This window comes from Engraulis encrasicolus, chromosome 18 (assembly GCF_034702125.1).
Source record: "Engraulis encrasicolus isolate BLACKSEA-1 chromosome 18, IST_EnEncr_1.0, whole genome shotgun sequence".
Classification (NCBI taxonomy): domain Eukaryota; kingdom Metazoa; phylum Chordata; class Actinopteri; order Clupeiformes; family Engraulidae; genus Engraulis; species Engraulis encrasicolus.
In genome coordinates this window covers 5,994,615-6,129,614 of record NC_085874.1, presented here as the reverse complement: position 1 = coordinate 6,129,614, position 135,000 = coordinate 5,994,615, and the positions used below count along the sequence as shown (strand labels likewise).

At 42.2% G+C, this 135,000-nt stretch overlaps 8 protein-coding genes across 11 annotated transcripts in view; 5 read left to right on the top strand and 3 right to left on the bottom strand.

Moving 5' to 3' along the window:
- The window catches only part of ankrd6b (ankyrin repeat domain 6b), a 32,932-nt gene extending 30,440 nt beyond the window's left edge, over nt 1–2,492 (bottom strand). The window contains exon 1 of the mRNA XM_063222871.1: nt 2,325–2,492. The gene's annotated coding sequence lies outside the window, so the exon portion shown is untranslated. The remainder of the gene's footprint in view (nt 1–2,324) is intronic.
- Nucleotides 2,493–9,970: 7,478 nt separating this feature from the next.
- ube2j1 (ubiquitin-conjugating enzyme E2, J1) lies at nt 9,971–32,040 on the top strand. Its single transcript, XM_063222869.1, has 8 exons — nt 9,971–10,262; nt 18,252–18,325; nt 19,481–19,612; nt 21,668–21,752; nt 23,335–23,440; nt 26,528–26,657; nt 28,749–28,901; nt 30,872–32,040. Exons 1-8 carry the CDS (start codon nt 10,232–10,234, stop codon nt 31,196–31,198), a joined length of 1,038 nt encoding a protein of 345 aa, XP_063078939.1. The 5' UTR covers nt 9,971–10,231; the 3' UTR covers nt 31,199–32,040.
- Nucleotides 32,041–32,880: 840 nt separating this feature from the next.
- Nucleotides 32,881–53,465, top strand: LOC134468380 (gamma-aminobutyric acid receptor subunit rho-2-like). The gene is made up of 9 exons (XM_063222306.1): nt 32,881–32,960; nt 33,629–33,735; nt 41,365–41,432; nt 44,572–44,795; nt 45,987–46,069; nt 46,899–47,039; nt 49,989–50,141; nt 51,552–51,766; nt 52,825–53,465. Exons 1-9 carry the CDS (start codon nt 32,884–32,886, stop codon nt 53,167–53,169), a joined length of 1,413 nt encoding a protein of 470 aa, XP_063078376.1. The 5' UTR covers nt 32,881–32,883; the 3' UTR covers nt 53,170–53,465.
- Nucleotides 53,466–62,859: 9,394 nt separating this feature from the next.
- On the top strand, nt 62,860–87,188 carry LOC134468378 (gamma-aminobutyric acid receptor subunit rho-1-like). The gene is made up of 9 exons (XM_063222304.1): nt 62,860–62,901; nt 65,023–65,129; nt 76,316–76,383; nt 76,593–76,816; nt 81,258–81,340; nt 81,918–82,058; nt 82,588–82,740; nt 83,343–83,539; nt 85,855–87,188. Exons 1-9 carry the CDS (start codon nt 62,870–62,872, stop codon nt 86,221–86,223), a joined length of 1,374 nt encoding a protein of 457 aa, XP_063078374.1. The 5' UTR covers nt 62,860–62,869; the 3' UTR covers nt 86,224–87,188.
- Nucleotides 77,634–79,177, top strand: LOC134468379 (uncharacterized). The gene is made up of 3 exons (XM_063222305.1): nt 77,634–78,165; nt 78,452–78,520; nt 78,789–79,177. Exons 1-3 carry the CDS (start codon nt 77,679–77,681, stop codon nt 79,082–79,084), a joined length of 852 nt encoding a protein of 283 aa, XP_063078375.1. The 5' UTR covers nt 77,634–77,678; the 3' UTR covers nt 79,085–79,177.
- A 183-nt stretch (nt 87,189–87,371) lies between the features above and the next one.
- Nucleotides 87,372–94,702, bottom strand: LOC134468757 (peptidase M20 domain-containing protein 2-like). The gene is made up of 8 exons (XM_063222631.1): nt 94,694–94,702; nt 92,688–93,059; nt 91,461–91,609; nt 89,255–89,397; nt 88,682–88,836; nt 88,220–88,346; nt 87,723–87,830; nt 87,372–87,619 (listed from the first exon to the last, which is right to left on the bottom strand). Exons 1-8 carry the CDS (start codon nt 94,700–94,702, stop codon nt 87,459–87,461), a joined length of 1,224 nt encoding a protein of 407 aa, XP_063078701.1. The 3' UTR covers nt 87,372–87,458.
- A 219-nt stretch (nt 94,703–94,921) lies between these two features.
- Nucleotides 94,922–104,494, bottom strand: pnrc1 (proline-rich nuclear receptor coactivator 1). Its single transcript, XM_063222857.1, has 2 exons — nt 103,845–104,494; nt 94,922–97,005 (listed from the first exon to the last, which is right to left on the bottom strand). The coding sequence occupies exons 1-2, from the start codon at nt 104,235–104,237 to the stop codon at nt 96,451–96,453; spliced, it is 948 nt and encodes a 315-aa protein (XP_063078927.1). The 5' UTR covers nt 104,238–104,494; the 3' UTR covers nt 94,922–96,450.
- A 14,255-nt stretch (nt 104,495–118,749) lies between these two features.
- On the top strand, nt 118,750–121,516 carry hlx1 (H2.0-like homeo box 1 (Drosophila)). 4 transcript variants are annotated; one of them, XM_063222299.1, is made up of 4 exons: nt 118,750–119,285; nt 119,641–119,823; nt 119,996–120,222; nt 120,767–121,516. In XM_063222299.1, exons 1-4 carry the CDS (start codon nt 118,847–118,849, stop codon nt 121,088–121,090), a joined length of 1,173 nt encoding a protein of 390 aa, XP_063078369.1. In that variant the 5' UTR covers nt 118,750–118,846; the 3' UTR covers nt 121,091–121,516. The 4 variants fall into 4 exon arrangements, with proteins under 4 accessions (XP_063078369.1, XP_063078370.1, XP_063078372.1 ...); XM_063222300.1 differs by having other exon boundaries at nt 120,038–120,222; nt 120,767–121,515; XM_063222302.1 differs by lacking the exon at nt 119,641–119,823 and having other exon boundaries at nt 120,767–121,514.
- The last annotated feature ends 13,484 nt before the right edge of the window (nt 121,517–135,000 follow it).

The following is a 135,000-nucleotide window of genomic DNA, read 5'->3' as shown; positions in this document are numbered from 1 at the left end:
CCCTTTTCTTTAACTCTTTCAGCACTCAAATGCAGAACAGCAATGTCCTTCCCTACAATCTCGTACAAAAGCTTACCACACTACACTAAATAGCCTACACATCTTTTTAAAGTGCCATTATGGACCATAGTTCATTTGAGCATTTTACTGTGGAATTATATTAGATTCATTCAATCAGAAGAAAAGCGTTTCATATTTAGTTCAGTGTAAGAAATAGAGCACACTCTGGTTATTTTTCTTTCTTTCTTAAATAATGCCATTGCAGGGATTAGACAGAGATCCACCAAAAAAGGAGAGCGCTGCAATTGGAAAACAACCCTTGGTCTTCACTCACAGCATGTCCTTTGTCTTTCCTAACTAATGGACTTCTGTCTCAAGACATTTACTATAATTACATTTCACAATGATAATCCACCCTCATATCATCTGCATCCAGCTCACCTCCCTACAACCTCGCTCGCAGACAAGCACTTACAAAGCACTCAACACATCAGCCAGCCTGAGCCATCTCAAGGGAAATCCAGGTTATCATGTGTGCAGGACGGTAGTCCTTTCACTGAGCAAAATAACGCCAGCATGTGTGCTGTGAATATTTACAGCGCAGGCTGCAATGACAAAATGCTTCTCATTCATCAGCATAACGGCATACTGATCGATCTTAGGAATAAGTTTACAACGGTAAGAATGCATTTGCATTTGTATAGTATTCTTGTACACAACTCACAGTGCGTAGTTCGTCTCTCGGTGCAGATAATTGGTCAATTAATTGATAAAAACCCCCTCAACATCATAATGACATTATAATGACATTGCTATGAGTCCTATAACTGGTTACAACTTCGTCATAACCATTTTGTTAACAATACTCTGATAATAGAGCCTCTCTGTTTTCAATTTACAGCAGGGTTTACCCCAGCACTTTATAGGCCTAGTTAAGGCGGCCACATTGACAATAAACACTTCCCACCTTGAGCAGGTCCCTGAAAGATTTTGTATTGCAAATGTAATTTCTGCACAACAAACAGTAGCCTTTCCAAAGCAACAATGATAGTCACATGTCTATGATGCCACCCAACCTCCCACCCACCTCAACTAGCAAATGTTCTATGTGAAGCACTGGACACCTAAGAAAAAACATAAATGTTCTCATTTCAAGTCTCATGTAAAAAACAAAACAAAACAAAAAACATCAGCTTCATGCCTAGCCTGGCGAGCCAAACCCCTACAGGGCGTCCAGATTTCTAGGCTACTTCATGCCCTCGCTGATGAAGAATCTACAACTGAGGACAAGGCCTTCGGATAAGTGCCCTGTAATATGGCAATTGCAACTCAGCCTGCCTGTAATTGACTAACGTGATAAGACTAAGTAGGTATTGGCCCACACGTATCTCTTACATTCCAAATGTTGCTCCAGTAATTTAATACATCTGTATCATTAGGGAGAGACCTCTGTGGAATCAAAACTACTACTGTAGCCTACTACTCTGAATGTAATTAGACTGGGTAGCACTCAGCATGGCTCTAAAAAGGAGCTCTGAATGAGAGACGCATCACCTGCATTTAAAAGCTGTCAAAAATATACACAGACATAAGGCTGATGGTTATATGACTTAAAATGCGTTTTGGGAAAGTATTTTCCAGACTTGAGCTACCCCATTGGACTAAACTTCAAAGCGTGGCCATATCTTCAACCTACTTGTAATTCTTATAAATATTTAATAGACCATCCAAACTCGTGTTTAAATAGCATCCTGCCACGGGGTATGCCTAATTAAAGCATCTGTAATTACCACTGGTGATGACAGGGAAGGAGGGACAACGAGGCCACTCGTGTAGTGAGTGAAGGGGAGTGGTGATCATGCACATAGTTCAAGACATAATAAATGTTTTAGATGAATTCTGATAACTGCAGCTTACACTAAGAACACACCAGTCTCTCTCAGCAATGTCTTTCATACAAAGCAGAAGATTACTTCAGAGTAAGTTGAGGTCATGCCGTTATCTTGGCGACATACACGCACCACCGTTTCTCACACCAAACGCATCAACAAACTCTCAGTCGGAACAAAGACCAATGTCTGACGGGGTATAAACAAGTTGAGAGAGTACCTACTACGCCACAAACCGCAAACCACACCAGGCTGTAGAGCGTAGCAACCGCAGCTTTTCCAACTTTTACGCACCAAAGAGGCGACGTGTTTTCCCAGGCTAATCAAAGCAGATCTTTTACCTGCTGCTGGCTGCTTAAATCTAGTCGATGATTAGCTACCCTTGTCCGATCACATTGCCTAAAGAACTAGTTAACCAACCAAAAGATTACTTACGGCAGTAGACGAATTAGCAAAAGCGATATTCTCTTAGTTTTTTCCAGCCCGTGTAGAGCGCAAAAGATATTGGCAGGCGGTTACTCCGAAACAGGCATACTCCAAAACCCTGCGTCTAGCCTCCCAAAAGCACTCGGTTGAAAGAAGAGCCCGCTGCACTGAACGTGCTCTGCGTTTCCGAATGTCTAAAAGAGACACACTTGCATGAGTGAGATGCAGAGGCGGGCACGGGACGGGCAGCCCTAGTGGTACTTAGGAGGTCGGGCCATTACGCTCATAAATCTGTCATGGGGAAATACTTTATTGTTGAGACATCTGGGCAAGCCAGGTACTTTATGGGCAATGTGAAATACTTAACCAAAAGAGGAGGGGTAAATTATGCTTAATAATAATAATAATAATAATAATAATAATAATAATAATAATAATAATAATAATAAATACGCTTGTTGAGGTGGTTATGATGATAATCCATTGAAAGTTAAACAATTGTGTGGGTGAAGGCTATATTTCAACATAGGTTAAGTAATCCATAACATTATTTCTTTAAAGGGCATTTTAATTATAGTTTTGACTACTCACTCATCTAAGAATGTTGATTGGCATGTTGTTGGCATGTAAGGAAGATAAGGAGTTTGGATGGCCTAGGAGTCAACTTGGCAAGAATTAAATCACAGTGTTTACAGTGAGCGGTGTATGTTACCATGCATTGCAACATACCCTTGGAATGTGATCTGCACACCATCAACTTTTGGCAATATCATTATGTCCTTGAATTATGATATCTAATCCGATTAACATAATTTATTTATTTGGTTTTCAAAGCTGTCTTTGCTGTTCACATGACATGTCTACAACAATCTGTTTGACCTCAAATTGAAAAGTAAGCATTTGCTGACCCACTCTGTACACACCTTGTAGACTTTCCATCCTTGCTGGGAATACACACTCTTAGGCCACTAATAGAGTTACTAATAAATGTCTGAGTTTGAACAAAATAAACCACAGAATATATTTTAATTAGTAACAAAGTTTGTGAATTGAGAGCTCGGCCTATGCTATGATTTGGAGAGAGAGAGAGAGAGAGAGAGAGAGAGAGAGAGAGAGAGAGAGAGAGAGAGAGAGAGAGAGAGAGAGAGAGAGAGAGAGATAGAGAGAGAGAGAGAGAGAGAGAGAGATGTCTTTGGTTTCCTGGTCTGGCATCTGTCCTGCCCCAAGGCAGGGGTGCTGACAGGGGGGGCAAAGGGGACAGTTGCCCTAGGCCCAGGGAGAGAGAGGGGGCCCATAATTGAGTCCTTATTACATTGTATGTATTGGGCTGGGGGGCCCTTTCAAACGATTTTGTCCTGGGCCCGACCAAACCTGTCAGCGGCCCTGCCCCAAGGTATGAGGACCCAAGCGGGGGCTCTGTGGAGGGCTGCAAGGGTGTGGCCTCTGGGAAGAGACGGGAATTTCAAACCTCACACTGGTCTACGTCATGACATGCTCACAACAAACCAAAACAATGGCTTTGTCAAGAGTGCGTACTAAATACTATGCTCACTGCTCAAAAATGTGCCACTGGCTGAAGAATAAGCTCATGTGACCATAATTGAAAGCGAAATTCACAAAAACATTGTCCATAATATTGTGCTTTGGCTCCATACATTTGGTGCCATTTCTTTTCTTTATGATGGCATTTGCTGTCAACCATCTTTACAAAAAAACATTTACTTCATATGCAATATTTTGTCATTTAATTATATCATATCTGATTATATGAACGGCAGACATATAGTAGCTGAATAAAGCAGACTGACGAAACAAACAACAATTCACTGCCAGATGCAGGGCACAACAAATGTCCCCTGAACATGTAATATCTCGAATGTTGTCACCTCTGCATCAACTGCTTGGAAACGATGGATGTTGGTGTTGACGTGTTCCCTGTCAGAGCCCACCCTGGCCTTGTTTCGGATTACCGATCCACATCTGAAGCCATGCATTCCAGTCAAAACAAAGAAGGCACCAGGTGTCGATTCACTGCACAGTAAAAGTAGTACAGTGCTAATTCAACACTGAGAGGTTACTTGGTCCTCCCAGAGTACTTACTAAGTGTAGAATTAACACTCTTTCCAGTGCACACACACACGCATGACAAGCAGATACATTTAAATATGCACCACTTGTTTGGCAAAAACATCATCCTGAAAGACAGTACAATATCCTTACCACCTAAATGTTGTTTGATCAAATGTTGCATGATTTAAAAACATTTTTTTAACTTGTAGTCTTATAATGCAAACCATTCTGGTTCAGTGGGTGGAATGCTGTAGGACAATAGTCGTTGAAAAAATACTTTACAACCATAGTACTACACTACTACAACGTTACACGGGGGCTTTAGTAATAGTTTATACACATATTTCCAAGAATATAAATAAAGGCTTCTGTTCCATTCAACATAACAACTTGGTCATTGCCATTCTGGCAAGAGCAAATGAACACGGACCATGTCTTAACTGATTTGACGGAGAATTGTCGGAAATACCAAACGGAACGATCTCTCATCATGAGACTTCAGGCATATTAGCAGATAGGATTTCATCTGCTAAGAAATGAGAGGTAGAGAGAGGAGCCTCTTGGTGACAGCCAGTGTTGAGGGTGCCAGCTGCATAATAACAGTGAGAACATGTGAAGGTATGCGGTAACTGTGTCTACCTGTAAGAGGACAGTCTCTAGACAGAGTCTACTACGGAGCTATACGCTACTGCGACCTTTTGACCTTCTGCCCCAGGGCTGCCGTAACACGAATACTGAATAGGCCCCCGGCCCCAAAACATCACAATGGTGCATGACCCTTACCATCACGCATCTTGAAGCAACATTAGCAACTGCAATAAACACCATTAGCAACTGCAATAAACACACAGTCTCTTTGTGTAAACGGGCACCCCACCCTCCCTCGTTCTTTGCTTAAAAACAGAGAGTCTTCCTAAATAACTAAGACTGGGTCATTGCCATTTTGGTGACAATTAGGTTATAGTAGAGAGTCTTCAAACTACAAAGTCACAACTACCCACCCTAGAGGTAGCCTACAGATGACTGCATTTAATCACTCAATGCAACATATTGCAGAATATACGGTAGACCTGAACATTTGTCACATTAACAGTGGCACATCCAGCCACCAGAAACATTGTCATTATCACTGAACACATGAAGCATATTTTATATCCAACTGGGTATTCCGGAATGTTCATCTCAGACCACAAAGACTTGTTTTTGTGCAGTCTAAAAATGCAAGACAAAAGGAGAGACTCGTCTGAATTTGGTGCAAGAAATAGCTGTTGAAGTACAATACAGCATTAGTGACATGCCATGCGCTTTGAAACCTCTTAACATTTTGATTACTATTAAAGTAATTGCTGTCATTGGCCAACTTGTTTCAGAGCAGCCAATCCAGAACCATGTGCATACCCAATGGATCAACCTGGGAGGTATACTATTAATTACGATTAACAGCATAGTATTAAGCTAACAAGTAGGCTAGGGGTTGATTGATATTATACTATGTTACTCTATTGTAGATTCTGAAACCAGGTTTTCTGTCATTTTGTGACAATTTTATCCACTTCAACTTTTCCTGTTTTTTCCAAAAGCACAGTGACAATCTTTAGTTATATTTCTTTACTGTTCAGTCTGATGTTCACCCTTATTGTCAAAGCCTAGGCCTTGTGGTAGCCTTTTACTGCAGATGGGCCCCTCGACGGGCCTATTCACTCTTTACTAAAAACAGTCAACTAGAACTACATCACAACAACATTGCTAAGACAATGCAGAGTCTTAAGTATTAAGACTTGGACATGATCATGTTTGGTGACAATGAGGTTATAACAGAAGCTCTGTGCTAAGGGCTTACGTTGTTCTCAATTGAAATTGGGGGCGGGTCTTAGCTACACTTAAGTCTGTGGTGGGGGAGGTGCACTAATTGTGGGCAATCAACTAGTCAACAGGTGGAATGTTTGTCTAACAAAAGGCTCACTGTGTCAGTATCACCAAAGAGGCTTGAGACAAGAGGGCTTACTCACGTCATTGCAGCGTAGTAGGAAATGATGGCGAGGGGAGTACGGAAATGTTATTCACTGTGGAACAGGTCATAGGACAGCGTGAATGTCTGTCAGCTGTCCTTAATTACCCCCAGCAATTACTGCTGACCAACAGCTGCCGTTACTTGGCCACAAATTATCCATCATGGTGTCGCCCCCACTGACCATGTGCAAGGGAGTACGAAAATGGCATCCATCGCACCCACTGACCAATGACCACGCAAGGGAGTTAATTTTCCATCCACTCGTGTCCTCAGGCAACGCCCCCGTACTACACCATGGCCAATGCATTCCCCACCAAGAGATTGTTCTTTCTCTTGAGTTTCTTTGGTATCACTGCCCTGAAGAAGGCTCAACTGCCGCTACGTGTGGGCACTTTTAAAAGTCCTTAATGGACATGTCATAATAAAGACATTTTTGACTATACTTTTTGGAGTGCCTTGGTGAAGAAAAGTCTTTTCTCTTTTCAAGCAACTTTTTTGAAATTGGTGTCTTTATGGTTTAAGCTTAGGCAATATAAATTCCTAAAACCATCGCCCCATCCGTCTCCTTGGCATGCTTTATTGGTGATCATAAATCACAGGCCTCTTTTGAAATGTAATATTTCTAAACTAAACCACACCCCAGTGTCAGATTTCCAGAATGACATTCTTAGATTTTTTTGCCATTCTTTTTCTTTTTTAAGCAAGGCCTCACATACTGTAGGCCTACTGTCCTGTATCAAGGAAATGCTTGGCGCTTCCCAAAATGTAAGGACTTTCTCAAATCAACGTAACACATTTGTATTGCTTTATATGGATGTGATTTTAGATCAACATGGGGGTGTTGCACAGGCACAAGGCACAGGCTCAGATATAGGCATTGCATTATTTGTCGTCTCATGTCAGTAGACACACGAATAGCATTTGTGTGTCCAGCAAATAGCTTTCTAGACACACACACACACACACACACACACACACACACACACACACACACACACACACACACACACACCTCAAAAAATTAAACATTAAAAAAATAATAATAATAAAAAGTGTCCACATATTATTCAAACGATCAGCTGCAAACTTTGCTGCACACCTGTGGAAAAAACACACAAGGCAAGCTTCCATCTCCCCCCCAAAAAAACCCTTCCATCTCCCCTACAAGCGTTTCCGTGTCTTTTGGAATGGTCAATCTATGCACGTCGCCAAACCCCAGAATAAAATTCAATTCGTGCGCAACTAAAGACATTACCAATGCATTACAGGAAAACCAAATAAGTTTGGTGCAGGCAGAACAAAAACGACACAGAAGAGGCAAATTGTTGCATCCTGTCTACAGCCCAAGAAAAGTGTGAAACTGGTCATGCTGGGCCATACCAACAGACTTTCAGTCGTTTATCCCTCGGGAGAAAATACCCTGCCTTCTTGGTTTGCCCTGGGGGATTCACAAACAGAGACTACTCCTATTCGACACCAACGTTCAAAGATGTTCAGTTTGCTCACCTGTTTCAAATTCGTTTGTGCCATTGCACAAAATAAACAAACTACTTCATGTGACGCCACCCCAAATTTTACAGCTGCGAATGCCTTCTCATGGAAAAACAACCTGCTGCAATGTCCATGACCAAGTTGGTGTAGGACTAACTGCAACACGACAGCATTTCTTGAGCCAAACAGTGACAAAAAGGCACAGCCTACCTTGGTATATTATTCATAACATGTAGACGGCTTTCAGTCAAAACTCCAAAAGACATGCTGAGACGTACTCTACGGGACAGCAGACGCGCGTTGGTCAATGGGAGGTGTTGGAGGCGATGGGTGACTACTTGTCAACAGCTGATGCTCAACTCTGTTCTCTTTGCGCCATCAAGTGGCCATTCTGCAGTAATGCATTTTCCAGGGATTTCAGTGATGTCAAATGTTTATTTGTCAAGTCTGTATACTGCGTCTAGTGGGAAATAAACTGCATTGTTGGACATTTACTGGCGTTTGCTGTTAAGCCTATATTCTGGATCCATTTCAAGTTTCATAAACCCAGGGTAAAGGCCTAAATTAAGCAAAGGCCTTATCTGAGGAGTCTGTGGGTAGTGGAAATTGCCATCACTAGGCCTACTTTGATTTTAAGATTTTGCGCATTAATAGGCCTCATTTACCCATCTTCATTTGACAAAGCCACACCAATGCTCTAGGCTATCTTTAGGCCTACTTGCGCGTGGAGGAAGTAGGAGTCCAGCTTAGGTACCTTCCAACCCTACCCCACCTCTATCTCTCTCTGTTACAATATTCACTTTCCTCAATAAAGGCGTAAAAGCCCCTGCAATATACAGCCGTGGGAAACAATGAGAGACCACCTCGAACAATGAGAGACCACCACTTTTCTGTTCTTTTCTGTAATGGCTTCAGACCTCAAAAAATCCAAAGAAAACAAAATGATGGTAATGTTTTAACTTAGGAGGAGTTCAGAATGTTCTTGAATGATTCAATTCTACCACCCGTGCAAAGATTCAAGTTGCTGAGCTTTGCTTTATGGCTTGTGACCACCTCTCTTCCTTTTCCATTTCAGGGGTTTTCCATGAGACTCAGGCATGGAGATTGGGCTGGCCATGACAGGGTATTGATCTGTTGGTCCTCCATCCACACCTTGATTGACCAAGCTGCGTGGCTTGGAAATTGAAAAAAACAGTCCTTTGGGGCATTGTCAGAACAGAAGGAAACAACTTTTGGCCCATAACTTTGTATATGACTTCAGTGACACGCCATTAGCAAAGATGAATCTGCCCAATTCAAGCCTTGCTGAAGCATGCACAGATCATCACCAAAGATGGACAGCCCAATATCCAGGCCTGCGTGCCATTGAAAGCTTTTGAAACGTGATCAAGTGGAAGAGGGATGGTTGCAAGCCATCAATAAAACTCAGCAACTTTTTTGCACCAGTAAGGAAATTAGGTCAAGAACAGTGCGAAAGACCAGTTGGGAGAATGCCAAGATGCATGAAAGCTTAAAACCCAGGGTTATACCAAATATTCATTTCTGAACTCTTTCCAAGTTAAAACAATTTATGTTGTTTTAAAACGAATGCATCTTGTATTCTTTGCCTTTTGAGGTATGAAAACATTGCATCGTTTGTGTCATTTAAAGAATTTGTAATGTTTTACAAAATAAATGCTCTACATGAGCATTTTCTTTCGAAATTCATGTTGTCAGTAGTTTATAGAATTAAACAACAATGTTTGCTTTACTCAAAAACATACAGTGGTCTCTCAAATTTTTTTAGAGAGAGAGAGAGAGAGCGCGCTATTTAGCAGACAATTAAACTTCAAAAAGTATCCATTGCCTATGTCAACATGAAACATGGATTGCAGTGAGTGATGTCAGGGATGTAGGCTAATTTAGAAAGGGTGGCGACGTGTAATGCCACGTTACAAAACTAGTAAACTCGTACTTTGAGTCAAAGTAACTCACAAACCAATGCACAAGTTGCACACCGTAGAACTCTACTCAATAATATTTCACCACATTGCTCTTCACAGCTGACGTGTGATAACTTCCTGTTTTCGTTCTTCATGTGACATCTCCGTGTCTGGCTAACGAAACTAGAACTAGGGGAAACTGTGCCACGTCAGTTCAGAGTTGTTACAACAGAAACCCTAACCAATATATAGGTTTATTTCCTTTCCGTTGAAGTATTTTGCTTGATCCTACATCTCAATACTCTTGGTTTGTTAACTGCGGCCTCTTTCGGAGTGAAAAATAGAACAAGTGCAGAGTTGTAGTCCTTCCTCTGCAACTGAATTAGCTATTGTCCTATTTACACAGAAGCTGGGTCAACGGAATGGAGAGCAAATATAACTTGAAGAGCCCAGGTATGCATTAACCTTTTGCAGTTTGACTTTCGGTTGTTTGTGTTTGGGCGTTAGCTCTTAACTGCCTCAAATAAATGTATGTTAATACTGAGCCAGCTGTTAGCCACTGAACTAGCTAGCAGCGACCAACTATTTAACTGCAGTGGCTAGCTAGGATTAGCCAGCCCTGTGATTTTTGTAAAGGTTTCTTCGTGCTCCATTGGAAATAAATTTCACGAGTTGGAGTCAGTCGTTTAGTGTTGTTCACTTTGGAACGGCAACGTGATTGTTATTGGGTTGACTAGCTAGGAAAGGAAGTTGCATGTTGTCTGCTTCGTTCATGTTTGACCGAAGGACTAGCAGCTGCTACAATGTAAACAAAAACAAGCGTTCTGTGTACTTGCTACAAGTTCGTTCTGCGTACTTTATCCAACTGCTTGGCCTAGCAAGTCTATTGTTCATGCGGTGCAGTTGGAGTGAACTCGCTCAATTCCCTCTTTGTCAAGCCAGATGATGCTAACAGGTGCTTATTTGCTGTCTACCGGTAGGCCTATTTTAATTCATAATAAAGCACTGCATGCAGTAATAGATTTTGAATGAAGTGCAAGGGCATGTGCACCCTGGATCGTTTGACCTCTGTGTGTCTTGGCCAGGGGTGCATGCTACTAGAAAATATGCCATAGCACACTAGTAAGCATATGCGTCAGACTGTCAGTCCTGTAAAATACGCGTATTGAGATGTGCCTTTTAGACTAGGCCTCAGTGATTAATACCTGGTGAAAGCTGAACTAATCCAGTTGGGGGGAGTACATCACCACATGTAGCTGGGTCAAAGACGAAACAGGATTTTCAGGACTCAAACAAATAAAACTGTTCCCTGACACCCCTTTTCAACTTTTTTTGGGTACATTGAAGTGTAGAGTTCTTCTGTTCAGAAAATAGTAAGGAACATGCATTTTTACCTATAAAATGTCATTCAGTGTAATACGGTGTTAAACAGTTGGTAATGCAAAAAACATATGGATGCCGTTAAAAAACTGAAATAAGCTACATATCATAGTAAAGGGCTATATTTAAGGTATTCATCAAACCTAAAATTTTCTAGTAAAAGGCATTTGGAAATATTTTTTGCAGTGTTTGTAGTCTTTCACCAAGTGCATTTTACCCATTTGGCTTTAAGAAGTTTTTCCACCGAAGAGAAAATCAGTTAAAAATACACAATTATTCATTTGTTGTATGCCCCCACATGTGTTGTGCTAAACAAACAGCGGTTAGGGCGTCAGACTTGCATCCCAGAGGTTGCCGGTTCGACTCCCGACCCGCCAGGTTGGTGGGGGGAGTAATCAACCAGTACTCTCCCCCATCCTCCTCCATGACTGAGGTACCCTGAGCATGGTACCGTCCCACCGCACTGCTCCCCATGGGGCGCCACTGAGGGCTGCCCCCTTGCACGGGTGAGGCATAAATGCAATTTCGTTGTGTGCAGTGTGCAGTGTTCACTTGGGTGCTGTGGAGTGCTGTGTCACAATGACAATGGGAGTTGGAGTTGGAGTTTCCCAATGGACTTTCAAAGAAGTTTCGTAGGAATTTGACTTTATTTTCACATAAAAATGTGCATTTCACTGAATGACGCCTTGACAAAAAGCCTATATGAACAGCTACTTTTCATTGCTGTCAAATAGTTGGTATTTTACTTAATATTGGGGCATTAAAACATGTTCTCAAGACAAACCCCTAGCCATTAGGTCACTCTGACCAATGGTCAATGGAAGCATTTTTGTGTAATTGGTGTTCATTCAAAGATAGTCAGGTAAATTGTAACTTTCCATCACAGGTCTGTTCAGAACATTCTGAAACCACACTACAACAAGGAAATGGATAATATGTGTATTGTCCTGTGTTCAATGGGTGTATATTCAGCCCAAATCATGTGCAAACCTATAGCGTAGGGCTGTGCAATATATCAAATTTATATTGTGATGTCAATATTGCTGTCAAACAACATCAAATTTCACAATATCGAGTTGAAACTATATTTTTGTCATTGTATACTCCAAAAGGCAGGTTATTCTAAGCACAATACATTCTCCTTCCACTTCTGTGTTTCTCTATGGCCCTCCACTCACATTGCTGAAGGGAGGGAAGATTATGAATTGTTTAGTACAGTTATTTGTCTCAATGATGGCTTAGTATCTCTACAGTATCAGACTTCCCTGACCATTCATTCATTCATTGATGGTGTACTCATTTATTCATTCATTCAAAATTCATTGTGATGAAGATGGACAATATCGCGTCACAGGCAAGGGAGTCTATTGCCTCCGCTGATCATGTCATTCCAGGGACTTGGTTAGACAGATGGTTGGCCATACTGAAAATGTCGCCTTTGGTCACTGTGTCCGCCTCGCCTATAGCCGCACCCCTTACTGTAGCTTTTCATATCCAGACAAATAGACGTGCCTAGCCTAGGCTATTTCTTACACTGTCAGCTCTGGGTTTTGCGGCTGATGCTGTGTGCATGCGTGCGTGTGTGCGTGCGTGCCTGCATGCGTGTGTGTGCGCGCGTATCATCCAGGGCCATTGTCTATGACTTTTACATAATGACATCTCATATCTTGAAGACTCACTGAACTCTATTCCGCTGTCTCCTGCGCACTACTACAACAAAATGCATTGCATAAGATGATTTTGCTGGCAAGATTGTAATCCCCTTGGCTTCCCCACGTGCAAGGGGCAGCATCGGAGGCCTGATTTACCCTGTGAGTGTGTTGGAAGCCTGAGCGGCAGATGAGGCCTCCCTATCTATCAGTCAGTTTTTCGCCTTCATCATCAGTTGGCTCTCAATTTCTATGTTTCATCCTCAAGGTGCATTTGAAGAGTTTTGTTGCAATCCATTTTGGAGGGAGTTGGGAAATTGATGTTTTTGTATTGGGCATTGCATTGCAAAATGCATGTCATGTAGGTTTAAAAAGTATTTTCTCAAAATAATTCACTTATTTGCAATTGGGGGCATTAGTCTATTATGTTTTTTTAATAGGTCAAGGGGCGTTAGAAGGCTTATGATGAGGTGAAGGGGGTGTTTGCTCAAAAAAGGTTGAGAACCACTTGTCTAGATGGACCCTGGGCACAGGTTCTCCTAAGCTTACAGGGCTTACAATCATGATTCATTTGTGATTCATATTTATGTGACATCTTAGCTGCGCTCAGAAAACATCGCGTTTTCAGGTGTGTGTGTGTGAGTGTTTGTGTGTGTGCGTGTGCGTGTGCATGTGTGTATTTCTGAACACATCTTCTTAGTCTTGAGCTCTGTGACTATGGCGCAGGCTGTCAGTCTTACAAAGAGTGTAATGATCAAAGGGCCAACCAACCTGACACCCACCTCTGCTCGTTATTATTAGACTGTTGGCAGGAGGCAGGTGTGGTGGCAGTCCAAGGAGCTTGTGAACGCAAAATGCTGTGTTATTTTTATTTCAGGTCCATTATTTTAAAAAAATATTTCAGGGGCTTGTATGCCTTTATTTGATAGGGCAGTGTGAGATGGTGACAGGAAGCGAGTGGGAAAGATACATGAGAAACGACCTCCGGACGGAATCGAGTTGAACCCAGCTCCCTGACGTAACACTGTGCCCTAGCCATTTGAGCCACGGCAAAGGACACTATGGATGATTTTAAGTGTAGCTTGCTTTTGCAATAAAATTGTAGCCAAGTATTTTTGTTTTGTTTTAGTGCATAGATTTGGGAGCTAGGCATCTGCAAGGATTTGTAAGCTTGAACTACACACAGCCTACACATTGCTGCATAGAATGATGAAAGCAGACAAGGTGGCAGTATGTGTTTGGCATTGCTGACACATTTCATCTGGTGGTCTAGTTTAATCGCCTTGAAGCATGTATGGTGGTAAACAAGTGGATTTTACCAAAAAAGTGCATCATCTGGCTAGTCAAGCATGGTTTTCCCTTTCACATAATATTAATATCATGTTGCTGCTGTGTGAGACGTGGAGAGGCACTTTCAAAAGTCAGCATATACAATGTTTGTTACTGGGGGAATTAAGATGCAACGACCAGCATTTTAAATACGTTTTTAATCTCCGATATTATGTAGGCAACACGATTCATGATGTTTATTATTTCAATCAAGCTGTTGCTGGGCTCCAAAACGCTGAGCTGCAGTTCCCACGAATGGGACACATCGCGTTTACTTCTCATTATCTCACCTCCACTACTTGCCTTGTGTTTATGGAAAGGAGCGGAGGATAGATTTTGAAACGCTTTTGCAAGAGGACTTTTGGCACGTGGTTTTAAATTCAAAGTTAAAGTTCAGTGTTGGATCTCAATGGACTGCCGAGGTTTTCACATGGTTGATCTGAAAATCCATGCTCCATAGTTTCTTTGTAGCCACAACTGATGAACTTGGCGGAGACTCATCCCCCCATTTAGCATATATCACGCCTATGTTGGGCTACGCGCTGTTTTTCTGAGTTAAGCGCGAGGGGTGTGGCGACGTTCCAGAGGGGAGAATACGCGCAAGATAAGACCGCGTAAAATGTGCGCGCGTAAAACCGACTTAAGTGGAGACGGGAGAATTCCGCCCAAAATTTACAATTTCAATGTACTGAAAGGTTGAAACACGCACCGATGACTTCCCTTTTAATCCCTTTTCATTTCGAAATGAAAAAAATGAATGTAGTTGCTGCCAAAGGTGGTTCTACAAAGTATTAAGCAAAAGCTGTGAATACTTTTGTAAATATGATTTCTTTGCTTTTTATTTTTATACATTTTCAAAACTGTCAAAGACAACTTGTTTTTCACATGGTCACAATGGAATAATTTGTGTAGGATTTTGACAACAGAGATTCATTTGTAGCATTTGGAATAAGGCTGTAAGATAATAAAATGTGAAAAAAGTGAAGCGCTGTGAATACTTTCCGGATTGACTAATTTCAGACATGATTAAAATGAGCCCAATATTATTACCCCCTATTAGGCCTATACCGTGTAAGAGTGTGACATTGGGAGGTGGGGGTATGCTGATGGATGGGGTGAGATATGTAGCCAAAAATGCTGCTTATCTAAATGATGAATTGCATTTAAAGCAATTTGTCTTCCTATATCAAGTTTTGAATTGGCTACTTCTGTATCTAGGCAGATTATTACCCATGGGATAAGTGATTTAATCTTTCTTGACAAGGACATTGCAATAGAATGAATCCAATATTTTGCACTTGACTGGTAGGTTACACGCACTAGTACACTGTGCACGTTTCGATTTTGGTTTCCCCATTTGGTGCACGTGTTTGGCTGGTGTACTTGTTATGGTAGGTTTTAAGTTCTTAAGCCATTGTCACGCACGCATCCGCTACTGCGGCATGCTTCTGAGTTGCCGAATCCCGTTATGTAATCTGAAGCAAATACAGCTGTTGAAGTATCAGGCCCTGTAACTCTTCAGTTTACTGAGGCCCGAGTTGGTAAAGATACTGCCGCACACATCCAGGCATAGCTACTGTTGAAATAGATTGTAACATCCCCTGCCATCCCCATTTTCAAATACTTTTACACACACATGCCAAGCTCAGTAATGTGAAACTGTTTTCTGTAAGGGAACGCTTTTTCAAAAAATAGGTATCTGCAGGCAGGTGCTTTTCCACTGCTGTTTGGTTTGGGTAAGCTATTAGCTGGAGTGTGATAAAATTAAGCAGAGGCCCTAGGTGGCCTAGGTGAGCTTGGTTACTGTCTTCCTGCCTTCTACAGAGATGTAGACTATCTCTGCACAAAGATATCAGCATAGAACATAGAACAGGATTTGTGTTTAAAGTAAGATGGGAACCAAGATTATGCAACAGCATGTTTATTGCCAGTCACTATTGCATGCATAAATGACTACTAGTTGGCACTAGCCTTTGTTTTGCTTTTGCCAGTGGATACTGGTAGTTAGTCATCATTAGCATCATTAGAAGTTGAAAATCACTTTAGGCACATGCCGCAACATGATAAAAGCCTAATCATCTCACTGTCTCTGCCCTCCAGCTCCAAAATGAATTCAGGGCCTGATGGAAGCACCAGTCTCAAACTAATTAACAGCTAATCACGTTCATCTACCCAAGATTCCTCCCCAGAAACATTATGGCATTCGGCTGGCAGAAGTGTTGTGCTTTCTGCTGCCTAGCTGTGTCACGAGTCATTTTTTGGGTCTTGATTTGAGGGATGAGATTTCTCAACTTGGATCTCTCGACCTCTGCATCTTCGAGTTCACAGCGTCCCGTTTGTCAGTTTTGCTCTCCTGTAGTTTGTGATTTTGCACTGTTGACATGTCCCCCTCTATTTTGCTCTCTCTCTCTGTCTCTCTATCTCTCTGTCTCTCTCTCTCTCTCTCTCTGTCTCTCTGTCTCTCTGTCTCTCTGTCTCTCTGTCTCTCTCGCTCTCTCGCTCTCTCTCTCTCTCTCTGCCCAAGGCAAAGACTGATGGAGCACGTGCCCTAAGAAACGTCCCTCTCGTTCACTGTATTTTAACTGCTAAAAAAATGGGCCACATCCTTTTTTTCGCACTGTGTCAATTTGTACAATTGGATTCCGGGGCAATTTTCCTTCGAGAAATGGGTTTGTCATGCTCACCCTTTTGACAATTATTTTTCCAATTTGGACAGAGGAGAAGGACACAGTGACAATGCCAGAGCTTGAGCTCTGTGACTCTTGTGTCAGCCATATGAGTGCTATGGGGATATCCATTTCACCTGAGTCTTTGCACAGGACCCTATGTCTTGCAAGAAAAGAGGGAAAAGTGCAAAATACATTGATAATGGCCATATTGTTAGACTGTCATGAACAGTTGCATGCATATTTTCATTCAGTAAGTGAAAAGCATCTATGTATTGTACACATTGCGTATTATAGACATTTACCATACACTTTGAGGGACATATTCTAAGCATTTATTTCTTGATATTTTTGATGATTTTTTATTGCTGTAAATGCAAAATTCTGTGTCTCAGAAAAGTTCAGAGGATCAATAATGAAGGGCGTTTGTTTCTATGTGATTAATATTTTTGCATGAAAAACTGCAGCAGGTATTTCATTGAGGCCATCAGGTCTAATGGTTTCCCAGGCAGGAGTCTTTATTTACAGTACAGGCTTGTGGTTATCTGCATTGCTGCGTCTCGTGTCTCTCATATTTCTCTTCAATATTTTTTCACATCCATTATTCTCTGTGGGGTCCAGATCAGGTCTATTCTGACTCGACTGAGGAAACCGCCTTGCTTCACAACATCAGTCTGGAGCAACACCATAGGCGTAACTCTCCGAAGGCATGGTTTTAGAAAAAATCCTTGCACGTGATTGGGGAAACATTTTTAATGAGCTACTACTTGAATTACTCACAGATTTGAAAGTACAGTTAAATTTAGTACTTTCTAAATGACAGGGCAGGGTGTTATGATGGGTGCAGGCAGGCAGCGGGGCGCAGGGGGATGTGACAGACCGTGACTCAAGACTCTCCAGCTGCACCACCAAAACTGATACGATGAGCATGTCGGTGTGAAAGCAAGGTGTGTGTGTGTGTGCGTGCGTGCGTGTGTGTGCTCGTGTGCGTGCGTGTGTGTCGTAGGCCTTAGTATCATGCTCTGTCTTTCTCTATTCATGTCCACTGCCTGCTGTGTTCTCTCCGGTTCCTTAGTGTCTTCCCAGTGGCATGGTGTAGGCGGAAAAAAGTCTTTACGAACACGTCGGGGCCCAATTATTTGTGGGTGTACTATGGGTTTGTGTTAGCCACTCCATATTGTAATAGAATATGCAATGCTTGTATGCCATACTGTAAAAAAAATCTCTGTCAAAGTAATCCAAATCACCAACTTCTCTCCATGCAGCAACATTACGAGAGGGTTTTACACAGTCTGTGTTAAAGATTAGTTGAGTTTGGGCTGCACACCTGTCAAAAATCAATGTTTTGCAAATCCTTGTTGGTGGGAATTAAAAAATCTTGGATGTCAACAGTCTCCCCCAATGTATTTGTTTTACAGCTGTGAAGAGACTGATGAAGGAGGCAGCCGAACTCCGAGACCCCACAGAACATTATCACGCTCAGCCACTAGAGGTAAGAGGGTGTACTACACACCGAGCCAGCACACCTTCTTTTCAAGCTTTTGGAATTACATTACAGTTAGCAGACACTATTATCTAGAATGACTTGCAAAGCCACTGGAGGTATGTTGGCATACACACTGAATCAGCGCATACTCACATTTTCAGGCTTTTGGAATTACATTGTATTATATTTCATCTAACAGATACTTTTATCCGTATTTTAACCAAACGGACATGCATAGCAAAATACAAGTGTGGGGGAATACAGAGTACAGCAGTAAAGAAGTGCAAAAGAGGACAAAATACACCAATACATTACAGATTGTGGGGGACTACGGAATATGCAGGGTTACACAGGCTTGTGGGTGAGTAGGGCTAGTTTTGCTATGCATATTTGAAGGCACTCTAGGAAACTATCAGGAATTAGCTCCTCTCAGTGTCTGCCACAAATGTGAGCCCTCAGGGATTTGTAATTGTGAGGTAACTGGTGGGTGAGGTAACCCGTGTCACAGTGTGAAGAGGAGAGGGAGGTTAAGTCATTTTTTGCTTTGAACGTGTTATGTAATAAACCTTGGTCACATTATGTAAGGCATTTTTGGGACAGGTATCTCCAAACTAAGTACTGCAGTTTATTAACGACAACTCGGGAATGTTGAAAAATACTCACTTATTAATATACCTTATCCCTACCTCCTGTCTGTTGTAATCTATGGACTTAAGTTTGGCTCATATAGAGCCTGTTTACATTACCACAGTAATCAGGTTATTGAAATAAACAGGTTATTGGAGTAAACGGTTTATTGCTGTTTATATGCAGTCCGTCGGTTGCCAGTGTTCCACTCAAGTGTGTGACATGAAGCTAGAATTTAAGGCTTGTGATTGGCTACTTATCCTTCTAGAATGTCAATATTCTGATAATAATCCGATTATGCTGGATACATGTCTTCAGAAATCAGTTTATTAGCCAAAAACCTACCTGTGCAAATCAGATTTCTCATAAACCGATAACGGCAATAAACCGATTATTAAAACTGTTTATTCAGTTTACATGAGCATGTGAATAAACCGGTTACTCCAAAAACATGATTATAAACGGTTATAAACAACTTAACCCCATGCATACACTGAAATATACTTGGTCCTGCTTTTTCTACTCCACCCCTAGGACAACCTGTTTGAATGGCATTTCTCTGTGCGGGGACCACCAGACTCTGATTTTGACGGAGGAGTCTACCACGGCAGGATCGTCCTCCCCCCAGAGTATCCCATGAAGCCTCCCAGCATCATACTGCTAACGGTGAGGAGCTTACTGAGCTCTCATTACACTTATCTACCGTGAGAAGCTCACCAAGACCTCATTAAACGTACCTACCCAACCGTCATACTGCTAACAGGGAGAAGCCCCACAGACCTCCTTGCGCATAACAGATTTTTGAAAATCCATTCATGGGTCAATGATGTAGTATTGGGACAGTTTAGGGTGGTGCAACCACAGCTAATGCCACTATTGTGTGGATTATTTTTTTCTTTGCACATGCATTGCAGTACATTAATTCATTCATTCATTCATTTATTTATGGGCATTAGATGTGGTTGTACTACCTGACGTCTGAGCCCAAAAAGCATCATTGACCCACATATTCTCTGTTTATATTTGATCCCGCTGATATGGAATGAAAGAACACAAATCAGCATGGAACACAGAATCATTTGCCAGGTGGTTGGCTCTTTACCAGGCAAACATGTCATAGCTTTTGAAACATACACATTTCTTTAGTTTCTTGTTTACACACATCTGTTTCAGATGTATTTTCCGAAACTTCCACAAATTCAAACTCTCTTAAAACTTGTTACAATGTTTGTTTTCCAGAGAACTAAAACTGTTTACGTCTACATGCGTTCACAAAAAAATCCGTATCCGTAGGGTCTAAACCGGGTCTAGGGTGCCTTCTCGGAGATGCAACTAATCTCCCCCGTCCCTGATAGAAAAAAAACCCACTAGGACAGGGAAAAAAACGTACATTACACGACATGAAACATGATGATCAAAGGCTCCCCAGCAAGATGCTTTGACATCAGGCGATCCTTATTTGTCCTCTGGATACTGCAGAGATTTCGAAGTAGCATGCTCTGCACAAGCCCCATACACAAGGCTCTTATTAGTTTTCCTGTCGGTGCTTATGAATTACACATTCTTCTGTGAAACTGAGACATTTTTCAAGTGCAAAGTATTCCACAGTGGTAGGTAAAGAGTCATTGTTTTTCATGTCACAGGGAGTGTAATGATTAAAGTGATTGTGTCACCTCTTTCAAATCTACCCACACTCCTATACAGCCGAGTCTTTGAAGGCACGGCTTGCCATCTTGGCTTTCTCCTCCTCCTTTGTTCCCGTTCAGTTTGATCTTTGGGATGTGGAGCCGTCATGAGAGCACACGTTCCTTAGTGGCACAATCCGTCTTTGTCAGCCAATGCGGAACTTTTGAAACGGAAAAAAAAGACTATATATAACTTTGTGAAAATGGTTTTAACTCTAGTGAATGCTGCCATTCACATATCAACTACTGTACAATAACAATGGGGACATGCTGGATGATATCGTTGGGATCACTTTCAGAGCAAATTTTCTGAATTAAGCCCGATTCGCACGTGATAAATATTACCTATCCCTATTACCTATAATTCGCAATTACCCCCGGACCTCCGTGATTTTTCGGGGCGTATTCGGACGGGATAAATAAACGTCTGTTATTCACTCAATTCACAGACATTATAAGGGGGTACAGACGGCGCGCCTATGTGAAATTACCCCAGGACGTCTGTGTTTCGCCGAAATACAGTAGGTAATTCGCGGCGGAATTATTACTTCACAAATCGCGGACATGGCACATTCGCACAGGACTTAAGAACTCAGACATTCTCCGTAATTATTCCGAATTACCGGGGGTCCATAGGTAATAAAAGTCCCGTCCAAATCGGGCTTTAGAAAAGAAATGTCAGCTGATCAGACGTGATTAGAATGTACAGACATCCCACCCTCTGCTTATTGATGGTCATGAGAAACAGGCGTCATCATTGGTCAGTGGGAATGGAACTCTTGAAATAGCTGTAGTTACCTTCATAGCAATCATTGTAGAAAATGTGACAACCCTTCAATCTCCCTTCTTCTATTTTCAACCAAGTGGAACGTTTGAGATGGGGAACAAGTTCAGTTTGAGTTTAGTGATGTGGAGCAGTCTGTCACTGTCATAACATCACATATTCCTTGGTGGTACAATCAGACTTTAGTCAGCCAATGCAGAACTTTTGAAATCAAAAAGACCTCATACTCCTTTCTTTTTTTCTGTTTTCCAGCCAAATGGAAGGTTCGAGGTGGGCAAGAAAATCTGTCTGAGCATCTCGGGTCACCATCCGGAGACCTGGCAACCATCCTGGAGCAGTGAGTATCAGCCCCAAGACATTTACTGCTACACTTAAAGGGCAACTCCTGCCAATTTCAATGTGCTGTTGTATTGCTCACGCTACCCTTGACTTGTCAGTACCCGGTGACGCCGCATTTTTTGGCTCAACCCTTTCCGAGATATGAGCTGATCTAATGGGGGCAACTTTTGTTTACATTTCAAAAAAACATTTTTATTTATTCCCAAAAACATCCAAAAGGTTATGCAACATCAGCAGACAGCTAGCAAACAGTGACACCTTTTGGGAAAATATTTGGAGTAGGCCTATGCTCATTTTTTTAAAAATGGCACTGGTGCTGACAAGTCAAGGGTAGGGTGAGCAATACAACACCACATTGAAATTGGCAGGAGTTGCCCTTTAACTGATGCTTTTATCCAAAGCAACTTACAACACTGTCCCATCCTGAGTAGTGTGTATCTGCTCCAGGATCCCATCGCTACCTTTGTCACACACATAGTCCAGCTGTCTTTGACCTTGTAATAATAATAATAATAATGCATACGTTTTATATAACACTTTTCATGACACTCAAAGTCGGTTTGTCGCCTTGTATTCTAACTGCATGCAAAGTGACAACATGTAGTGTATTTCAAGAGCCCTTCTCCAAAACACTAGCCCGTATGTCTTTTTTCCCATGGTATTTTTAATGTCTCTGCTAATATCAGTATGATGACAGTTTGGTTGTTTTGAATTGAGATGACATTAACCCACTGCGATGCCTCCTTAAAATGAAATCTAAAAAAAAAAAGATTTATGAAAATTACTAGTCATCCACATTCTTCAAATTCTGTGTGTTACATTGCGTCACATTTAGAAGACACTTCTTAATCCAAAGTGCCAACAGAGCACATGAATAATCAACAGCATACAGCGTGTGGACTGGGGAAAATGCTGAATGCACAGGCATGATGACGAGGATGGCAGGAAGGGCAATTGTCTACTGTTCAAATCACTTCACTTCATTCAGCTTCTCGCGTACAGTACATGAGCAAAACCCCCTCCTCCTCCTTTCTTCTACTCCGCTGTACTTTCTACTCCTCTCTGTATCTCCTCTTGTGTTATATTTAGTATCCTCACTCCTTTGCCTGGCGGGAACGGGATACTCAGGAAGGATTAGCGCCGGCTTCATTTGAATTTAAATGAAGGAAGTATGCAAATCATACTGTGCCTCTGCGTCCTTTACTTTTTTTGCCTGATTTGTTCAATCAGTGTTTTCCCCCATTTTTCTAAAAGATTTTTAGTGCTGGTGAATAGAGTATGAAAGCAGAGCGAACACAATAAGCACAGAGTGTCACCCCATATCAAACTTTGGCACGCCTGTCTGTTTCACTCCATCCAAAAGCTCCTGGTCACAGCTGTAGGAGTGTCATATTGTTATATTCATGTACTGCTTTTAGTTTCTGCTCTGACTTTGACTTGGGGCGTCTTGTTTTTTTCTGCAGACAATTTTGTATCAACAATACCTGTGAAACATACAACTGATACACTTTCTGAAGTCTGGACTTGTGTTCAAAGCCAACTTTTTGTCCTGCCATCTTTTCTCTCTCTCCCTTTTTCAGTACGGACCGCTCTAATAGCCATCATCGGATTCATGCCGACCAAAGGAGAGGGAGCCATTGGATCGCTGGACTACACCCCCGAGGAGAGAAGAGCTCTGGCCAAAAAGTATGATTCCCCCTCACCTACTAACTCAGTGGCGATACATGCACTTGAAGACGTTTGAATTATTGGCTTAGTCCGACTAAAGTTAATAATTGTAAAAGTCATGTACACATCTTAGTCGAGCTGAAATCGAACCTAACTGGAGTTTGCAGAATTGGACTATGCTTGCCAGATAATGCGATTCTTAGTTGACCTATGCTGGCATGTATACAGCTTAGTCAGACTATTGGCTAGCCACTCCCCGATTTGCACGCACTCTCCCTTCTGGAAGTTACCAAATTACCACAAAAAAAAGTTATAAATAATCAGCAAGGGTAGAGTCATAGAAATATGGAGCTTGTGCAGATTATTGAGCTAGAGGGAGGTAGGACGCTCGTGTTGCTTTTTTTTCAGCTGCATGCAGTGAAGGAAGGAAGGAAGAGGCGAATTTGGCGCTTCTGCTGAAGTTTGGGACTTGCCATTATCAACTTGTAGGCTGTGCTTTAAAATGTGTCAGTTAGAAGTTAGCAAGAGGCAAAGTAGAGATTATTTGCTATCGCTAATGCGAGAAATCCCACTACAAATGTAGTTTGCCGTGGTAACTGCCTCAACCCAATTCTCGTGGCAGCATACCTCATTCAATAATTTGATTTCTTACAGCACAGTATTCAATTTCTTGAAAACTCCTCGCTTATAAGCGTAGCTATATTACTGCTTGTAGCTCGACTAAGTTGTGCATGTATACATACTGACTGTCTTCCTGCCCTCTCTCTCTCACTTCTTTCCCTTTGCAAAGAAGTTGAGAGGAGCTGTTGTACAGATATACACACACAGACACACACAGACACACACAGACACACCACTTTTCCTCAGCTCACCTGCTCTTTTGTCCTGCACCCCCTAATGGTGGCTTGACCAGGGAGGGCTCAGGTGCAGATCATTTTTTAACTCTGTTGATTTTCATGCGTGTCACATCAACCGAGTGGTTGTTTACAGTCTCATGCTGACACCTTTCAAGCGCTCATAAAAAACAAGGCTAACATTAATGTAGCCTGGGTTTTTTTCTGAATATAGCTTAAACTGTTTTGGAGCATTACTTAATTGCTATCCTACCCTCTAAATGTTTTGGCTTTGCAACTAGTATTTAGATTCAAATCTGAAGATGGTCGAGAGTATGATGATTTCTGCCACACCTGTCATGAATTCAATATTTATCAGTTCCTATGATGCAGGAATTACACCAGGGATGTAATGGTCTCCCTCACACATATGAATCATTCGTCTGTAAGGGTTTTTTTGTTCTGAAAATAGGAAGTCACTGACCACTGCATGTTGCCACATGTTTTCTTTGTACTCCAAATGAGACTCAGAGATGTAATTAATTAGACGGAGGCTTGTACCAGAAGCGTGACAACGTGTCCATTAACACGTGAGAGTGGGGTGGGGGGTCCTTGAAACAAGTGCCACTCTCATTATCATGTGTTAATTGGAAGTGACAGCAAGGAACTTACTCTTCTGCCTATAACTATAAATAACTCTCCTTCATAGCTGCCTTATGAAAAGAGTACCTTGTGCCTCTCTCTCTCTCTCTCTCTCTCTCTCTCTCTGTCTCTCTCTCTCTCTCTCTCTCTCTCTCTCTCTCTCTCTCTCTCTCTCTCTCTCTCTCTCTCTCTCTCTCTCTCTCTCTCTCTCTCTCTCTCATCCCAGCACAAATGCTGCTTTGTAGACAGACAGGCAGCACTTCACTTTTGGTCTCATCTCGGTGCCTGTCTGCCTGCCTGCCTTTGTGCTCCTGGTAATTGTGTGCACTGTCACTCAATTCACTCAACTGCATGCCTCACAGCCAGAGTGCAGACACGACACGACACAACACAACCATCCATATTTTTATTCAGGCCGATCATCTCTTTGTCAGTTCAGACTCAAGAACAAAAAAATAAAACCTTGTGATGAAATGTCGTGGTGGGTAGTCGGGCGGACACACGCTGGAAAGAGTCCTCAAGGTCGCTCAAGTGGCAAATATCCACAGGGAGAGAAACATCTCTCCAAGACAAAGATGTCATCTGAAAAGCTGAACCATCGGGAGAAAAGAAACATGCACCTCACTGTAAACAGTTTCTAGAAGGTGTTCTGTCTACCTGCCACTACAACAAGCACGGTGTCCTCACTGGAAAACAGTTTCTCTAAAGGTCTTCTGTTACTTCTTCACTGTGTCCTATTATTGGTGTAGTACTTTAAAACTGTTTAATGAAATATTGATTTTCTGAAGTAAAGTGGTACATCCCCAAAGCTCTGCTTGTATCAATGACATGTAAACATCTGGTAAGAGACCTGCTGTGTATTAATACATCTCTCCAAATTAGAGTGGTAGATTTCTCCATTGCCTGGCTCACATCTCTACTCAGGCACTGTAGTGAGCAATGGCAATACAATGTCCTACAAGTCCTACCAAATGGCTTTCATTAACTATTTCAGCTCAGCACACTGTGAGGTATTGAACTACAGTATGTGTTTCTGTCTGAGTCAATGTTTATTTGTTTGGTCTCTCATTGTGTATTCCTTTAACCCATTGATGCCTGATGTTGCATTTCGCAACATTGGCCCTGGCGCCTGGAGCTGCATTACGCAACATTCAGGCTCATGAGATTTGAGACAACTTTATTAAAAATCTCTGTTTGTTTGATATGAATGAACACATTCTAATGAAAGATGAGGGTCTTAGCGTTTAAATGCAACTTAGTGCATATTTTTATGTGCTTCAGAAGCTGAGATATTTAGGTTTTTATAGACTGAGGGCAGCTTTTCTTAAAAAGGGCTCAGGCATTCAGCACCCTTTTTTGCAGGTGCCTTAGGCGTCAATGGGTTAATTTGGGGAATCCATTCTTTTTCCTACCGACAGGTTTGTGAGGTAGTGTAGTGGATGAAAAGACCCTGCTTGTATTTGGTACTCGCCTTTATTTATGAATATATTCTTTTGCGACTTGGCGGTTAATTGTAACTCTGCAATTATTTGGTATTTTACGGTATCCATGCCTGTTTTTTTTGTTTTTTTTTTGTGAAGCCATTTCTTCATCTTTTGCCTTTTTTTTCCTTTTGTTTTGCTGCTGCCAGGTCTCAGGACTTCAGCTGCGAGGTGTGTGGCTGCTCCATGCAGTCGGCGCTGCTGGCTCTCTCCCCCAACAGCACTCCCTGCCCGGAGGACGGCCAAGCCCAGCAGCTCGCACAGCAGATCAGCTTCAAGGTACTCTAGTCTACTGTACACACCACACCACCCAGAACAAAGCCATCACTTGTTGGGTTCAGACTTGGGTCATGGCATTTGAAAAACATGGTGCAAAATGGCCATTTAAAGTTCCAATTTTCATTTTATAATGTAATTTTCCTTTCCAGGCACTATATGCACTTATGTGTGCCATTTTGAAGTGTAATATATGCACTTCAGTATATGCAACTATAGATACAGTGCCAACAGTTTGAGTGGAAATAATCCTACTGACATGTTCTAAACATAGTTTATGCTTAGCTTTGCACTGAGTTTGCAGAGATCTCCTTCAAACCAAGCATGCTGACTAACCCAGCCCTAGCTCCACATGTGCTAATCCCCTCTATATTGTGATTTAATTCACTAAGTGTAGCCTACAGGGTACAGCATACCGGCCAGTCTGTTAAATGGCTGTGGCTTTAAACGTTTTCTGATGATGGACAGCGTGCATCTCCTCACAAGCACTCTGTTACCACATGGACATAAATACCGGTATTGCATAAAGTGCTTTGAAGACTCAGTGTATGCATCATGGAATTAGTATTTCAGTAATGAAAAGTGATGCTCTTCTTATCGTCACCATTCGTTTCAGTCCCAGGGCACAGCGAAGAGGTTCCCTTAACTTCCATTACAATATTCCACTGAAATATGAACAAATTACATTGATTTATTTGGACTGTCTTACTGGCATTTGTGTTGGTTCAGTAAAGGAAAACGCTGAGTTGTGCCTCTCAAATTGTGTGTATTGCACATGTGGCCACAATGGCTACATTCTGGAGCTGTGCTAAAAACCATGTCATGCTAGGTGAGCTGTGGCACACTACATCAACGCACCCATAACGGGTTCGAATCCTGCCAGGGTCATATCCCAACCCTATCCATTCTCTCTGTCCCATCCAGTCTCATGCTTTGACTGTCCTGTCACAATTAAGGCAAAAAAAACATTTAAACAGAAAAACCATCTCATGTTGTTGCCTGATGCAGTGCCCCCTCCATGACCTTTCCACCCCCCTGGTGAGTAAGCGTAAGCCATCCTGCCTCCTCTGCCATTAAAAGTAAGCAGATTAAAAAAACATGGTGTCATGAACATCCTTACATGCACCCGTGCAGGAGAGCTGTACTGTCTAAAACCAAACTGTATATTTGGGGTAGGTGGTGGGGTGCATTCCTCTTTCAAGGTAAAACAATGATTTTGGGTTTGAGTTGCTGCCCTGCGCTCACAGGCCTAAGCTGCACTGCACTCACAATCCCATTATTCATGTAAACCATATCCATCACAGACGCGTTTCAGGCCTAAGCCATTGTGAGTGGGTACTCGGTAATCCGTGCCATTTCTGTTTGATGGGAGCCATAACATGTTGTGGTTAACGGCAGAGAGAGCTCTGTTGCTGTTTTCAGGCCGTCCAGAATGATGCTGTTGCCTCTTACCAGTGATGGTGCAGGTTCTCATGCGAGAGGTTCCTCGACTTCAGGCGTCCTTTAAACCCTGTACAGTCTGTGTGCGCGTTTTATCCGCGAGAAGCCCAGGCTATCGCCTATGTTTTGGGTCATTCATTTCAATAGGACTATATTCACAGCCGGCGCACATCCGCACAGGAAACAGACTAGAGTTTTAATGTCAAGTTGCAAAGTGGACTTGTGCAGGCTCCCGCTCACCAGCCCGTTAGACCCGAACATCCCTTTCAGACAGTTTCCTCTTGAATCCGCAGTCAATCCTGTTGGATGTGGTTCGCCCTTCTTTGTAGTATGCTGACATTACCCAGGATATTATGGCTTGATACATCACAAAGACTTGCTGTCTTGGTCACAGATGCAGCAGCAAGACGCGCACCAACAATTTGTCCTCATTTGAACTCTGATACGTCACCCATCATGTCGTGTGCATTGCAATATTTTAAGCAAACTGTGCTCTTACCCTGATAATTGAACCTTCACTCTCCGCTCTTACAAGTGCAATATGAAGATTTGCCACCAGAGCCAGGCTGGTCCAATTTATCCATGAAACCTCCCACACTATAATGACAGGTGTTTCAGTTTCATTATGCAACCCTTGTATGTGTCTCCCTGCAGGCTGAGGGCAGCGTATCCAGCGAAGCCGGACCGAGCCAGGCGTCAGCCAGCCCCGCAGCCACCAGCAGCCAGGACGGAGACGACCACAACTCCTCCGCCTCCGTCTCCGTCTCAGACAGTCAAGGAAGCACGGCACACTCACAAGCCCCTGAGGTGAGCCAGTAAGAATTGGAAGCCGAGAGTGTGCACACACCCAATACTTTGCAGGTGCCGGTAAACAGTCCCAACTGATAATGCAGATGCATACTGAGATGCATACCCACACACTGCTGCACTGCTGTGATTTTATCCTTACTTAATACTTAAAGTGGTAGTTCGCTATTTTGAACAGCAAAGCCAGCACAACACACACACACACACAAGTCCCTGTGGTGAGCAGGTAAGAATTGAAGTCGAGAGTGTAGTGCACATCCAATACCTTGTAGGTGCAGCAGGGCTGGACATGGGCACCTGCCAACCGGCCAAATGTTGGTAAAACTAGGCTGTGGCTAGTAACAATGTCGATCTCACTAGCCACAGACGGGTAACTTATTCTTTGGTGTGACAAATCACAGGAGCTGCATCAATTGCTTGTATTTAAATGCAATAATCTTCTACGGAAAAAACTGACAACAAAACTCTGGCTAGCAGATAGGCTAGATGGCTAGAAAAGGCAATGACTAGCATGGCACTTACTGGTTGCAGTAATTAAATGGGATATACTTAAATGGGTTCAGTTTGTTGACTGCTCGCTAGAGACGGCACAAAATCCATTCATTACATCATATTACATTTAGACTTAGCAAGCACTTTTATTCAAAGCGACTTACCATTTTTAGGTGCAGGGTATTGGCTACGGTACATGGAGCTATGTAAGGTTCAGTGTCCTGCTCAACAAGTGATAGATGTGTAACATGGGATTCGTACCACCAACCTAATCCACAGGTTTGTTTTTGCCAAACTCAAGAGCCTTAACCCCAGCATTTCCACTGTTTAATAGATACTGACTTTACTGTAGTTAAGCTCTGAAAAATACTACAGTCCCCCTTCCCGCTCCTCCAACCCCAGCTGGCAGTCTTACAGACTTGAGGCTTTTTTCCTTATCTTCACTTGGTTATTATTTACTGCTTTCCCCTCCTTCCCATAGACTCTTCCATGCCCTGTGACGGTGATGCCCCAAGCCCTTCTTTAATTAGTGAGCCAGTTTCCCCCATAGACCCTGTTTACTCATCATGGAGCGCTGTAAATACGCTCTTGCAGGAGGCAAGAGTTTTCTAAGCACTGGCATGAGTGTGCTGCTGTGTGGTATCTGCCATCTGTCTGCCGATGGCGTCTGCCAAGAGGGACTGCGAGAGTAGCTTATATGCTGGCTCAGAACTTTTGCTGAAATGCCCATGAATAAAATATGCTGCCATCGTTTCCTCATTTCAGGGTTTTTTTAAAAAAAGCAGCCAAAGCGGCTGATCTGAAGAAGTTGCGTTGCGATGTTCTTCATTTTGAGGATTTGGTCTAATTGAATTACGTGCGATTGAAGACACTGTAATGAGGCCTGCTGTCTTTGAGGTTCCACAACATTTTGCCACCAAGTCAGCCTGGCCAAGCCGCCTATCTGTGCTGTTTGAAATTGCTGTTTGAGATTCGTACTCCCGATGAAAGTCATTGAGCGTAGCCAATAGAGCGCATGAAGCAGATGTAACGTGATGACACGCTAGGTCTGTGTGAAACCTGACACAGGCCTGATACAGCCCACACTCTGTGTGAACAAGAAAGCCAAAGAGTTTTGGGGAACAGACGGACATTTACATACACTACCATTTAAAAGTTTGGCGTCACCTGGATTTTTCCAGTTATTTTTTGCATTTAAAAAGATGTGAAAATGTGTTGACTCTATACTTTTTCCCAGTTGTGTAAACACTTTGTAAAGGTTGATTGATTGATTGATTGATTTTTCGATTTTATAAAATGAAACGGAACAAAACAAGCTCATCAGATTGCTTTCCAAATCATTGGTATTGCTTCCAAGAGGTGTAGAAACGTCAATCATAAACTAGTGACACGTAGTGACACGGCCCCAATACAGCCCACACTCGAAGCTACTCCTTCACCTGATGGATTGATTGACTGATTGAATGATTTTTCCCCAGGCTGAGGGCTCCGCTTTGAGCAGCAGTGAGGAAGTCTCTACCTCCACCTCCTCCTCCTCTACTACGGTCCCTGCCAACAGCAGCAGCAGCACGCACTCCATGAGTCCGCGGCAACGCCGTGCCCAGCAGCAGCAAGGCCAGCAGCAGCAGCCGCGTCGCGCCACCTTCCCAGCATTCCCGGCGGCGGCGGCGGCGGCCCAGCCAGTGGCGGACGGCAGCCAGACGGGCTCCGCCGTGCTCATCGTGCTGCTCACGCTCGCCCTCACCGCACTCATCTTCCGCAGGATCTACCTGGCCAACGACTACAGATTTGACTACGAGTTATAACCACTTTTGATACACACGCGCACACACTGAGAGAGACATGGATATGCATACACACACACCACACCTATCTGGCCAATCAGTGACTATAAAATTTGACTGTGAATTATAACCACATACACACACACACACACACACACACACACACACACACACACACACACACACTTACACACACACACACCTCATGTTACTCAACCCCAGTATACATGACACTGCCCCCCACACAAACACACCAGCCAGACTGTTGCTGCCAGAGCAGACAGACAGGCAGACAGACAGACAGACAGGCAGACAGACAGCATCCTCTGCCATGTTCTCTGTACAGTATGCAGTGCAGAGGCTGAGGCCTGGCCTATAGAGTGGCCCACTGATGCTGTTAACCATGAGGGGGGTCGCCACTGGTATTGGCACCTTTGCATTCCTGAAGTTGTGAGGCACGTCGCTTGATGATGAAGCCGGGACGATGAGTCTTTAAGAGGAACGACCACCATTTGTAAAAATTGGTTGCAAATAATATAATCTCTTGCCTCCACATGAAGCAAAACAGTGCATCATTATACATGTTGGTATATCGGCAACATAAATATCTTACCAAATAATGAATTGTGTCATATTTATGTATTGCAGATGGATGTCACGGGAGATTTTCTGTACGTCGCTGTTTAAGACTGACTGACATTTTGTTTTAGTGTTTAATTTCAGATCCCTCGTTTTAATTGAGATTTTAATGAACATTCACTTTGTTCTTTGGTGATGTTTCTGTAACAAAAGTTTCTTATATATCTCCTTGTTGAAGTAAATTATTTAAATCCTAAAACTGTGTGAAGCTGGATTGTATGATTGTATGTGATGTGATGATGCATCGTTTAATATTGTTTAAATGCTTATTTAAGATACCCCTTAACTTGTTGTAGCCTGCAATAAGCACCTAGCCCACAGATCCTGGTACAATCACCATAAGAACAAAGCGATGATGCTGAAGCCTACCCACCATAAAGTAGAGTCGTAAATAGTTTGAAATTATTTTGGGCTATCAATCAATCAATTAATTAATCAATCAATCAATGATTGGCAACGTGATGCCCCACAGTTGAATAACTGGACACATTTGAAATGATGAGACGGACAGCTACTTATTTTCCTGAAGGTTAAAAGAAAAAAAAAAGCCTGAAAAATGATGTGGGCAGTGGTGGTGGTCACCACCAATGATGGCATCAGTTGATGTTTTTCTTTGTAATTTTCCCCATTTAGTTGTGCAATTGTTTGCCATTATAGTGTCATCTGTTTGGCATTTTAATAAAATTCTGTCAATGTAATGCTGGTCACGACGGAAGTTGATGCCATGTGGTAGGCGTCCAGTGCAGCTCGCCATCCAGAGATTAAACAGCTGGGTGGACTACACGCCAATCAGAGTGCTAGTAGAATTTGCCCATACGGCGCTCGGCTCAATGTGAAGGTACAGTACGCGGTCCGTCTTTGGCAGTGACACAGTCGTAAGAGATACTCGCCTCGCCTCATCGCCGCGCATCAGAACGTGTCGCTGGTCGCCGAAGGATAATACAGTACTATGCCCAAATCATTCCAAACATGGGCTATTTGGGGTGTGCCACACAATGACAGCCCCTTAATGTTCCTACATGATGATTTTGCAACAAATTGCGTTTTTATTTCTTTTCCTCGTCATTATGGTCGATGGCAGTAACCACCAAAGTGACAGAGAGAGAAGGTGGACGGGGGCTGTGGATACACACAAGCATGGCACGTAAGTGGCAAAGACCCTAATTTCTATGGACCCACCATCTCAGAAACGGAACGCGGTGGCAAGGTTTCCATGTTGTTAGGTTGGATGTTAAGTTGTAACTAAGTTTGGGGGAATGAGTTAGGCTACAACTGTGTAACTGATTAACTTGAGATTTCTGCGCTCAAACGGCACCGTGCGTAAAAGCGCGCAGACGTTAAAGTGGGCGATGGAAATGAATAAAGTTGATCGGTTATATGATTCATTTTACCATGTGATACAATGGTGATGTCCCAGAGATGTCAATACCTAGAACATATTACTGTTTGCCACATTTCCTACTCAAGTGATACCGTTGAAAATGCTGCGTTTAGACGCGATTTAGTGGAGCTGTCATTTAAGTGTTGGTACAAGATGATGACACAGAAAGTCTTGGAATGTGTGCTTAAGGACTAACTCTCTGTTAATCCCAGGGTGTCACCATGAAATGACACTGGCAAACATCTGTTTAAATGCGACGCCGCGCAAAGACAAGTCACCCAAGGCATGTCATTGCTGGATTATATGAGACTGTGATTAAAAAGCATCAAGTTGTCTTAACAAAACAATTTCTGTGCATATTACTATATGACATTTATCTTCTCATCACTCAGGAAGTAAGTCACCAACTTTTTGAAAATTTACATTTTCAGCCCTCTGACCAAAAAGCCACCAGATTCCACCAAGTCAAGAAAAGTTAAAACCGAAAACTTACTTCGAGTGGACGAGCATGATTTCACAATGAGACCGGCGTTTGCAGGTAGGCTTTGGTGATTCGTTCAACAATACACCTAATTACTTGGACACATTTGGCTACAAAAAGAATAGTTTAAACTATTGAAACAGAAAGGTAGCGTTTTGGGGAAATTCTAAATGTGTAGTGATATAAACTAAAAGGGACTTTTAAGCCCAACTCTTTGCAGAGCATATTTCAGTTATGAAAGCATACATTTCACTATATTTTTTGAGGAACACTGTACTGTAATATTTCATTTCACTCTTAGTTCAGTGAGTCCTTTGGTCTCTTCAACATGTTGAGTTTGAGACAGAAGGGAGGATGGAGGATAAACAATATCCCAGAAATTCCACAAGGAAAGCCTCTGTCTGTGTCCAGAAAAAAACATGCACGTGGCACAAAACAATGAGGGACGTCGTCTGGCTCACCAGCCACAATGGTAAAACCAACTTACATAACCATGGGGAAGCATAACATCTGCCTTTTAAGCAAATGCCAAAAATTGGTAGTCAGCCAGGCACGGTTGTTGTTCCCTGCCCTCTCCGTGCAACAGTAGCCAGCTGAGAAGGGGAACTAATCAAAGCCTCTTATGGAGGAGGAAGCCCCTGTCTTCCAGCTTCAGCAGACATCTCTGTGAACCTTAGTAAACATGACAGTGTGCCAGGCCAGCTCTCTGGGACGTGGATGGAGACGGACAGGGCCGACTGACAACTCTGGCTGGGCCCTGGGGACAAAGTCGTTTGAGAGGGCACCCCACCAGGGCCGGTTCTAGTCCGTTTGCTCCCCTATAGGAAAGCCTTTCCTTTTTAATTTTAGTATGTGCTGCCGGAGCGGGCACCTCCCTTTCCCTTTCGTGCATTTAGAAATTGGCATCTGTAAACATAGCATTGAGCAGCTGATTGAGTACTGCTGATCTAGTATTCTGATTCTAATTCTGTGGGACTTCCAGGCATTGTTAATTTGCCCCCCAAAGACATTTGGTGCCCTAGGCAACCACCTTATCTGCCTATGCCTTGCGTTGGCCCTGTCCCCCAACCACTATTTGTGAGTACCTATTTTCTGGGCCCCTCTCTCCTTGGGCCCGGGATAGCAGACCTGTTTGTCCCCCCTGTCAACTTCCCTGGGGATGGCACAAAGACACAACACCATCCCACGGTCCCAACAGCAAAGCTTTACATTGTTCTTGCTGCAGACTGATAAGCTTTTTTCCCACCATCACACTTTTCGAATAATGTACTTTTTTTAGAACATAGAAACGATACGTTTTGTTTTATGTCTTTCAAAATAATGGAAACATGTTGTGTCTGTGAAGATCCTCATTCATCCAGGTCAAGCATAGCTGTAATCTGTCAAGCTCACAGAAGATGTCCAGTTGCTTACGACTACATTTTGGGATTTTCGCACTGTATGTTGTGGGGGAACTTTAAAGCTGAGAGAGGAGTTGGACATGAGAAGATGTAATATGGACATACGCATGGGATATAGGCTACAGGGACAGAGAGAGAGAGAGAGAGAGAGAGAGAGAGAGAGAGAGAGAGAGAGAGAGAGAGAGAGAGAGAGAGAGAGAGAGAGAGAGAGAGAGAGAGAGAGAGAAGATGGCGTTTCTTCCAAAGAGAGAAAGTCAGAGTAGATTGCCTTAGGTTGATGGAGGGGCAGTATTGAAAAGCATAGGCTGTTTGCTTTTTTTAATGAGATTTTATGCCTTTATTTGGACAGGACAGTCAGAGAATGTGATAGGAAATGAGTGGAAGAGAGATGGGAGATGGATCGGAAAATAACCTCAGACTCGAACCCGGGTCCCCGACGTGTATTTGGTGCAACATCTTAGCCCACTGACACACAGCACCCCTAGACTATGATTGTGATCCGAGTTCCATGCAAAATCTAGCATGTGTGCTTGCGTGCGTGCATGCGTGCGTGTGTGCGTGCGTGCGTGTGCAAGAGAGACACAGACAGACATCAATACATTTGTTGGAATGTGTATGGGTGAGAGAGAGAGGTCTTCTAATGCCTCTTTTCCACTGCAGTTTTCTGGTAGGCCTACAGCTCGACAAAACTTGACTCGGCCGCCACTTTTTTTGCTTCACGATTGAGCTGTGTTGTGCCTATTTGAAAAGCAAAAAGTGGCGACCGAGTCACGCTGTGTTGAGCTGTAGGCCTAACTGAAAACCTGCAGTGGAAAAGAGGCACGTGTGCACCATTGCACCAGTGGAATTTTGTAGTAGTCTTTTTTTTTAAAAACCCTTCCCACCTTGAGTAGAGGTCCCCTATAAAGGTAGATTTTGTATTGCAAAGGTGATTAATAAAGAGAGGGATGGAGACTCAGCCCATAGCATGTAGCTAGTATGTCTCCGCTGTTTCTGTGGCTTCTTCTCACTGCAATTAATTTTCTGACAGAATGGTTGAAAAAAGTTATCTGCTGTTAATCCAACGAACAACATCTTACAGTATCGTTGCCCAGACAGATTGCGCAGTTTATCATCACTTTTAGAGAAAGATGCACAAAAGTTGGATCTCCTTTGGCACTAGACAGATATGGTGCCTGTAGGCTAGCTTTGCTTTGTTGTTGTCTGACCAGCCGTTGTCTGTGATGTGCGATCTCTGAAGGAGTGTGTTTGAGTCAGGGCCTTGACAAGCTTAGCCATAGGCATCAGAAGGCCTTCGATAGGGAGTTGAGGAAGACAAATGGGTATGTTGTCCCGGCCCAGGGAGAGAGGGGGCCCAGAACATGGTGGGTTCCCATTATGTTGTGCACTATATTACCAAAAGTACAGTATTCGCTCACCTATACAAATGATCAGCCTTGGGTGTCCTATTTAGTACTTGGCCTCGCCAAAGGTGTGTAAAATAAATCACAGATGCAGGTAGATAGAAAATTCATTGGATGCCAGCTGTGCAACAAATCCAGTCATGTAATTTCCTCGCTCTGTAATATTCCACATATCACTGCCAGCTATTTTTATAAGAAAAGGGAAGACTTTGGAAACAACAGCAACTCATTTGGAGGTTGGGGTGCGCGCATCCACAAAACAGTTATCCAGGTGCCAGACAAAAAGTTGTAGACTGTGTGATGAAGTGGTCCGCACACTGGGCATTAGCTCCAAAAATATAAACTTTATTTCATTTTCATAAACGGCAACGTTTTGATCCAACAGTGGGATCTTCCTCAGGCCAAATGAAATAAAGTTTATATTTTTGGAGCTAATGTCCAGTGTGCGACCCACTTCATCACACTAACAACAGCAACTCAGTAGTAGGCCAAGGACAGCGATGCAGAGGGGTTAGCGGATCCTGAGGCACATAGTGCAAAGAGGTGGACGACTTTCTGCACAGGCAATTACCACAGAGCTCCCAGCTTCTGGTGACCTTCAGATTAGCCCAAGCACAGTATGCAGAGAGCTTCATGGAGTGGGTTTCCATGGCCGAGTAGCTGCATCCCAGCCATACATCAATGCAACGCATCGGATGCAATGGTGTAAAGCACAGCACCAATGGAGCAGTAGAGACGCGTTCTCTGGAGTGATTAATCGCGCCTTTCCATCTGGCAATCTGATGGACGAGTCTGGATTTGGAGGTTGCCAGGAGAACAGTACATTTCGGACTGCGTTGTGGCAAAAGTGAAATTTGGTGTGAGTTTGTTTTTCAGGAGTTGGGCGTGGCCCCTTAGTTAGAGTGAAAGGAATTTTGAATGCTTCAGGATACCCAAAAAATGTAGACAACTCCATTCCTCCAACCTTGTGGGAACAGTTTAAAGGTGCACCGTGCTCATCGAAACTGTGCTGCCTATTGCCAAATTTGATATTTTCATGAATATTAATAAATAATAAACCAATATTTACTAGTATGGCCAAAGGACGGTACGTTTTGCCACTAAAAATGCCTATTTCTGGAAATTCAAAATGGTGGACCATGGAGAAGATCCCCCTTTCATGTACGTAAAATAGAATTTTCCCAGTAATAATGAATACTTAGAATTTAATGATGGCAGTAAGTATTTGTTAAAAAAGTAACATTTGTGAATGGACAGCGGGAATTCTGGAAATGAACTACTAAAAATATTACACAGTGCACCTTTAAAGAAAGAGATGGATACACAGACCATGGCATGAAACATGTCTCCGCAGCTTCCCTGGCTTCACTCCAATTCATTTTCTAATGGAATAGTTGGAAACAATATCTTATAGTATCATTGCCCAGACAGATTGCTCAAAAAGTTACCCAGTATATCATCACCTTTCGAGAAAGATACACAAAAGTTATATCTCCTTTGGCACTAGACAGATATAGGCCTATACCTCCAGGCTAGCTTGGTTTTGTTGTTGTCTGACCAGCCATCGTCTGTGATGTGGGAAGGAGTGTGAAAGAGTGTGTTTGAGTCAGGGCCTTGACAAGCTTAGCCATGAGCGTCAGGAGGCCGCTGACAGGTGGGACAAATGGGTATGTTTTCCTGGCCCAGGGAGAGAGGGGGCCCAGAATTCGGTCCGTTTCCATTACATTGTATGTATTGAGAGGGTGGCCCTTTCAGATTATTTTTTCCTGGGTCTGGCGGCTGTCCACAACTGTCAGTGTCCCCAGGCGTCAGTCAGCAGAGAAAGACTTCCTCTGGGGATTTTTTGTAGTAGAGTAGATGTCGATGATGCCTCAAGGAGATCTTTTAGAAGAGGGAGGAGGGCTTTCTGTTTGAAGCTGTATACACACAGTACATGTTGTAGTTGTTCAACATAAAAGGGATCTTACTTACAGATACGTTAAGCTGAGATGTGGTTTTCGTCACAGAGGATGGGGTGATTAAGCATTCTGTTTACACTTTTCCTTAGCAGCTAGCTGCTTTCGTCAAGTGCTCAGAATGACATGGTGATGCAAACAAACGGGCTTTTATTGCAACTCTGTGTTGGCCTTTGGATAGCTTGTTTGTTATCTCTGTGTAATCAAGCCGTGAACCATTTGGTGCTGCTGAGGGTTACCAACAAAACCCAAAAGAGATTAATCAAGACTGTTGAGCAATGGATCTTAAAATCCTTTCTAAAACCATAAACCATAAAGTCTTTCATAAATATTCATTGCCACAAATATGCAGAGTTACGTCGAAAAGTGCAATTTTCTCAGTCATAATGAATACGAATTTGACTGAACGTTTGTGAAAAAGGTAACATTTGTGAATGGGTAGCATGCATTCTGGAAAGAAACTGCTAAAAAAATATCACACAGATCACCTTTAAGCCAAGAAGAACGCACTTTACTGCTGATTCAACCACCATGGCCTATGTGGCTGTGGCTGGGCCATCTGGAGAAGGATAGATAGATAGATGGAGCGTTGAGCTGGGGTGACTTGGGGAGATTACACTGATGGGAGGCTTTTTTTTCCCTTTTTTGATGACCAAATGGATTAACTTCACCACCAATCTTTTGACCCGCTTGGACCTCCGCGTCCGACAGCTGTTAACCAGCTATATATATAGGATCTCTCCTCTTCAGAGCAGATGTGCCACGTCATGTCACGAACAGTGGACTAGACTGGGCAAGACTTAACACTTTACTAATTAATAAAAGAGTGAAAGAAACGTTTGTTTGTCAGAACCTGGAAGAGGCACGCCCCCCTATGTGCTATGCACCGATTAACAAAGTGTGTGTGTGTGTGTGTGTGTGTGTGTGTGTGTGTGTGTGTGTGTGTGTGTGTGTGTGTGTGTGTGTGTGTGTGTGTGTGTGTGTGTGTGTGTGTGTGTGTGTGTGTGTGTGTGTGTGTGTGTGTGTGTGTGTGTGTGTGTGTGTGTGTGTGTGTGTGTGTGTGTGTGTGTGTGTATCTGTTTGTCTGTCTGGTTGTGTGTCTGTACGTATGTCTGTGTGTCTATCGGAACTAAAGGGATTTAGAAACTATAGCTTTTCTGCATACTTCTAGCCAATGGGGTAGTCACGTGAGCAAAATTGCACTCAAATGCAACTTAAATCCAAATGGAAAAGTTCAAAACTTACATAATGGGGCAACAGGGCCACAACTGTCAGTAGAGTGTACGCAGCTCAGCTGATACTGCATTCCATCCTTTTTATTCCATGGATTTTCTCTTTTAAACATGAATTGACTGTGAAATATTGTAAAATTGTTACTGTTTGTTGGGTGAAGAGGTGTTCTTCCAAATCAGTGTTTTTCGAAACTAGAAGGCTATAGCCTACCACCTGGCGTGTTTCCATTCCATCTCAAGATGGCATTCACATGACTTCCATGTGTCTGGATCCATGAAAAAAAAAAATCAAAAAGTCAAATTTCGTGTCAGATGATTGAGGAAGTGGATCAATAGAATGCAATTTCACAGACCTCTCCCTGCGTTATCATGTTTATTTAGTGGTATACTGTCAGAGTTGTCATCCTCAGCTGGGCCTGCGCATGCCTCCTGTGATGCTGCACAACATTTCACAACCAAGTCGGTGTGGCCAAGCTGGCTCCTCTCATCCATTTCAAACGATGCATTCACTTTAAAAAATCATCTTATTTTCTTATTTTCAAGGATCCAACAAGATTCATTTGAAAAAAAAAATCTCTGTGGAATGAAAAAGAAATCAGTTTTTATACAAAAGTAAGGGGGTGAAACATTTGGGGAGAAGTGTGTTTTTAACGCATCCAGAGGGATGTACAGTCTGAACGGGCCTTGATGGGTGACATATGGCGTACGGCGGGCGGCGGGGATGAGAGGTTGCCACAGCTGGCAGCTGAGTGCGAGTTAATACCCTGACGGCGGGCGGGCGGGCGGCGAGGTATCATCACATGAAGACTAATAGAAGGGCTCTCCCCACTCTCCAAGAGTTACATAAGCAGGCATAAGCAGAGACCAGCCAGGCTCAGGCACAGGCACGAAATTACACCTGCAGGGCTGTGTGATGCAATGGCGCCCACAGGTCATAGGCAGTGCAGTAATCCCAAATGAAAGGGTGGCCTCAGGACACCAGAATTTTCAGATACTTAGTACTCGCAGAGGACTGATAAGAGTAACTGCTATATACTAGCTTAAATACATACATATAAAATATACATGCCTATATTCAAGGTTTAGAGGATCTTAAGAGAATTCAGCCATATAAATAAGCACTCATATACATTCCATTTGACCTACAATGTTTATGTTGCCGTGTTTGGAATGTGTATGTCTGCCTTACATGTACAGTATATGAGGAATGGGTCCAGTAGTATCATAATGGGTCATATGTGTCATATAGTCCATATAGGAATCATTTTGTAATATGTTTTCTGTGTGGGTTTGCGGACAGGCCGCCTACCACCAACTGTCAGACTATTTAAATAAACACTTGCCGTCCATTAAACAACCTGTGAGCTCTGAATACCAATGGACACAGATTGTCAGATTTGTATGGTATTTTGTGCACAAGTAGTATATATTCATTATGGTTTTCAGGCCGATCAGAACGGTGGCGGTGCTCGCTCCAGTACCAGTATTTGCAAAGTGTTTACCTGCAAACCACCCACATTCATACCGGACTCTGATCTTCTGTTTACTAAATTTGAAAACACAATTCAAGAACATAGCATATAGATTTGAAATCATTTAACATTTTTGAGGGAGAATTTTAGGGAACCTAAAAGGCACCATGTAACAAATAAAATGTATTATCATCATTTATTTTTCTTCCACATTGTTTCTTCAGGTCCGGCCGTGCCAGTTGGTGTGGATGTGCAGGTGGAGAGTCTGGACAGCATATCAGAAGTGGACATGGTATGCCGGTGTCTTGCCATTTTTACCTAAACTTCCGTGTGAGCTATCCTACCAAACCAGCCCAAAACGTAGTAAAACATTGCAAGCCAGTTAAACGTAAAAAGTAAGTTGCCCTGCTGCCTTAACTCAAGTCAAGGCTTTCTCAAGTTGAGTTAACTTACAAACTTATGGCAACAGGGAAACTTACCTTTTTACTATTAAATGTCTGAAATGTTTTACAGTGCAGTAGCACCTCTAGGAGTTAGGATCAGGGCTTGACTTTGGGTTAGGCCTCTGTTACGGGATACTTTGAAGCGGGTAGCACAATAAAACACAATGGCTGGACCGTAAAATGGATATCTACTGTAGTATGACTTTGGAAAAGAGCTGTTCATATTAAATCATGTTTTTATGTTGACTTCAAAGCCATGTGTCCTTACTCTGGTAATGTGATTAGAGCGCCCTGCTGTTAGAAATTAGACCAAAATGAGGGTCAGTTGGGTGTTATCTGTCCATGCATGCTATTAAAGGAGGGCAACTGAGGATTTTGCTGAATTCAGAATAAATGAGTTCAAAGAAATGCCATCAATGCTAATTCGGACACTTTTTCAGCGACTTTAGGAAATTGAGACTTTTTTACTTATTTATATTTATTTACTTATTTGCTAGTATTTCCATAACAAAGGCAAATGTCCCAACAGTGTTAGGGTATTGGGGCAGTGGTGGACAGCAGGATGTAGATCCAGTGGTGAACCACTTTACATGACTGATCCTACTATTTTGGAGTGGGGTTAAGCCTTCATTTATTTGGAGTATGAATGAGTGGGAGAGAGAGAGAGAGAGAGAGAGAGAGAGAGAGAGAGAGAGAGAGAGAGAGAGAGAGAGAGAGAGAGATGGGGGAGGACTGAGAAATGACCTCGGACCAGAGTCGAACCTGGGTCCCAGGCACAACAGTACAGTTCCCCAACCGTTTCAAGTCACGGCCAAGGCCCCATCCCCATTAAAGGCCCCCATCCCCATTGTTCATATACTTTAGTATTTTATTTGCTGAAATGCAATCAAGTTTTGGTGCTGTTGTACTAATGCAACTGATGCAAGACCAAGACTTGATTGCATTTCTGCATGGGGCAATGCTGTACTGTACACTGTACACTGTGCTGCTGATGCAAGTGCCCTTCTGTATGGCTTGGGACTTCACCATGACTTTGTACCTGCTGCAGAACGTTGAGTGTCATTTGAAAACATGTGACAGTGACAGGAAACATATCAGTGGTGAAGCAGCATGCAAATTGTTTGCCAGTGGATTTGTAATTTTGGTGGTGAAACCTTCTACATGTTGATCCAAATCCATCTGCCCAATTGTAATCTTTGACAATACAACCTGTTCTTAAGAAGTTGAATGTGTGTACAAACCCCAACTCCATAGAAGTTGGGACGCAAGGTTAATTGTGAATAATAACAAAATACTGCCATTGTCAAAAAGTCTGGTTCTGACATTATTCGGAGAACGGTACAAAGAAAACATATTAGCCATCAAAACTGACCAAAATTATTGTTTTGGGGGATAATCATTAATATGTAAATCCAACGCTTCTCAAAAGAGTTGGGATGGGGACAATAAAAGGCAGCAAATGTCGAGGAAAACTGAAAACAAAACATAAGACAACACTTAACAGTTAATAGCATTAACCGATGAGATGATTTTATATAAAAACAGTTTTGATTCCTATCTTGGACATGATTTCAACAGCTTAAATGGTAGATGTATTCCTTGTCATGGTTTGCAATGTTTTCCTTTCTGTAGTGCTTACAGTGTGACAGGTCTTGACCAAAAGCCAGCCATTTTATGTCCTGCTGGTCCTTATGTTTGAGTTAAACTGATAAAACATGGTAGAGAATGCAATTTGTCCTTACTATGTGGCAGTAATCGAAGATCTCCCTTCAAAATATAATGCACGAGTGACTTTTCATGCTGTTTAAAAACCATTTATTTCATTCAGTACTGTATTCAATTCTACAGGTGAGTTAAACAGCGTAACCAATGTACTACTGCACCCCCATGCCATCATAGAGGCTGACTTTTGAAGTTAGCACTAACACAAGTTGCATGGTCCATTTTCACTGTAGCACAGGATGTACAAGACTCTATTATTTTCAAAAAGAATTGACTTCTGCTTACTTCTGTAAGCAAAGGACAGTTTCCCATGTCTTCTTGGTCTATTTCAAGTGAGCTCGGGTGCGAAGGAGAATGTTAAACCCCTCTATGATTTGCACACATGAAGCGTCCTTAATATGGTCAAGTTTTCACTAGCTGTAATTCTCGGGGTGGTAGAGCGAGAGTACAGCCAATATATATTTCATGATGTCATGAACCTATACAATGATTTTAATGACAAAAATATGTCTTATATACACTCAATCGCAGTATATCAAGGGAATTCAAAACTTTATGTAATAACTATGGTAATTGTTCCCTCTGCATCTTTAATTCTGAGTGACTCAGCCTCTCCGCGATTGTCTTATAGGCCTACCTGGACACTCAAATTGTTCATCAGTACAATTCATTTTGACATGTTCTTACTTGTTGTTTTGTCTTATTTGGATGTTTATAACATTTCACTGATCCCCGTCCCAACTTATGTGAGACGTGTTGCAGTTATCAAATTAGAAATGAGTACATATGTCCCCTAAAACAATATTTTTTCTCGGTTTTAACACTTACTATGTTCTCTTTTCACTATTCTCCATCTAAGGAATGTATTGAATGTTTTGAAAATGATAGCATTTTGATTTTATTCTCAGTTTACCAAACGTCCCAACTTCACCGGAGTTGGGGTTTGTAGTTTAATTGACTTATGACAGCCCCATTATTATTTCAACAAAGTTTCATGTCACATGCATGAATGCCAAACACACTTTAGCATTTTTATCTTTACAAATGCCAGACAAGTTTTTTGGTGCTTCAATTCTCTGTAATCAGTGTTGGGTAATCTGGCTTCAGAAGTTATAATCCTGCACCCACTATTTGTGTCATTCACTGCACCAGTTAATTGAAGAAACATGGCTGGAATAAATAGTGGTAGTAGTGCAGGATTGTACAACTTCTGAAGCGGCATTACCCAACTCTGTCTGTGATGTGAATCCCCTTCTGTGTCCGCAGGACTTCACCATGACCCTGTACCTGCGCCACTACTGGAAGGACGAGCGTCTGTCGTTTCCCAGCACCACCAACAAGAGCATGACCTTCGACGGGCGGCTCGTCAAGAAAATCTGGGTGCCCGACGTCTTCTTCGTCCACTCCAAGAGGTCCTTCATCCACGACACCACCACGGACAACATCATGCTGAGAGTCTACCCTGACGGCCACGTCCTCTACAGCTTGAGGTCAGTGTAACCACTAGTGATGAGCAAAATGAATTCGTAGTTACAATTCAGGGCAGTGTTTATCAACCTTTTTTTCAAAGGCAAGAAGTTTGTGTCAGGAGGTATTTTGGGCACAAGAGCAACATATTGTAGTTGAACTTAAGTGAACATTATGGTAACCCTATGGTAAGGAGCTATGATGCCGTGGTTGTCGGCAGCCTCTTAAGCCAATTTGGATGTCGGAATGCTTGCACTTTGCCTGCCCCACTTTGCCGCTTTTGTCATTTTCAGTGTGTTCCTGCAGTAAGGCTCTGGCAGTGACAGGGGCCCATTTGACGGCTATTAATATAATGTTTTAAAAGTACCTAGGAAGAATGTCTGCACTGGCTGAGTGTCAAAACACAGTCAAGAACGTGTCATAAAGGGCAGTCATGGGTGAGCGGTTAGGGCGTCAGACTTGCATCCCAGAGGTTGCCGGTTCGACTCCCGACCTGCCAGGTTGGTGGGGGGAGTAATCAACCAGTGCTCTCCCCCATCCTCCTCCATGACAGAGGTACCCTGAGCATGGTACCGTCCCAGCGCACTGCTCCCCATGGGGCGCCACTGAGAGCTGCCCCCTTGCACGGGTGAGGCATAAATGCAATTTCGTTGTGTGCAGTGTGCAGTGTTCACTTGTGTGCTGTGGAGTGCTGTGTCACAATGACAATGGGAGTTGGAGTTTCCCAATGGGCTTTCATTTTTTTTTTAAATTCTTTCATTAAACATCATGTGTACATTGGGAATAAATAAACATAGACGTGACAGTCGGTTAACGTAAAGACAGCCTTAACAGTGTCAAACTTTTCCATAAAATGTTCATGACATTGACATAATGTTTATGACTCATCATGACACTATTTTGACACTGTTATGTCATGCGTATGACACTGGAGTCAAGTAAAGTGTAACCAAAACATATTTTAAAAACCTACATAACCTCATCAAATGTTTTGTAACAAATGGGTCGTGTTTATAGTATGCGCCAAATAAGTAAGCTAACTTGCTCATCTTTTCCCTATGGATATTGCCTTGCTAAAGCTGTAATTCCTCTTGGGCGTCAAGATTTTTGGCAGTACCCCTGCTCACAGAGGATGCATTTCACGGCTGTGTATGGTAGGCCTATGTGTGTGTGAGTTATTTTGTTTTAGGTGGGTTGTTTTATTATTTATGCAGGGTGACAGTCACGGCAGCATGTAACATGGACTTCAGTCGATTCCCTCTGGATTCGCAGACGTGCACGTTGGAGCTCGAGAGCTGTGAGTCTCTACCCGACACCCACTTTCAAATCCACAAGTAAACAAACCCGTTTGGGAAAGAAAACTGTTGGATATGAGAGGAGCGTCATGAAAGAGGTTGTCGCTGTTATTTTCTTTGGTAAAATGACATACATTGTACATCATGCAGAATACCCAATGCATGTTTTTGATTGGTTCTGCTTTGTGTGTGTTGCAGACGCATATAAAGTAAACTGATGAAGACCCTTTTTTGTAAATTCACATGCATTGTGGAATAGCTAATCATCTAGTAATCATCATGTGGAATACCTAATGGCTGTTTTTGATTGGTTCCGCTGTGTGTGTCCAGGCCGTCCATCCGCTGAGGATCTTTAAAAAAAAAAAAAAAACTCATGCATTGTGAAATACTTAATCATTTTATCAGATTGTAGTGAAATGACAGACTTTGTGTGTGTGTGTGTGTGTGTGTGTGTGTGTGTGTGTGTGTGTGTGTGTGTGTGTGTGTGTGTGTGTGTGTGTGTGTGTGTGTGTGTGTGTGTGTGTGTGTGTGTGTGTGTCTGTGTCTGTGTCTGTGTCTGTGTCTGTGTCTGTGCTTGTATGCGTGTGTGTGCCTGTGTCTGTGTCTGTGTTTGTGTGTGTCTGTGTGTGCGTGTATGCGTGTGTGTGCCTGTGTGTGCGTGTGTGTGCCTGTGTCTGTGTCTGTGTTTCGGTGTGTGTGTGTGTGTGTGTGTGTGTGTGTGTGTGTGTGTGTGTGTGTGTGTGTGTGTGTGTGTGTGTGTGTGTGTGTGTGTGTGTGTGTGTGTGTGTGTGTGTGTGTGTGTGTGTGCGTGCTTACGTGCTCGTATTGCAGATGCGTATACGGATGAGGACCTCATGCTGTATTGGAAGAGTGGGAATGATTCTCTGAGCACAGACGACAAGATCTCTCTGTCTCAGTTCCTCATCCAGCAGTTCCACACCACCTCCAGACTTGCCTTCTACAGCAGCACAGGTTATTGATACAAAGAACAGATACAGAAAAACATGTACATGCCTCTGCAAGCTTTATATATAAAAAAACAATTGGTAACACTTTATAAGAAATGCAGAAAAAGTATTATACAGATGTCAACAATGACGAACAAAACCTTAACTAACGTTTTTATTGTTTATTAAGTTTTATTAAAATATCTACAATTAATGTAATCAAGATTTTACAAACCTTTTAACAGAGTATTTTTTATTCATTTACAAGCAAACAGTAAATGTTTGATAAGATAAGATCATTTAAAATATTAACACAACATTTCCCATTAATTTACCAACATTTGTTAATGATTTTTCCATCATTAGTTATTTACTAAGCTTTTATAATGTTTTTTTTTCTGCATCTCTTATTATAAAGGGTTATCAAATATATATATATAAGAACTAGGCCCCTTTCACAGGATGGGCCATATAAGTAAGCACTTAATTACTTGCCATGCACAATACTTATGTTGCGGTATACAGAATGTGTTTGCCTGCCATCCATGTACTTTATATGAGGAAAAGGGGGAATGGGACACATTTTTATACTAGGTGCCATATAAGAATTGCACAGCCCATGTGAGCTCAGTTTTATCCATTGCCATATGGCTAGCCACAACAATATAGCCTGTTTTAGAGGTCGTCTTGCACACCTCCTTTGGTCAGGTGTGGTAGGGAGATTCAAGAAAGCAGAGAATGCATGCACATCAGTGGTACAGGTGCTGGACCAAACAAGATGACTTAAAAGAGATAATGCATGTCTAAAACACTAAAGGTACACTGCAGGAAATGGTCAAAAAAGGTACTGCGACTATGCTGCTCATTGAAACTGGGCTGCCTATTGCCAAATTTGATCTTTACATGAAAGTTTACTTAGTAATAAACAAATATTTTCTAGTATGGTCCAAGTAGAGTCATTTTTGCAGCTAAAAATGGCTATTTTTGGAAATTCAAAATGGCGGACCATGGAGAAGATCCCCCTTTTCATGTATGAAAACTGCAATTTTTCCAGTCATAATGAATACTTAGAATTTGATGGTGGTGGTAAGAATTCATGAAAAAGGTAACATTAGTGAATGGGCAACATGAATTCTGGAAATAAACAATTAAAAATCTCACACAGTGTCCCTTTAAGTATTTGGGAACATAGTACAGTGGTGTAGGAGACCCACAGGCTCATCAGTGTTACAGAGATTAGCTCCTGCACACTGTCTACATTGGCAGAGCTTTAAGTTTTGATCTTTCTGTCTACAGACCATCATCAAGCAAGTTGCTAGTGGGAGGTCAGTAGACTGAAACGACGCAATTAAAATTCTGCAAATGAGGACAGTGTGTGGGATTTTTCCTCTGCAACATTAATAAAATATGCTTGTCGGGGCTTTTTCTTCCAGAAGAGTGTACTGTATAGCACCCAGATAAGATCTGCAACACCAGATCAGGACAATGCAGATTTATAATTTACCATATTATATAGGTCTAGATCTACATAGTAGCCTAGGGCATTGCCACAACAATAGGCTACTTTATATTCAGTGTTCTTTTCCCAAACATTATAAATGCAATTTTCGTACTGCAAAATCTTTTTTAAAACTCGGTTTTTAGATATCATCGGGGAAATCATAACTGGGGTAGTGTTATTTCTTGATTTTTCCAGAACAGAGATCAGTGATCAAACAAGATACAAGATGTTTTTATTTGTCACATGCTGTCTTATGCTGGCTCAATTGGCAATGAAATGAAGGTTGCAACTGCTATTTGCTGTGTAAAATAATAAATAATAATTAAAAGGGGGAATGATAATAACAAAAGAAAAAAACAATGTCCTAGGAATTAAAAAAGTGGATGACTTGAGGGAAGAAACTCTTGTGCAAGCTCTCTGTCTGCATTGTATCGAACGTGGTCGTTTCCCTGAGGGCAGCCTTTCAAGTATACGTAGAATGGCTGGGGATGGAAGGTGCCTTTCATCATCCTTTATGCCCGTGTCTTTGCTCTTCTCGAGTACATCTCTTGTAGCCCTGGAAGGATGGTCCCAATTATTTTTTTCTGCAGACTGCACTACTCTACAGGGCTACCTTAGTGGTAGTAGTAGTAGAGTAACTTTATTGATCCCCGGGGGGAAATTAAGGAATTAACCTTATCCTGAGTGGTGCAATATCCATACCAAGTTGTTGTGTTTCCAGACCAGTAATCACTGATTCAGTTGTGGTAATTTAGAAGGACTTCTCCATCTCTTGATGGAACTTTGAACTTTCTTATCCTCTTGAGGTGGTACAGACACTGTTTCTCAGGGTGCGGCTTGGGTGTTTGTGTTGCTCTGGTGCGTTTCACCATCAAAGAAGGAAAAATACTGAGTGGGGCAGTCTCTGATTTACATGAAAATAGGGATATTGTGATACACAAAAAACAAATCATTAAAAAAATGGGTGTATAGTGTTTTGGTCGAGAGTTGTTTATTGTGTTGAAAGCAATTCAAAAATGTTTTTTGTTTAGACTTAATCTTCCAGAAGTATGAGATGAGATTGAATGCATTCGGATAGTGTTGGGCTCAGTGTCTATTCTATTACTTTTGGAGACAACAGAAATGAGTGAGATTCAGAAGGCCTTTGTTTCAAATCTGTTACTTTAATTCTCAGAATCAATGTCTAATAAAAAAACAAATACAGTCTATGTCCAATATTGGCCAACTTTAACTTGCATACAGTACTTCTTAATTTTGTGAATACATTTCGCAAATAAAATCTTCATGTCCTCATTTGCACCTTTTCTCAGAAGACAGAAGATAGTTGTAGGAGAAAGAGATCAGACGTCAACAGATCTTATTTCTTAGGGGGAACATATGAGGAATACGGTGGTTTTCTCTCTGTCGTCCTCTGAGGCCCCACAGTGTTCTCTTTCTTCTGTGGTGTGACTTTACTTCTCTTGGTCTCCACAGGTTGGTACAACAGGCTCTTCATCAACTTCACTCTGCGACGCCACATATTCTTCTTCCTGCTGCAGACCTACTTCCCCGCTACGCTGATGGTCATGCTGTCTTGGGTGTCCTTCTGGATCGACAGGCGGGCTGTGCCTGCCAGAGTGTCTTTGGGTATGACTTCAGTCGATTAGGGCCAAGAATTGTTAATTAAGAAGATTCCCTCATGGTTCTAATGGTGAAAACACTTAAGCTTAAAGGTGCACTGTGTGATATTTTTAGTAGTTTATTTTCAGAATTCATGCTGCCCATTCACAAATGCTACCCTTTTCATGAATACTTACCACCACCACCATCAAATTATAAGTATTCATTAAGACTGGGAAAAGTACATTTTTAATAGGCCTACATGAAAAGGGGGATCTTCTCCATGGTCCTCCATTTTGAATTTCCAGAAATAGGCATTTTTAGCTGAAAGACTTTCTTTACTTTGGTCACACTAGTCAATACTAGTTTATTACTTAGTAAATAGTCATGAAAATATCAAATTTGGCAATAGGCAGCACAATTTCAAGGAGATAGTTACAATACCTATTTTGGCCACCATCTTACACAGTGCACCTTTAAACATTACTGTATCACATTTCAGACGTAACATTTGGAGACCTCTGCCACAACCACAAAATGAAGAATCATCTGAGGGGGGGAACTATTGTATGGAAGGAATGACTTGTCTGCTGACCTCTAGTGGAGGCTGTATGGCTTCCAGGTAAATAGCAGACTCAAATTAGCCAGTTTGGTATTGGTGGGATCATTTCTGATTTTGGAGGTAAATGGTTAGGTACTGTACATATTAACCTAATTATTGTCATTCATGGGTTATTATGGTCATGGAGCCAGGTTTACTTTTGTCAAAACAAACAAGCTGACTCCAGAGTATCTTTTAAAAACTTGTCTAAAACCAGAGGTTCTCAAACTGTTATGCTTTCAGGAGAAACACTTTTCTCCCCCAGCTGTTCTGTATAACAAAATGGATCAAAAGGTTCCAGTTCCCTCTTCCTCCATCTTACTTGGATTGTATGCACATTGCATCAATAAATACACAAGACAATTTCTTTTTTTTCATTGTAGTTACTGAGGAGGCTACTACTAAAGATGGAAAATACTGACAAAGCTCATCCTGTTTGAAACAACTAAAGACCTTCCTCTTTCGAGAGTATCTACTAGACTAATGCTTGAGCTGGCCTTGCCCCAGGGCAGACTCCTGGCATGATGTTTAGTTTAGTTTGTGTGTGTGTGTACTCGTTATTTACTCTATATAAAAAAATAAAAAATAAAAATACTAACCCCGCAACTGCACTTGTTCTGTATATCTCCTGTGCACTTTGTATTTGCTTGTGATGTTGGCTTGATTATGTCCTCTTTTGAAAGTCGCTTTGGATATAAAGCGTCTGCCAAATGCAATGTAATGTAATGTAATGTTTGTTGCACCCCACTGCTATATGCCTATTCCCAGTAGTGCAGCCTTGCACTCCATACTTTGTCAACCACTTTTCTAAGCCTCGCTCTCACATTACGTTCCAGGCATCACCACAGTGCTGACCATGTCCACCATCATCACTGGAGTGAACGCCTCCATGCCGCGCGTCTCCTACATCAAGGCTGTGGACATCTACCTGTGGGTCAGCTTCGTGTTTGTCTTCCTTTCTGTGCTTGAGTATGCTGCCGTGAACTACCTGACAACTGTGAAGGACGGGAAAGACAGGAAAATGCGGGAAAATGCGAGAGCCAGGGCACAGGTGAGAACATCTTCATCTACCTTAAAGACATAGAATACATCCATGTGACCTACAATGTGGATGGAAACAAGGGGTAATTAATAAATACCCTTTGTTTAATGCTGAGGCATACTTTAGTAGACTATGGAGAAAACGGCCAACAGGTTTCAACCCACACAGTCAAAATGTCACATGCCTTTAGCTGCTACTGTAAAGTTCTCAAAGGAACCCAAATTAGTTCTAGGAAGAGCCCTGAGGTTCCCCAGCAAACTTCCGCAGAGATTCTCCACACTGTAAAGATTACAGTTCCTCAAAGAACATTTGAAGAGCTCTTTTCCAAAATGAGATATATCCATTTTATAGAATGTTGGGAAATTTACATTTTTGTATTGGGCATTCCATTGAAATGCATTGCAAAATGCATTTTTATAGAGGTTTTAAAGTATGTTCTCAAAACATTTCAATGGCAAGAATTCACACATTGATTATAGGACTTCTTAACAGTCAATTCCAATATTAAAATGCGAAACGTCAAAAATGGTGTATATAGCGTTTTGGAAAAGAGCTCTTCATTCGGAGGTTCCTAAGTTTGTTACTGTGAGGCAAAGTTCAAGAGGTTGTTCCAGTTACCTATACTGCAGGTCCTCAAGTATTGGGCAGCACTCAACTTCTTGAGTAAAATAAATAACTGCGTGCTCAAAAATAACTTCAAACTTAAAGAGGAAATACATTTTTGAGGAAAAACAAGTTTCTGCCCTTAAGCCTTCATCAGTGTGTAGTACTATGCACTATACTGCAGGTCCCCCACAGTAGAAAATTGAATGTTCCTTAAGAGATTTTTCATTCGATTTCAGATTGCACACTGGGTCTTTGCGCGTGAAAGGAAGGATTCCCATTGGGTGGCCAATAAGTTTATATATTTTGTCTTAAAGAGTATGTTTCATGATATGATATGCTTCCTGATAACGTTACCAATGAGTTGCAGTCCTTTCTGTGTATCTGCATGTATATTCTGTCTTAGTGTGCATGTTTCCTGATACGATATGCTTCCTGATTAATCCGTTAACCATGTGTTGCAGTCCTTACCGTGCACCTGCGGCCTGTCCCACACCAAGACCATGATGCTGGACGGCACGTACAGCGAGGCGGACACCAACAGCCTGGCGGGCTACACGCGGGCGCCCATGGCCATGCCCCCCGACAACCACCACCACCGGGACAGCCAGGACAGCCGTCAGCAGCAGCAGGAGCGCATGGTGGTGCACCTGTCCCTGGACAGCGACTACTCTGCCAGCGGCAAGAAGAAGGGCATCTGGAGCTTCAACATCATCCAGAACACCCACACCATCGACACCTACTCCCGCATGATCTTCCCCGGGTCCTACATCATCTTCAACCTCATCTACTGGTGTGTGTACTGCTGAAGTGGCCGGTCTGGTCTGTTCTCGGAAAGGTTTCTCGTCGAGATTTGATGGAGGGAATATGAATAGTGGCCTGTGTCATCTTCAGGCTCATCGTTTTGTGTACTGCGAAGGACTTTTCTCGGACAATTGACCGTACCGATTCAACTGGAGGGAACATTTATATTGGCCCACGTCATCTTCAATCTCATCTACTGTCGTGTACACTGCTGTGCTTGGACAATTTCTAATGTTGATATTTGATGGAGGGAGGAGTGCAAGGAGAAGGACCTTTTTGTGGAGGGTTTGAGATGTGACTGCATGCGGCCTCAAAAATAAGTGTACAGTACGACACTGCTCATTATCATTCGATTGTAATGAAAGGCATTTTGGTTGCCACTGTTTTTGTTTGTTTGTTTGTTTGTTTGTTTCAAAGAGGGCTTGGTGTTAACTGGTCCTTTTTCACGCCAGTGATGTCAGCACTGGACCCATTGGACATTTCAAGGACTATATGACTCAATGACTTTATTAGTTATTATGACCATAATGTAATGGAATGTAATATAACTATCTTTCATCTGTACTGTACTGCACAAGATAGTATTTTATGTATAACATTGCTGAAATGCATTATTTTCGTGCACTTTGAGTGCCATGCTAGGTTTAGTTCTGTAAGCTATTAACTGTACGAGCTGTGAGCTCTGGAATTCCACTTGTAGTGTAGATATTGAAAACACATTTTTAAAGAAGGGTGGGGTAGGTTGTAGCATGACATGTACATTATTATAAATCTAAATTACCGGTAAGACTATATTTAGCCTATATAGGCTGTAGAAATTGATCAAGTGAAACCATATACCAGCAGAGTTGTAGAGATTTAATTAATGAAATACAATCAGTATTTTTATGTTCCACTATATAAATTCTATGTAAACATAGTTACCTATTTTCATGGAGGTTTTTTTACATACTGTAGATGTGAACTCATCTTGAATCAAGTAATGGCAGACAGGCTGCACAGATCACTCGTCATGTAAGAGCTGGACCATGCAATTAAATAATAGGCCTATTTCATTTGACAATGTCAACATGGTGTTCAGGCACCATGCTTAATAAAACAGTCTTAAAATCACAGTGAAATCATTGCTTAATCCATAAATCAACATTAGCCATTTTAAGACGTAAGCAATAGCAAGCATTTTTTTAAGTGAAGTGCAATATCCAACATTTTCAACTCACATAACAACGTCAGTACTTAAAGGTAGAGTTTTCAAAACGTTTGCTGCCCATTCTCAATTTGATCTTTTCATGAATATTTCCTTATTAACAAAGACAGTGCATTCTTATTTTGACTTCCTGACCATCAGCTCATTTTTTTGAATATCCAAAGTGTCGATAAAAAAATATGAGCAACGTAACCGGTGCACTTTGTAGAGGGTTTCCAAAAGCATGTAGTCAACCAGTGGGTGTTATCCCTTCAAGGAGCTAGTTTATGAATGAGTGATCAAAGAAACATTCTCATCATCTAAGGGATAATGTGCCTTTGAAGCAATCCATGTCACAAAAAGGATTTACCCATTAAACAAGCAGTGTAAAAAAAAAGCTCTTTCCTAATGAAAAGCTGCAAAATTGAGACACTGAAAAAAGTCAAATTCTAAGTATAGCCTATTATTACGGAATTAGTCCATTATTGGTAGTCAAGTGTTCACACCAATGTACTGGAACTGAAATGGTACTGAAATATTTGGTAACTGTATCTAATGTGGAATGTACAGGCTTTAGCTAAGCAGCAGCAACACAAGCTATTTCTGTGAAGCCCCCAAGCCCTTCAGGACCCAACCTGCTGTGGTAGTGGGTGTGATGTGTCGAATGTAAGCAAATATCTTTTAGATTTTAACGCAACATCAATGGAGTTACATGAAGATCTTTTCCCCATCAAGATTAATTTTTACAATGTTTTTGAAACCAGAATGAGGGGTTCCACCTCACCCACACCTGCAAGTCCTACCCATAGCTATAGCGTGTTCAATGATGAACCTCCTGTGCTTGGAGGAAGGCCAAGCGTCACTACATTCAAACCTACGTCGCCATCTGCTGGTGGATTGTTATCATGGACAGGCCTGTAGCCTACTGGTGGTGTACTAGGCTTTCGGATACCACTTTCATTCTATTTAAACAATTGAAATAGTGGAAATGGTTTTCCAACTCTCTCCCTTCTTAGATTACAACATTTAAACAAATAGGCCTAATAAAAGTTTGCACATCCGAAAACTTCCTTGCATTGTTTGTGTTGACTTTGCCATTTAATGAACTCTAGGCCTATCAGTTTAGAAAGGTGAGAGGGCCAGCTGCTGTTGTTTCCTTTTACGCGTTCGTGACATGCTCATTGTTGTATAGTTTGTACAATGGCAACAAAAAAATAATCATGAAGTAGAGGGGGTTTAACTTCGCGCTGGTGTGTGCACGACATATGATTTAATCTCGGACTATTTTTAAGGATAAAATTTAAAATATAATCCAGGCCCTGTTTCTTAAACCACCGCCGGCTTCCTGGAACATCCAGTAACCTATAGTCTACGATACCGTGTTTTATTCGCTAATGATGGTGTCTCTCTACTGGTCCCATACGCACGTCTGTAAAGCCACGACCCTGTCACATGATGGATTTAAGAAGCGATGCTTTGTTGTTCCGTTAATCTATGATTTATGGCTGGCTGGCACCTGTATGTCATATGCTCTCCCATGTTCAGAGGCTGTATGATAAAGATGCACGAATCGGATTTAGTCTATTCCGTTTTCCTAAGTGTTTAGTTTGCTTCTCAACAAGAGGTCTGCTATTCAGCATTATTCAATTGAAAACAAAATGCTGAGAATTACAGTGAAATACTTTTTTTTAGATAGGCGTATAGGCTTACGGACAAACCCCTTTTTAAAATGCCACATATACAAGCCTAATGGTAGAACTGTGTGCTCCACCATGAGGATACATACATGGGTAACTGAAGGGGCGCGCTAAAAGTCACAGCCGTACCCTGTGTACCCAATGGTTTTGCCTTCCTTACTTACGTCAGTGTGGTACTACTACATAGCCTAAGCTAGAACTGTATAGGCAACATGCTTGGCAGCTTAAGCGATTTGTTGCTCTTGAAGTCCTCTACGTGTTAGAGGTCAAATGATTACACTACAATGTTTAGATCAGTAGTTTGTCTGAGATTCCTGCTAAGGGAAAACAGCTGTGCGCTGAATATCATCTGAAACACACTGCAGGACAGGAATTCGTCTGGCGTTCCTCAACAATAGCGCGCGAGGAACATGCGTCCGGATGCCCTCTTCCTCATCTCCTTGGCTTTCTTCTTGGGATTATGTGAGCCTGCTCATCTGGAAAGAGGACATCCTCTCCGAACGCTAAGTGACATCAGGTAAAGGACAATGTATATAGTTTTAAACTAAGTTTGAGTTTGACTCTGGGAGAGACTCTGGAGAAGTCTCAGAATGGATAGACAATGCGTAACCGCTTGGAGATGGCGAGGAGGCGCGGAAACTTATCCACACCAGAAATACGCACGCTGTTCTGATTTCCTGTAAAGAACTATTTGGGCTTGTATTTCTGAGTTTCATACCTTACAGTTACATCCAAAGAGAACACCACCAATAGCATTATCTATCTATCTATCTATCTATCTATCTATCTATCTATCTATCTATCTATCCATCTATCCATCTATCTACCCATATTTTCTAACTTTGAATTCACTGATTGATTTCATACGTTCCTCATTTTCATTTGGTCTCTATGAAGTCAAATTCTATGAATGTACAGTCAGGAGCATTTTCTCTGTTTGCTCTCTTGGATTTTCAGTAATGTTAGTCAGCAGTGTTGAGTGTCATAAGCTATCACAGTTTTACTACTCCCTGTGGCAAAAAACAGAGTTTGTTATAAGGTCTTCTACTACAAAGAGTCACTTACGAGGCAGATACTGTGTGTGTGTGTGTGTGTGTGTGTGTGTGTGTGTGTGTGTGTGTGTGTGCGCGCGCGCGTGCGTGCGTGCGTGCGTGCGTCTCTCTCTCTCTCTGTCTTTGTATTTGTGTGTGTGTGTGTGTGTGTGTGTGTGTGTGTGTGTGTGTGTGTGTGTGTGTGTGTGTGTGTGTGTGTGTGTGTGTGTGTGTGTGTGTGTGTGTGTGTGCACACGCGTGTGTGCCTCGAAAGTGAAAGTGTGTGAGGGAGTGAGATACTGGTAGAGAGAGAGAGAGAGAGAGAGAGAGAGAGAGAGAGAGAGAGAGAGAGAGAGAGAGAGAGAGAGAGAGAGAATCATAACAAAAAATGCCCGGGGTGAATTTTCTTTGCCCGTTGCCCTTTAGTTCCTGAGCATTCCTTTAACAATTAGTGTCACGTTCAATATCCTAACATCAGTATCTGTGTTTTCTATAAGGGCAGTTGTTTCATGTTATGTCCCTCTGCTTTAACTTCATGTATTGTATCTATATTTGAGGCACGCAACCCTGTGAAGAAAGAGCACGCTCATTTATCAGAAATAATTTGAAGAATAATCCTCTTCCTAATGCAGTGCTTCCCAAATTGAGGGCCAGGGACCCTATAGGGGACGCGCAGAGAAATAGCCAGGGGTTGTAGTTGGTGGGACTGTTTGCCTAAAACCTTGAATAGATGGTCCCACATTATACTAACAGATTTTAATATCAAAATTTAGCCATATTTAGGGACAGAAAAGTTGTGAAAAATATTCTTAGGTCCAAAAGGGTAACCACTGTCCTAACACACTTCAAGTAACCTACATCATATGTTATAGGGCCTAAGTACACATTATGGCGTACGTCATGTTTTTCTAGTTATTGCAGAAAACATTTCATGTGGTGGTTCGTGGGAGTGACTCATGGAGGTTATTTGTGGGGCAGTTTAAGAAGAATGCTCCTTCAGTTCAAGTTCAAGAGAAATCATGCTTTATTTTTGATTTTTCGAATATTTTTTTGAAGATGCATGTATACATATATGTATCCCTATATTTTCCTTGGAGAAGCTTGGAGCTGTGTTGACAGATTTGGTTTCCCAAAAGATACTGAGTTATTTCAGGCCTTTATGTTGCTGATAACTGTACGGTACGTCTGCAGAGGAGGCTACTTGGACCCAAAGGGGCAAAGAGTATATACTGTATACAAAAGGGTAGTTCCTCGCGCTTCTGCTTCATCATCTGGTGCATCGATGGGAGAGAGGCAGGAAATCTTCACTTGAAGGACAACACCGGAGCAGCACAGATGTAATTCTTTGTGTTTTTTATTCAAGTGCACAACATGAATAATTTTTCGATGGTTAGACCATGGAAACGTTAGTCATGTTGTGCACTTGAATAAAAAACACAAAGAATTACATCTGTGCTGCTCCGGTGTTGTCCTTCAAGTGAGTACCGGTATATACTGTATATTTGTACGTTTTTTTTATATATGTAAACACGTACAACATGGTTGTTATGGATTATACGATTTTTATCTGGCCCATACAATAAAAGTGGACCTTTTCTTATAAGATTTCATAAGATTTGTACATATAGCCATGTACCTTTTAAAAATATATATATTTTTGCTATGAGGAGATGAAAGGCAAAGAAGAGTGACTTGTCTTGTTGTGTTGAGGTGTTGTTATTCTGACGGGGCTGACATCCACTGCAGAAATTTCCTAGTCTGCCTTTCTTCTCCAAGCATTTGTCACATCAAATCACCACACAGGCACCTCTCTGAAAAATGATAATAAAAAAAACATGGCTGTCTGTCACATCCGATAACCATTATGTGTTGAATAAGAGAAAAAAATGTGTACAGTTTGCAGCAAGTGAACAACTTGTTCTATCAACAGCACACACCTTTTTAACTTCCCTTAAAGGGAAAGTATGTAAGCATTAGTCAAGTCAAGTCAAGTCAAGTCAAGTTTATTGTCAATTTCTTTACATGCACTGGTCATACAAAGAATTTGAAATTGCGTTTCTTGCTCTCCCATGCAGACATAGACTAATCTAGGTAAGGACATAGACAGTATAGACATAGACAGTACTCATACATGGACATAGACAGTATGGACGTAGACATTGCTCATACAGACATTTAAAGTGCAAGACTGGACAACAGAAGACTTGTAGAGAACATACATTAAGAGGAGGTATTTTGTTGTGCTTTTTTTAAAAGTCCTTTATAGCGTTCTGACATAGTAATAGTAGCATTTGAAGAAAATAAATAATTAAAAAAGGTTTTATTAAATACACCAGCAGCAGTATGTGTGTGTGTGTGTGTGTTTGTATGTGTTTTGTGTGTGTGTGTGTGTGTGTGTGTGTGTGTGTGTGTGTGTGTGTGTGTGTGTGTGTGTGTGTGTGTGTGTGTGTGTGTGTGTGTGTTTAGTGCAGGTAGAAAGTACGGTGTGCGTCTGTGTGTGTGTACCTGTGTATGTGTGTGTGTGTGTGTGTGTATGTGTGTGAGTATGAGTTGTGTGTCAGTGTGTGTATGTTTGGGTTTTGTGCAGAAAGTGCAGTGTGTGTGTGTGTGTGTGTGTGTGTGTGTGTGTGTGTGTGTGTGTGTGTGTGTGTGTGTGTGTGTGTGTGTGTGTGTGTGCATGTTTTGAGTTAGTGCAGGTTGAAAGTTCAGTCACAGATGTAGTAGTGCAGGTGGAATGTTCAGTCGCAGATATGGTGGTGGGGATGAGGGGGGGGAGCGTTGTCAGTGGCCTGGCTGGCTAGAGGCTGACAGTGAAGGGAGAGTGGGTTGAGTGTTCAGTATCTTGATTGCTTGATGCATCGTGCTGCTTGCAAGCCTGGTGGTACGGGAACGGAGGCGCCTGTACCTCTTTCCAGAGGGCAGGAGGCTGAACAGTTTGTGTGCAGGGTGGCTTGTGTCTTTGATGATCATCAGTGCTTTTCGGGTGAGGCGTGCGGTGTAAATGTCCTGCAGGGAGGGGAGTGGTACTCCAATGATCTTCTTCGCTGTGTTCACAACACGCTGGAGTGTCTTCCTGTTTTTCTCCGTGCAGCTTCCTCCCCACACTGTGATGCAGCTGGACACGACGCTCTCTATGGTTCCTCTGTAGAATGTTATCATGATGGAGGGTGTAGCACTTGCCTTCTTTAGTTTGCGCAAGAAGTAGAGACGCTGATGGGCCTTCTTCGCCAGTGATGTAGTGTTGGTGGCCCAAGAGAGGTCGTCGCTGATGTGCACTCCAAGGAACTTGGTGCTGCTCACTCTCTCCACAGCATCACCGTCGATGGTCAGTGGTGGCAGTTGTTTTTGGACCCTCTGAAAGTTGACAACAATCTCCTTGGTCTTGTTGACATTCAGCAGGAGGTTGTTGTCTTTGCACCATCTGGCCAGCAGGTCTACTTCTTCTCTGTAGTGGGTCTCATCGCCCTTAGTGATGAGGCCCACCAGTGTTGTATCATCCGCAAACTTCACTAGATGGTTAGTGCTGTGGGTCGTTGTGCAGTCATGTGTCAGCAGCGTGAACAGCAGGGGGCTGAGAGCTGTATATTTCTAGAATCTGTATGCTGTCCATTCACAAATGTTATCTGTTTCATGAATATTTACTAACACCATCAATTTAAATGCATTTAGCATGGCTTGGAAGTGTACAATTTTCATACATGAATGGTTGGAGGTCTGTGGTTGGAACATTTCCATATAAATCCGCCATTTTGTATGAGCAGTTATGGACATATTTGCCTGTGCATCATACTCATATCAGTCCAGTAAATATTCATGAAAACTATGTAATGGGCAGCATGTGTAATAGGTGACATCGGCCTTGGCTGTGGTTCAAATGGCTAAGGCACCATACTATTATTCCGAGGACACGGGTTTGATTTTTAGTTGATACGCACACACTGTCATAGCTCACTGGGCCCAGTAAGTGTTTGGCTATTGCTATTTACTTTTGCTTGTAAGTGAAGTATGTCGTTGTAAAATCAGATGCACATGTAAAGTTCGGTTAAAAGCAAAGATTGTTGCTTTTGTTGTTGGCCTGTTATTAGTTTGCATCCTTAAACAGTACTTGTGGTAAAAGCCGTGTTTCATTTTCAAAAGACAATTTAAATCCACCTTTTTACACATGCACCATCATAGATCAAACATGGCAAAGACTGTTGCCATAATAGAGGATGATTCTGTTGAATTGCAAGTAAATAAAATAGGAGAGACCAATGCACAACTGAAATATTAGGGCAGCAGTCATTCAAAAAGTACAGTTGACTGAGACATCCTTTGAAACTTTTTTGAATGAGACAGCCTAATGAAGAACATTCTTTATAAACTGTCTCACACACTTACGGCTCCATGAGTCTCTCTCAATAACCACTGCAATGTCAGTCATGGGTAAGTGGTTAGGGCATCAGACTTGTAGTCACAAGGTTGCTGGTTCGACTCTCGGTTTAACTCGCCAGGTTGGTGGGGGGAGTAATTAACCAGTGCTCTCCCCCATCCTCCTCCATGACTGAGGTACCCTGAGCATGGTACCGTGCCGCCGCCCTTCTCCCTTTCGTGTGCCATAGGGGGCTGCCCCTTGCATGGGTGAGGCATAAATGCAATTTCGTTGTGTGCACTTCTGTGCTGTGGAGTGCTGTGTCACAATGACAATGGGAGTTGGAGTTTCCCAGATGGTCTTTAACTCCACTTTCACTTCACTTCAATGTGTTCTTCTGCAATGACAAGGAAAACATGATATGTATTGTGATACACTTTAGTCACTGCTGTGTTAAAATGTGTATAATTGAACAGCTTACTTGCTTATTAATAAGACTTTTGATAATCCTTTCCCTTATTATTGTTATCATGTTGAGTATGCTTCTCTAACTGAGTATAGGATTAACTGTCAAGCTCATTTTGTAATGTCAGATGCCCTGCCATACCCTCTATGAGGCTTCTAGTCATCCATACTGTGCGGTACAGTACTGTATGTCCCCATAAAGCTTCTGTACTGCGGTGATCAACTGTAATCAGCTTTGACCTTATGAAAGGTCATAATGTAATGTTCATCATGTTCTGTAGTGGTTACTTCAAACTGCCAGAAGCTTTATCCTGGGTCCACCCATACAAACCGTGACACACACAAAGTTATGCCTCTCATTAGAAGATTTCAAATTCTTTTACAAGGCTTTTATGCCTTTATTTTTGACAGAACATCAAGGAGAGTGTCCGGAAACAAGTGGGAGAGAGTGATGGGAGAGGATCGGGAAATAACCTCTAGTCAGAATTGAGCCTGGGTCTCCCGTGCAACAGCCTACAGTTTTGGGCCATGGCCCAGGCCGTCATTTTCTAATTGTAGCAAAATAGGAAACCAACCAATTTTGAGTATCTGTCATGGCTCGATGGTGCCCCCTGCCATGGCGGTAGGGCACCCATCTGTTATGCGGCCGACCCCGGTTTGATTCCCGGCCCGGGTCCTTTGCCGGCCGGGTCTCTCTCCCAACTCACTTCCTGTCACTATCTTCACTGTCTTGTCTGAATAAAGGCTTGAAAAGCACCAAAAAATACTTAAAAAGACACAGTGGTCCAGTTAGCAGGTGAATAAAGGATTGGGTGGTCTGATCGATTGTGCCCTCAATAGCATTCGGAGGCATTTCATGAATGCAAGCTAGACACAGCCAGGCAACAGAAGCTCAGTCTTGCTGGAAATGTTCAATTTGAGACGCAATGTAGCCAACTGTTTTACATCTTTGGCAGGTCAAAAAGACACTCTCGCATGGCAGGAGGAAGAGGACATTCACCTGTCAGGTAACCAGCTCACATGCTCAACTCGTTGCACCAAATCCAGTACAACAGAGCCGGGACACCGGCATCATGCTCAAAAGCGACTGCCTGCCAGAAAATGACTGACTTAGTGAACTGCCCCCCTGTAACTCTGGACTACAGAGGGTTAGCCATATCAAATTCAGTGTACATACACCTGGTACCCTCCACTATCACCCCAAACATTTTGGCGAGTATTGCCCTTTGCAATCCTGACTTACAACTAAGGGGTTGCAAGAATATTACTGCCCCCTTTAAGTCAGGATTGCAAAGGACAATATTCACCAAATTTTCTGGGGTGATAGTGGTGGGAGCCTGGTGTATACAGTGAATTTGATGCAGCTGACCCTCTGTAGTCCAGAGTTACAGGGGAACAGTCCATGAAGTCATTCGTTTTCTGGCAGGCAGTCGCTTTTGAGCACGACACCGGCCTCCTAAAGATGTGTTTGGTTAGCTACTGACTGGCTTGTGTTTTTACATGACATTACAAAGTAGTCGTGGCCTAATGACCTAATAAAGGAGGCTGTCTTGGTGTCAAAGGTAGCAGGTTTGATTGCTATTCTGTACCATCACTGCTGGCCTGTAACCAATACCCTGTCATTTGAGTGTAATTCAACTGTAACTCAAATGGGGTAGGCATGGCCTAATGGTTAGTGAGAGTTGTAGGTTCAAATCCCACTCTTACCTCAATCTCCCTACACCTACATCGATAGCTGAAGTGTCCTTGAGCAAGGCACCAAACCGCACATGGCTCCAGAGTCTGTAACAAATACCCTGTAAAAAACTGTTGCTTTGGGTAAAAGTGTCAGCTAAGTGTAATGTAATTTGCTTTTGATAAAATGTTTGTAATGTAACATTACTGACACTGTTGTACAGAGTGACTAACAGAGGGGTTAGGTCAGTGGCGGAACAATTGCACACCGGGCGGCAGGGCAAAACACTGATAGGGACCCCATACAGTCTGCCAAGGTCACAATAGGGCCCCCACTATGGGCCCAGGGGCAAATGCCAGTGTTTGGCTCATGGAGAGACTTTGCCAGTGCCAGTGTCATTCACTTCCCCTTGTCACATATTTTTCCTATTGGTACATAGCCTGGGTGAAAGCCTACTGTTGACTCCATCTGGCAAACAGTCTGGTAAACAGTCTGGCAAAAGCTAAGAGAAATCTGTCTCCATGGAGGGTGGGAGATGGTCTTACCTTACTCTGCCATTTAAATTCATTGGAGTTCCGAATTCAAATTAACATTCTAATTGTGCTGTATTAGCATGGCTGTTATGATATAGTGTTGCCAAAGCGTACAAATAACAAGGCAAAAGTGTAAATAGTATTACCTTAACCAATCAGTAACGGACTCCGCGGGTGACTTCTGCGTCTCCACTCTCAACCATTTGCAGATTGGCAAAACCGTGAGCGAACAGAGCTAGGAGGGTTTTGCCAGACTATGTGCGGAGCCAAAATCTTTGGGTGGAAGTACATAGGATGGCTTTGCCAGGCTAACTGGTACAGGAATAAAACCTGAAAAGCAATCGTGCAAACCCAAGACCAACTCCATATTATGCCACAGCTGTCCCAAAGTCTTGAATCACACAGACTTGAACATTGATACAAGGTGTGCTTGAAATCTAGAGCGTGTACTTGCCTTCATAAGATGCACTGTTTTATCCTGCTTTTTCTTCTTTGTTGACACTGTCTAAAGTCTTAAAGGTACACTTTGCAGGAAATGGTCAAAAAAGGTACTGCAACTGTGTTGTATATCGAAACTGGGTTGCCTATTTTGATCTTTTCATGAAAGTTTACTAAGTAATAAACTAATATTTTCTAGTATGGCCCAAGTACAGTCTTTTTTGCTGCTAAAAATGTCCATTTCTTGACATTCAAAATGGCGCAACATGGAAGGTCCCCCTTTTAATGTATGAAAGTGCAATTTTCCCTGTCATAATGAATACTTAGAATTTGATAGTGGTGATAAGTATTCATGAAAAAGGTAACATTAGTGAATGGGTAGCATGAATTCAACTGAAGATCTTGCACAGTGTACCTTTAAGTTGCCATTGCAAGCGGATATGGAATAAGTAGATGAATCTATGATCTTCTGCTCTCGGCAGTCCCACTCTGAAAAGAAGTTCGGATATGACCAAGTTCCCTGTGACGAGAACAGAACAGCTGCTGAGGATAGACGACCACGACTTCAGCATGAGGCCTGGCTTTGGAGGTGAAACCTGACAGCAAATAATATGAAAGTGTTGCTTGATACAGTACATTGTGTATGTAGGCCATTCATCCATGCAGATAGCAGCAGACATGCAGCATGTTTACTCAGAAGGCATGAGTCTCCTATAGAACTATTCATTCATTCATTCATTCATTCATTCATTCATTCATTCATTCATTCATTCAGACATGCAACACATGTTAATAGGGCATGTATCGCCTCTATCCCCAAGAACAGGGGTGGGAATCCTTGTCCATTTGAGGGGCCACTTCAAGTTTGATAAAGTCCTCCAACTGCCGTACTTAGTGTATATGAACACACACAGGATTTCTCTCTGCACTTTAGGCCTATGTTGAAGGTGGCCATCTTTACAGCAGGTCCCACCTTCACAAGGTCCCCTGAAAATACAACTTAATTGTATTGCAACTGAAATTTCTAACATTTCTCTACAAAGTATGTCAGACTTCATGTGAAACTGTATAACATTAAAATTATGTTGGGGGCTGGATATGATGTTCTCAAGGGCCGTAAACGGCCCTCGAGACATAGGTTCCCCACCCCTGGTCAAGAACTTGTAGCGTATATACTTCCATTCCGTCCATCCATCCATCCATCCATCCATCCATCCATCCATCCATCCATCCATCCATCCATCCATCCATCCATCAGTCCGTCCGTCCATCCATCCATCCATCCACCCAGTCAGATGGATACATAAGACCTGCAGCAAGTCTACAGCGCCAATACAGCACGTGTCTGCCATAGAGTCTAGAACTAGAATTGATTGCATAACATTATCCAGGATTAGCACATCAGGCATATAATTACAGGACACCACCAGTGACACGATAGGAATCAAACCTGACACATGTACCATGTAAATACTCACCTTTTCATCTCCCTTTAGTTCAAGCATAGCGTAACAATGCGTCAGGACAGACAGGGGTAGAAGTACAGTAGATCTAGAAATAGATCTATTAATAGAGAGTTTCGAATCATAATACTAGGATGGATTTGGATTTGGATAGAAGGGGAAATCATAAATTGTAAAACATTTCCACAGAAAGAGCTTCTACTGCATGAACAGATTCATAGTGACAGTCATACTTTTTAAGCGTCCTTGTGTGACTTCTACTAGCGGTACAGTATGTGCAGCATGCATTGCTCGTGCACACAATCAATTACATATGCATGGTTTCCGTGTCAATAGGGCCGAGATTTTGCTGAGTATATGTGGAGTGCGGAGGATTACGTGGTCCTTGTGAGACAAGGGATTATGGGCAGTGTTTCATTCAGCGTAATAGAAACAGAATGCATGAAACATGCAAGAGTGCAGGTTTACATAGTGACTACAATAGGGACATGTCACAACCCATATTTTGGTTAGACAAAATGGTTTCAACCAACATATTGACCATTGTATTTTTAATGCGTCTAATAACCTCTGAGCTTGGGTGTAGGTTTAGTATTGGGTGTGTTATTCATTGGAAGGAGACATTGTACACATCCCCAGGGATGGATTATTACTCAGAGGGCCCCTGGGCCAGAAAGCAAGAAAGCCCCCCCTCTATGGATGCTGGTAGTTTACAAAAAGGTTCAGGATTTCAGGACAGACGTTAGAGACCTGATGTTGCTAAGGGTTCGGGGGTAAATCTCCTGAGAAAATGTGAAAATGGTATTTTAATTCATGTTTTGTTAAAAACGAAAGTTTGGGAGAAGCGTAATGAAATATGACATGCCCATCATCGTCCAGGGGGTGTCCGCTCAGAGCTCGCACACATCTGCGGGCGCAGATACTGCCCGAGCTCCCAGTGGCGCAACATACTCCCGAGCTCGAGAATGTCTACCGCGTAGACATTTCTCATCCGTGGCAGTATTTCAGCACCACGGCCAGCGATTTTGCCCCATACGCCGCTTAATCCAACTATCTCAGCTTCTAGAGTGCAGTGGTACACGCCCGAGGTAGCCTGGGCAAATAGCCAACTGTTGACTACGCCCGAGGACCCCGTGAAGCACTTTTGATGATCGGTCCACCACGTGGACAGCCGCTCTCCTGTGAGAATCGCAAGATCACAGGAAGTCCATTCTTCAGCAAGAGCAAAGATGTATGCATATGTAGTGGGTTGGTTAAGGACATTAAATAATTGCACACATGACACACCACACATTACATATTAAATACTTATGGAGAAGTAATTCATAAGGGCAAAGTAATTCCCTGAGTTTATTAGTATTTCAGTCAAACGCTAAAAATATACATTATTTACAAGGGTTTTTATACCATGGACATTTTCTTTGTCTGAATTTACATGTGGTATTTCAGATTCACGTCAGCAGAGGGCGCTCTACTGTAGGTGATGGGAACTTGACGTGACCGCTGGCAACTCTGCAGAATAAACAATGCAGAAACGCAATGGTCACGTTTGTCTGATGTGTTGTTCTTAATTCCCATCACAGGTCGGTAAAACTGTTGTTTTTCTTCAAAATGTATTTCTTGATCAAGCACTAAAGAGTAGTAGATGTGATTTAGCGAGGTATTGTGTGAAATTTAAAACTGTATTGAAAGTTAGATCGAGTTGTTCCAAACGTGATTAGCTGTTGATTAGCCCTATGCATAGGGATGACTGGATGTTTCTGTGACAATGCTAGCGTACCATTATCCGTACGTGAGTGTTCTTTTGAATTGCCAACATGCGAGTGAACTATAAACTCATTTTGTAAAAGCTGAATTGCTACTGCCGTTTGTAATGTGAATGTAATGACAAGGGAAACTGGAACAGTTGTAATGGATGTAATACATTTGCTTTCTGAAAAGGAGTAATGAGTTCAGTGAAGCAATGGGTTTAATGACTCATACGAGAGAATATCACATTAGATAATATGTTGTTTTCTAAAGAACTGTGTATAATTTGTTGTTAAATGCAGTATGTTGTTTTGAATGTAAAGGTGCCTACCAACTGACTGGTGTCAGTGCAGTGTTGAATTCAGTACTTAGAGATGTACTATTAAAAGATCCACTTATTTGTATCTATGCAATGTTAAAGGTTCAAGGGTATATTGGTACAATGTCAAGCAAGTGTATGGGTAACTGTGTGAGACTAAGTGTATTTACAGTGTATTTCTTTGTTCAGTTAAGGAATTGTCACATCATAGGAGAAGTGAATGACCTCTATATTGAGGGTTTGGCTATGTTAATAATAGTAAGGGTCATGTATTATTGACTGTTGTTGGAGTTTATCTTTTAATTCACATTTTACCTGCTCTAGCAGAAATAAACAATGCAGAAACGCAATGGTCACGTTTGTCTGATGTGTTGTTCTTAATTCCCATCACAGGGGTAAATGCCACAGACCACGCCCACACTTAGGCGTGGGGGTTACAAATTGGGGGCTCGTCCGGGATCGGCGCCACCTACTGGTCGACGCTGATCTACATAGAACTACATACCTGAGACTACAAGATTCTTCAAGTTTCCTGCAGATCTCAACCTCTTTCAAGATGACAGAGCTACAGCTACTACACCGAGACCTTAAGCGACAGTTGTACCGATTGGCGGGGGCCGGGAACGTTGAGGTGCTTGCCAAGTTAGCACACGCATGCCACGGGCCAGACACGGGTGATGTGCCAGGTGAGGAGGCGTCAGAAGGGGAATTCCTTGACTTCGTGGTCCACTTCATCGAAAGTGAAGCATTGAAGAATCAGGAGGACCAAGGACTCTCACACCTCCTCTCACTCCGTGACCTCGTTGATGAACTGCAGTGTCCAACTCCAATCCAAGCGCCAACTGGAAAGGCAGTACAGCTGTCGTGCCCACAACAGCAGGAACATGGACATTCACGTTCCAGACTCCCTACCAGTCACACCAGCAAAGACTCTCTCATCTGACTCAACTGCCACTTCGGCAGAGCAGGTACCAAGTGGTTATGTAAGGTTATCTGATGTTGCCACATTCCTGCCCCGTCGAGAGTTTAAAATTCAAGGTGGTCAGATTTCTGACTCAGATTCTGAACTTAGCTACCACAACATCTGCAGACAGATAGATGAAGGTAGCGCACAAAGGTTTTCTGAATCAGAGGTCATCAGGGCAGTGCTGAGAATAATCAAACCAGGTACATTTAAAAACATGTTGCTAGCCAAAGACATACTGAGTGTAACTGAGCTCAAACGATTTCTGCGAGCACACTTAAAAGATCAAAGTAGCTCGGAGCTCTTTCAGGAGCTTAGCAATGCCAAACAAGCAGATAAGGAAACTCCACAACAGTTTGTTTACCGGTTAATGGGGTTGAGGGAGAGGGTACTGCTCGCTGCTCAGCAGACTGACTCAGACTTCCAGTATGACGGTAAATTGGTGCAAGGGGTTTTTCTTCATTCCCTGTTTCAGGGATTTAATGAGAAATGTTCATTTGTCCGAACAGACATCCGCCCCGAAATCTCACGTCCGAACCTTACTGATGATGCTATCCTTGAGCTAGTGTCGAAAGCTGTTAATATAGACACAGAGAGACGAAAACGTTTTGAGGGGTCATCTAAAACTAAAGTGGCCAGTGTAAATGCTGCACCAGGCGGTGAGATGCAGGGTGACAATGTTGAAGTGGAGTTAAAGGCTAATCGTGATGCTATCCATGACCTTACTACTCAGGTTTCAGTGTTAGCAAAGAGCCTGGAACGAATGGTGACTCCTGTTGACATCGCAGTCGTAAGACAGAAATCAGCCGCCAAGACCGATACAAAAGGGAGGTGCCAGACCTGTGTGTCTCAAGGTAATGAGCGTTGTAGCCATTGTTTCAAATGTGGGCAGTCAGGCCACAGAGCGATTGGTTGTCTTTCTCCGACTACACAGATGGGAAACCAGACCAGGCCACCTGGACAACGACCAGTAGAGGGCGACAGGCATACACAAGCTTCACTCCACTGTCTCCAGAGTGACGCCATGATGACACCAGGCCAACCCATGACAAGAGAGAACGTATGGCAGGGTTGATTGGAAGCAAATGCCTCCTGAACTGTCACCTGGGTGGAGTCGAAACTGAAGTACTGCTCGACAGCGGAGCCCAGGTCAGTGGTGGTCGGTAGGTCATGGCTCCAACAGAAGTTACCAGAGGTCAAAATGCAATCAATAGAGAGCCTGTTGGCCGACCACAAACTCCATGTCACAGCGGCAAATGGAACAGAGATACCCTTTGAGGGGTGGGTCAGTCCTGTTTACTAGAAATTAAAAGTGGTAAAGGGGGAGAAATAGCCATCAATGTACCAATGCTTGTTGTCACAAACTACATGGATAATCCCTTGGTCGGGTTTCAACGTTATTGAAGAGATAATCAAAGGCAGTGGCCAGAGCACAAACACAGTCAAACTATGCGACTTGCTGTCGGAGGCAATGAGTGTGCAGCGGCAGACCGCTGAATGCCTAGTGTCAGCGGTTACAGAAGCCCTGGAGGTGCCAAGCATGAGCGTTGTGAAACTGGAAAGATAGGAGTGATGGTGAGCAGCGGCCCAATTGCTTGACATCCAGTGCCGTTTTAAACCAATGCCTGTGCAAGGCAACATGATGTTTGAGCCATGCCTTGAGGGAGCCATCCCTGAGGCTTAGAGGCCTTGCCCGCAACCTCGTGGATGTACATGGTGCTGCTTCAAAGAGTGTGTCCGTACCAGTGTATAATACAACCGAGCATGACATCTTTTTGCCCAAGCGGACGATACTCGGCACCCTTGAGCCAATTGTGGACAGCAAAACCATTGACAACAGGGCCACGCTTCAAGGGCCACCAAGAAAAAAACCTGACAATGCCTTGTACTCACCCAGTGTATGTGCTACAAATGCAGTGAACACACCCGAGAGAATCACAAGTTATGGCACCCACCAGTAGACTTAAGCCACCTCCCCAGTGTAGAAAAAGAAATAGTTAACAGATGCTTTATGAGGAATCCGATGTATTCACAGAAGAGGATGGTGACATTGGGTGCATTCCCTAATCTAAAGTTAAAGATCAATCTGTCGGATAAATCACCCTGTGCAGAGAAGTTACAATTCAATTCCGAAACCCCTGCTCCGAGAGGTCAAGGAATATGTGCAGAATCTGTTGGACAGAGGCTGGGTCAGAAAGTCCGAATCTGCGTATTCATCTCCAGTGGTGTGTGTCCGGAAGAAAGATAGCAGCCTACGCTTGTGTGTGATTACCAGGGACCTCAACCGCAAGACGATTCCTGACCGCCACCCTCTACCTCGGATTCAGGACCTCTGGACAGGCTAGGGGGAAACTCCTGGTTTTTCTATCTTAGATCAAGGAGCGCTTACCACCAGGGGTTCATCAGTGAAGAGTCGAGGGAATTGACGGCGTTCAGTACACCATGGGGTTTATACGAGTGGGGTTCGCATCCCGTTCGGCCTCACGAACGCCCCAGCCCGCCTTCCAAAGGTGCATGGAGGAGGTATTGGAAGGCATCAGGGATGAAAACTTGCGTTCCGTATCTAGACGATGGTTCTGTGTTACTCAAAGACATTTCAAGATCATGTGGACAATTTAAGGCAAGTGTTGTGTCGCATGAGGGAACATGGCATTAAGCTTCGTCCAAAAAGTGTGAGGTGTTTAAAAAACAAGTCCGATACATAGGGCGCCTGATCTCAGAAGATGGCATCCAAATGGATCCAAAGGATGTTGAGGCAGTAAAGAGCGTTAGGAAAAGGGAGCCACACACAGTAGGAGATGTTCGTAAGCTACTAGGCTTCTTAAGCTACTACAGATCGTTTATCCAGGACTTTTCCCGGTTGGCTCGCCCCTTGTTCGAGTTGCTTTGCTCATCAGAGACGAATGTGGAGCCAATCAACCGACAACCCAAACGAGCCAGGACAGTGTCAAAACAGAAACAAAGTGGCCAGCTTCCATCAAGGACACCCATAGTCTGGACAGAGAAACATCAAGAAGTGGTCTGCAAGCTCATTGAAATGCTCACCAATCCGCCCATCCTAGCCTATCCCAATTTTGAGTCACCCTTTGTGTTACATACAGACGCATCTAATGAAGGGTTAGGAGGCGGTGCTATACCAGCACCAGGATGGCAAGCTACGGGTTATAGGATACGGGTCCCGCACATTGACCCCAGCAGAACGAAATTACCACTTGCACTCTGGCAAATTGGAATTCTTGGCGTTAAAATGGGCAATATGCGACAAGTTCCGTGACTACCTTTATTATGCACCCTCCTTCAGGGTTTACACCGACAATAACCCGTTAAACATATGTTCCTTAGTACAGCCCGACTGAACGCTGTGGGTCATAGGTGGGTGGGTGAGTTAGCAGACTTTAATTTTGATATCAAATACCGACCCGGGAAAATGAATGCGGACGCTGACACCCTATCTAGGTACCCACTCAAGCTCCTGGACCATATCAATGAACACACTCACTCCGTGTCCCCTGAGACTGTGTCAGCTGTATGCAGGTAGTAGGTAGTGACAAATGACGAGGTGCCAATGACGGCGGTCCTACAAGCTCAGCCATGACAGCGAGACTGATGTGCCCATAACCAATGTGGCCTCAGTTACGCCTGAAAACCTGGAAAGGCACAGCATGAGGAGCCAGCCATTAGAGACATCTTGCTGGGGAAAGAGAATGGATGGATTCCCAAATAGCAAAGACAAGGAGCTGATGACACCAGAGGGGAGAAGGCTACTGTACGAGTGGAATAAGTTGAGTGTAGAACATGGAATTCTCTACAGGTATAGTGGCAAATATAAGCGTTAGCTAGTCCTCCAGGAAACCTGAAGTCAGTGGTGCTTAAAAGCTTGCATGATGAGATGGGACACATTGGCGCAGATAAGGTTATCAACTTAGCCCGAGAAAGATTTTACTGGCCATATTTATGCAGCGGGACATAGAGGAGTATGTCTGGAGGAAATGTGCCTGTATAAAGCAAAAAACACCCTAATGTCCACCAGAGAGCTCCTATGGGCTGCAATTACCTCAAGTGCTCCATTTGACTTAGTCTGTGTGGACTACCTGCATCTAGAGACCAGCAAAGGGGGCTATGAATACATTCTGTACTTGTTGATCACTTTACGCGCTTCGTACAAGCCTACGCCACACGGAATAAATCTGGAAAAACTGCTGCCGAAAAGATTTTCCAAGACTTTATTCCCCGTTTTGGCTTTCCAGCTAGGCTGCACCACGACCAGGGTCGTGAGTTTGAGAACACCCTTTTCCATAGACTTGAGCAGCTGTCTTGGGGTCTCTCACTCACGGACCACTCCGTATCACCCCCAGGGTAACCCGTTGAAAGGGTGAATAGGACACTGCTTCAAATGCTGCGTACATTACACGAAGAGAAGAAAAGTGATTGGAAGGAGCACCTGTCTCACATTGTACATGCATACAATTGCACGAGACATGAGGCAACTGGCTATTCACCATTTTTCCTCCTGTATGGCAGAGATCCGAGATTGCCAGTTGACCTCTTGTTTGGCACTCAGTCTAGCACAGAAATATCGAACCGAAGCAGTTTTGCAGAAAAATGGGCCACGCGGGATGCGGGAAGCTTACCAGATCGCAGCCCAGAACAGCAAGAACTCATCGGCCAGAATAAGAAGTACTATGACCGTGGCACAAGAGGTTTCACACTCCAAGTAGGAGACAGAGTAACTTGTGAGGAACCTATCAGAAAGAGGAGGGCCCGAAAACTCAGGGCTTATTGGGAGAAGACAGTGCATCGGGTGTAGAGCGGATTGAAGATGGACCCGTGTATAGGGTGCAACCAGAGACGGGCACCCAAGCTCTCAGAGTCTTGCACCGCAATCTCCTGTTGCCAGTCAATGACCTGCCTGTCGAGGATACAGCGACTGAGCGGAGAGCATCCGTAAAAGAAAGATGCAAGCGGCGGGAAGCCTTTCCACCAGTGGAGGCTGAGGCAGACAGTTCAGATGGGGAAAGCTTCACTTATCTCGGAGGACCTGTGGATGAAATTCCGATGTATAATTTCCGAAAAGAACGGTCCCGTGATGAAAGAGGAGTGCCTCAAGTTGCCGATGCAGAGTCCACACTTCCGACAGCCATAGGTTTAAGGCCTGATGACAATCAACATGAAGAACAAGAGCTGGAGGATGCAGTAGAGACGGAAGCTGGCAACCAGCCTCCACCTGAGGAGGTACGTGATGGACATGAGACAGAAAGGCAAGGAGAAGAAGGAATGGCGGGCCAGGGAGGTCAGGAAAGGGATGAAGAGGAGTTGGATGGAGAAGGAAGAGGAGGGGTGAGAAGATCGAGTAGAGTTGCACGACCAAGAGAGATACTGACTTATGATACACTAGGTCAGCCAGTATATAGACCCTTTGGAGTGGATGCAAACAGTCTTTCGTCTTTGCCTAGCTACCCCACCCCAGTATTGCAGGGCTTCCCACCATACTACATTCCCCAGCTGTACTACCAGTACCCCCGTCCGAACTATTATAGTGATTAAAAGTAGTGGAATTGGGTGGGAACTGTCCGGAGACAGCTCTTAAGAGGGGGCGAGTGTAGTGGGTTGGTTAAGGACATTAAATAATTGCACACATGACACACCACACATTACATATTAAATACTTATGGAGAAGTAATTCATAAGGGCAAAGTAATTCCCTGAGTTTATTAGTATTTCAGTCAAACGCTAAAAATATACATTATTTACAAGGGTTTTTATACCATGGACATTTTCTTTGTCTGAATTTACATGTGGTATTTCATATTCACGTCAGCAGAGGGCGCTCTACTGTAGGTGATGGGAACTTGACGTGACCGCTGGCAACTCTGCAGAATAAACAATGCAGAAACGCAATGGTCACGTTTGTCTGATGTGTTGTTCTTAATTCCCATCACAGGTCGGTAAAACTGTTGTTTTTCTTCAAAATATATCTCTTGATCAAGCACTAAAGAGTAGTAGATGTGATTTAGCGAGGTATTGTGTGAAGTTTAAAACTGTATTGAAAGTTAGATCGAGTTGTTCCAAACGTGATTAGCTGTTGATTAGCCCTATGCATAGGAACGACTGTATGTTTCTGTGACAATGCTAGCGTACCATTATCCGTACGTGGGTGTTCTTTTGAATTGCCAACACGTGAGTGAACTATAAACTCATTTTGTAAAAGCTGAACTGCCACTGGCGTTTGTAATGTGAATGTAATGACAAGGGAAACTGGAACAGTGGTAATGAATGTAATACAATTGCTTTCTGAAAAGGAGTAATGAGTTCAGTGAAGCAATGGGTTTAATGACTCACACGAGAGAATATCACATTAGATAATATGTTGTTTTCTAAAGAACTGTTTATAATTTGTTGTTAAATGCAGTATGTTGTTTTGAATGTAAACGTGCCTACCAACTGACTGGTGTCAGTGCAGTGTTGAATTCAGTACTTAGAGATGTACTATTAAAAGATCCACTTATTTGTATCTATGCAATGTTAAAGGTTCAAGGGTATATTGGTACAATGTCAAGCAAGTGTATGGGTAACTGTGTGAGACTAAGTGTATTTACAGTGTATTTCTTTGTTCAGTTAAGGAATTGTCACATCATAGGAGAAGTGAATGACCTCTATATTGAGGGTTTGGCTATGTTAATAATAGTAAGGGTCATGTATTATTGACTGTTTGTTGGAGTTTATCTTTTAATTCACATTTACCTGCTCTAGCAGAATAAACAATGCAGAAACGCAATGGTCACGTTTGTCTGATGTGTTGTTCTTAATTCCCATCACAGGGGTAAATGCCACAGACCACGCCCACACTTAGGCGTGGGGGTTACAAATACATGCTTAATCCAAATTTCAGAGAGTGAACTAATGGAACGCAATATGACAGTTCCACACTGGAGTTCACTGAGCTCCTGAGAGCGGTCCTTTCATTCACAAATGTTTGCAAAAGCAGTCTGAATGCCTAGGTGCTTTATTTTATACACCTTTGACCAGGCTAAGTGATTAGGACACCTGATTCTGATCAATTGGATGGGTGAGCGCGCAAATACTTTGGTAATATAGTGTAGTGTATGTGTGTATGCATGTATGGTATGTATGCATGTACTATGTATGTTCATTATGCCATTTTCCACATGAAAGGTTCATTTCAATCCATATGAAATACCATAAAAGAGGATTTATGTTATTGTTAGTTGATTAACTAGAAGGCTAGTTTTGCAGTTTTTTCTTTATTTGTGTTGAAACAGGACCAGCCATCCCAGTAGGGGTAGATGTTCAAGTGGAGAGTCTGGACAAAATATCAGAGGTTGATATGGTGAGTCTCTCTCTCTCTCTCTCTCTCTCTCTCTCTCTCATAATTCATAAACAGAAGTGGGCAGCCTCAGAAAGGCAAAGTCCTGTTTCTGTCTGTGTTGATCGCCTCATAATTACACCTGATTTATATGACCTTTAACCTTTTACATTGACTGACAAAAGTAGCACATTAAGATGCATACAAATACAGTTAATATTTTTTTAACGCAGGATTTCACCATGACACTCTACTTGAGGCACTACTGGAAGGACGAGCGTCTCTCGTTTCCCAGCAACAAGAACCAAAGCATGACCTTCGACAGTCGTCTCGTCAAAAAGATCTGGGTGCCCGACATGTTTTTTGTACACTCCAAGAGGTCGTTCACACACGACACCACCACAGATAACGTCATGCTGAGAGTGTTCCCTGATGGCAAAGTCCTCTACAGCCTCAGGTAACTAGACTGGCCTTGCCATCAATAAGCGTCCACTCTGTTCTCGTTTCCCTGTACACGTTAAATCTGGGTTGTGACACCAGGTGGCATAACAAGGACTTGTGTCCTTACTCCATGGTACTGTAAGGTCATATATTATGGGGAGCAGAGGCGTGCACAGATAGGGACGAGGTAGGGCTGGAGCACCACCAAGTTTGCCTTACTGGACAAAAGTGCCCTTTTGAACGTTTTTATTATTATTATTATTATTATTATTATTTTATTTAATATACTTTTTCAATGTGGGGTTAAGGCTATAGCCGATGTTGCTTGCCATGATCCTAATTGCTTGATAATAATGCCCTGGGATGCCACATGCCCCCTCAGACATGCACACATCCCTCCCTTTACCAACGTAATCGTGCTTGAAGTGACAGATTCGGAAGCGCATTGCAGCACAGGCAGCAGTGTGGTGGGCAGCCCCACATACCTTCTCGCTTCCAGCCAGGTAACACAAAAGGAAACCCCATTATCTTTTAGATAATTATATTATATCATATCATATATAATTGTACTGACAATTTATTGAATAAAATTGCTTTTAAAATAATTAAGGTAGTCTACATTTTAATTCATTTGCAGTAGGGGAAACCAATGGCCATAAACTGCCAAACATTTGTGAGCTGGGCAGCAGCACACCATGAACATTCTAAAAGGCTTTGTTACTGATATTCAAACCAAAACCATGTTTCCATGGTAATATTCCATAGAATGTTTACTTTAGATCTACAGACTAGAATTTTCAAACTAGAATTTTCAGTAATTTAGCAAAGATCAGCTCAGTCTGACTTGAGACACCAAAGAGAACAGCTGCTTTTTGACCATGAGACTTCGAGATTTTTTCTGCTGCTGCCTACCTGCTCCTGGACATAACTTTAATGATGACCAGAGATCAAGGGACAGTAAGGTAGACAACAGCAACAAGAAGAAATTTGGTAAAGGAATATGGAAGAGACTGGGTAACCAGAGCAAGAAAAAGTTAAGAAAAGAGGCCAAGCAACTGAGAAATCAAATGGCCGATAGAAAGAGGGAGGTCCATGTGATGGACATAATCTCTGAGGCAGAAGAAGAACCTGTGAAGGCCCCACGTCCACGTCCGGTGAAGTGGGAGACACTCTATGAGAATCCAGAGGATATCAGCATAGAGAACATAGTCTTCCACAAGGCCTGGGTCCATGCTACCCAGGACAGTCAGGATGTCGTCAGCCCAGAAGTACATGTGGGGATGCCTGAGGGAGACACAGCCCAGGCCAAGGCTGAGATTCCACTCAGTATTGACCTGCTGGAGTCTGTCTATGCCAACTTGTCCTGTAAGTATTATGCCATCCATGTCCTTAAATTGCCCTTGCTATTCCTCAAAATCACTATCCACATATATTTTCTTAAAACTATTGTTACCTTTCAATTATTTACATTTTACTTTGCTTTCTTTATGAGTCTGGAATACTACAAACTGATTAGATTAGATTAGATTAGATTAGATTAGATTAGATTAGATTGGATAAAACGTTATTGTCTGTTACACATGGAACAAAAATTGTTATTCAGTTATTCTCACAGGCATTAAAAAAGACATTTTCTATATTTTTTTAACAGCTGGCATTGACATGGATCTTCTGCATCACCTGGAGCAACTCTCTAAGCATTTGTCCAAAGGAGATAGCAGTAAGCTTAAAATAATATATACTGTATTTTTCTAAAAAAAAAACAAAAAAAAACTGCACAGAATGTTCAAAACTGTTTCTGATTTGATTTCATTAAATGATTTCAAGTTTTAGGCTTTTTTTGTAAGCACATGGAATGAAAAGTATGTATGAAAATGCGCTATTCTATACAAACACATTTGAATGGATTATACTGCTATATCAGTAGTAAATAGATCCATAGATTTGACTGATTGCTTGAACGGATGTCATCTCCCTTCCCTCACCAGGCGGAGGTGATCAGCCTTCCCAGGCCAGTGAAAGCCCTGTGCTGGTCCCCAACGCTGGAGACCGAGAGCTGGTGCCGAGGCATCTGACCATGCATGAGGAGGATGAGAAGGAGTGTGCTCTCTTGGAGGAGGAGAGGAGGCTGCAGTTGCTGGCCTGGTTCCAACAAGGAGGACTGGCTGTTTTCAATACAGCAACAGCAGCAGCAGCAGCCCAGATGAAACATATTGTGGCACTATTGTTTAACAATGTCTTTGTGCTAATGATGCAGAAACTATATTCGTTCATTAATATTTAATAATTTTATTGATTTTGTGTACTAGTCCAATATTATATTTTCATATTTACAAAATAGCAACATTGATATTAAGATTAAGTATTTTAATTATAATAAATTTTATTCATATCTGCCATTTTGTTGCTTGCTCTTCTTTGTGTATTAGTCGTATATGGAAACTGTTAACCCAATACACCTTCAGCGAGGAGTATTCACATTTAACAACTTTCAAATCCTAAACTAACAGCACAACCCATGGTCTAGTTTCCTTGTGTAGCAGTCTGACACACACACACACACACATACGCGCACACACACACACACACACACACAACAATTATAGACTATACAAATATACCTGTAATTACCATAGGCTATACGAATATACATTTAATTACAGGTTATAAGAATATACATCTAATGTGTATGACTCCTTTACCACACATTTATGAGACTCAAAAAAAGAACTGACATGCTAGCTTCCTCATGAGCTCCATCATACTTATGACGCTCTCCTGGAAGACATACTTTGCACTCATAAATCACAAGTTACACAACTATTGTACTTCAAGCTCCTAAGATAGTCTTATTTACTGTGCCATACACCTGACCCATTGAGAATTTATCAATCCTATTGAGAATAAGCTGAAAATTCACAAGAGCTGAATATGAATGTCCATGTTCAATATACCAGGGATTCTTAACCTTTTTGATACCAAGGCCCTTTTTTCAGAGCAGAGTGGCCTGGGGCTCCTCAAATACCCATACAAACATACACTATTTGCCCACTAGTGCGAAACTGAAAAGTTTCTGTGGTGCTCGAGGTTGTGAACGTGGCCCATAAACTATGGAACATTGCTTTCAAAAACCAGGCATAGATAACTGTAACTGCACAAATCAAAAGACAGATTCCCTTGGTTTTTTTTTCCACTGCTGTAGGATACCATGAGCAGCCTACAGACTATGCTAGTTGTGATGAGTCTTTAGCCACGCCCTGTTTACCAAGCATGGTGGGAGTAGTAATTTAGCATTACAAGCACAGTTAACAGCCTATAAAAAGTTAACTTGGTGACTGTTTTGTTTAGGGCTTTCTGTTCAATAAAGACGCTTTTGCACACCTCTGTAGTTGGGCAGGTGCGTAGGATGTTATCCCAGCCGGGATGTCAGTCAAGTACAAATAAATCCTGCACACAGTCCATTCCACCAACAAACTTTACTGTAATACAACGTTTTTACCTGAAGAAGGTCGGATGACCAAAACGTTGTATTAAAGTTTGTTGGTGGAATGGACAGTGTGCAGGATTTATTTGCACTTTTTTAGGGCTTTCTAAAAAAAAGTTATTTCTTTGATGCTGTGGTACCACATTTTAAAAAAGTCTTTAAACTTTGGGGCGGTGGTGGCTCAGGTGGTAGAGGAGCCGCTGGGCATCCAGAAGGTTGCAGGTTCGAGCCCCGCTCTGCCTGAACCCATCGATGTGTCCTTGAGCAAGATACTTAACCCCAAGTTGCTCCTGGTGGCAGGGTGGTACCCTGCGTGGCAGCCACTGCAGTGCCACCCATGTGTGAATGTGTGTGTGAATGTGAGGCATAAAATGTAAAGCGCTTTGAGTGCTCGAAGGAGTGGAAAGGCGCTATATAAATGCAGTCCATTTACTATGTTACCATTTAAATGAAATGTGGGCAGGTTTTTTTTATAAGACAAATTATTGGTTCTAAACTGCAATGAGCTGAAATAACTAAAACAACACCTTTCTATGGTGCAATACTTGTAAGATCCTGTATTGCCTTGATATTATTAATAATGTATGATAATATTTTAAACATTTATGATAGGCTTAATGATAATATAGCCATATTATATTATATAGCTTATAACCAAGGCACTCGCCAGTTCCACATGGGGAGGGAAACCAAGTGAATATCTTTTTATTTTGGTGAGGGTTTTTTAGCTGCCGGCCACCTACGAATGTGGTCTGCAATTTCTGTTCATTCTGCAGAAATGCAACAATGTTTAGCAAGTACCTCAGAGCCTTTGGCACATAAGGGCCCTTGAACACATGAATGACTGGTATTCACAATAATATGGTAGTAATAAATGATAATGAATAACAAATAATAATTGATTATCTACATGTAAATTGATGTAAATACATTTTAATCATTTGAAGTTTTGTGCTTAAAACTGTCTTTGCAGGGTGACGGTCACAGCCATGTGTAGTATGGATTTGAGCAGATTTCCGCTGGACACACAGACGTGCTCTCTTGAGATCGAGAGTTGTAAGTCTTAAAATGGCCTTTTATCTCTTCTTTTCCGGTGGATATTGAAACAATTTGTTTTTTGATTGTTTCAATCTTCACAGTATTGTGAATGCCTGGAAGCTTTTAGTTGTGAGCAAGGATCTAAATTTAACTTAGTTTAACCAAAATGGCAAGTAGATGTTAATCTTACGAGCCAAACACACTCACCAATGGGTCAAAGTGGCTAGTAAGTTGGTCTTTCCTACCAAATTGAAATTTCACCAGCATTTGGCCGGTTGGCTGGTGTCAGTGGTGTAGTCTACGTAGAACGCGGGTATAGTATACCCACTTCTGAATTCCAGGGATTTCAGTATACCCACTTCAAATTGATTGATCCATTATTTTGAATAGCACAAATATATACAGTATACCCACTTCAAAAAATGCTCAAATATACAGTATACCCACCATAAAAAAGTAGACTACATCACTGGCTGGTGTTAATTTAGAGCCCTGGTTGTGTGTGATGCAACCCATTTAAATGTCCATACTACTTTCCTAGAACATGTGACTTACTTTAAAAGATGCCAATAAATGTTTCTTATCCCTGTTGAAGATGCATACACGGATGATGACCTAATGCTTTACTGGAAGAAAGGGAACGAGTCACTTCAGACAGACGAGAGGATTTCTGTTTCTCAGTTCCTGATACAGAAGTTCCACACCTCCACAAAGCTGGCGTTTTACAGCAGCACAGGTTTGACTCTATCACTGCTTCAAAAAGATAAATGTTACAAAAGGATCGAAAATTAAGAGCTCCTTTTTGCAAAACACATTTCAGTGCCTTTTTATACTGTATATGTTTTAAAGGTAGAGTATAGAGAGGTAGAGTAGGTTATTTTCAGAATTAATGCTGAGCATATTATAATACAAATGCCATATTTGTGTACACTTGTACACTTTTCTTAAATTAAAAGGTGGATCTTCTCAGTGTCTGCCATTTTGAATTTCCAGTAAAAGACATCTGTGGCTGTAAAATGTAATGCACTTCTGTCAGACCAGTAAATATTAGTTTATTACTAAGTACATACAGTATTCCTGAAGTATCAAATGAAAATTGAGAATACCAGTATGCAGCATGCATTTTGAAAATTAACAACTAAAATTACATACTCTGCCATTAGCTAGGCCTAATATTAACAGACGCAAAAACATAACATGACTTTTTTTTAACACTTTTGAAAAAGGATTTCATGTCTTATTTCTGATATGGTGTTACCCTTCAGGGTGGTACAATCGACTCTACATCACCTTCACTCTGCGACGCCACATATTCTTCTTCCTGCTGCAAACCTACTTCCCCGCTACGCTGATGGTCATGCTGTCTTGGGTGTCCTTCTGGATCGACAGGCGGGCTGTTCCTGCCAGAGTGCCTTTAGGTGAGTGCTTCCCAAACGTTTTCTCTCTTTAGGACCTTCGCCGTTGAATTGTACAGTTACGACAGGGGCTGGGATTTGATTCGGACCCAAGACATTTCCTAATCTTCCCCCCATCTCTCTCTCCCAACCATTTCTTGTTACCACTTCATACTATCCTGAACATTAAAGGCATTAAATCCCCCCCCACACACACACAATGTTTGACCCCACTCCCACCTTTTTAGATGCGTCCTAAGAGGGTATGTTTGTTCGTCCGTCTGTCTGTCTGAAACGCATTCTTTGTCTGAAACGCATTCGAACTGTCATTCCCTCCTGTGTCCACAGGGTGGCAGTGCATAGACGGATGCATCTTTGTCCGCCTGTCCGACTCGTTTGTATATTAATGTTATCAGGAAGGTGTCTATGTGCACCTGGTCTGTTATACAGTATACAGCATTTTCCTTACAGCAACTTACTGTCTAACTAAAATACACACGTACATTTTAAAAATACTGTATGTTGTAGATCAAGTAAATAAAAATCTTCTGGATTTATACATTACATTTTTATGTAGCTAAAGTGCTTCTGACCATGACCATGCTATAAACACATTTGCGTTCCAGGAATCACCACAGTGCTGACCATGTCCACCATCATCACTGGAGTGAACGCCTCCATGCCGCGCGTCTCCTACATCAAGGCTGTGGACATCTACCTGTGGGTCAGCTTCGTGTTTGTCTTCCTTTCGGTGATAGAATACGCAGCTGTTAACTACCTCTCAACCGTGCAAGAGCGGAAAGAAAGGCAACTACAAGAGAGGGTATTTATTTATTTACCTTTTTTGGGCACATACAAACACTACAGTGTACACTGTACAGTGTTACAGTATTTTCAAGCACTGTCAAGGATTTAAAACAGCAAAATGGAAAGCCTCTAGTTGTCTTACCACAAGAACATTTAATTAATAACCACAATTGAACTTCATTTCAATTAGCTCATCTACACTCGCCTCCAAAAGAGTTGTCGCCTACCCATCTGTTTGGAATAACAGCTAATAACCTGACTTTCAATTAATCACTTGGCTTCAGAAGTCACTCATATGAAAGCTACAACCCTTTCGAATGAAAATGTATGTACAAAAATAAATTTCATGCACCAAAGAAAGATTGACCCTTTAATGAACACAGACAGGGCAGATTTTGACAAGACAAAAGTTTTGTCGCCTATCGAACATAATGTGAAAATGAGCAGATAAGTCACTTCAAAACACTTCAAATACGCAGATCGGGTGTCATACTTAATCACTGATTCACTCACACCTCTCCAGAAAATCAACTTTGGCCTTAGGTGTATGTTTAGGGTCATTGTAATCATGGAAAGCAACACAATGAAAATCAATGGAGTTCAATAAGAGATGGTGACATATTTGCTATTCATAGAGCAATACATTTTCAACTTCATGATGTAATCAATGATAAAAGCCCTCACACACCAGCAGCATGCATGCAGCTCCACATAAGAGCTGTATCCCTCCGATGTTTGACTTTAGGCACTATGTATTTTTTCCAAATTCTTCACCTTTAACACCAAAGAAGTCTCTCCCACTGTCCTGTCTCAAAAAAGCCAGCCAAGAGTATGTCAGGCCTGATTCTGAGAAAAATGAAGGCTAATGGGACTCATACTCTGAAGTCAAGATCCCAAGATCAACCATTTTAGAACTGATAGCATCAAAACTATATGGTGTTGGAGATGAAGAATATGAAAAAAGAGAAATGGTGCATAAAGTGAAACATGGTACAGATACAGCTCTTATGAGGAGCTGCATGCATGCTGCAGGTGTTTGAGGGCTTTTATCATTGATTACATCATGAAGTTAAACATGTATTGCTCTACGAATAGCGAATATGTCACCATCTCTCATTGAACTCCATTGATTTTCATTGTGTTGCTTTCCATGATTACAATGACCCTACACATACACCTAAGGCCAAAGTCGATTTTCTGGAGAGGTGAGAGTGATTCAGTGATTAAGTATGACACCCAATCTGCGTATTTGAAGTGTTTTGAAGTGACTTATCTGCTCATTTTCACATTATGTTCGATAGGCGACAAAACTTTTGTCTTGTGAAAATCTGCCCTGTCTGTGTTCAATAAAGGGTCAATCTTTCTTTGGTGCATGAAATTTATTTTTGTACATACATTTTCATTCGGGAGGGTTGTAGCTTTCATATGAGTGACTTCTGAAGCCAAGTGATTAATTGAAAGTCAGGTTATTAGCTGTTATTCCAAACAGATGGATAGGCGACAACTCTTTTGGAGGCGAGTGTATATGTACCTACATAAATAGTGATTAACCACCAAAGTTAGCAGACTTTGGTGCTGGTTTGTGTGGTTGTATTGAAAACAATGGAATCAAATGTTGGCATGGCAGTACTCAGCCCTTTGTCAGAGCTGGTGTATGGTGGGCTTTACTTTCTAATCCAGGGATGTGAAACTCGGGCCCAGTGCCTAATCTGGCACGCACCATCATTTTATTTGGCCTGCAAGATCATTTTCAGCCTGATCTCTCAGAGTTCCACGGAATGGACACGGATCTTTGGGACACGAAATCTGTGTCAGTTTAACAGATTTTGCCAAAATTCTGTGCCCCTGGACACGGAATTGTTTTCCGTGATTGACACACGGAATTTGGCCCACAACTCTATCCCAGATTTTGATTTTAGCCCACTGTGAATTTGAGCTTGACACCCCTGTTCTAATCCTTCTATATTCTTTCATATCAGTTGGGACACAGTGGCTCAATGAGCTTCGCACCTAACCTCATACCGCACCAGTGGTGGCCATCAATACCCTGTACACTCTACAAGATAACTTGTCAATGTCAGTGTACAGTCTGGCTGTATGTTTTGCAGCTGAAGATTGCTATCGCTGGAAATTCAAAATGGCAGACATGGAGAAGATCCACCTCTTTACGAATGTTCCCATTCATGAGTTTTCCCAGTCATAATGAATACTTACAAATTGATGGTGATGGAAAATACTTGTGAAAAAGATAACATTTGTGAATGGGCAGCATAAACTCTGGAAGTAAATTACCAAAAAAATGACATACTCTACCTTTAATGTTCTTTCCAGCTACCATGTACATGCAGCCTTAGCCACGCCAATCAGCTGATGATGCTGAGCAACAGCTACAGTGACATGGACGCCAATGCCACAGGCAACTATGGGATGGCTGAGGACATGAACCATCACAGCACCACAGGGAACTACAGGATGCCGGGTGCCAATGGGGTCACGCGAGAGAGGCTTATGGTGCAACTGGCGATGGCTGGCGGCACACACCACCATGACGGGGCCACACACCACCACGGCACCTCGAGAGCATACAGCAGCAGCAGCAGCACGTGGATCGACACACACACCATAGACAAGTACTCGCGGGTCATTTTCCCCGGGGCTTACACACTCTTCAACATTGTATATTGGTCCATCTATTTATAACATTTCTACCACTGTACAGATACTGAAATGTAGAATCAATGAAATGTGATTTGCATGATGTAAAGACGCTATACATGATATTTGTGCCATTTTATATAATGCATTCACTATAATGAAATTTAAAAATCCCAAAGAAGAGTAAGGAAATAGTCCTACTAACCAAAGTATATGAATGCCATTGCAGGGACCTCTGCCTAGCTTTCCCCTGCCACCCTAGAATTCACAAATTTGCCTCCCTCTGCCACAACAACAAACTCACAACATACTGCCCAGTCTGCTAAACGTCTTTAATGGTTATAAACATACTGGCCAGTCTGCTACATGTCTGGTTATTATACATTTTTGATGGACAACATGCATTTCCTCACAAGCTTCCTTTTACCACATGGACACTTCAAACTGGGACAAAAATCATGTATGGTGCCTTTAATTTATATTAAGTCAATTCATATTCATCATGGTGCGTCTTTAAGTTATGGCAGAAAATAATTGCAATTTATTGTACATTACCCTATCATTGCGATACAACTGACTTTGAATCTGATTGTGATTCTGATTGTGCAGTGTTTGTATTATTGACTCCATTGAATGACTTGAGCAGTAAATGTTACAAGCAATAATGGTGGCTCTTTACGTGGTTCCTTCATTTTTCTATCATAATGCTTGGCATGCCAATTTCAGAGAACACTTCAATCAACACATCTGCTCCTTAAAATGTAAGCTTTCAGGCGTCTTCAATGCACAGTTCAGATTGTTCCTGGTTTATTTACACCCTATTGCCGATATTCATTTTCCTAGTTTTACTCAAATTTTCTCAAATTGTGGTGTATTTTTTCTAAATAATGTAATGTAATATGTTATGAGATATGCAAGGCTGCTGTATTTGTACTGTGACTAGTACAAGTACTGTATTTAATTGGTGAGAAAACATGAGCAAAAAGCAGCTCTTTGTGTCTACGTACATATTTGACCAATAAATATTTTTTTTCTGATTCTTCATTTATTCTAATCTTTTATATGTATACAGTATAGATACTTAGTCCTGTGGTTCACATTCGTAATCATAACAGATTACTGGAATTACATTGTAAATTGTATTTACAATACTATAATAACAAAATACGAAACAATTCAATTATTTACATTTATTTAATAGAAATACTGCAATTTGTGTCGTTTAATGTTATATACAGTAATTCACATTAAATAATGTCTAGACTCTCTAGAGCATGTCTTCAGACTTCTGTCAATCTTGAGCTACGGATCTTGTTTTTCTTAACGTCACTGAACTCTGTTTTGATGCTCTGCATCAACTCTGGACAGAAGAGGACATCAAGGGCCGTCATGGCCAGTGCTTTGGCTGTCCGCAGGGTGTAGAACTGGGCTGCCTCTGCCCCTAAAGACAAAAAAAGACATTTACAGCTGAGCATTTAAATGCTAGGCTTCTGAATTCAATATTCTAGATTCTGTACTACTGAAAAATGCAACTTGACACCTACCAGCAGCCACGGTGTATTCTTTTGTATGATTCAACGCCTCTGAACCAATGTAGAAGTTGGGGTGAATGCCTGGGACAACATGCGACACATTCCCAAAATCTGTTGAACCTGAAAGAGTCATAATATTTTTAGAGAATACAACAATTAACTCTCGCCACCCAGATTGGAGGTAAAGTACATAGGCTACTGGTAATTACATGTTACTGATACTAGTAGTTACAGTACGTACTTCCTCTTTACTGTAACGTACAGTACATAGAGCTCCTGAAAACATCTATTTATTAATACACTGTATTGTTGTTACAATAGAGATTTATATAAAAAGTTATGTTTGCAGTGCAGGGGTGCTACGGCACCATCCAACATAAGCATTCGCCCATTGGGACCCAAGTTCGAATCCAGCCCATTTCTCTCTCTCTCTGATCCCTGTCTTACTCTTCCACTGTCCTACAGCAATAAAGGCAAAGATATAAGACATAAAGACATAGTTTGCTTACCCTCTGATCCAGTGATGTCGGTGATGAATTCCATTCCTAAAGCTTTCCCATTTTCTTCAAACAGCCTTTCTAAGGTGGGAATCCGTAATAAGTCGTGAAATTCATTTTTTGCAAATATAACTTCAACCTGGAAGTAAAACAGTATGGCACATGATGATCTTGATAATACAAGCACGATTTAACACTTTGTACACTGACAGGCTATTATTTAAATAAGCACAGTGATTTATTCAATTAAACTACATTTTAATGCATTATCAAACTCTTTCTCTCCAATGTTTTTTTTTTCAATTAGATTTAACATATACTATATTGATAACAATATTTCATCACATGCACTTAAACTGCACGGTATGAGTTCATTATCAAACATATATTCATAGTTCTGCTCATATTTATAGTTATACAAGTATTTTATACTCTAATTTGATATGTATAGTTTATAGCATGTATTACTCCTACCTCACAACCAGTTGCCATGGCTGCTGCCCTGAAGCACATCTCGGCCTTGGCTCGGATGGCTGGCAGATCTTTGCGTAATGGCGTGCGTAGATAATATTCCAGTTCGGTGAAATCGGGAATGATGTTGGGCTTAACCCCACCGTGACGAATTATACCTGAGCAGACACATCAACAATCCACAGTGTCAAGTATGTGTTAGTTAGGTGTAACAGTTAGGTGTTTCAGATGACGTCAATATACAGGCTAACATTGTCTGTGAAGATTCTCATTCGTCCAGGTCATGTTATCTGAGGAGGATTCCTACTGTAGGGTACTGGACTTCTGGGGTCTAGTGAAGTGTAACTACTAGCGATCCCTCCACATTCACTAGAACTGATGAGGCTCCTTGGATGAGGTGCAAACTGCCTGAGAAATCATCTTGTTGCTTACAATAAAACTCATTGGAGAAAATCTACACAACGTGTGATGAGAACCCAAGTCCAGCCCCCCTCTCTCTCCCTGGCCTGGGCCCGAGACCACTGATCCATTTGTCCCCTCATCACCGTCAGCCTCCCTGCCTGGGGTTACACTCACCGTGTACTCTCCAGCTTGGCAGCAGTTGTTGTCGGAGAACTGACAGGTTGTTGTAGGCGAGCACAGCTGCGTCGAGAGCGTTGACGCCCTCCCAGGGGTACGCTGCGGCGTGCGCGGCTTTGCCATGGTACTTCACCACCACACTGAGGAAGGACAGGTAGACTGTATACGTATGAAGGGTTCAGATGCGAAAATCCTCTCAGTACATTTGTCACGAACCTATTGAAATGGACTTAACAATCAGTCCACCCTTTGTCAGTTCAGTCCAGTTCAGCCTGGGTCATATCCCAACCCTACACCATTTCTCTCCCTCACTCATGTCCTGTCAGACCCACTGTAGTTTCTTACTTTCACCCATTCAAGGCCTTGCACTATGTAATACAGAGTTGAAAAGCACTACAGGCACACTGCTGCAATGCTTGTCAGGGTCCATTAACTTTGACACCCCTAGGTGCCCTGACTCTGACTGAGCATGGTACTGTCTCGCCACTGTTCTCTGAGAGCAGTTGTCAAGGCAGCTTATCCTCATGAGCGTAATGGGTCGATCACAGAACACACAATTTCCTTGTGGAGTATACACTGTGTTCTTTGCTATGATGTGCTCTGTTGTAGTAGGCTACTACACCAAGTTGTGTAATCACAATGGGCTTTCGTTTAGGCTGATATGATACTATACTACAGTACATTAGTAATACTGTATGCAGTAGTGCAGGGGTGTCAAACTCAAATTGACCGAGGGCAAAAATCAAAGTCTGGAACAAAGTCGCGGGCCGAACTCAACAGTTATTTTTGAAAATGGACTAAAATTGTGCATGCACTTCATACTCATAGTTAAATTTCACATACACTCTTTCCCATCATATTTGTAAGTTAAAATGAGTCTGCACATCCTGTGACACTGCAAATTTCATGTTCAAGTCATGTTATGCTATACATCAATGGTGTATGTGGGCCAAATGTAATACACATTTGAAATGATCTCGCGGGCCGAATAAAATGGCTCCGCGGGACAAATTTGGCCCCCGGGCCTGAGTTTGACATCCCTGCAGTAGTGGATATGGATAGTAGATCTGTTTACATGTTTGCTGGTCAAAAGAGAGAGTAGATGTCTGCACACTGTAATTCCAACTGAAATGATGGGTCGAAGAAACGTTGTACATCTTAAATAAACATAAACCTTTCAGTCCAAGTTACAATATGCGCGGACTAGTCTCTCTTTTGATATATACGCCTTTGTCCTACACCTGACCAGGGGTGGGCTGTGCTGTACTATTACTTTTTTAAAGATACATTTTTGTTGGTTACATGTGATGTCCAAAAAATATTTTCTGTCTTCAGCAGCCCTAGGCTAAGTAGTTTTGTCACACTACACTACATCTGAACCTTTAGAGGAATAGTCCATCCTTTGATTTTTTACACATTTTGAGTTTTTCAAGAATTGCAGGTGCATATAATTTTCAGTGTGTTCAGTACTAAGATTTATTAGTATTAGAATTATTAGCATAGCTTAGCAAAATCACTGGAAGTGGATAGAACCAATAGCATCAATCCACAAGCGATAACAGGATGGAAATAAATAGCCGTTTTGCACTTTGGTGAATTTTACATTCATTTTAAAGAGGCTTGTACATTTGATTATGTTTTGTTTGTTTCCATAGACTTCCATTGCTATGCTTAATATACTGTTAAACTATAGGCAATGCAAACAGATACAAAAATCCTAGAGATTCTCATTTTTTACAAGAGCTTAACTACATATGAGCAATTTCCGAAAATGAGGTTGAATAGACACCAGCAGGTGGCACCAGGCAACTGGTGCATGTAAACATCTTGAGCTCTTCAGTGAGAATCAAAGGGACGATTTGCACCAACAGAGAGTGTCTTCTCGCTCGGTCTGTGCATTTGCAGTTCTTTACATGGGCTTTGGACACTTCATGAGCCGTTTTCTCATATTTAGCAAAAAGTCCAGATTGAAAAGACCCACCGCCTAGGGTGGCTCATAGTAGATCTACTCTGTATACCTTTTCTTTAAAAAAAAAGTATTTTTGTTGTCATTTGCTTATGTATTGCGGTTTCTAAATCTTTTGAAAAGCATGCACACTGGTACAGCCGAGCTGTTTGTACATGTGACACACACACACACACACACACACACACACACACACAAATGTGACATTGACATTAATGTGCACTGCGGTTTTCTTACTCGTGTTCTGCTACGATTGGCAAATAGGTGGCGTCCTCCTGCGAGGGATGGGCCATGAACACCACGTCTAGCCCCTCAAAGGCCCCCATCTCAACCATGTCCACCTTCCCTCCACCGGCCTCCTCTGCTGGGGTCCCCAAAACGGTGATCTGTTAAACATTAAAACCAAGGCTGTGTCATGCATCAAATATGACCAGTCACATTTCTGAAGCCTTTTTATACTGTAGGTGTCATGAAAATTGCAGTTTAAAACATTCATACCACACACAAAAGGTCCACACACACACACACACACACACACACACACACACACACACACACACACACACACACACACACACACACACACACACACACAAAGAGAAAGGCAGAGTGTATGGAGGCACCCATTCCACTGCGGAAAAGTCAGCTTGATATTGGACATTAATTTGGCATTCCAAATCAAAACGTGATAGACCTGAAACATTGACAGTACTCAATGACCTGAAAAATAAGCCTTGTGTAAGACTACCTGAGGGACATTCATCTGCGTGCCTCAGTGTTGATTGGTTAAAGGTCAATATGTCAAGCAGCTTGGTAGGCCTATGTTTCAAAGTAACTTATTTAAATATGTATTTATTTATTCTCTGTGTACTAATAGGCCTCAGCACAATCTAAGGGATGCCATGTTTGTAATATCGGACAAATATCTGCATTATGATTTTACTGCATAGGCCTAATGCCGTTTTGAACAGAAATATTACAGTCCCCCTTATGATATGCCCTGAACACTGCAATCCTGCAAGAGTTTTTAATGCAAGTTTTTCTCTCTCCCATATGGTTACCACACAAAATATTTTAGCCTAGGGCATATGACGCAACTACTCCCATCTTAGAACAGAATAGAGTACTTGTAGAATAGTTGTCATGCCAGGATGAAATGTATCTTTGGTTTCAAAATATGGACACATAACACAGTCATTCATTATATACATTCAGTTTAGGAAGCCAACAGGGGGTCAAACGAAGTTGTCTCGAGCCCAGGGAGAGAGAGGGCCCAGCACTGGGTCCACATATTGGCAGGGGGGCCCATACCGATGACTTTGTCCCTGGCCCAACCAAAGCTGTCATACTGGACTAGCCTATCATTTTACATATCATCACAGACATATTAAGCCTAGCTCAAAACATTTGGGGCAGATGGCAGTCACTGCATTTTCATGGGTGAGTGTGAGGTGGCAGTTTTACCTTAACATGGGGGCAGTCTGGCAGAGTTTCCAGTAGACGCTTCAAGCCTGTTCCTGCTGCAACGCCAACCTCAGCTATTAAATTGTGGCCACAGCCGTGCCCCATTCCAGGCAACGCGTCGTACTCACACAAGAAACCAATTTGGATTTCTCTACCTTCGCTACTACTGCCACGACGTTCCCATGATGCGCGAAACGCAGTGTCGAGTTTATAGTGTCCATCTACGGCCCATGAATTATCCTCACTGAAAAATCTTACCAATGTGTCGTGGGCTTTTTTCTCCTCATAAGCGAGCTCTGGACAGTTCCATATGTCTTTGCTCACTTGCCAGAACGACTCTCTGGCTTCGTCGATCTTATTACCTAGGGTAGACTGAGTACAGTTGAGTACAGGGTACAGTTGAGACAAACCAAATATATCTGGATAACAATGTAACTCTGATCTAATTTTTGCTGTGGACATGCGCATCGATATCCTCCTTGATCATGGGAAATTTGAAACCAGCACAGAACAGAGATCCAAAGATATTGGGAAAATGCTGTTTTCGACAGGTCAGATTTACCTCACCAGGTTCCTTCAAAAATGAATATCTAATGACCATTAGTTATCATCTTGATATAAGTTACATGATTGCAAGCCATGATATGTGCTCTAAAAGCAGACATATTTCCTGACATCATAACAGTTAAAACCATTTTAATATCTTTATCAATGTGTGATCTGGCCAGAAGGGGACAGTTTAGACGCTAGCCTGTAGTGCTAATTTCACTATGTAAAACCAATGTAAAGATGCTAATGGGTACAGTTGAGTACAGTATTTTGCTATCGGCCATGCTATTAGCTCCCATGGCTATTACTTCCCATTGATTAGAATGGTGTCTCAACTGTACTCTGCTATGTCTCAACTGTACCCCACCGTTTTTTAGCTAGGGTACAGTCGGGACAAAAGTGCACCTTTTTTGTTTGATTAATTACATAAGCATTAAACATCCTAGAGATAAAATTCCTTGATTATATATTTGCCCACATCCTGAAAATATGTTCTATCCAAAACAACTTTCTTTTTAGGACCTTTTAATGGTCTAATTTCTGCGTGGAAGGGGACAAGAATAAAAGTGTACCCAACTGTACTCAGTCTACCCTACTTGTCTCTTCAGATCTTGGAGATTGCATTGCAATGTTGTCATTGTAGTGTGTAATGTTTCTTGTGACGGGCCTGTGTAAAAATCGAACCCTATGTGAGAAGACAACTGCAAGGGTTGCAAAGTAGCCTAACTGCAAGTGTTACAGCCAATGATATACCTCCTTGGTTACAACTATTCCACGACGCCAACATTGTCTTTCTACTTGATACTTTGTCTATTTTACAGTTCCCGTGGTGGAGCGTTACATTTGTCGCACCTTGTCACCAACTGTCATTCTAAACATTTCAAAATAAAAGTTTGTTAACAAGTGAAATAAATTATTTCCATGTTGTTAATCACTCACTACAGAGAAATCAATCTTAAGGGAGACCGGGGCTGGTTGAATCACACACAAAGTTTTACAGCTGTATATCTGATTTCTTTGAAAGGTGCACCTTGAATGCTAATATGGAAATGTTTAATTGGCTAATGATTTAATAAACATAGTTATCACATAAGCTTTTAAAAAGCCTAAGCAGTTGAACATACAACTTGCAAAAAAAAGTCAAACATGTCACATTCAACATTTAACCTAATTTGGCCATTTTCAATCTCATATTCCTTTCATGTTACAGATGTGCATGGGTGGATAAATAGGCCTAATAGACCCCCATTGTATAATGACGTGTTGAGTGTTGAGTGAATAATGACATGTGTTGAGTGGAATGCGTAAAATCTGGGAAGTGACACCCCAAAACTAAAAAAGTTTCTGTCACCTGAAGGGTTAATGACTTTGAGACCTATTCTAGTTCAGATGGGCTTCATTTTGGTGTTGGAATTATGCCTCCGCACCCCATTGTGTAGTGGCAGTCAACACCCTACCTGCCCCATGATCTAACCAGCCCTGGTCTCCCCTAATCAGCAACCAAGGGACTGAAAATGTCTTAAGTACACCTATGGATATTCGTCCTCTGTTTTGTACTGTAAATAAATATGACAGAAATAAAAAAGTTCCAAATAAGTAATGAATGATTGAATGAAACAAATAACCCAACCAATGATCATGCAACATTCTTCCAGAGTGTGAAAAAGGAAGTCTGAACTACTGTGTGAGGGGATTCCAAATTCTTTATTTCTGGTACAAAACAATAAATAAAATTTGTCACGCCAATTGACAGAGGGGAGGCCAACATTAACACTGTCGCTGACCATCAAAACAAAAGGCAGTTGTTGTTGCAACAAAATATCTTGATTACTTGACACCATTTTCTCAACCTCATTTAAAATGCAATGCCAGAAAAAAAAACTTTGTTATTTATCACCAACACAAATGTAAACAGTTCACATTAGATACATTTTTTTTGGTCAAAGTCAATCTCTGAATCATCATCAGCAAAAATTGAAAGAAGTAGCTTATGCTACCGGTCACAAAATAAAGAAGTTTAGACATCAGTGCTTATAAAGAGAAACCTGACTTTTTTGTAGATGTATTCTTTAGGATCAGCTGTGCTTTGTTCCAGTTCTTGACTTTCCAATGCCAAGCAGATTCTCATGGCAACCTGTCAACGGCTTGTCTATTTAGTGAGCTGTCCAAGCTTTCCAACCTGTCCAAGATAAGCTTGCCGCACAAACATAAGACTAGCCTGTCAGCGCACATTGGGACAGAGTAATAACTGCACCCAACAGTTTCTAGGGGGTATTCGAAGGACGTAGTTCAATAGCAAACCAGTTTAAGTAAACCTTGACGTCAGTGGTAAATAAGCTCATAGAATAGCATGGAGTCCTAATTATTATTATGATTATTTTTTTAAATACCACTTTCTATATGTTGACTTAGGCAGGTTTATCAATAAACCATGTTCTTTGAATACCGCCCAGGTCAACCATTTCTCACCAACATTCAGGAATCTCTTATTTTTTTATGTGCAAATGAATAAGAGAAAACATCGTATGTGCAAGTATGCCCCTCGGGCTACACATTTTGAAAGCACACCTGATTGCAATGTCATTGTCAAATTTCAAAGTTTATGCAATAAAACTAGATTTTACTCTTTTAAAACAACATGAAAAATATACACATATATTATTATGTTCATAGTAAAGAAATGTGCACTTCATTAGAAATTCTTATTACTCTTTCAATGTAACTTGTTAGGGAATGAAAATAAGACGACCAGTAATTCAGGATGTTCTGTTACAACAAGCAATATTAAGTAATCTTCAAAGAGCCAATTTTTCCTGTGGAAAAGAATAATCAAAGCACAAGTAGATAGGGACATTTGTTAAGGTCTGCTGTTTAAATTTTAGTAGTTTATTTCCAGAATTTATGCTGCACATCAACAGATGTCTGATTTTTCATAAATATTTAGTACCATTATCAATTTCAAAGTATTTCTTACAGCTTGGAAGTTTACACTTCTCATACATGAATATGTGGAACCACACTATGTACATATCTGCCATTTTGAATGACCTGTCAGACATCCTTGGATACAGAGCCTACTCTGGTAAATATTAGTTTACGTAGTAAATATGCATTAAAAAGTTTTCACATCAAATTTGTGAATGTGCAGCATGTATTTTGGAAATAAACTAACCAAAATTACGCACTGGATCTGTAAGAGATATTTTTTACTTAGCTAATCCAGCACCTTCAAAAGAGACTTTAAATGGGAGGTCATTTGGTCTCGCCCGTCGCTGCCACCACAGCGAGGCACGCCATCCCCCACCCAGTGACTAGGGGGCTTCGGAAGGACACTGGGTGACGGTGGCTCGCTAAACTTGGCCCCCGCGTACACTTTCTCTCCATCCTTAGTGCCATCTTCTTCCTCTACCGCACAAGAAGCAGCAGGGAGCTGGTGTAAGTTATCAGCAAACCTGATGTTGTCAGCAGCCGCCGCCGGACCAAGAGGAGTTTTAGTCCCCTCTTGGCAACCGGACTGCTGCTGGAGCTGCTTTTGTCGACTGTTCTCAGACTTCTTTAAGGATGCTTTAGGACCGGCCGCGCCGCTGGTGCGCCTGCTGCTGGTCTTCTGCTGGGCACGGCTGATGCCGAGGACATTCTGTTGGGTCTGCTGCTCACACTTAATGGGGCCGTGGAGGTGGTGGTGGTGACTGGTCTGGTTACTCGGAAGACATGATGATGAGGATGATGAGGACGTGCGCTCCGGTTTTCCAGTCTTTGATTTCAGCAGCTGATATGAAATAGGAAAAATAACAAAAAAAAATGTTTTAGGAAGAATTCCAGCAGTTTTGTAAAGGTACCTCAGCCGTTTGCCTTCAAGGAAAGCTGTCAGTAGCGAAAACCACAAGAAAAATCCATACATGCATGTTGCAATTAGTTACTGTTAGACTCATGTGGGGATATATTCTAACCAAAGCGACTGATGTAGGACACTTCTGAAGCATTATTTTAGCCTTTGAAGTTCTTAAAATTGTTGTAAGGGTAGTGTCTGCGGTGTGTGGGCCCTTTCGCATGAACACACAAGTGAGTGCATAACTCCATTTTGTAGGCCAGAAGTTAATTCATTTTCAGTGCAGCGCACATAAGTACTCTCTTCCAGGTTTGTGAAGTTCACACGAATAAAAATTCAAAGTCATGTGAAGTCATCCTGTAATCCAACATTTACTTTTTGTCCACCAGAAACCACACTCACAAACCAAACATTGCCATAATTATTACTGCATCAAAACACACAAGTACTACAAGCTTGACTAACAGCTCAGGGTAAACGCTTCACTGCATTGGCTGAATGCTGTAGTCAAGCTAGTACCGGTTGATTGCGATACAATAGCTATGGCACTGTTCACTTTGATTCACAAGTGTCCTTTTTGGTGGACAAAAAGTAAATGTCTTGTAATGTATTTGAACATTTGGACTCAGTCCTGACTTGGTCTCTACTAGCGCTGGTCTTGGACGTACCTTCAGCTCTATGAAGGTGGTCTTGACTACAGTCCCGCTGTTGACCTTATTGCATGGACATGATTTGGCACTTATGATTACTTCCCTCTATTTGGTTAGGTTCAAAGCGGCACATTGACCATTTGTGTGATAGCTCTTGTCTGATCTCACGTTATTTTTCCCCCCTACCGACCTCTCAGGCTTTACCTGCACAGTTAGATTTGAATATCTGAGTGATCAATATTAACAAGCGCGGGATACATACATCAATGGACCAGGAACACCATTATTAAGAAAAGTCTGCCACGATCTCCACTTCTGAGTATGGTGGAGGGAGCATCATTATATGCGGCTACCTTGCTGCCTCAGGCCCTTGAAAGTTTGCTATTATCAGTGGAACAATGAACTCAAGTTTATTGTGATATTTTACAGAAAAAAACGTGAGGAAGTCTATCACACTGTTGAAGCACACAAGAGGATGGGTGCTGAAATGTGACAACAATCCATACGTTAGAAGCAAATCGACTTTAGAATGGCTTCATAATAATGAAATACACATTCTGGAATAGCCCAGTCAAAGCCCTGGAAAAAAAAACAATTGAGATGATATGGCCAGAAGTCAAGAAAGCTATGCACTACAGACATCCCAGAAACCTTGCTGACGAGAGGCGGTTCTCTAAAGAAGAGGGAGACAAGATACATCCAGATTGTTTTGTTAATCTGATCTGCAACTACTGGACAAGTCTGGTTGAGGATATTGCCACTAACTGAGGGTTAAAACCTATTTAATGCAAGGGTGTACTTACTTCTGCCTTGCTCTCCTGTGAATGTTATGGCCATATGGCCAATAAAAATGTAAAAACATGTAAATGTTTGGGGGGAATTAATTAAAGCAGACTCTGATTATTCCTTCTTGAGATTTCCAGGAAGATCAGACCATGTTTTATGGTCAATTTTGACAGAAATGTAAGAAATTTCAAAGGGTGTACAAACTTTTTCCTGGGACTGTATATGGTGTATGGTATACACGGGAGCCATGGTTAAGTGGTTAAGAAGCTGGGGTTTAGATCAGATGTTTGCAGGTCTGAATCCCACCCTTACCACTCCCTATCACATGCCATGGCTGAGGTGCATTTGAGTAAGGCACGCGCTCGAAATTAACGGTGTCCCGACGTCCCGGGGACCATAAAAAATGTTGTGGGGACACAAAGTTATCATTTCTGGGACAATGCCGGGACCGTCCAAAAATATAAATGAAAAGATTCTAAAAGTAGGCTATTATATTTGCAAAGCCATTACACAGGGACATTAACTCAACACCAACCATCAGCGAAAATAGCAACAGAAAACTTTCCGATAACCCTCCGCATTGTGCTCTAGAATGTTGATTAAGATTTCGCAGCTGCGACTGCAAGCGCGTTGTTCTTCGGACTGCTGCTGAGAGGTTGTCCCGTTGGTTATGCCATTTCACCCTGAACTAGAAATGCTCTCAGAGAAAACGGACTCTGGATTGTTGATTTTGCAAGCCAATAAGGATATATTCTAGTAGAGATGGTTAAGCTGTGAGAGGAATGGAGTTTGGTTATGCTAATATTTCAGGTAAGCAAAGCAACAGCCCCAAACAATGCGCAGTAGTTTGTTGCCACCTGTCGAGTGCTTATCCGCCCAAAACACCAACGCGAGCTGGCTCTAAAGTAGATTAACCCTCATTCATACACGGGTCATTCCATGTCAATTCACACGCCTTCCCCACATGACCCTCTCCGATTTACTCGATATCTCACATACAGGTACCTTTTGATGTCAATTGAAAGAATACCAAGTATTAGCACCCTACGTACAACGGTTGCGGAGGTGAAGCCCTCCAAAGTTGGGGTGCCCTGCCCACTTTTCAAGCCTGTGAATTGCATACAAAATTTACAAGCAGATTTTGACACCGCTGGTTTTAGTTTCAAGGAAGATACAGGCCTAAAAATCACCATGGCCCCTGAATATGACCCTGTCTACCAGATGATGTACTTACAAATGGCATGCCTTGATTATTTTTAGCTATATTAAGCCTTAAAAATTGAATTTGTGAAAACCGTGATGAAGTGTCTTGCCATTTTGGGGTTCCAGAACTTAGACACTATGTATGCTTTGGGAATTATAATTGATTTTCCATCATATTTGGGAACTGTGCAGTGTATTCCAAAAAAATTAGGACACTCAGACTTTTAATGATGGAATAGGAGGGACTCAAAAACAGCTTTTGGACAAAATGACCTTACGGTACCCTCTACTTCAGGCCTCAAATTAACCATGTGGGCACTTGATGACTGGAACGCCCTTTTAACCCCATGTACAGTAGCACTGTATCAAACATTCAAGCTTGGAAAAACTTTGTTTTTCAAAGTTCTTCATATTAATCTTGGCCTTCAAAGTATATGTTTTTTGTCTATGTCTTATCACAGTGTCTGTTTTGTCTGCTGCCATCTGCTGGTCAAAGAACGTAACAACAGTGCAATGTTAGAAAACAAAAGGGGCTGAAAAATCTTGCCCATAATTTACCAATAAAGTAGCCTAGAAATCTAGACGCCCCAAGGGGTTAAGCTCGCTAGGCTACCAATAAAGCACTTTAATTCTACAGTATATTGCTATATATTAATTATGATTTTAACAAGCATTATGCAGAATGCTCAATCATGATTACATTTCTACCAGGACACACCCACCCCCATGTCTGGTAGAAATGTAGTGCAGGGTTGAGGCCATCTTGGGACTGGCATCATGATTGAGCATTAAGCAGTCACACTTAGGAAATTATTTGAACTAGAAATATTCATCATGCTTGTTTAAATCATAATTAATATATAGCAATATACTGTATAATTACAATGCTTTATTGGTCAATTACGGGCAAGATTTCCCAGCCCCTTTTGTTTTATAACATTACGCTGTTGTTACTTTTTTAGACCAGCAGATGGCAGCAGACAAAACAGACACTGTGATAAGATATAGAGAAAAACATATACTTTAAAGGCCAAGATTAATATGAAGAACTTTGAAAAACAAAGTTTTTCCAAGCTTGAATGTTTGATACAGTGCTACTGTACATGGGGTTAAAAGGGCGTTCCAGTCATCAAGTGCCCACATGGTTAATTTGAGGCCTGAAGTAGAGGGTACCGTAAGGTCATTTTGTCCTAAAGCTGTTTTTGAGTCCCTCCTATTCCATCATTAAAAGTCTGAGTCCCCTATTTTTTTTTGGAATATACTGTACAGTTCCCAAATATGATGGAAAATCAATTATAACTCCCAAAGCATACATAGTGTCTAAGTTCTAGAACCCCAAAATGGCAAGACTCTTCATCACGCTTTTCACAAATTCAGTTTTTAAGACTTAATATAGCAAAAAATAATCAAGGCATGCCATTTGTAAGTACATCATCTGGTAGACAGGGTCATATTGAGGGGCCATGGTGATTTTTAGGCCTGTATCTTCCTTGAAACTAAAACCAGAGGTGTCAAAATCTGCTTGTAATTTTTGTATGCAATTCACAGGCTTGAAAAGTGGGCATGGCACCCCAACTTTGGAGGGCTTCATCTCTGCAACCGTTGGACGTAGGGTGCTAATACTTGGTATTCTTTCAATTGACATCAAAAGGTACCTGTATGTGAGATATCGGGTAAATCGGAGAGGGTCATGTGGGGAGATTCTAGGGAATCATGTGAATTGACATGGAATGACCCACACATCAGACACTGCCTGTAAATGACTTTCCAGTAATAGTTAGGGAAACGGCAAGCAAGCTAACAGAGGTAGTTGTTAGCCAAGAACGTCAAGCAGTTTCATTCAAATGTGGCTGGAAATGAAGGCGCTTTATTCTGAACATTGTCATACAAACGCAGTTATTTAATTAATGTTGAAGTATCCGTGTTATTGTTTCTGCGCTGGTAAAAGCAGAAATGCCTAGTAGCCAAGGTCAAATTGAACAGGGAAAAGTCCACCTTGACTTCTTTTGATTACAAGCACGAAGAACGTGCTTCAATTGTACAGCATTGCCAGCGCATTGTTTCTCTCCAATCCCTCTCTTTCTCCCCCTCCCCTCCCTCTCCATGCTAGCATCTCTCCCTCTCTTTCTCGAAAGTGAGGTAGGCCTAAGTGTGCGGTCGTAGTTTTTTCTCTTGGGCATTTATTTTTAGGTTATCAAATTGTCTTGATGTCAATGTCATGTGAATTTAAAGCGGAAAGGAAACGTCTTGCAATGCGTTGTCATACTCCTAATGCGGCCCAAAAACCTACCGCATCCTCTTCCACCTAGCCTGATTATCATCGACTTTCACATCTCTTCGAGACTGGCTGAAGCGGTTGCATCTCTAGGAGGGCACGGCCTGGCTATCTTCCACCAGCATGCCCATTACAACCAGTGGCCAAAGTCAGACTAGGTTAGACTTTTGCCACTTTTTAACTAAAGCTAAACAGACACTGAATTGTTATTGATATGTAGTAGACTAAATGAAAGCTGATTTTCTGTAGGCTAAATAGGCCACAACAGAGTAACAGGCTGGCTGCAATAGAGTCTACAATAGCCTACATGATGGGTAGGCTATATTGGTGCATAAAGCAATCAGTTTGACAAATATAATGTCATTGAATGCAGATTTCCTCATATCACCATGCTCATATATTCTTGAAAAACGAAATGTGCACGGTTACTCAAGGCATTTTTCTATACACGGCACAGATGTTTTAACACACCCTCGTTTTTTCTTAAAAACCTGAATTCACAGTTGCACTGCAAAAAAATCATAGTCACACATGACATTTAACGTGGACATAATTTACCACTTATTTAGGCGCGAAAAAAATGGGGACACTTCTGGTTGCATTCGGGACAATACAAAGTGGAATCCGGGACCATTGCGGGACACAAAGGAAAAAAGTTAATTTCGAGCCCTAACACCACACTGCTCCAGGGACTATAACCAATACCCTGCACTTAAAATAACTACAAGTCTCTTTGGATAAGAAAGTCAGCTAAGTGTAATGTAATGTAAAATAAGGCTCCTAGTTCCAGTAACTGGGCTGTCCTGAAATCAAATTGACAAAATAGTTTTGGTTAATTCTTTGTTTTGTCCAGTCCAGTGTTGTTGGGAGGAATTTGAGCACAGCGCTGCTTGAGAAAAAGTCACTGTGCAAGGACTTGTTTCCTTGTATGCTCATTTAAACTACTTTACTACAGATGTGTGAAGTGGCTGTTGACGTACAAGTGACCGCATTGTTGCCCTCAAGATATCAGATCGATTCTGCAGGCGACTGCAACATTCTACAGCAGTGGTTCCCAACCTGTGGGCCCTGAAGGTATTCCAAGTGGGCCTTGAAATCATTTACCAAAAATATTCATATTTTGGTGTGTGTTGCTGTTGATTTATTTGAGTTTTATTCTCTATTGGGTCAGAGGTGGGCCCCGAACATTTTTGACAATTTCGAGTGGGCCCCAAGTTGAAAAAGGTTGGGAACCCCTGTTCTACAGTGTTCCTCTAAGATTAGGTGGCAACTTTAAAGGCAACTTTACCAAGGCTACGTATTTGTAAACAGCTTTTGTGGCCATACATTATTGGTGATATCACTGATATGAAAACAAGCAGAGATACAATCCCAGCAGTGGGACCAAGGAATTCATGTAAAAACTCTGGAGTCCTTCCCAGGTGCCCAATGCTAATCATATTGCATGTCAGTAAAAATCGAACACCAATAGGATCACACAATGCAATATGCAGATCGACTGTAAATCCATAGTATGTAACTCACATACATGCATGTCAATGTGATAATTGATAATGTGGTAATCATTGCATTGCCTTGTACTCAACTGATTCGACGAATCACATTTATATGGTAACAAATGGAGCATTATACACTGAGACAAACCGCTAGCTGCGTTCGTCGCACATGGCACATTAGTAAACATAAACAATGCAAAGACGCACCCAAGCAGACAGCCTGATCTCTCGGAATTTCTTGGAAATTGAATGCACAAGTCTACAACAAGCGATCACATTTTGTGACATCGACTGTATTATTTTTTTAACGGGATGCAAAGACTACAACTGAAAGCAGCGAGTCTATTATAAACATGACAGGCTACTCACCTCCTTTTTAGATGCCGCTTTGAGCTGGTGGGTACTTGCTAATGCTGCTTGGGGTTTGTTTGTTTGCGTCACCAATTCTGCATTGTGTTGTGCAGGGGATTTTGGTCGTGTCGTTACTGCATTGTTGTTGAAGTCTGCAAGACGCACAGGGTTGCTAATTCTGAGCAGTCCGTGTTTTTGGTGCTGTTGTTGCTGAGAACGCTGATTGCTGTTCTGGTTGTTTGACGCTGGCGACCGCGCACCTCGGCTTCCCTTCTTGAACAGGGCATGTCTTGTTTTGTTATTCGTCCCTGTGATTATCGCGGGCTTGTAGTTCTCGACGTTGTCGAACTTTAGTTCAACGTGGTGAGTAATTGATTCACCGTGCATGACTTCAATGTCATCGACTGACATCAACGGCGCGGAATTGGGATATTTTAAACGTCTGTTATCGATGAAAACTAGCTTGTGCTAGTTGCCGTTCAGGAAAAACTATAACGCGCGAACTGCCCCCGAGCATCGATTGACACCTTTGATTATTTGTGGCCTTCTGTATCCGAGCACCGTACGTAAAAACATATGTAAGCAATACGAATGCAAGGTAAATAAAAGGCAGCGTAGTAAAAACTTTCTCCGATGGCGCAGTTTCGTGTTTACCCATGTAAAAATGGCGCTTGAGGCAGTTCCGTGAAATTAGCGGCAGCCACACATCCGGTTTATAGAATATAAAATAAAAGTTCAACATTTCACCTCCGATTCTGCCAAGTCAATTTTAACCTGTAGTGCAAAACCACAACAAGAAGAAGACGCGTTAGTTTTATTGTAATAATTAAATAAATGAATAAACACATACGAAAACCATATGCATTGGTATACCTACAACACACACCAGACCAGACAGAGCCTCCTCGAAGAGGAATTTTCTTTGCCTTTGCAACATTGTGGTGGTATTGTAGTCTAGTCGTGATCTCCATAGGCCCAATAGTGTAACCCAGAAATGTTGAGTACCCTAAAGTTTTATTGCAGAAATATCATCTATGGGCCTAATGGATTGAATTTAGCTTGGTTGCCCAAAGTTGCACTTTGAGCAATTTACATAATTAGCATAAATATATTAGACTACTACAGGTGAATAGGCTAAAAAATTAAAATAATAGGTATCACCATGAAACTTTCTCAGTTGATTACTGATGATGAGAGAAGAAAAAAATGTATTGGATGTTTTTTGTATTTTGATGTTTAGATATGCAAATGAGGGCATACATTATCAATTATGCGCTAATTTGCATACGCACCAAATCACTTTCATAAGGTGAACTCTGGCTCAAAATAACTTTTATGTGGGTAAAATATGTATATTTGAGTGTTGAGATGGTGAAAACCTTCTGAGGAATCTGGTCAAGAGGGAGTTTTTACCTGGATATATGCCCTGTGCAATATACTGTATAGGCCTACATATAGGCTATTTATTACATAGCCTACAGCATGTATACAGCACACACATACATTCAGTGTAGCAGAACTATATACAGTAGAGTATGCCTGTGTACACAAACACAAAATAACTATACAAGAGTAATTTACTGGTTTGAGGAAAGGCTTTAAGGCCTAAAATAGCACATACTGTATACGTTTTTGAAACAAAATATGATTGTAGCAGACTTTCAGTATACAACATGCAGAATAACTACAGTATGCGTACACACACACACACACACACACACACACACACACACACACACACACACACACACACATTGCATGGGTGACTCTTAACAACTCTCCTTAACACTGACAAAAGTTATCTGAAGGTTTATATTGTGCTACTCTAGTCAGAAACATAATACAAAAGCTGAAAACCAGTAATGGTTTTTGTGGTGTAGTTTTTGTAAATCATACCTGTGCTCAATGGAATTGGGCAGAAGGATTGTGTTAAGAGGCTGAATTGCTAGGTATAATAAACCTTATTTAAGTAGATGACCTCATTAACTCCTCTGAAACTCCAGAAGATTCTTCAAAAGAATGCTCAATAGTCACACAATTGCACAGTTGAAGTAAAGCCATGGCTGGGTTAGAGACTTCTGTAGAGCAAAGGTTGTAAGCACTGTTCAAAATCCACCCAGTATTTCATGTAGGAAAAAAGAGCAAAAGTACATTGTGGAATAGTGTCATCCAAGTCTTAAAGTCTTAGTCTTAAAAAATTAAAACAAATGGAAGGAAGACAAGAATGCTGACAGTATTTTTACCAATGACTATCCACACCACCTCAAATTCAAAATGCCAGACTTCTGGGACTTGTCTGCTTATAGAACCATCCACAGCCCATTGCATTAGCAAAAGTAGGCTCTACTAAATATTACTAGAATATTTAGCATATGCCTATTTTTAAGCTACATGTACAATTGATTCTGCTGGGCCCATAAAAGTGATTTCACATCTGAAATGTTGTTCTTTCCATACTGTTTAACATAATGCTAATACGAAATTGCTTTAACAAACTATCAACAGACAAACCAATAATGTTTTTCAAAAGGGGTGCCCAATCATTCAATTATTGTATACCACTGTATATGCACACACACATATTTAGAAAAACCACATAGCCTTCACCATCCCCATACTTTCACTGTATTTTCTTCAGCACATGTGTATCCTGCAGCAATCACTGGCCTTATGCGCATGTTATTTTGTGTGATGTTGGCTCTTTTGGATTTGTTCACTGTGCTGTATGTGTATGCATGTAAGGCTGTTTGGCATGGAACATTTAATTCATCCATCTAGGTCAACACTACCTCTTGACCAGGTCCCTCAAAAGGTTTTCACCAACTCAACCTCCAAGTATATATGCTTTACCCACAGACAAATATATACTTTGAGCCTGGGTTTACCATATGTAGGCGATATAAACCTCCAGATAACTTTCGTCACTGTAAAAGTCAATGGACAGTTGTTTGAGTCACCCATGTAGTGTGTGTGTGTGTGTGTGTGTGTGTGTGTGTGTGTGTGTGTGTGTGTGTGTGTGTGTGTGTGTGTGTGTGTGTGTGTGTGTGTGTGTGTGTGCGCGCGCGCACGCATGCATACTGTAGTTATTCTGCATGTTGTATAGTGAAAGTCTGCTACAATCATATTTTGTTCCAAAAACGTATGTGCTATTTTAGGCCTTAAAGCCTTTCCTCAGACCAGTAAATTTCTCTTGTATAGTTATTTTGTGTTTGTGTACACAGATTCCAGCCAAGGCTCCCCTAACATGGGCCGTGCGGCACCCGTGCCACAATATTTTTTCTGTGCACCCGGTTTCACAACTCGATGAAATTGGTGCATTCCTAAACCCATTCAAGTACTACAGACAGCATAGTACATAAACATTGTAAGGAAGAAAATTATTCCACTAGGATAGTTCAGCTTATTTTTGGTTTATTTTGGCTTACTTTAGTTATTCAATTTATTAGGCTATTCATCTTATTTTGCCATATTTTTCCTGCCTGTCTGCCGTGGGGCCCCTGGCAGCCCCCCAGGGGTCCCAGGCCCCACTTTGAGAACCACAGCCTCAGAAGGTTTTCACCATCTCAACACTCAAATATACATATTTTACCCACATAAAAGTTATTTTGAGCCAGAGTTCACCTTATGAAAGTGATTTGGTGCGTATGCAAATTAGTGCATAATTAATAATGTATGCCCTCATTTGCATATCTAAACATCAAAATACAAAAAACATCCAATACATTTTTTTCTTCTCTCATCATCAGTAAGGAACTGAGAAAGTTTCATGGTGATACCTATTATTTTATTTTTTTTAGCCTATTCACCTGTAGTAGTCTTATCTTAACAATATATTTATGCTAATTATGCAAATTGCTCAAAGTGCAACTTTGGGCAACCAAGCTAAATTCTATCCATTAGGCCCATAGATGATATTTCTGCAATAAAACTTTAGGGTACTCAACATTTCTGGGTTCATGAAATCACGACTAGACTATTGTTGGGCACCCCTATTTCAACATTCATGAAAGAAAACAGCGCGTTTTCTTTGTGTGGAGATACGAGGCGAATATTCGCTACAGAAATGCAAAAACATCACTAGCAATTGTGTCCATTGCATTACAGGTGCATGCTAGGCCTATTAGCTGAATGATAATTGGTAGGTCTTTTTCCAAGGCAGCGAGAGTATAGCCTAGGCCTATTTATTTACTGTAATTTCAAGGCCTGTGTAGCAGACATGCAGTATCAGAAATGTAGCCTACCTGTAGGCCCATTATGTTGTAAAGACAGCTGATCATGGAGAGAAATAGGCCTTCATTGTAAACAAAGGTAAACACTGGCCGTGCTTGTCCATATTTACTTAAAGTGTGATACCAAACCTTCCACAGACGGACCCCACCCTAAAAGGTCAGCCAATGTGCAACAGGCCTAGATTACCTCTTCAAGAAGCTGCCATATTTGGTCGAGTAAATAAATAATTGTCTTGTACAATCTTATCCTCTGAACTTTCAGTCCAGGGTGCATTACTTTCCCTAACCTAATAATCTGCAGTAGCCTAATAAACTGTAGCCCTATGCCTATTCTACTCCTGAAGGGCTTAGTGATGAGACCTTATGAACTGAATCTGGTATCCGGTCCGAATCGACACATAAATCAGATAGGCCTACACTGTCCTTCCCTATGGGTAATCAGTGGGATTAAATTGAAGGTCCCACTGTTTCTACTCCCAGGGCCTTATGTCCCAAAAGAGTCTGCCAAAATGTCTTGCATTGTATCTGAAGGCAGACAATAGACATGCATTCTAAAGTAGGTATCCCGCCTTACAACTTGATACCTGCTGCGTAGGTTCCAATAAGTAACCAGTCGAAGAGAACTCAGTCACACACCTACAGTATGTCATCAATGCAAAAGTATAAAGTTATATTGCATATAAAAGGTAGTCTGGCAAGCCACACTAAATGTGAGATTAAATGTGAATATTTAGTCTGGTCATTGAGACATCAGATTGTTGATGGGAACAACCCGTTTTTTCAAACCGTGTCCGTGCCTATTGGGCAACGCTTTGTCATCACTCCTTCAAAACCCTGTCCGCTTTGCATCCAAAGATTCAATACAAATCTCCTGCGTTGTGATTGGGCCTGGGGCCTGGGGCATTGTCCGAGGCTAGACCCACTCGCTGGCAAAAATAATTTTGGTCGCTTGCAGGTGGGGCTAGTTTACAAGGCTATATACAGTAAAAGGGTAAAAGATTATGTGCTACCCAAGTGCAAGTGCAAACGTGTCATTCAGTCAGACCATCCTCTGTGCCAGGCTATTTGCATTGACATATTAGAGGTGTGCAAGTCCTCTTCAAATGTTTCTAGTTCAAGTAGCAAATAGCAGTTGCAAATAATTGATGATAAAGTCCCCTATTCAGATGTGGTTGCTCCAGATTGACATAGACCTATGGCAGGGCTTCACCTTAACTTTTTGCTCACTTTGTCTTCAACGGCCACAGTGGCTAGTAGTTTTACAGTGTCACTAGCCATTCAGCCTTTCTAATAGCCACAGTTTTGTTGTCAGTATTTTTTAGATGTATTTTTTTTTACCACGATACATCTAAGCTCAGAAAATGAAGTGATAAAACAAGACAATCACTGCTATGAACATAGTGTGTTAAATTAACCTGACCCAAACCCTGTCAAAAACAACTCAACAGCTTGTCTTTGAAAGAGTGTGCTAGATACTACCATATATGGCTGAGTTCTGTTCTGACAGTCACCCTCCTGTGTTGGGCCATGCATTGTAAAGTACTTGTTTTGTCTCCCCAATGTACAGATCCGATTCCATCCCACGTCCCATGCTTGGAAGTTTTAACTGCTGTCTCTGGAAACAGGTAACCATAAGGACGTCCAGATTCAGAAGATGTGCTTTATTATAAGTATGTATTTATAATTAGAACTACAGTCTTCCTGCACTAGTAGGCTAGGTCTTTATGCTGTGAAATTAAGCTATGTTACGATCGCTTCCAGTGTTATCTTTTTTAGGACTATTATTACTGTCTTTGTGTGTGCGTGTACATGTGTGTGTACACTTTCTTACATGGACGCCGGACAATTGGCGCCATACCCTACGACAGCCTCCAGAGCTGATGTGTGACTGTGGGAAGGTGTATGCGTCTCTGGAAAGCAATTTTAGACAACGTCATTGTTGTGATACTGTTCTACATAAATACATGTTGTATGTTGTATTTCAAGTGTAAAGAAATCCGGCACACTGTCCATTCCATCAACAAACGTTAATACAACATTTTGGTCATCCGACCTTCTTCAGGTACAGACAGTGTACAGTGAGGGTGGCAGTTTGCAGGATTTCTTTACACTTGTATAACAACCCCACTGGGATAATATCCTACGCACCTGTCCAACTAGGTGTGCAAAAACATCTTCTTGAACAGTATGTTGTTGTATTAGCATGGACGTACGGTAAGTACAAGTGGATTTCAAAAAGGTTGGGACACTTGGTATTTTGTGAATAAAAGCAAAATGCTGCCATTTGCAAAACATTCAATCCATGCGTAAGATGCACAATGCCACAAGGTCAACATAGCAACAGTTAAGGTGAGGCAAAAGTATTATTTTGAGGGAAATATGTGTTCATTTAAAATTCGACCCATGCAACAAATCTCAAAAAAGTCGTGACAGGGCCAAAACCATGTTGTAATAGGTCATTCTAAAAATAACACAAGGAAGAATATTTTAAAAGGAACTATAGTGGCAGCACTCGGTAGCGAAGATTTTGAGGGACTAATTACTGATCTATTACACAGAAAGATTGAATTATCAAAATTGCAGGCATATAGGGCCTATTTCCGTAATGTAGAGTTCTGTGAAATCATTGCACGAGTTATGAGATCATGACATACCCCCATCGTCAAGAAGCAAACTATGACACTCCAACAATGACAGCTGTTGAAAAAAAATACCATAAACACAACACTTCATTAATGCACATGATGCACACATTAAACAGTGTTGCATGCGGCAAAGCTTATTCTAGATGTGTGCTCATGTACTAAGGTGTGCAGCAGGTGACAACGTGACAAAAATGAACTTTCTTCGATGATGGTTGTTGAATAACCTGATAGGGTGCTTCTCATAGTAAGACAAGCAGGTTGAAGAGCATCTCAAATGGCTGCTGGTCATCAGCCTGTACAATGACTCTCCACCAGAGGGACTCCTGGGCTTATAGCCTGGCTAGTGTGACTCTCATTCTCGTCTGGCCAAAGCACTTTCACTTCTCCAAGGGCAGGTGTAATGGATGCCAACTAGCAGATTTTGTCAGTAGAGCATTAGTAAAGCTCCCTACTAAAGCGTCATACAGAAGTGATATTAACTGAGCTATTAACACGGTGGTTTTGTATCTGTGCTCCCATGGCAAACAAAGGGTAGGAGTCCACAAGCTCTCAAAATCGTATAAAGTCAAGTCAATTCAGCTTTTATTGTGACTTTCCTCATATGCACAAGTCATACAAGGAAAATGAAATTACGTTTCTCTCTCTATACCATGTCAGGACATGTAGACATACACAGGCATACACAGACATACACAGACTGATGAAGTGCAAGACAGGACAAGTAACAGTGATGTGCACACACCAGTAAAGTGATGAAGTAATAAATAACAATTTACCAATAGGCCCCATTTTCATGACACTTGTGATAATGAAAGGCTCTTGTGAAGTGGTCTTCTGTTCAGAAGGTGCAGGATTCTGTTGACCTTTCTGTACTAAAGGGAGACTTTAGGGGAGGGGAAGGCTTTATACAAAGCTTTACTTGACTTGTAAGCTTTCGGTCCTTAGACCTCCTTAGACCTTCATCAGACAGAGACTCTGAAGTGTGCGGATTGTCTCCCTTTTGTGTGAATGTGGCTGAGTGTGCATGTACGTGAGGGTGTGAGTGCTTGTGTATCTAATGCAGAATAAGGGATTGATTCATTTGTATTCTTACATTTCTTACGAAATAGAGGGAACTTCCCTCCCCTTATTGTTTCCTGTTTGTTTCCTGGCAAGAGTGAGTACTTGTGTTTTATTATTATCCACGAGACGAGCGGTGCACTGCGTCCGCAGCTGCAAATATCCAAATTCTTACCCCAGCTGGATCCATACAGAGCACTGTAAGGACGGAATGGGATGCGTAAACAGTAGACACCCTACGATTCCCATCCACAGTAAATCATGCAGCCTCTTGACAGCAGTCTCCATGCGCGATGCTGAATAGCTTTGGCTGGAATACATTTGGCCCCTCTTGGTCATGCAACTCCCCCGGCGCTACTAAAATGTTGGGAACAAGCTCACGGTCAAATTCTGGTTTGTCTGCTGGTCCGCAAAAATCATTGAGTCAAACACGTTAATCAAGAGGCTTTTTTTCCCCTCCTCCTCCCCCTTCCAAGCTTAACAGATGTGAGTTACTCTGCAACTGAGTGACGATGAGGATGCGCCTGAATGAGGCCTAAAGTAATTAGATTCTGAATTAGATTAGGTGTCTGATTTTAATCAGTTGTATCACTCAGCTCTGCAAACTTTCAATCATTGAATACCTCTGAACATTCTTTCCTGCTCTTCTATCTTTTTATTATTATATTGAAACGTAGGCCTACCACAATATTATTTATGCCCACTTTTTTGCAGTACTCAAAGTAACCACTAGATGGAAACCAAGAAACAAATTATAAATAGCAGAAAGGTAAGAGTGCAAGATTGATGGCGTTTTCTATGCTATTGTGCCTCATAGTCAAGCTAGTGATATAAAAAAGCAATTCTGCATGTATTTGCTATAAAAATGGATATCATTCCCTGTGCACAATCACAAAGGATATCTTCACAATAAAAGACAATTGGACTGCATGTTCTTAAACATTCATGTTTCTTAAATTTCTCCACAGAATGGCATTAAGTCTAGGCTACTGAATGGTAGGCCTATTCGTTATAACTTGCCAATCTATTTTGCTTTGGGATGTCTCTTTTACTGTTTTTTTGTTTTGCAATATCCTACTGGGGGACAGCAAGACAAAATAATAAAATGAAAATGTTTAACATGTCCGTCATTGCATCTGGGTTTGCTCGACACCTGCTGCATCACTGCAGCCATGTCTTGTTCCGGCCTAAGATTTTTACCACCTGCTAATTCGCGTTTTGTGTCGTGTTAATAGCGCAATTAATTGCTAACAGGAGCCCTAACCCCTGGGATTGGGGTAGCTGGTGTGGATAGGAGGTACAGCTGTTCAGTGTTTCTGCTACGGAGGGCTCTGGCCTAACTCAGCCCCCATGGCTAACAGTAAACAAGTCCTCAACTGATGACTGTATGGGATGTCTTATGGCCTAATCGGGGAGCGCTTTTTTTTTTTGTTACTTCTCAACGGGCCTCTGTCACTGGAGTGCCATTACACACACACACACACACACACACACACACACACACACACACACACACACAAAAAACGATGCATGCCGTTAAACAGCATTAACGGGATGCCTGCCAAGATACTGTTGGAGAAGAAGCAGTAATGGTTTGTTATGATGACCTTTGCGTTTCCATTACTCTTTTTTTCATATTTAAAGCATGATGGCAGGGGGCCCCGAGGCCCGGGCGGGGGCCACCACTCCACTATGAGTTTGATTTAACCCTGTGTACACTGGCCCCGTGAGTAATTAGGAGACAGCGCTCCTCTGACACTAAAGAGCACCAAGACCTCCTTTAATCTGTGCTGCGGCTGTTTTTAAGTAAACATTAGTGGCCGTTAATGTACAGGCACGGGACACCATCATATTTAAAAGCTTCCATTAAAGAGCAGCTTAGGGCGTTTTTAGAAAACGGATAGCCTGAAGAGCATTTTATACACGCTCTAGTCTCTTATGCCCCATCTCAAGTTGGAATAAATACTTTGGGAACATCTTCCACAGACATGAATCTCAAGAGAGTTTACACATAGCCTTGTGTGTGTGTGTGTGTGTGTGTGTGTGTGTGTGTGTGTGTGTGTGTGTGTGTGTGTGTGTGTGTGTGTGTGTGTGTGTGTGTGTGTGTGTGTGTGTGTGTGTGTGTGTGTGTGTCTGTCTGTCTGTCTGTGTGTCTGTGTGTGTGTGTGTGTGTGTGTGTGTGCGCATGGGCGCGCACATGTGTTAGACAGAAAATCACTTTGAGATGAAAAAAACACACATTGCACATAGACATAACACAGAGTCATTAAGTAGTGTGGCTTTGACTCATCCAATGCCTTTCCAGTTTCTGCAAAGAGTCAAAATGTTTTATGACATTTTCATCTGGACCTTCCAGTTATGATTCTACATCAGCTGTGTGCCAGCGACTCCTCTTGCCAGCAATAGTGGTATTAGTTACACAGTTAATAATGTAGTGTTAATACAGCACAGAGAGTACTCTGGCAACCAAACATAGTCTAGATGTTAAATTGACTCCATAAGTGTTGAATTAACACGACATTATTAACTCTGTATATGGGAAAAAACAACTCATATGTTCCTTAAAAACCTTTTTGTAAAAAGATCCAATGGTTTACATTTGATCGATGGCTCCAGCGACTGTCTGTCTGACTGTCATGAAGACTTGATCTAGGCCCGTCCCAACAGTTGGAACGAAGGCATCCTCTGGGAAGCAATTTCTCAGATAGGGAGGGGGATGGGGAGAGAGAGAGAGAGAGCGAGAGAGAGAGAGAGAGAGAGAGAGAGAGAGAGAGAGAGAGAGAGAGAGAGAGAGAGAATATTCCATGAGGTTACCATATTTTCCCATGATCGGTTAGTTTGAGCGTTATGATATTTCATTTTTTATGATTGCTGCCTGATAGTCTCTCTTGATGGGCAGACAGGGGCTTCCTCTTCCAGCTCCCCATTCCAAGAGCTCCACTTAGCTGCAGGTCACCATGGAGGGCTCCATAAGTCTAGAAACAATAACAAACACTGAACTCTCACTGGGCCTTACTGCAGAAGATGATTTTACCACTGCACAAATTAGACGTGATGTGCTTTGGAAATGTGTGTTGCTGTTGTTGGTGTTGTGCCGTGGTGTGTTGTTCATCATACACAGTGAAAGTTGCTTGATCACTTTCACAGTTACCAATGTCATAGGACTTTGGGTGAAAATGTGTGGCCTAATCGATGCGTTATGTTGAAACATTGAATTAGAAAAGGAAAGGGGTTGGGAAAAAATGGATTACACTTTATTTTAATGGAGCACTATTACAGTGGCTCTACCACATTACTATAGGTAGGCCACAGTGTAATAACCAGTGTAACACTATGTACCAATTATGTACTTACACCTAGGTTTAGGATAAGGGTTGGTACATGGTATTACACTGGTATTACATGGTATTAAATATTGTTACACTGGTTATTACACTGTACCTAATGTGGTAGATCCACTGTAATAGTGAACCAGTAAAATTAAGTGTTACCAAAAATGTTCACAAATATGTTTCCCTTTAGGTATAATCGAAAGCCTAATTTGCAACATTTGAGTGTAATTCAATACAATTAGGTTGATATAGACCCTCTATGAATATTCTGATATGAATAATATGAATAATACCTCACTTGCTACTGTATGAGAAGGGGCACTAGAGCCACTATATTTCCAGTTAGGCCATAAAATGATGGACACTGAATAAAATTGTTTTTCTGTGTTTATATGTTTCTTTGCATTTGACCAAGAACCCCTCATTGTTAATTCACACACGCACACGTGTGCGCGCGCACACACACACACCGACAGACACCATAATCAAAACACTGGACTGATGGACTGGTTGACACAGTGGCATAACTCGTATACATCTACTTCTACCTATACCATCTAATTATGTAGTTATTATGGATTATACAGATATTGAAACTTGGCTGTCATGGCATTTATTTTGACTTTGACCAATTTATTTCCCTTTTCTTCATACTTGCATGGTGTTTAGGGAGGAAGTTGTTGCACACCAAAAAGGACACTGTTTCTGCTGAGATATTGTCTGAAATTATAGGGTACAAAACACACCAGAGAGGCTTCAGAAGTTAATTCTGTCGACAGTGGAAATGGTGGCTCTGTGCCATGGAGAACACGGGTCACAATAGCCTCCAGTCCCATTAAAATCTGCGAAAGTTCCTTCCTGAAGCAAACACATGGCCAGAAATAGCCCTCTTGGCGTGAGCTGCCGCAGGCCAACAACTATGGGGAATAATAATAATAATGATTCGAAGTGTTTGATAATGGAAATGATTTAATTGTATTCACAGACTCTGTCCAAACTCATTTAGCCACCGAGCTGTTGTTGAAATTGTTCTGTACTGTTAAAATGTTTCCTGGACATGGAATAACACTCTCTGTCTCTCTGTGTCTGTCTGTCTATCTCTCTCTCGCTCTCTCTATCTCTCTATGATCTCCCACAGTCCAGTGTACGTGTACTGTGCAGCCTATTGCCATGAGTGTTATAGTTTATATTTCAAACCCCCTTTTGTGTCTGAGATTTGTGACTCATATCTGGATCATTGTATCCTCAGACACCGTGTGTTCCTCCCCACCCCTCACATTATTAAGAAGAACAATGACTTGAGTCATTTATGAAGGGGGGAGTGCTGAGAGCCATACTGTAGGCCTGTGCTAAAAATATTGAAATCAATACGTCTTTCATCACACAATTAATTCAGGGTCCATTTTCTCAAACAGTTTTTACACAATGGCTCCATAAATTACAACTAGTGGCAGGAAAATTCCTTGTCAAGTGCTCCATATTCTGTACTTTTTTACTGGAAAGAAACTTTTGAAACAAGAGGCTTCCATTTAAAAACGATCATAATAAAATATGAAGAGCTTACAAAAAGCTATTATTTGGACGCATTGAGCTCACTAACTACGGCGCGTTTCGTTTGAAAACGTTTTCTTTGGAATGATAGTTCTAATATTAAACTCATTGACCTCACCTATTGTTGAAGCATGTGAATGCAGCAGGGTCAGAAAGAATATTCCAAGCATCGTCTGAATGAAGAATGCAAATGTTTTGTTCTCTTTGCCACTTGACTTACCCTCCCTATCTTTTTTGTCATCAAACCACTTGTGATACCTTATACACGAACAGGGTTTTCAAGACCACCTTTGTTGGTCAGTGCAAGTACTTGGCTGTAGAGAGATGCAAGTGTTTAAATAAAATAAATGGGTGGGCATAGTTGACTTGTTAGGACCTCGTATCATATTAATAGTATGGAGTCCTTATTTGGTCTGTTTTTACTCTTAGCCTGTTTTAAATCGATGCGTAAAAATGTCATCGGGGGATATTCTAGCACGTCTGCGTCGCTGCTCTGCACTCTATGGGCACCTGGAATAATTGGTGAGAGAGCCGCTTTAGCTTACCACCCCTCACCAACCACCACCACCCCTCTCCTCTCACCTCCTCTCCTCATCCCACATCCCTTTCCTTTGCTTTTTTAAACTCGCCGGTTGAGAGCAAACGTTACATTTCATCTCTAAATTTAACCCGGAAAAGTGTCACTCGAAAACACTGCGATAGGTAGCCAGGGTCACAGACCCATCCGGCTTGGCAATGAATCAGCAGCCGCTCAAAGAGCCGGTGGGAGAATACCAACCAACATATTATTGACGCGCTTATAGCCTGCGAACCAACAGTCTTGATGGTATGAAAACTGGCATGAAAAAATAGGACTTTATACCCTCAAAGTTTTACCATGTGATCATTAGCGCACCATAGGCCTAAAGAAAAAAACATGAGCTTCGTTTTGGGGGAATTTTCACATACAAAATTATTATTATTATGCATGCCTGTTATTGTTATTATTATTATTATTATTATTATTATTATTATTATTATTATTATTATTATTATTGTTATCATTATGCTTTATCACTGTCCATTATTCAGTGCACACATGTAGTCTTTTACAAAACAACATATAAAAAAATGCAGTGAACTGACAGCCACTGCATATTCCGTTGTTATATGAGCAACTTTTCCATATGGCCGAGGCATCGCCTCTGAAGTCGGGCTAATTGTGTTTTCGTTTTAGAAGGGAATAGATTTCCTCTGTTTATTATGAGCGAGGGGCGGATTTGCGTCACTGTACAACTTGCAGGTCGAGATAAAGTTGCACAAATATTGAAAAAAGGAAGTGCTAACAGTCATTATAAAAAATCCCCCCCAAACGACCGGAAGAAATAAGGATTTCTGCTGTATCCTAAAATACTAAAACAAGTGCTATTTTTGGATTCATCTAGCAGGCATATCCGCTCATTTAGCGCAAATCAGGCCCCATCGACAACAGGATGACCTGCATCTAATAAACCCGAGTTTCCTGCACTCACAGGCCCCCGCTGTGTGAAGCCTGTCGCCGCTGTTTTGTGCGTCATTTAGGGCTGTATCACTTCACTGTTGGGTTTTCAGATGTTTTTAAGTGAGTCCACTTCTTACAACAACCCATTTCAAGCAAATTAAACGGAAAAAAATGACTCAAAGCCTGCTAACCACTTTAAGCACATTATTCAAGACAATGCCCTGCTACTACATTATGGGAAGATAACTACCAAATTATATTCACAGTCAATACATAACAGCAAGCAATACATACACAAGCGTCATGCACAGAGAGCGCGCGCACGGGGAAGAGAAACGTGGGGACTCAAATGCGTAGATTGAAGTTCCTCTTCTACAGAAAAAAATATTCTGCTGTTATTGGTAACCAGTAAAACACAATTTTCCATGATAAAGGTTTTTATACACTGTGACACACAATGGAGCATACAGGTTACTTTGTTTTTCGTGCCACAGCATGCAGTGCGCGGCGCATCCTTGCTTCGCAGTTGCGCGTGACGCCCATTGGCCACGGCGCAGCCAATCAGTGCACATGTTCCAACTTTTACGTAGGACTGCTTGGAGTGAAGTTTCATAGCTGTCTGAAAAATCTCTGACATATGTTGGACTGCATCTTACGGTGACTGTTACATGCGGACGCTTTTGAATATTTCTGTTATATTGATAAGGCGTGTTAGGTGGCCAGGATGTACACAGCCGGACTAAATCCGTTTTACGCGTCCAATTTCAGCCTTTGGTCTGCATACTGCTCCGGTGGTTTTGCGATGGATAATATGAAAAAGCCTTCGTTTTGCATAGCAGATATTTTACATATCGGTGATGCGGACGGTCTTCCAGGGTCGTCGGCGCTCATGGCTCATGTCGCACCCCGCTCTCAGATTCATTCTTCTGGATCCCCACTGCGTCCCTCTCCTGTGGCGGCGGCAGAGGCAACGGTCTTCGGTACAAGAGGCAACCCCGCATCCCCTTATCACAGACATGGAATACACTTAACCGCCGTCTCCAGAACAACGTTAAACTCCCAGCAAGCTCCACCACCCTCAAGCAAGGACCTCAAGTTTGGAATTGACCGGATTTTGTCCACAGACTTTGATCCAAAAGTAAAAGAAGCATCGTCATTGCGAGGTAGGCAACGCCAAAGTTTTAATTCAGGCCTATTTGTTACCACAAACTGCGCATGTTATACTGTCATTTGTTTTGGCTTCATTGTAATGGTATCATGTGCTATCATTACACAACATTCATTTACTCACATTGTTTGGGGGAAACAGTTACTCATGTTTGTACTCATGAGTGCTATTGCTGGTTTTAAAATATATATATATATAAATCCAGTCAAAAAGGCAAGGGTAGAAACGCACGCATCTTAAAAAATCACTCTCAAAATTGGCTAATAGGCTTTGAAGTGTGTCATGGTCATTTCAGGGTAGGTTGCCTCGCACACGCAATTTCATTTGACCTTTCTGTCGTTTTGCACCAGATCTCACGTCTATCGTTAGCGCTAATCGACACTCGGCGGCAGTCCACGTCTCCGTGCAGCCCCCGGCGAGCCAGTACTTCGCATCCCTAGATCCCGGGATGAATGACGCGTCGTGCCGGATGAGCTCGTTAGGCACCGCGGCGAGGCAATCAGGCCAACACCAGTTTCAGGACACCTTTCCAGGTAGCGTAGCCAATCACTGCACACATTGAACACACTGTTAGGCCAAACGAAACGGACGACGTAGGCTATCCCTAGATTTTCGCTGTAGCATCACGCATGCATTTGAAAGTTTACTACAACATTTCCCACATGGCCCACTGTTTATGACAATTGTGAATGCCTTTGTGTGCAGGTGCTGTTGTTGACCCTGCCTGCTTTGCTCTCCTCCACACAGGACCATATGCTGTTCTCACGAAAGACACCATGCCTCAGACCTACAAGAGGAAAAGATCTTGGTCCAGAGCAGTGTTTTCCAACCTACAACGAAAGGGGCTCGAAAAACGTTTTGAAATACAGAAATACGTCACCAAGCCCGACCGAAAGCAGCTCGCTGCCATGCTGGGCCTCACCGACGCACAGGTAAGCCATGACACCGCACACCTTGAAAATAACCAAAAAAATCATGTAGTTCTCTCTCTTTCCGTGAGTATTTGTCCTTTGGCTTTTCTGGGGGCATCTGCTTTAATTATTGCGAAATCTCAAGGCTATTGTAAGATGAGGACAACATTGCAGGATGGGGAAGTGGCAGCGCACACACCCTGCAAATGTCTGTATGTCAGCCCTCTAACTTTACAAGAAATGTATTGCGTAATTATGAGGCCTGGGGAAATGAAAGTCCATTATACTAAATCATATCAAACGCAATAGGGGTCATAGGGAATTCTGTTTCACAATGCTCAATATTCTTGAGAACTAAAACGGTTGCACTCCAGAGAAAAAAACGAGTCTTCCACAACATTATTCAGTGTACAATCTTTTATGTGGGCCTTGTAGGCCTGTGCATTTTGCCCTTCATATAACCACATATGCTGTTATCACTTTAATAAGAAATACACTACAATTCACCCTTAGCTATAAGACAGCTATCAGGCAGATGCTTAAATCCAGTTTCATGTCTCTCCAGGTGAAAGTTTGGTTTCAGAACCGAAGAATGAAATGGAGACACTCCAAGGAGGCTCAAGCACAGAAGGACAAGGAGAAAGAACAGCCTGACAAGGCCCAGGCGGATGGCGACCAGAAAGAGCCAGAGGAATCCGAGTGCGAGAGCGAACACAGCGAGTCCGACTTCGAGGAAGGAACCGAGGACAAAAGTGACGTCGACATCACGGAGCACAACAAGAGCAGCGTAAGCGTGATCATGAGCGGCCCAGCGTCCGCAATAAGCGACGACACGACGACGACCGGCGCGCTCACGGAAACACCTGCATCGTCGCAGATATTACTATGAACAGCAAACTGTTTTAATGTCAAGACTGATAATTTATCGGACCCTCTGTTGCCTCAAAGTTGAGAGTGCAACTGCCTGTCCCTAAGCGCCTCCAGTGTGCAGGTATGCGTAAAAATGTGGACTCCCCTTAACCCACAAATAGGACTATGAAGTACGATGTCTTTGACATTTTTTCCTTAAAAAGGAAAAAATATATTGCTCTTGTGAAATCCTCTCTGAACCACTCTCACCAACTGAACTTGGAAAATATATTTACACAATGTTAACTGTTATGTTTTGGCATTTGTTCCTTTGATTTGTATAATATTTTGCCTGTAATTTGCACTGAAGATAATGTAAATTAAAAGTTTCTTACATTTAAGTGTATTGATACAATCGAAGTCATTAAATATTTCAATACAATGACGTGGTTTTGACTCATTGTCTTGTTGGGCTATTTTAAATTTACACTGCACTATAGGCCTATAACTGATGATTGTTAAGGCCCAGCCTGATTTTGATTTTAGATTTAGATAGCCTATCTTAATAAAAATAATAATAATAATAAAAAAAAACCAGGCTATTTCAAAGGGCTATTGTTACATCCTACACAGTTTGGCAACAATGCAATATCATGTTCAGTGGGAGTCGAACGCAGGGGTTTGATTTTCCATAGGCCACAGATGTGGGAGGTTTTATTTGAGAGGTTTTATCACTATAGGAGTGCCAGCATTACGCACAACCAAAAAATAGGCGATTGTTTTAAGGAGGTTGTTTTCGATTTCCCATACTCGATTTAATCTAGGCCTACACCAAAATTGGCCATGTCAGCATAGCCTCTCCCATACATTTGCCTCCCTCCCCATATTGGCCAATAGGCAAATTATGGACGTTTCGTTTAGTGACTGCGCTTTCATATAATGTATTATTTTACACAACAACAAAAAAACGTTTTCTTGAGGTGAAAAAAAATGCACCAGAGTTAGCTGAATATTTAGCCTAAGTCACACCCCTGCGCACGCATGGCACATAGTCTCGGAAGTCTATATTTTTTTTTCTTCATAGGGCCTACAACAACTCGGTGACTTTCCTGAATCATAGGTGGTTGATAAATGGCAGCTTTGTCATCTTTTGGCTCCTAAACGATCTCCTAAGCACTTAAATGTAAATCTGTTGATCCTTTTCACCCTGTATAATGATAACATATGTAAGAATGTTAGTCGGGGGAAATCTGACTTACAATAAGCAGAGGGCGGATTTATTGTTTGTATACATTCACCGGCTCCAGATATCGGCAAAGAAACGGATGAGAGGGTTTTTTTTCGGACCCAGCTTTAGATCTCGGTATTAGACCTCAGCCATTTATGGACCTCTTTCGCAATCCAAGGGACAGGCAATAAAACTGGTTGCTAAATGTCCTGTTTTGATTTAACAGTTTGTTGATTAAATGTACAATGTAATAAACGTTGACTGAACACTAACACCCATAAAACAGCCGCGCTTTGGTGGACAAGAAATAGCCACGCTCCTTACTTTTTGGTTAATTTTTTTCACAGCGATATTTACTTGGATTTTAGTGTTCTAGTGCCTAGTAGGCATATAACGGCAGCAGCAACAACAATAGCCCATGGTTGCTGCTACTATTAATAATAATGATTACAATAATATTAATTATTATTATTGTTTTAGAACAGGCATATGCAGCTTATAGTCATATTGATGCATGTTGTTGCAGACACACACACAAACACACACACCCACCCACCCACACACACACACACACACACACACACACACACACACACACACACACACACACAATCTAGGCCTACATACATATGCACAAGCTACATGTTCAGAGTCTTATATGTTCCAATAAGTCTGTGGGAGTTATTAGAAATGTAAAAGGAGCCCCATAAATTTGAACTCTCTCCTGATGTTCCCTCAATGATCCACACATTTGTCTAGTCATCATTAAAGTAGCCTTCTCAGATATAGCGTGTGGTGGTGGTGGTGCACTGGTGTGTTATCGCTATAAAACCTACCCTGTATTCTCTATAAATTTCAGCTGAATGAACGGACACTTACCAGTGATGTAGTTAATTTTAGAGTGGTGGGCTTTTGTCCTATCCACTTACCATTCACACTTGCAACCTATATATTTATGAGTTTATAACATATAGCCTAGTGTGTGTGTGTGTGTGTGTGTGTGTGTGTGTGTGTGTGTGTGTGTGTGTGTGCATGCGTGAATTAACATTTAGGGGTTTTTGTTCAAATGCATAGCACATGCATACACAATGCGTGCCTTTACATTTTAGTGCATGTGTGAATGCGTGCGTGTGTGTGTGTGCACGGGCATGTGTGTGTTTGTGTGTGTATGTGTGAAAACGCCTACAATAGCTAATTAACCTGCCTATCCATAGAGCAGAAATATTCTGTCTGAATGATTTGACCAAAGAGCAGCAGAAGCTCTTCTGTCCGCCATGGGGTCCTCTCCTCCTTCTCATCCGGAAAGAGGGAAGACCTCTTGAGATATAGACCGTTTTTCCACTTAGGGTCGCATCTTGAATTCCACTTTGCAAAAAAAAAAACAAATCCCCCTCCATTGCTCTCTGCCTTACCTGCAAACAGTTCTTTGTGTGTTCCATCCATACAAACTAGGGATTTGGCTGCGTTTTAGAAAATGCCGGCTGTTTCTCTCACCTTTAGCGTCGGGTCCTGGAGCTCAGCCGGCCTGCAAGCTTATAAACCGACTCTAAGATCAACTGAGGTCCTTAAGTCAGACAGTTGCAGAAAACAGAAACCCCTGGAGTTCAAGTGTTGACTGGTTGCCACGGATACACTTGGATCAGGGCCTTTTATCAGTTGATTATGAATCGTCGAGCACAAACCACATAAATAATAATAATAAAAAAAATGTTCCTAGTGCTCCAGCTCTCAGTGTGAATTTTCAAATTATTTCTCGTCGAGCTATAAATCTTGTTTTGTATGCGCAACACATTAAAATAACAATAACAGTCCCAAATGCTTAAAATAATACTGCAGGTCTTGATTTGTGAACTGTCTTATGAGCTTTTATGACGAGGCGAGGAGAAACTCCATCTGGCCTCCATATATAATGTCAGACCTTCAGCACCCTTTTGAGGAGCACCATATATGTTGCCTGCCTGCCTGCCTGCCTGCCTGCTTGCCTGCCTGCCTGTCTGCCTGCCAGCCTGCTTGCCCGCCTGCCTGCCTGCTTGCCCGCCTGCCTGCCTGCCTGCTTGCCCGCCTGCCTGCCTGCTTGCCCGCCTGCCTACCTGCCTGCCTGCCTGCCTGCCTGCCTGCTTGCCCGCCTGCCTGCCTGCTTGCCCGCCTGCCTGCCTGCCTGCCTGCCTGCCTGCATGCCTGTCTGCCTGCCTGCCTGCCTGCATGCCTGTCTGCACAGGCCCTTGGTCAAGAGTGTCACTGAAGAGACAGAGAGGGCTCTCCACAGACAGAGCACCAGCCCCTCCCCTAAGGGACGGATTATGACTCCATGGGCCCCTTGGCCAGAAAACAAGATAGGGCCCAATGGCCATTGCAAGTTTCCAAAAAGAAGGTTTAGGAGGTTTAGCAAAGATGTTGTTTGTGTTTAATTAGGTGCAATTTTTAACTCAAAATGACACTGTAAATATAGACAGATAAATTAAGCTCTGATTAAGCTCTTCCGGGGCCCTGGACTCCATGGGCCCCTGGGCACCGCCCAACCTGGCCCAGTCTGTAATTCGGCCCTACCTCCCCCCAGCTTCCCCACCCGACTCAACTCAACCAAAACACGTTGTGAAAAAGTGGGTGTTCAAAATGAATTACAGGGGTTGGTGTATTTTGCCTAAAAACATTTAAGCTCATGGATTACACTGGCCTGAAAGCTGTAAACTATATGCTAACTTGAAGCATTACCTGTGACCGTGTTTGATGTGTTGTCGGAGATGGTTGTTGGCTGGTTTTTGTAGCAAGTGAAAACATGGAGGGTAGGGGGGGCAAAGAAAAAAAAACAGTCCCACATCCGTCAGTCAAAAAGAGAACTCTGGAAATGAATGCTTCACTGACCTTGTGACCTGAAAATACCTCTCTGGGGGGGAAATCATTTATAGACACTCATTGCACAGTATAGGGAATAGGACTTTCTATTGCACAAAAGCCTAAATGAAGTGTACTCATTGACTACTGTGTATCAGAGAGACGCACTGAAGACATATCCTACAGATTCAGACAGTAGTTAACGTCATTTAAGATTTAGTTGATAAAAGGCATGCTCTCCCTCTCTCTCTATCTCCCCCTCCCTCCCTCTCGCTCACTCTCACTACTGTCTGCACTCCATCTCTCTCTCTCTCTCTCTCTCTCTCTCTCTCTCTCTCTCTCTCTCTCTCTCTCTCATACACACACACACACACACACACACTAATGTCTGCACGCCATCTCTTTTCTCTCTCTCTCTCTCTCTCTCTCTCTCTCTCTCTCTCTCTCTCTCTCTCTCTCTCTCTCTCTCTCTTCTTCATTAAACCAGTCGTTATCAGCACTCCTCCAAGAGTTTTTATATATTCATTATTATTTTCTCCAATTACTTCTCTTGATTTGCCGTTCACAAAGTAAACTGTGAAGAGCATTATTTTATAACGACATATTGTACAATACATTGATGTGGTTACATTGCGGTGTTGTGAGATGTTGATGAGTCTGTAGCATGTCTAGTGTATAGTGTCATTAACAACTCCTTTACATTTCTTAATCATCCGTTCACAAAGTAATCCATAAAAATTAATCTTTTTGAATTGAATATAGCACAGTCTGCTATTACATTGCTGAAGTTATATTGAGTTGCTGTACCTTTCAGAGATGTTTATGGTTTTTATTAGCATGTATATATAATGTAATTGCAGTCTCTCTCTCTCTCTCTCTCTCTCTCTCTCTCTCTCTCTCTCTCACTCTCTCTCTCTGGCTTTTCCACTTTACCTTGGGAAGGTTTCACCAAAATGGCTGTAAATCTGTTCGTCTAAATGGTGCGTTTTATTTAGTTACACAAAACTGAAGACGTGCTGTTTCCACCTGGGCTGTGTGTTTGTTCAATCAGAGGGTGATTTACGGGATAAGCCGAGTCATTCAGCCTTAAACCAGGAGAGCACACACCTCAACGACTTCAGCATACTGCACAAATATCATAACGTTCTTTACTTTAAATTTGACCCGCAGACAAAAAAACATGGTTAAATCGAATTTTAAGAAACAACATTAATCCTGCAGTATTATTTATGTGTTGGGATGATTTCCTTCCTTTTCCTGTAAAACCAAAATATGTTAATGGTTTATTGTGCTAATAGTAGTAAATAATAAAATGGGCATTATTCATTAATAAACCATTATTAGCTTTTGTTCGAAAATAGCAGAGGGAACTCTTTTCCCCCACATTTCCTTTCCTCTCCTCCCTCTCCTTTCTCAACTTCAAATTCACTGTGCCATGGGCAGTAGATTGATTTTCTCCCTAATATGTCTATCCTGTAATATTTTACTGTGCAGAGGTCTGTATTGTTTTTTTGGAGGGTTTTTTTTTTCACAATCTCGACTTTTCATGAATGGCCTGGGCTGAGGCCCTCCTCAGGGGTGGAGCTATGGGGGGCCTAGCAGGGCATTTGCCCCTGGGCCCAGGGCCCTCCCGTATTGGTGATGGGGGCCCTATTATGACTTTGGCAGGCTCTAATGGGCAGCGCTATCAGTGTTTCGCCCTGGGGCTGTGTTTGCAATAGTACAGCCCCTGGCCCTCCTCGACCACATATGTTCACCCAGGCTGAAAAGTAAGCTCTTTCTACATCGGCTGTCGCCACATTATTGAGTACCTCTCCAACATGGTCGCTGTATCCAAGCAACTTGGCCTTGCTTTTCAAAACCCAAGGCCCCTGCCAACAAGTTTGGGAGAGAGAGAGGGTGAGCAGAAAAGTAGAAGAAGAAGAAGAAGAAAGAAAGAAAAAAAGAAAGCCAAGAGGCATCTAAAGTTAAATTTAAAGATGTGTTTCTTTTGGACGCATGTCGGCACTGCCATAAACCAAAGGGAGACATTTTCATACTCTACATTTTTCATGGTTTCTCTGTGAGTTTCCTCCCTTCCTCTCTCTCTCTCTCTCTCTGTGCTCCCTCCACCTTGGCTCCAGCCAGCAGCTACCTACTGCTGCACTCGCTGCTGCCCAGGCAGACCACAGCCGTTGGGGTATCGCCTCCTGCTGAAAACCCCGTTGTGAGACACCGCCGCCACCGCCGCCGCCACCTCATACCGTACGCTTCCCCATCTATCGCCATGTCCCACCCCTATAACCTCCACCCCCAACCCCAACCATCCACACACACACACATAGGCCTACCTCTCCCCCAAACCCTGTGGAGAAACACCACCACCAGCTCCACACACCCACCTCTGCCCCTCCCATCTATCCCCACGTCCCAGCCCTATAACCATACACACCCTCCCTCCCAGACTTGGCTCTGAACACCACCACTACCATCACCACCACCTCACACCCACACACGTCCTTCGTTTCCCCGTCTATCCTCATGTCCCACCCCTACAACACACACACACACACACACACACACACACATACCCTCCGTCTCAAACCTGGCTCCGAACAGAAGCGTTTCTCGTTTGTGGACCCGTGCCCGGTTGTGTTTGGACGGCTCCAGTTCTCGAGAGTGGATGCCACCTGGACGTGACTACTTAGGGCTCCTTTCATCACCTCCTCTGCTTAAAGTAGCGCCCGACCCGCATGTGTGCATACATTAGCCCCCGCGCGCTCCGCTCGCTAGCCCTAATTAGCCATATAGCCTTTCCCTGGCTTCCAACAGCACTTTTCCCTCCCCGTTTTTTAATGTGGCAATAAACAGGCCGTTTAAAAGTCATTTCTTCAACCTGGGGCACGAGTATTGAAAAAAAAAAGGCAAAGAGGGGGCTGTCCCTCCCTGCATGCTGCCAGCGCCAGCGCTATGTGGAACATCTTCTGCAAGTTCTGTGAGCCGTGTTGCCAGATGTGTCCGATCAAATTCCATCCAAAAGGTGCTCAAAACCACATTTAGCCACTAAATTGCGTTGATTTCTATGGGCATCAAACTGCAGAAAAAAACGCCAAGTAGACGATTTTTCCAGTTTTTGCACACAGACGGCTATCCCAAGCAGCCTAATCGGGCGGGTAACTGCCCAATCTGGCAACACTCTCTGTGAGTCGCTAGTTGTTAAGTAATGAATTATTTTTTTCTGAGTCCTTTTAAAGTTGCGGTATCGGACTAGGCTGGGCAAACCCATGTGTTTTCCACAGAGGGTTGCCTCTAAGTCTGCGCCATGTCGTTGCATTACACAGCGATGATTACGATCGCGTACCTCCCCGCCGCAGCCCTCAAAAACAAGGACTCCCGACAAAATTACTGTCATCAAAAAGGTGGAACAAAGATGACATTCATGTCTGTTTGCTATAACTGAGGTTGAGGCGGCCGGGTGCGTTTTGAATTTATGGCCTGTCTCCATCGCGGCTCCCTGGCTTGGCCACCACAAATGCCGTGCCCATGCATACCAAATAAACACACGAGGCGACTTGTGAAAGTCACTCACTCACAATGACCCTAACAGTCGGGGCACAAGTCATAACCTTGGTTTTTCGTCCATAACATGCACATGATAGACGTTTCATATATTTTTAGTTCAGCTCGCTGAGCCTTTTACCCGCCACAGGCTTCAAAATGACTGCAATTACACCAAATCCATATCTGACCAATAAAATACACAAATTATGAAATACACCATACATACTGTACATTATGCTGCCAAATAGAGTAGGTCCTGTTCTTATTTTAAGCTCTGTTCAATTACTCTGTACTTTTCAGAAATAATTAATGAGCATAACACATGCGTTGTATGATGTGTGACGAAGGCATAAGCAGACCCAAGCTATCCCTGAGGCGTTTTCAGTTATACATAGATACGAAATGTTTTCAAGCTTTCCAGCAATACCCCACAGATGGAAATCTGATAATATTTTGTGATTTTATGATTCATCTTGACTCTATGGGGTGACATGTTGTTACTTTGTAAAACCTACAGTGAAATTGGAGGGTACAGCATGCAACATATAAAAAATATACACTACGTGAATATTCAGAAAGCACATTTCAGTACAGCCTAACACAGTCTCCTGAGAAGTGCATAATACCCAACGCTTTTGAGATGGCATGGGTGACACAGCACCATACATTATGAAAATATATTTTGGGGGACGTAAGTACATAATGGTGGTCATATGTGTAAACACTCACACAAACTGGACTTTTAAGATATACCGTCACCCATTTTGTCATGCACTGTATCCTTCACACTTTGCCTAAATAGCAAGTCAAGTGAAATAAGCAATGATGACACCCCCAGGCTTCTAGGCCTGCTGTTTGTAACTCTGATTTGCTTTAACCCCCCCCTCATAAAACCTTGAGACAGTGTAGGCCTATGTTTAGAGTGTCACAGAGCCAGAGAGACAGAGAGAGAAACACGTTGGTTGCGTTTGGTCAGTGAGGTTGGGCAGCCAGTGTAATGAGTGCAGCGTTGAGGCTGTGGCTTTCACGTTTCCCCTTTTCCAGCTTATCGTGACTCACAGATGGAGACTTATTTGAGGAAGAGGTGAGCAGTGAATGAGAAGGAGGGGGGCGAACTTCAAAGACAGAGTTTGTTTTTGCTGCTGCTGAAGAGAAGCGCACCTTTACATTACACTTCGACGAGGCATTTATCCAAAGTGACTTCTGGGTTATTGGTTATAATATCTGAAGCAATGTGGGCTTCAGGTGCCTTGGTTAAGGACATTTCAGCCATGGATGAAGGTGTAGCTAGACACAGGCTCTTTCAACTGGTAAGAATGGGATTGAAACCCGCAACCTTCTGACCTCAAGGTCAATTTTTATTGGGAATTCAGATGCATTTATTGTAGACAATGGCGGAACGATACGTTTGTACATTAGTGAAATTATTTTTTATTTTTTTCAGTTACATTCAGTTGACATTTCATTTTCAACTTGAACAACTTCAGGAAATCTGAGTCAACAAAATCATGCATCATCAAATATAGTTGTGGTTTGACCAGTGGCTTTGGGAAACAAAACAGTCATCACACAACCCTGACAGGTCTTCAGTGAGAGGACATACAGTGTGTGTGTGGCCTGTCCAAAATGTGGCCTGGGTCATGCCACAACTCTCCCCATCTCTCCCTCTGATTAGTCTCCTGTCTCCATCTCCACTGTACTATACAAATAAAGGCTAAAAAGCCCCCAAACAAAAGCAAAACATACAGTAGCATTCTGTAGCTGTACTCTTCCTTGGAAACTGGTGTCCAGTGCTTTGTTTGATGAGGGAGTGCAGTAAGTTATGGTTTCCTTACAGTGACTCCAGGTACCGAGGTGGGCTTGTTTTTCCCTTCCTATTCTGCCTCTCTCACAATCGCTTCCTGTCACTCTTTTCATTCTCCTGGTAAAGTGATACTGTCCCATTTTTGGAAATAAGTTTATTTTACATCTCTCCTTGAGTTAAATGATTGAGTCTTACCTTTCTCCTGTACTTCCTGTCATTCTCTGAGTATGGCAGTGCAAATTTTACCTTCAAGATAGCAATCAACATTGAGTCCTATGAGACCAGGTGGCGGCTAACTGGTCTCATTGGACTCAATCTTAACTGCTAGCTTAGAGGTAAAATTTGCACGGCCATACTCAGAGAACAGTTGAAAGTACAGGAGAAAGGTAAAACTCAATAATCTAACTCAAGGAGAGGTGTAAAATAAGCGTATTTCTAAAAATGGGACAGTATCACAGGAGAAAAACATTTTTATTTTTTTTGTACTGGAAAAGGCGGACGTTCGTGACGTGACGTCACTACCGCCTTTTAAAAGACTTTCAAAAACTGTATTACCCGCAAATCCGAGAAGTTAACAAGCAATCCACCTACATGTTATTGGTAACATACCATAATGAATGAATTAATAAATTAAAAACAGCATAGTCTGTGCCTGCAAAAAAATTGCCCATAGGAAGTCATTTCATGGCCGAATATTTTCGGCAGAGCTCCAAATGACACACAACATACAGGGGTGAGTAGAACAAGAGGTTATAATGTGAAATCAAGGGCTCAATGTTAAAAAGTTTTTCTCCTTTAAGACAGAAGACAGCTGTTACGTTAGCAAGCTCTCACGGGACAATACAAATCTACAATATTACAGAAGACTGTGCTGCAAGCGTTATCAAGCTGGAGCAGTTGTGATAGGGCAGTTCCTGTCAGACACCAAAACACTACAACACCGATATCAGACGGACCACTGAAAATATCTACACATCACATACTGCATATACACTTGTCATCAGCCAGTTACTTAGGCTTATTAAGGTCCCATACACTTTTAGACGAATATGTTCGAACGTGTGTCATGATGTAAAAGTTAACACCTTCCGCACAGATTAATAAGGTGAATTCGAACACCACAAAGGACGCTTTTTGAAAACGACATTTTAATGGAGAAATCACCCTCTCCACTCCTCTTCACCCAGTACTTTCGCTGAGATTGGAACCTTCTGGAAACTATATAAATACGATAGTGTGGCTGTAGACCATTTTAATGGAGACACATTTTTACATTTGGACATGGCGCAGGGCATGGGCCTGCCTCACACCTATTGTCTCACTGATCTACTACTGTACTATACTGCTCTGCTCTAACAATTTCTTGAATTTTCGGACGTGACTTAACTTCCTGTGACACTGCAGTATGAGCAGGTCAGGCCTAGGCAAGAGGGTGAAGAGGAGAGGAGAGGCTGATAGAGAAGGAGGTAAAGAGGAGAGGAGAGGCTAAGGGGGTGACCTGCTGAACGCTGCCTGTGACTTTTAAACTCCCTGGCTGTGTGTTTATTGTAAGGAGGATCAATGGGGTCTAAGGAGTGGGGTGAAGAGTGTGTATGTGTTTGCGTGTGCGTGTGGATGTGCCTGTGCGTTTGTGTGTGTGTGTGTGTGTGTGTGTGTGTGTGTGTGTGTGTGTGTGTGTGTGTGTGTGTGTGTGTGTGTGTGTGTGTGTGTGTGTGTGTGTGTGTGTGTGTGTGTGTGATGAGGGGGGGACCACCCTCACGCTGTCTCCCCTGCTTAGAGAGAGACTCATCCCTCATGTTGTCTTATCTGATAGCTGCCTCATTATCTGAGCTCTACACCTCATTGTGCGTGTGTGTGTGTTTGCGTGTTTGTGTGTGTGTGTGTGTGTGTGTGTTTGCGTGTTTGTGTGTGTGTGTGTGTGTGTGTGTGTGTTCATGTGTGTTTGTACTATGCTTCCACACGAGCGAACAGGGGAGTATATGAGTTTGTTTAGGTTATTTTCTTGGCGAGAGAGGAGGGAGTGGGGAGGGGAGTCATTGGTTAGATGAAGCATACAGTGTCGACACTCTCCTGAAAACACACTTTGCCACAAATTAGAGTGACTGATTGGGGTGGAATTCTTCTCCTCAACTCTTTGCTTGTTAGAGAGGGGGGAGGAGGGCCGGGAGAAAAATAAATAGCGCGTCACTATAGTTTGTCTTGCTCTTGTTCCAAAATAAACGCTGTAGACTAGGAGAACGAGAGCAACAAATGACTGTTGACTGGTCGCCGGCACGCTGATACACTTATCACAGCGCCCAGTGGCCCGCGGAGGGCAGTCTAATGGCCGCCTGTTGTTGTTACGGTTCACAGATTGAGAAGAGGGAGAGAGGCGCAATCAAGTAGCTTCCACGCAGTGCTAATTTAACACTTTTTGAGAGAAGCGCTAATTGCAAGCATTTTTTATTATTAAAAAAAAATGTTTAGGGCTGTTTTGCCTTTGTTTTTGACGGGACAGTGGAGGAAGAGGTAATTGACGATAGAAGTTTAATTCAATATCTTTAATTCAATAGCTTTAAACTTTATTGTTTTGTCCACGGAGGCGGCACAACAACAAAGCGCAAGGCCACAAGCACAAGTTGAGGATGGGAGTTTGGATAATGGACTGGACTCATACTGTACTGTAGGCCTCTTAATATCAATGTTGATCATACGAAAATAAACTTTGAGAAGTGTACCATATACAATATCTATACAGTTGTGATAAGTTAAGTTTACTTTGTCCGCCTTGGACTGCATTTATTTATTGATTTAACCCGTTAAAGCATGACGTTAAAGCATGTTTGCTGTTAGCATTACTAAAGGCCATGTGTTATGTCATAGTACTGTAGTACTATGGTAGTTAACTATTCAATGACTTCACAGCGTGCCACAGGAGGTACCGTGTGCATTATTGGGCTACCCTCTATGAACGTAAGACGTTTGCGGATTCCTGTCACTGCTGCATTTATTGAACTGTGGAGGAGGATTGTTCAGAAAGCTTCCTTGAAAGGAAGGTCATGGTCATGGAACTTGTGATATGAACATCCGTTTTATTCGGCAATCAACAAATTAAACAGTCAACAGTTAAACAAATATTGTTGTTGGCAGTAACCATGGTGACCAAAACCCAGAAGTGTGAGCCGATTTAGGCTATAGAAAGCTGCGAGAGTGCGCTGTGAGAAGTGTGTGTGTGTGTGTGTGTTGTGGGGGGTTGTTTAAAGGTTGCTTTCACATCCTCCTCCTTGTTTTCTTCCCTCGTTGCGTCTCCCTCGGAAACGTCTCAGTCCAGCGCCCACGACACGGGTGAGGGAGCGATATTGCCGAGTACATATATCGCCCGGCATTTTACAGGGGGCCTGCATGCTACAGCCCACCGCCGACTGCACGGTTGCTGACAGAGCCACATGCAGGCACTGAGGCCCGACACACTACATATTGCAGTGTTAGTTCAACACATAGTGAGTTGGATCAACACTATATGGGTGTTACATTCAGCACTATGTGCCGACTAGTGTCAAATTAACACCAGCAATTTTATTGTGAAGGGACCCCATGAGGTCCGAGACCAGACCTGTTCCCCTCTCCTCCCCCTCCCCTCCCCTACCCTCCCCTCCCCCACTCCCACAGCTACGCAAGAGGTCAGACATCGTCCTCCATCTCTCTCTCTCTCCGGGGATATGACACTGCGCAGCTGGCTTGATCGTCTGTGCCTATCTGGCCATTAAAGTTTACGAAGCATGGCCCAGACCAGCTGCTTTTATCAGCTGAAATGGGGCTATTCCCACTGTAAAGCCAACAGCTTGAGGAGCTTACAATGACGACGCATCCCGACACATATGTGGCCGCAAGGCTGTGCATCCCTATATACTTTGGCCACCATTATTATATTATGTTACATTACACTCAGCTGACGCTTTGTACTCAAAGCGACTTACAGGGTGTTGGTTACAGTACCTGGAGCAATGTGGGGTTATGTGCCTTGCTCAAGGGCACTTCCGACATGGATGAAGCTACTGGTAAGGGTAAGGGTGGGATTTGAACCTGCAACGCTCTGATCTAAAGGCCAGCGCTCTAATTATTGAGACCATGCGCATGCCCATTATGTGCAGATGTGTAGCAAAACATGTCCCCTTCATTTTTGATGGCTGATGCATGTTTCATTCGTGTAACGTTATTGGAAGAGATATATTGTCACATATTAAAGCACTTTTATGTGCGTTTTTACGCAAGTTGATGCATGTTGTCTATAAGCGGCCTTAGGGTTGGTTTGTGTCTGCATTTGGGAAAGAGATCATGGTCACAGTGAAACCAATAACTGGCAATAAATGGATAACTGGAACAATCCATTTTTATTTGCTTACATGACCCAACGGTAGGGAACTGGGTTACTAAGCTGGCGACCCTGGTTTGATTCTGGCCTGCGTAATTTGCCGATTCTTCCCTGTCTCTCTCTCCCCACTCATTTCCTCTTTCTCCTTCACTGTCCTGTCAAAAATAAAGGCAAAAAACCCTAAAAAAGTATAGA

Coding starts and splice junctions, on each gene's coding strand:
- ube2j1 (XM_063222869.1), top strand. CDS start 10,232: ATGGAGAGCAAATATAACTTGAAGAGCCCAG. Junction 10,263..18,251: donor ATATAACTTGAAGAGCCCAG/GTATGCATTAAC, acceptor TTTGTTTTACAG/CTGTGAAGAGACTGATGAAG. Junction 21,753..23,334: donor CTGGCAACCATCCTGGAGCA/GTGAGTATCAGC, acceptor TCCCTTTTTCAG/TACGGACCGCTCTAATAGCC.
- LOC134468379 (XM_063222305.1), top strand. CDS start 77,679: ATGAGACTTCGAGATTTTTTCTGCTGCTGCCTACCTGCTCCTGGACAT. Junction 78,166..78,451: donor TGTCTATGCCAACTTGTCCT/GTAAGTATTATG, acceptor TTTTTTTAACAG/CTGGCATTGACATGGATCTT. Junction 78,521..78,788: donor TTTGTCCAAAGGAGATAGCA/GTAAGCTTAAAA, acceptor TTCCCTCACCAG/GCGGAGGTGATCAGCCTTCC.
- pnrc1 (XM_063222857.1), bottom strand. CDS start 104,237: ATGTCAGTCGATGACATTGAAGTCATGCACGGTGAATCAATTACTCAC. Junction 97,006..103,844: donor AAGCGGCATCTAAAAAGGAG/GTGAGTAGCCTG, acceptor ATTTCATATCAG/CTGCTGAAATCAAAGACTGG.
- LOC134468757 (XM_063222631.1), bottom strand. Junction 89,398..91,460: donor CCAATCGTAGCAGAACACGA/GTAAGAAAACCG, acceptor GTCCTTCCTCAG/TGTGGTGGTGAAGTACCATG. Junction 88,837..89,254: donor GCCAAGCTGGAGAGTACACG/GTGAGTGTAACC, acceptor GTGTCTGCTCAG/GTATAATTCGTCACGGTGGG.
- LOC134468380 (XM_063222306.1), top strand. CDS start 32,884: ATGGTCGATGGCAGTAACCACCAAAGTGACAGAGAGAGAAGGTGGACG. Junction 47,040..49,988: donor TGCCTTCTACAGCAGCACAG/GTTATTGATACA, acceptor TGGTCTCCACAG/GTTGGTACAACAGGCTCTTC. Junction 50,142..51,551: donor GCCTGCCAGAGTGTCTTTGG/GTATGACTTCAG, acceptor ATTACGTTCCAG/GCATCACCACAGTGCTGACC.
- LOC134468378 (XM_063222304.1), top strand. CDS start 62,870: ATGGCAGGAGGAAGAGGACATTCACCTGTCAG. Junction 81,341..81,917: donor CTCTCTTGAGATCGAGAGTT/GTAAGTCTTAAA, acceptor TCCCTGTTGAAG/ATGCATACACGGATGATGAC. Junction 82,059..82,587: donor GGCGTTTTACAGCAGCACAG/GTTTGACTCTAT, acceptor GTTACCCTTCAG/GGTGGTACAATCGACTCTAC.
- hlx1 (XM_063222299.1), top strand. CDS start 118,847: ATGTACACAGCCGGACTAAATCCGTTTTACGCGTCCAATTTCAGCCTT. Junction 119,824..119,995: donor GTTTCAGGACACCTTTCCAG/GTAGCGTAGCCA, acceptor CTTTGTGTGCAG/GTGCTGTTGTTGACCCTGCC. Junction 120,223..120,766: donor TGGGCCTCACCGACGCACAG/GTAAGCCATGAC, acceptor ATGTCTCTCCAG/GTGAAAGTTTGGTTTCAGAA.